The following is a 122355-nucleotide window of genomic DNA, read 5'->3' on the forward strand; positions in this document are numbered from 1 at the left end:
AATCTAACCTGATTACATTTACACCTGGTTCAAAGGGTCTCTGTCCTTATCCATTGATATCCCATCTCTCTGTCCCACAGAAAATAAAACAAACAAACAAAAAAATATGGTAGCCATCGATGAGGCTGTGCTATTATATGAACTTCTGCTTGCTTTTCAAAGCATGGAAAAAAAAGAAGTGGTGTTCACCAAGTGGAATACCGAAGAGGAAAGCAGGGAAGAATGCCATTTTATTATGCGGCTGCTTTTATTTTAAGGTGTGGTCACTGCCACAACGGTCTAGAGGATGATCTGCAGGAATGCTGTCAAGACTGGTGGGAGAGGATACTGATGGCGACCTTTACGAATGAAGTCTGGTGGGTGTCCAAACTATATATTTCTATAAGCTTTCTTACTAGTAGCTTAGTTTGCTAACTGGCTAATGGCTGCTACCTTGCTGGTTTGGTCACATGATAATGTGTTTCCCTCCACATCATTGTTGTGTGTGGATTGAAAATGCATCCACAACCACCTCAAAAGGTGGTTTGGATGATCAGATGATGATCCATCCTCAATGCGTTTTTGGTCAAGCACTATCAGACTGCAATCCAGTCACCCAAAATGGATTTTAATTCAAGGTGTTAATGGGGTCAATGACTTACCATTCTGGGATGGAACCATGTGGCAGTCATCTTACCTGGGTCCTGTTTTGAACTGCTGTAAATGGAAACTATGGTGAAAGAGGCTTATATTGTCTTTATAATGCTTGTATTCTTTTATCAATACACAAATAGTATTATTTTTATCTAAATAATGACCATAAGAACTGTGCCTGTCTAGGATCAACCAAAAAAAAAAGATTCTAGTAGAACTTTATTATACCTCCAAAAGAACAAATGCTTTTAATCATGAAGATAATTGTGCACTGATATTACAGACAATTTTATTTTTTCAATTGCTTGAATGTAATAGGTAAGAACTGTCAACTCACTGGCAAATACTCTTAAAAATTGCTAATATCCTAAGGTACATGGCAAAAATGCCTAAATGTTTCAAATTCATAGAAAATTTAGGAATAAAGACAAACACTTCTTATTCCTAATGTTTTGTATGTATAATGTATGTTTACACTTAATTAATGGAATCAGCTGCTGAGCGGTCAGATACGTTAACATTACCAACATTTACCTTTGAATTAAGTTAGCATAAAACATTAAAACACTGTTTTATCTCTTTAACTAACATATCAGTGCTGCTGACACTTAGCAGTGCTTCAATGCCAGTAGTTGGCAATAATAAATGATAACCAGGCAAGATGGTGGAAGGTTATCCATGAGTTATGACTTAATGTTGCATATAGTCCTGCCCTACTGTTCTGTGATTGGCTAGTACTAACCACGTTGCCAACTCTGGGGCTGAAAAATTAAGCCAAAGCAGTAGTGCCAAAAATTGCAGTTCCTGTAGTGTTCACTTGAGGCTGGCTCCTAGAGTGAGTCAATCCCCACAGACCCCCATGTTAAAATGCATGACGACTGTGCAGGGATGAACTTTTATGTAATGTCAACCAATTGTTGATGTAAACAAGGCTTTAAGTTATGCATAATTAAGGGTGTGGTCACTCTGAGTGTCAGATGGGTGCCGTCCATTGACAAGCTGCCACCACAGTGACCTTGTTGTTTAGGTAATGTAACACTGGCCTAACCCCAAATTGAAAGAGTATGGGCATAGCCATTGGTATTTCATTATGTTTTCAGTTCATGAAAGTTTTCCTTAACATTTTGGTCACCTAAAAATGTCTTGTTCAGATTTTGGTTGTACAAAAAGACACTAAAGGTCAGATGTGAAATTTTTCTGGTGAGCACATTTTTGTTTCAGTGGTTTAAAGCCAGATAGCTAGCTAAAATTAGCATTAGCATTAGTATTATCACAGTTACCTATAGCTGTAAATGCTAACAAAGCAAGCAGCTAGTCTTAGGGTTATCCCCACCCTTGCGTCCAAATATTATCACTTATGGCTCAAAAAAAAAAAAAAAAAGCAAGATGGCAACAGCCAAAATGCCAAACTTTTGAGGTATCAAAACCGAAGTCTGTCACGGTGGCTAAATCTTTATCTTATACAGTCTATGGTGTTAACCCTTACCATGACCTTGCAGCCTTAATCATATGTCCATCCTCAATGTGTAAACGTGATGAGTACTAGCCAATTGCAGCATTGTAAGGTGGGACTAAGCAAAACTCAGTACACTCAGTAAAGTGCAAATTGTGATTTTAAAAGTAGTGTGATTGCATTTAAATTCAAAAGAATGATGTGAGAAGATACAAGCATACTGTAGAAAAAAAGACACCAGCAATCACCAGCTATCATCTTTAATTATCTGCTGGGTTACAATCCTCCAAATGTACAACTCATGACATTTACAACAAACACTTAAGTTTATAGTATTTTACGTAGTTACTATGGATACATCTCCACAGGCATGTGTCTTTAGAAGATCACAAATCTGATAAATAACCATTCATACCTTTAAAAAAACATAAGCGTGGGCCCAGACCAGGAAACACACCGTGGCATGTTAACAGAGTGTCGGTACAGTGTCGGACATGCTGATGTGCATGTTAGCAGAAATCCCTTTGACTAGAGGAACCAGCTGTCATTCATAAACAGAGACCTGTTGTGTTGCTGCTGTGCCGCTGGTTGAGGGTTTAAACAGCACAAATACAGTGACATCTGTGTGTCTGCATTCAGTTACCTGTTCTCAGAACATCTCAAAACTTTGCTCCGCTACACACACATACAAACTGTACACATACGTAGGAATGGTGGCTGCTTATGTTATATTGAAGAACTACACTCCCTGGTTTTCTTACAGCGCACAACAGTGCCCTGATTTTGTCATTTTTTGGGGGGCACTAGTGTGTGTTTTGACAGTAGCATCAGAGTAAATATTGAAATTAAGCTGTAGTACTCAAGTCTACTTTCTCAGTTCTTAAGGCTCATTTATACTCCCTTTATGTACGAAAATGGATAGGTCCGTTTCAAACATTGTAAACTTCCCTGCCCTCATACTTTATGTTGGCATAGATACAGCCAATAGATGGCACTAGGGGCAGGTCCAAAAGTTTTACACAACAACAAACAAGGCAACAGAGGAGGAGGCTGTAATATTGTACCTTTAAACAGAGGCAGTGTTGTAGACGGCGGTGGTCTGTGCTGCTAGTGTATGTATATATATATATCCCGACACATGAACGTAGGATACTTTTAACTATATAACCGATTTGTTCCATTCCACCATTATTTTAATGTCTTTATTGGCTCCTACAGTCAGATCTTGCTTGAACTACGCTACAGTGCCCCCACGATCTTCAGTGGTACTGCTCCGTTTCATCTGTATCCGTAAGTTTCAGAAAACATGCACAAATATGGACGAAATCAACTTAGAGTACGGACATAAGGCTCCATCTGTCTCCGGATCTAACATTGAGCATAAATGAGCCCTAAGACTCACACCTACTTTGACTTTAACTTACCTTATTCTTGGCTGCTTTTCATATGATACTTTACCATACCAAAAATATTAAAAATGATCTCCTATTGATATTTTTTTGAGATTTTTTTTCTTCCACAGTGCTACAAACAATATTTGATCTGTAGAAATCTGGGTACGCAAAGTGTCAGTCTTACTAGGCCAACTACCATGCATTGATTGGGTTTATGTTAGATTGGAAATCTTCTTAGCAACCTCTAAGATGGGGGAAAAACTGGAAGGTGGATGCGAAGTAACACAATTTAGCCTGGCCTACAAAGGTCTTTGTAATTCAAGTCAATACCCACCATGTGAAACCAAAGATTCTGTGGAAAAGACATCCTGCACCATTTTTGATCTTTCATAGTTTGTACTGACTTTAATGGAAGAGATACTTGTTCAGAATAAATTAAAAAAAATTGTTACTCTGCACCTACTTGATGTTGTTTTTCTCACCTTATGGGTCACCAAAAAGATTTATGAGTTTACAACATTTTCTTGTAAATATTTTTAATGAGCTGCTCAGTGACTGAAATGTCCAGCTTTGGGTAGACGGCAATGTGAGACTGTGATACGTAGTATGACAGTGCTAGGACAGGACTAGGGATGTCAGTTTCCGTTCATTTTGCTTTTGATAGCCCGACACCTATTAACCAGTAACCAAATGGTTAACTTCTATGGAAAAAATAAAAGCTAAAGACGTAAAATACATGCGGCCTTTCCTTTTAGTCCAGCACTTCATTCACTCAGTGAGCTTCAGCACCACATTTCAGAGGGTGAAATTTGAATGTTTTGTGATGTTAATGTCTTTAATTTCATTTTCCATGTTAGCATTTTTTTTCTTCCATATTACCATGCTCCACTGGTTAGCTAACCTTAGGCCATGCTCACTCTACTGTAAACACCACCTGAGCACCCCCTGGTTACTTTAGCTCCCGCCAGACCCAGGTGGTGCGCACTGCAGTAAACTGAATAGCAGAGGCCTTATCCTATAGATCCACATGCATGACCAGCCAAAAATATTCTCGCCAGTTAACGATTAACCGTTGACATCCCTAGTCTGCACTGAGAGAGCTCCTTAAAAAAGTCGATGATTTAACTCTTTAAGCTTTGCATTATATTTCCATTTGGATAGATAAACCATCAATTCTTAATTCTGGTCGTGACTTCAACTTGGCTGTACTCTTGGAGTCTTGGAGCTGAAGTGGACTGGACTAACAAAGGTAGACTTGTCTCAGCCCTGTTCTCCACCATGTTTGCATCACCTGCTTCTGACATAATTCTTTCTCAGCAATGGGGCGGAGACTTGAGGAGCCTCTAACTTCACTGTACAGCTGTTGGAGTGGAGGGAATGTGTGTTGGACATCTGTGGAATTAAAAATCTGATAAAATCCTTGGATCCAACTCTCAAAGAACAAAAAAAAGAGTGTACAAGACTGGAGGTGTCAGTGGAGGAGGGCAGGTTGTACTTTGGACTATGCGAGTGGTAGAGAGGTAAAATGAACACTGTCACACCTTCAACAGGACTAAAACATGCACAGTTTCTAGTCAATTTATACTCGAGCTACATGGGACACGACTGGGCACATCATGGATGGCTGCTTTTCTTAAAAATGAAAGAAAAATCACGACAGGAAACAATTTTTTTTTGTTCTTTTGTGCACATTTTTCACTGGTGGGCTACCGGCGGATGGTATCACAGCTATGGTCATAAAAGAGTGTCGTCTCTTATCTATTGCGTTAGGCTGTTTATGGTGCCTCAGCTCCTGTCTGTGGAGCTACTTGTAGCAGAAGATGCATGCACAAGTAGAGGTGGGGACCAGGGTTAGACTGATGTATCAGTTTATATATGGTGTCCAGCTTGAGACAAATCACTCCACTGACCATTTAAGGGGTGTTGGTTTGTAAAGTCTGAAATGAAATGTGCCTCTTCCTGCCATCAGGACCTGACACCCACCTAAATAAATGTCATTATTATGGCTTTCAGAGGAGAGTTTTGGTGTCCCACAGAAGTCTAAAAACAGTTTCAGAGGCTTTTTTCATCCTAACAAGGATTCAATCCCAGTGATTGAAAATATAAATGATATTAGAAAATGCTCAGATTTTATGATTTTTATATAAGCACAGAGTATTGGCGCTCTAAAACGACATCAGTCTAACCCTAGCGGAGGTGGGCGGGGTGGGGCGGAGCGTTGGGGTAGAGACATGACTATGTCTGGCTGGCAGTTAACGCGACATGGTACCTTGGCACATGACGATGGGGCACAGGGGAGAGCAGTCATGAGGTGTCATTGGGTGATCACGTGGTCAGGCAGGCATTTTGGGTGGATGGGTGTGGGTGGGGTTGGACACAGTCATTTAGCTCTGGGCAGTTAATCGCTGCTCTGTGAGCGATGCCTGGTGTGATACCGTTTTGTTTTCGTGGGCCCTCAGCTTGGACACCACGTCAATGAATGCCAGGCTCTGGACCTCTTTGTGGAGAGGCTCTGGAAAGAGAGGAAAGGGGGAAAGAATCATGAATTCTCAAATTAAAGCTCAAGTAATGGTACAGTAGTTCCCTGAGGGTCAGATTTAAAAGACCATCCTATTCTAAGTTAGATACAGAATGCTCCAAACAGGTTAGTGTCATTTATCTATGATAAATTAATTCCCCCAAAACATATGCTTACAGCAGTAATGAAAGCATGGGATAGGGATATTGGTACAAGGGATGCAGTTTGGGACAATGTTGGTGGCACCTCAACCCAAATCCTAACCCTGGCGTTTTTATTATGGTCATCTTTAATTTATACTAATTTATTATCACTGTCAATAATAGTAATTATTTATGAATGTATTTATTTATCTGGGCAACTTGAATGAATAGTTTATTAAACCCCCCCTTTTAAAACAAACAAACAAAAAAAAAAACCTAACCAATTTTACTATGTTCAATTTTAATCAAGTTTATTTTGTGTGGACTGTGTGTGTGTGTTTTTTAAGCACTTTTTTGTATTTAAAATTTTATGATCTTCTATCCCTGGGGGTCTTCTTTACATGTTCTTTTTCTTAAACCTGCACTTATTGAGCTGCCGGAACCATTTTATCATTTTCTAATCTATTCCCTCTATTTATTATTTAATTAACTGACCATATCAACATCAGGAATTGCTCGACTGTGACCGGGAGGCAGACCCCAAGGAATGGGAGGTACTTATTTAAATCTTGACGCTCCCGTTGCCTGACTGTAGTTACGCCCAGTCTCTCTTCCTCTCTCCCCTTTTTTTAATCCTTTTCAATCCTGTCTCCACTCCCCTTTAATTTATTTTTATCCTCTGAATTTTTTTTCTTTAACTCATTCTAGCCAACCCTGGCTTTTTATGGAGCTTTTATAAGCATTGTATACTCCCTTCCCTTGAGCCTGTACGACAAGCTTTGCGTCCCCTGCAAACCTAACCCTCACCCTCAAGAAACCCAAGTCACCAGTTTATACGCTTGAACTTTTGTCATAGAGCATATCTAACACCGAGAATAAGACATCAAATGGGACTGATACCTGACCCTTATTGCTCACTTTGCCCCCATGAAACTGTTGGTTCTTTTATACATGCTGTATGGTAATGTTTAGGGGTTTTAGGGGAAGGTTATAAGTACCATTGCAGAACTAACGGGGATGCAATTACCAGTGGACCTAAATGATTATTCCCAACTTTCCCTTACGGGCAGAACTCACAAAATCTGGCTGGCAGGCCTGACTGCAGCTAAGAAGATTTTAGTCCAGCATTAGAAACCCCCTTGTGATATCTCAATTATTCATTGGTTTATCTGGAACTATAATCAGCAAGAGTCAGTGATGCATGTCCAAACACGATTTTAATGTGGACAAATTTGATATCTAATTTAAAGTATCGTCTGTATAAATAAGAATGCTCTGCCTATGGGGATATTACTCTCATGTTGGTTAGTGGAAGGGAAAGGGGTGTAAAGAGGGGATGGATGGGGAGTGGGAGGTGGAGGATAGCTGGGTTAAACAGTCCAATGTAATCACAAACCAGTTGCTTCTGTTTATCTGTATATGTTGCCATAAAAAATAAGTGATAAAAAAGTAACTGTACAGTACAACATCTGAGTGATGTCATACTCACCTTTAATATGTAAATATCCAATATCACAACTAAGTTGCATTAATATCAAATTTGGAAATCTACTTGTACTTGTGTATTTATGAGACAAGTCAAGACAAGTCTACTCTCAGTTACTGTAATTCAGAGTTCAACAATAAAATGGTTAAAGCCACTGTCTCACCTGAACCCATGACTGCACAGATGAGGATCATAGAGTTGTACTTGATCTCTGGTGCGCTCCTCTCGTCTGACAGCAGCTTGTGAAGCACTGACACTAGGTTGGCTCCAACAAAGTCCTTCTCAGCTGCAACTGAGATCCACAAATACAGTCTTAGTGTGTTACCATGATAAATATGAGCAAATGTTTTCTACAGTGAGTACAAAAGAATGCTTTTACTTAGGGAACATTATAAATAATGCCAGCAAAATTCTACTTATATTCTACAAATTTTGGGGCTGAATCAAACTGCTTTCAGTGGTTTTGCAGAATGCTTTGCTGGCTGTTTAAGCTCAGTCAAGTAAAGCAGAAACTTCTAGGGCTGAAAAATGAAGCCAGTGCTTTAGTGCCAGAAACTGCAGTTCTTCTAATGGCCTAATAGAGCAGTGCTGTTAAAAACTAGCAATAGCTTTGCTGCCAATAGATGGCCAATGTAAACGTGAGGTTACTACTGCTAGCTGTCATCTCAGCTAATCAGTGAACTTGAACTCTTGACCATGTTTATGGTGTTGGTGCTTTTTGGAAACTTTTTCATGCAAATATTGAATAAATGATATGACTTGCTGTGGAGTTCATTGCACTAATGGATCATATAAGATGCCCTCCATTTTTTTCCCAGCTAATTAGCTAGCTCATTAATTAGCCTTAGGTTAGCCTGGCTGCGCTGATGATGCTAATAGGAGTCAAGCTAGCCATAGTTTTTAAACTGGCATGCACTGAAGAACAGAAGATATCTCTGTGAAGTTTTTACATAAAGGTCCACAACAGTAGTTAGCTAACGTTATGCAATGTTAACATTAAACGTACACTATGCAGGATTGTTGGTTACTGATTTTTAAACAAGGTCACCAGTGAAAGTGAAAGCAAAACCAACCCCACCTCTTGTTTGGTGTTTTGCCTCGCTATATTTGTGTTTTTCTTGTGGTGCTGTGTCTCTGGGTTGCCTGCTGCTTACAGTGTGGCACCTGGTCACTATCTTTTTAAAAAGCCACAACGTAAACTGAGTGCTGTGGGGCTAAACACTCAATCAACACCCCAAACACAGAAAATAAGATGAAATAGAAAATCCAGGCAGAGGGCGGAGTCTCTGCAGAAAAATACACCATCACACACAGTGGGTCATGAGTGATGACCAAGAGACTTCTGTATGAGTCAATACAAAATCCTGCTTAGTATCTTAAAACTGGCCTATATCTTTCATGCTACACTTGACTAGGTATGAGGCACAGCAGAACACCGGTTCAGTGGTGTGACTGTCATTCTTCAGCCTTGTATGCAGGTTAATGTTAAGTTACCCACATGTCTGACCAAACTTTATTATATTAACGCCTGTATTTCAGGAGGAATTCTGTGAAGTAACATATACTAACACCAACTATATTGAAAGTACATGTTTTAATTGTTCATATTTTGTTATGTGCAACTTAACTGAAAACTAGGCTTGTTTTATACAGTCTATGAGAGAAGCATAGCCTTGGCTAGGTTGTTGGATGTGTTTCAGCGACCAGGCTTTATTCAGCCCACCTCAGCTCCACCCACGCTTCACCTCTTAACCAACTTTTGCATCAGCTGGGAGTTAGGTGGAGTCAAGTCTGCCAAGATGGCAACAAACGGGAGCTTCCTATGGAGCTTATAAAAGGCTCTTGAGAAACATATGGCTGACGTTCACAGACTACGTCCAATATTTATACTGTCTATGAGTCAAATATTTTCATCATTTTTGAAGAATTAAAAGAATCACATGTTTAGTCCATTACATTTAACCCTCAAAAGGCTCCAAAGAGATGAAGTGTGTATTGTCAGCTTTTCATTTTTGAACACAACAAAAATGAAAAGCTGAGGCGAGTGTTTGTGAAAGTATGCTTTGGATTCATCATTCTTCTGTATTGAATAAAAAGTACACAAAGAATTCAGTTTAAGTGAATCACAGCTACCAAAACAACAATAAAAAGTCTGACTGATTCACTCTAGGCCTGTTGCGATATGCGATAAGCCGGTTAATTGCACGGTAAATTTAAAGGGAGATGGTAACTTTTCCGGCCGCGATTAATTGCCATATTCATGTGTGTTTGTTTTCCTCGTCTCTCTCCAGTAAAGCCACGGGATTTATTTATTTATATTTATCATTTATATTTATTTATACATTGTTTTTAGTTGTTTTTTTTCTAGTGCAATTTTTGATAAGAGACTGAGAGTCTCTTATCAAAAATTGTTTTTGTTGTTTTTGGTTGTCTGATTATTTTTTTTTCTGTTACAGTGCACTTTTTGCTAACAGGGACTGAGAGTCTATTTTTTTTTATTTATAAGGTCTTTATTTATTTTGGTATTTTTATGTGTTATTTTGGATATATAATTTTTTTTTTTTGCATTCCTAAATATTCTTGTTAAATAAATGTTTATTTCTCTTTAAAAGAGTGTACTTGCATCATTATGCCTTTATTATCATTATGTAAGTTTAAAAAATGGTCTAAAAACAGCAAAATTACAACAATAATAAAAATGGTCTTAAAAGCACAATATTACGCAATATTATCGCTTATTGCAATAATTTCTGACGCAATTAATCGCCCAGCAAAATTTGTTATCGTGACGGGCCTAATTCACTCTTACTCTTACCTAAATCCAGCGCTGCTATGAGACCCAGAGCCACCAGTGCTTCATTCTGCATAATCATGTGCTCACTAGTTGCCATGGTAACTAAGTGCTTGACTCCTCCTCCCTGGATGACAGTTCTGACGACTTCCTGAAAATGATAAAGATAAGCAATAAATCAATCATGTTAATAAACCAATCCTGACACATACTTTTAAAATGTATAACTATTGAGCTTTCAGTACAAGGATCATAATCACACCACCATTTGTTTTTAATGTCAGACTGTGTACACTTTGAAAGAAAAAATAACACAGCCAAACTGCAAGAACTAACTTTCTATTGTCTTTTGAGCATCAGTATGTACCTTTCCCTTTCACCTCACAAAAGGCCTTTTAACACTGCATATCCTCAGCCCTGGGCTAAGAATAGCCCTGGGCTAACTTGCGTTTTGCAGATGGCAAAATCTTTTTTTAAAAAATAAAAGCTTGCTGCACCTTTTTATTGTTGCAAAGCAACCACGCCATCACCTCCTTACCCTAACCTTCCTGTGTAATAATTCTACTGTTTATTTTGGCTAGCTAAAACTATGTTCTTATTTTCACAGTAATTAGTATCTCATTCCTAAAATGGACAAGCAGTGGGTACTTGCTGTAGCTCCAGTTCAGGGTAAGAGGCTGTCAGCAAATGGTTTGTTGGACACAGGGAAATACCTGTTGTTTTCTATTGAAATGGTGCTAACTGTGGTTTGTAAAGTTGTATAGCTCTGGGTATTCACCAATCGCTACCACCAGTTTCTCCTCCATTGTTCACTAACTGCAAATGCAGTGTTAGCTGAGATGAATGACAACGGGAGGCTAGCGCTTTGCCTTTCTTCATTGAGATACATTTTCATTGAAAACATAAATCTGCTCCGTTTTTCTGATAATAGCCTTTTTCATTCAAACACATCCAGTCTTAATAGATTAAATATGTCTTTACTCTGACACACACACACCGACCCTCAAAGCGGGAGAGACCGGTGCCGGCCGGCCGTCTCTCTGGCATTGTGTAGAAGTATTTGCCCACCTTGAATAATGTTCCCCTCCGGCTAAAACTGTGTTGTTTCCCGCAGCATCACCTCCACGATTGGGGATATGTTTATGCGTAGCAAAGCTAACTGCTTGCGGTTGGGGTTAGGGGTGAGGAAGGGTGCACATTACGTCCCCTCCCCGCGAACCGGCACCGGGCCCGGAGGGCAAGCCCGGCCGCTCACAAGCCATCTCTTCCTGCAGCTCCACGAGCTGCAAAGGCTCGGATTGTCCGGGCTCTGGAGCTGGTCAACCTGATTCAAGTGCTGCTGGGAGCCCGTCGGAGGCAGAGCCTCCGCTGGGTCGCCGCCGAGTGGTTCAGCCAGTTTATGATCTGTATTTTCTAAACAGCAGACTAGAAAGCTGTTTGTTGGCTCAGACTCAAAGAGGCAGATTTAGCTGGAGCAGAAAGGTTTTGTTGCGCTGCCACTGGGGGGCGGGATGAGACAACTGACGGATGATTTACATTGGTTTGGAATTTATTGCGTAATAAATCTCAGAGATAACCACGGCCAAATCAAACCCAATTTCAAGAATGTACAAAAACTTAAAAGACAGATATTTCGAGTTTGGATGGAAACTGATTTCTAATTGTTTTTACATGTTTAATATTATGTACATAAGACCCTAAATTACATAGTTACAAGGCTATTGTGGATTTGGGTTTCCAGAGGCTTTAACTCCAGGAGTTCACAGCACTCTGGCAAAAACACCAGATGCCTGGAGCGCAGAAATGTAAGACATGTAGCAACACAAAAACAGCGCACAAAAAGATTCTTTCTCAAAAATTACAAAAAGCTGCCCCCAGCTGCTAAAACACTTTCTGTGTGATTGGGGCCTGAGCCCTTTTTTACACACACATTGTTAACCCAGGTGTACTGAACACCAGGAGGATATGATCCACACGAAGTTCTACTAGCTGTTTACATTTAAGCAATATCACACGAGAGGGAGTGATGTTGTACTGTATATTGTCACAGCTGTGATTCAGTCGCCGAAGACAATTACAGACGTGACGATATACAGTACAACATCACAACCTTGAGTGTGATATTGCTTTTATACAACAGTTCAACAACAGCTTAAACAGCAATGCTGAGTCAGGAAATGTTAACAAAAGGTGATGGAATAATTTATTTAAGTATGTTATGTAGCTCTGCGAAAAAAAAAAAAAAAAAAAACAGTTCCTCCGTTCTCTGTTGCCAGGCAACGTGGCACACATGCCAGGAACTCACAAGCTACTTTGTATTTACATTGATCTGCAACTGTGTAACTTCGGCCAGTTCAGCTGATGAAACGTTGCCAAACCTGGATGTTGGCACAGCCGGATTCAGCTTCCACTCTCCCTCATCCTCATCAGATGATCATTGATAATTCCTGACCGCGTTTGCCTCACTTTTGCTCCTCTCCAGTTTGTCGAGGTCGGCTGATGTTACACAAACACACCTGCCTGGAAGTGTCCTGGCTTTCCTTTTCCTTGTCCTCTCCTGACGACCACTCATAATTTAATTCAAATGTAATTTTGGGGAAAATATCCATCTTCTTGGTGTAACGCTATAGTGTCAGTTTGCGTCAATGTAGCGAGTGTGACAGTTGGTTAATTAACGGTTGTATTTCTATATTTGTAACACCTGTGAGCAGAGTGATTTTTCTGTTACAAGTCCCAGTGATGTTATACTCTGGGAATGCCTCTCATCCAATCAAATTACTCGGTCGGAACCAACTAGAATAACGCATAACTACTCTTTAAAAGCAAGCACTGAGCGGCAAAAAATACATCAACTCATTCATTAACTGCAGCACTACTCATGTGATTTACACTCTCAAATGTCCGTGCAGGTTGGTCTATGTGGGCATACCAAACACCCACTAAAGGCACGGATTGCAGAACATAAGGCTGCCATCCGCAACAAGAATATGGACTATGCAGTAGCGAGACATTATGTGCAGGCCAATCATGGTTCTTGCGCATCTCTGCGGTTCTGTGGCATTGACACCCCCCCCCCCCCAAATGAGGGAGGAGATATCGCTAACAAACTCCTTAAAAGGGAAGCCCACTGGATTTACACTCTGAACACAGTTCAACCACACGGACTTAATGATGAGCTGAGCCTGTCATGTTTTCTTTAAGTTTCTATAGCCTGTTTCTATTATGTGTCCAGATCTAACAGGTGGATTGTTTGTATGATTGTGTTTATTATCCATTCCCTGTTATTTCTCATGACTGCCATTTTGTCATAACCCTATTTTTTGTGAATGAGTGCCACTATGGTATTGGCAGATTCAAATTATCTCTCAACCAATGAGAGACAGCCCTCTTGAGTAGCAGGTTGTTTATTCTGCCTGAACTGTCTGTACCTGTTTGACTCTGATGAAGACGCTGTGCGTCGAAACGTTAGTCGTTTTGCACCCTCATTAAACTTTTAATTGCATCGAGTGCTCCAGTTTTCTTCCTTTGGGTTCAGTCTTTTTTGAAGTGACCCATCGGATATTGTTTAAAGAATGTTATTTCTTCATAATGGAGGATATAAAGGAATAAAATTTACAAATATTGGCGGGGCCTTTACAACTGCAGAGGGTACAAGCTTCATTTGAAACATACTACATTAGAAACAGGCCTTTATTTAAAGACACAGACCTTTAGTTCTATTCCCTCTGTATTTTAATGTTTTAATCTTAATCCGCTCCCATCGTTTCAAAACTTGACTCCTCCTGTTTCCGTTTGAATTTAAAAGCCCCTTATTGTTTCGGCAGAGAGAATCCCTTCATTTTCTAAAAAGGCTTTTATTGTGCAACATTTGCAGGAACTTGTTGTGAAGAATGACAGAGGGTGTGCAGTGACTTGCACGGTTTTAATGTGGTGCTTCAAATGTAGCTCCTGCTATGTGGTGGCAATTTTTATGTTACGACAATAACATTTTGGCTGGGACATAAAACAATACAGTGACTAAAATAAAAGTAATAGGACAGGAATAATCCAATGACATCACACACGTCATGAAAGAGGATCAGCAATGATTGGTCATGGACCAACATGTAGTCTATCATGTCTGTCGGCCAAGTCACGGCAAGATTTTATGACTCTACAATTGGATAATCTGACATAGTGACTGGAACAGACATACAAAAACTGTTGTGTAGTCTGAATCCAGCACAAGTCTTTTTTCAGACATGATACTGTCTTAAGTTAGCTAGCTTGCTAGGTACCTCTGGTTTCAGTTAGTAGTCGCATGCATGTATTGATGACGTGACAAAAGTTGTGTGATTTGACAACAAAACCGGGATGCAAATTAGATCTGTTTCACACTGGTAGCATTTTGCCCTGTGTTTAGTTGATTTTCAGACAACAAGCCCACAAATTCGAGGCTGACTCTGCTGTGAAGCAGTGCTGGAGTGCACTCTGGCACAACTCATAAAACTGGGACCGCTGTTGGAAAATACTGTTCAGTTATTTAGAATACTGCACTCTCAGAACAGCAGAGCGCCCTCTGGGCACTCTGGGGAGATGAAGCAGCAGAGAGCTGAGCAGAGTCAATGTGTGATTAACTTAACCGTTTCTTAATTTGTGTAGAAATACAACGCTCTGTTTCTTCAAACAACAGGGCTCTCATTTTAGTGTATAGCGTCAGATTGGATTAACGAATGCACCCAGGGTTAGTCCATTTAGACTGTGCCAGTGTGAAAGCTTTCTTAGCTCCAGGCTAAGGGAGCTGTTAGCCACAGTATCCTTACCTATCGTCTCTCTCCACCCTCTGCTCTATATCAATTACAGACTACAGGAATAATTATCACCTACTAAAGACCTAAGAGCACTGTGTGTCTGACCTTGGACTTGCTGTGTCGAATGAGGGCTGACAGGAGCCTGTTGGACTCGCCCATCACTCCCGCGTGATCTTTGGCTTCACACCACTCCACTAGCCTCTCCACCAGTTTCCCATTAGTTCCCAGCTGGTCTGCAGCTTCAGCTGAAAGAACACACACCACACAACATTATTGTCATTTATTCTGTTAACTCACACCAAAGGCCAGTCAAGATCTTAAGATTAAGATTTTTCTGATATTCTGTACACAAATATACCCAACTATATTTGAACTGGTTAAGTCTCATGTTTTAAAAAAGCTCAGATGGAGGGTAGGGTTTTGGATTTGAAGCAAACGCAGATTTTTTTTTCCTCCAGTTAGCTGAACCACATTTTTATTTCCCAGAGATGATGAATATTTTCTGTATATGAAACCATCTGCCCACTGTCAAGAGCAGCAGTTACTGAATTTGTGTCTTTATGACTCAGAATCAAGGCTGCAACAGTACGAATCTCTTGATTATCATACCACAGCTGAAATGGAGCTCTGGAGAAAAATTCTTTATATTCACTTGCAATATCTTTCACAGGGACTTCAGACTTTATCAACTGGTATGTGTAACCTGACGCCTTACCAAGATATTCCTTTGAATTAAGAACTGCTTCACAGTTTCCAGTCTGTTGATATATATTTGCTGTGCTGATTTTTTATGGAATTTGGCACTAAGATTAAAAGGACTGATCAGATCTCTACCCTGTGTGTCGATGAGCATACGTAACGTCCCCAGGAGTTTAAACTGGACTGGAGGCATCTCTGATTGCAGAAACTTCAACACCACGTCTGCTACTCCAGCGGACAGCATCTTGGATTTGTTTACCACTGCAGAGAGAAACAAGGCACATTTAAACACAGAAGCAAAGACTGCCAGTGATTATCATTCTTTGTTGTTTGTAGATGTATTTGACTAGGGATGCACAATATTGGCTTTTTGGCTGATACCCGATATGCCAATATGTAACAACTCATTTGACCCATAACTAATATTAATATTGATATACCCAATTTTTTCCCCAACTAACTCAAGCGGTCACCAAGTCTCTATAGTGGCATCAATATCATATATGCATGCATACTCTTACCATGATGGCCCACCAGCAGATGGAAACATGAAATACAATACTTTTCAATGTATGTAATATTCATTCATTGGGCAAAATAGGAAAAATTATGTTGGCTGATTCTGATAGTTCATTTTACAACCAATTTTGACCAACACCAATGACATGCTGTATAATTGTGCATGCATTCTTCCTTCACCGTGGAGGCATACAAGAAAAAAGTTTGCTTCAAAAATTCAAAGTAACATGTGTTGAGTATAGGGCTGCGCTAACCCATTCAATGAAACTTTAATAGAGCGTGTACCCAGTCAGACGTAGATCCTGGGTCAGGCATTAGTTACTAGGTAACCGAGCAGACCTTTAGTTGACACAGATTCTGGTGTGTGTGCTAGCTCATCCAAGCGTGTATGATGTGTCAGCTCACCAGGTATGGCCAGGTTCCGCAGGGCGCTCAGTGCTGCATGCTGGACAGTGACGTTGCCTTCCTCAACGTGCCGATCCAACAGCTCCAAAAGCTTTTGCACAATACCAGTGTCCACCATGTGGATGCAATTCCCATCTACACTCAAGTACAACAAGAAAAAATACACCTTGATGTTGTGTCAGATACTGACCAGTGCTGAGTTTTACAGTTTAATTACCATCAGGTGTAATTAACCCTATGGGCCTGAACGACGCAAAGTGCGTCCAAATTCACACCTGTTTTTCTCTATGGATTTTCTCCGCAACTGTGAAATCATATTCAAGCATTTCACGTGAAACAGCAGAGCTTTCTGACAAGACCAAGCACTTGTCGGTAGTCCAATGTTTTCACAATGAGAAAAAAAAAAAAAAAAAGAAGTTAAAAAAAAGCTACTAAGAAAGCTAAAATTAACCAAGATTTCATACAGCTTTGCGCGCACACATTACTTTTGGACGTATTACTAGCAAATGCAGGGTCGCACAGAAATGCCACGCATATCACATGAAAGTGTGCTCATTGTGCTGTCATCCCATCATGCTATAAATACAGATCAATTGTCTACAAAATAAAAACGAATTTCTTTACAATCCATTATACAGATCTTGTTATCAGTCAGTGAGAAATAATATTATTACTATTTTTCTGTTATCTCAGATGTAAATATTGCATGTTTTTTTTCAAATAAAACCAGTTCTTGACTTGTGAATGAGTCAATGGAATTTCTTGCAATAATGAAAAAATACTGGCAATCATGTCCACCTGGCACAAACCACATGTTTTGGACAGCTGTGAAGTGACAGAATGTCCCAGCATCATGGTTCTTATATTGCCAGATTCCAAAGAGTCTCCCCTCTTCATATATGGCAGAATATGTCTTTTTCCAACTTGCTATGGTGAGATACATGTAGAAATGTAAGAATTTAGTAACACAGATTTTTTTTTCCTCATTGATATTAAAATTAATATAAAATACAGGCACATGGAAGGACATGTAATGATGGCAAATCTGGATAGCCCAGTTTGTTCTGAAAAAACAAACAAACAAACAAACAAGATATAGCATGTGTATGTACCCTTTACCCTTTATGTGATATGAGCTTAAAAGTAAAGGCAGTAAAAATACCCCAAAAATGCTTGGGGCCCAAAGGGTTAATACTGTAACTTAATATATCAACAGTAGTAATGTTACCAGTAAATCGTCAATTTTATATTTTAAACATCTTGAATAAAGTTTAATCATCCAAAATCTTCTGTGCATCCAATCTCTATGACTCTCACGAAAAATATAAGTAACTTCAACTACATCAATATTTAAATGTATATCAACCGTTATTTTGCTGCTGCAACATCTACGTTCCTAAAAGGATGATAAATATTTTGGTTGGTAACTTTCCTTTGGAACCTCATCTTGCCTTAGAGTGAGGTAAAACTTACCATTGCGAGCAAAGTTAGCTATGGCCAGAGCCCCAGCAAGCTGCAGCTGATGGTTATGAGATGGTATCCAGGACAGGACCCTCTGGAAGACGCTGCCTTTTCCTCCCTCAAACAGCTTCTGCATGGACTCATCTACACAACACAAGGATGATACAGTGGGTTACTGTCCGAATGGGCATTTGCCCAGGGCCGCACTTTGTTACGATGTTACATGACAACGCCTGAACGCAACACAGGCTCCACTGTGTGTTCAGTGCTGTGCTGCGCTGCTGTTACACACTGTCCATAACAATAACTATGTCAGGTAACAAACTGCATCGGGTCGTTTTCAGTCAGGTAAATGCGGCCCGAACCGCACTCTAGTGTGTGTGTGTGTGTGTGTCTGTGCGTGCGTGCGTGCGTACGTGTGTGTGTGTGTGTGTGTGTGTGTGTGTGTGTGTGCACGCACTGGGGCAGAACTCTGCCGTGCGAGATACAGAGAGCAGAGGAGAATTGTAAATGTGACCATGAGACAGAAATGACATGCCTTCAAGATAAATAACATAAGAATATTTAGTTTGTTTAATAAAAGGACAAGGTATAGATCTGTTCTACAGGAAGGTAACCTTAAATGACTTCTGTTGTGATCTGGTGCTATATAGAAAATTCAATTAAATACAATTAACGTGACCTTCAAGGGGGGCTGGGGGGTACCGCTGGAGGGGGTTGGAAGAACACTGCTTGTGGTTCTCAGTTCGGAGGACAATTAATAAAACCTTGTAGTTGTTGCCTAATGCTGTGTGCAGCCAGTGGTGCAGCAGGTGCTCAGTGGACTCTTTCTGCCCTGTGTTTCATCTCTCAGGCTACGTTAAAGGGATAGTGCACCCAAAAATGAAAATTCAGCCATTATCTACTCACCCATATGCCGATGGAGGCTCAGGTGAAGTTCTCACAACGCTTGCGGAGATCCCAGGGGAGAGGGGGTAGCAACAAAACTCCACGCAAGACTCTTGCGCGAGACCGTGAGATGGGCACAGCGTTCATGTGTGTTCACGTGTTTTCGCTGGTCTCGCGCACACATGAACGCGGTGCACAGAGAGGCAGTTAGAGCTGCAGGCTACAATGAAGCCTCCATTAGGTGGAGTTTTGTTGCTACCCCCTCTCCCCTTGGATCTCCGCAAGTGTTGTGAAGACTCTAAAACTTCACCTAATCCATAGTTTCTGGCTGTGAAATGATTTAACTGAACACATCCCAGCCTCAACAAGACATAAGGTCGCTTCTTCCAAACACGGGTAGCACTGCTCTGCAGCCACCTCTGAAGGGCATATTGCAGTGATCCACAGCAGGAACAGCCAGCAGTTCACATTCTCACTGTCACACCAGTCCTTATTCACCATAAAGCACATGCCTCCTCTGCTTCTCTCCCAGGATCCTCTGCTCTATCAGATTGTCATACGGAAAGAGAGCCTCCTGGTTGAATGGTGCTATCCCTTTTTTGGTGAATCAAAGGGACATCACAGTTCCTGATATCCTGATGGAAAATGATCATCCATTTCATTTTCAAACACCTATAAAATGGCTAGTAGGATGTTAGCTCAGTTGGTGTCCGTTCTTCTCCATTTTTTCCTCAATGTTTACTAATGCTTACTTTTAAAAAAAACTCGACCTGGCTGGCGAGCAGCTAGCTAGCAGAAGTTGTATTGGCAGAAGAAGAGTTTATAGACTGGTTAGTTGATGTCCTCATCTCGATGAGAGACTCGCAGTTACACACCACAACCGCCCACAGCTAACCACATTAAGCACCATCAACACTTGCAAAATAAACAATAGAAGATAAATTTAGCACAAATTTAGCGAAACTGATAAAGAGGTGACTGGAAATGTCCACATCTATGGCATTTCCTATTGCATAAATTAGCCTAGTGGCTAGCTGACTTTTTTCTACTCTTAAGGCCAGGATAAATCACACATTAGACTTTAATGCTATTTTGTGGGGGCTTTATTGTCTTTATTATTTCTTGTTTCTTATCTTTGAAATGAAAAGTAAATAAAACCTTTGTTTCCACTGAGGGAAACTGTTGTTAGCCACTATTAGCCACTATAGCAGCATGCCATATATTAAGTCACAAACAGATTTTTCCCATCAGGACATAACAGAAAACTGTAACAGCAGTCAATTAACAGTATGGCTGTAAACGAAAGCCCTCCTGAGGATATAGGACTGTTGGCGGCCACAGCTTTGTCAGCGCCTACTGATTTCGAAAGAGCAGCGTCCAATGGGGAAACACCAGCACTTAGGTCATCACTCACTCTGACCAATGGTGTAACTTCATCGCTCACTTACAGACTTTAGCATTTACAGGACTGGCCTCATATTCTGCAGTCCAGACAGAAAAATATTACATAATCTGATCCTGGCATTGGATGATGGCCAAAACATTGTTACAAAGTGCACACTACATTCAGTGTCTACATACTAATAAAGACGATAGACAGAATGTAGCTGACCATCTTCCAGTCCATTAAGTGCTAGTGGAACATGTGAATGAATTATTGCTTAATGGCTCATTAGATGTGTGAACTGTGGCACAGTGCTGCTTAACATACAAGAATCAAAAGCATGACCACCATTAGGTGAACTGATGGGTCGAATCAGAGTAGGGGCAGAGTCCCCTATGTATATTTATAACACACATGTTCAGGTCTATTAATACTCGACAACAGCGCTGGACAGACGACTGCACATCTATATTTATGGTCACATATATATCCATCTATACATCCATTCTCTAACTGCTTGTCCTCTTGTGGGTTGCGGGGGGGGCTGGAGCCTATCCCAGCTGACATCGGACGAGAGGCAGGGTACACCCTGGACAGGTCGTCAGACTATCACAGGGCTGACACATAGAGACAGACAATCATTCACACCTACGGACAATTTAGAGTCACCAATTAACCTAGTCCCCAATCTGCATGTCTTTGGACTGTGGGAAGAAGCTGGAGTACCCGGAGAAATCCCACATTGACATGGGGAGAACATGCAAACTCCGCACAGAAGGCTCCCACACCCGGGATCGAACCAGGAACCCTCTTGCTGTGAGGTGACAGTGCTAGCCACCACACCACTGTGCCACCCACATATATATATTTGTATAGGTTATAATAAATGCAGGGATAATCTTTCCTCTGATGACCTTGCACATTTGGCTGCAGGGATGTGTGCTGCAACAGAAGTATGAATTTTTAATTACTGTTACACAAGCTTTTTTTTTAGTTCACATTCGGGGAGAATTTGAATATGCTGCTTGTGGACACAGTGTGCTCTGCAACTGGATTAATGTATATTTTGAATATTTTAAAATACATTTTGCTGTTAAATATTTTATGACAGAACACAATGTGATACTAAAACACCTTGTTAGTAGATAACCCTGGCCCCATGTGTTGGACTGGCCCCGAAGTGTTTACTGTTTACTAAAGCAAGCACACACACACGCGAACGCGGTGCCCATGTCTCACGGTCTCGCACAAGCGCGCACACATGAACGCGGTGCACAGAGAGGCAGTTAGAGCTACAGGCTACAATGAGGCTAAAAACAGAGCTCAAATGACGTTTTTCCAAACAACTTTTTATGTCGGGGCTTCAGGACACTTAGATCACTATAGACGAGCAGTATGGAGATATTTTGTGGTTTCAATTATGTGTTTTTGGACGTTTGAATCTGGAGTGCCATAAGCCCCCATTAGATGGAGTTTTGTTGCTACCTCCTCTCCCCTTGGATCTCCACAAGTGTTGTGAGGACTCTAAAACTTCACCTGAGCCTCCATCGGCATGAGGGTGAGTAGATAATGGGTGAATTTTCATGTTGGCTGCACTGTCCCTTGAACAGGTGTGTAAATCCAGGGTAACTAGCAGCTACCGCTCACTCATGACAGAGTCACAGGATGTGTGTGTGTGTGGGGGGGGGGGCTAGCTCTGTTGTGATTGATAACATTGTTGAACGTAAACAGAAGTGACGCCCAACGGTGCTTAGCATGCCTTTAAGTGGTGATACTCTATCAATACACAGAAGGTGAAATCAATCTTCTATCATATACATTATTAATTTTTGCAAATACACACACACACACACACAAAGGCTTTTGTTGTTGTTACATGCTAAAAAACACAGGAACCCAGGTATGTGACTCTGTCCTGATGTTTTTTTCAACGACACAGCCAAACCTAAGCTCTACAGAGAGGTGAAGCATAAACTTGACGAATCTATGAGTACAGCAGGAAGGGTGGCATTATCTTGTGACACCTGGACTTCAAGATCAGTGGATTCATATGTGATTATAATGGCATATTATCTCACAGAGGACTGGCGACTGCTGTCTCACATTTTCCAAGCTAGAGCAGTACATGAAAGTCACATCAGAGCAAACATTGCAGACCTCATGCAAAATGCAGCACAAGAATGGAGGACTGTGGTTGTAACAGACAACACTTCTAACATGGGTGTTGCCATTCAGTTAGTGGGATTTTGCATGTGAAGTGTTTTTCACTCATGCTCTTAATCTGGCCTCACAGAGGGCGTTAAATCCGCCAACAGTTCAGTTTGTCAGGTGTATGCAGCATTTCTGACAGGTTTTATGATGGTGCTGGTCAGTCTGTCTGCTTTGCATCACATTTTGCTGCAATAAAAATGATTTAAGTCAATGAACAGACTGAAAACTTTATCTTATGAGATAAAACTGATGTTGACAAAGTTTTCCTTTGGGAAAATAATTTGCAGTTGGAAAAAAAGGTAATAAATAGCAATATATTTTACTGCAATACTTAGTATATAGTAATAATATTGTATTGTGACCTAAGTATTGTGATAATATCGTATTGTAGGTCCACTGGTGATTCCCACCCCTAGTGTTTACCTCCCAGCAGGAGTAGAACCATGAGGTCTGAGGCAGTCTTGAGCTGGGCAATGTCCTCCTCCCTCTCTCCGTCCACAGTCTGAGCCACCACTTCCAGGAGACACTCCACCAAGCCCGCCTCCACCAGCTGGAGCTTTATCACATCTGGCAGAGGAAGGAGGATAAGACGCTGAGAGAGGACTGAAACACACACTGCTGCTGCAATGCAGTGGTGCATCATATGATATGCATCATATGACGCAGTTAACACACATATGGGAATCTTCACAGCCACACACACAGACCTGACTGCACAGCATGTGAAGCATAAAAATGAAATTTTGGTTAGTTAGTCAAGCTTTACTTAGTCAGGATGTCTCATTAGCCAAGTTTCCATCCAAATACAACACAAATTCTAACCAAGTTTACAGAAAATCAATTTCAGTCCACTACCTTAATGTGAATATTACATGAATATTACATGCATTGAGATAAAGAGCTGGTGGAGCTGATTTTCCAGTCACATGCCATTAAATTGCAGAAAAAGTGGGAACAACAAGATGACATCATTAAAAGAGCTTAGGTCAAACCTCAGATGATGGAAAACCATGTGGAAATATGACTTCTGTTTGTTTGGTTATTCATTTGAGGATTGTTTCAGTCTCCTCATCACTTCAACCATATCTAATGTTTTATTCTGATGCAAATTTAAGTCTCTTCAGTGAATTGGAAGCTGTACTTAGTTTTAGTCGCTTGCTTCATATATGTCAGATTTATTCAATAAGTCTGTGTCCATGCTGCATTTATTGTTGCAACAGACTTTTTCACCTCTGCCAAACATAAAAACTTTTTTTGCAATATTTGAGTTTTTTCCAGATTTTCAGCATTTCTATCCAACTGTCTTTGTGACCACACTGAATATGCAATCCAGCAGTGGTGAAATGTAACTGAGTGCTTGAGGTACTTACACTTTAAGTGTTGCTTAAATGTTACTGGATCCATAATAACGATCTCATATTAAGATATCAGACTGACAAGGGCAATTCTGCATAATGCATACTTTTACTGTTGATTCATTAAGTAAATTTTGTTGCAAATACTTCTGTCCTTTAACTTAAGTCAAATTTACCATACAGGACTATTACTGTTAACTCACCTAGCACAACTAAGCTAGCTAACATTGCAGCTCAACCGTGGAGGAGGCTATTCATGTTTACATATCACGCTGTCAGGAGCAGGAGCCTCTCATCTATGAGTACATGCACGCTTCCTTCTGTTTACATTTTTGCTGGTATCCCGTGTAGTTGTTCAGCAGATAAGAACATCAACAGCCAAAATGTGCAGTCTGAAAAATGCCAATTAAACATAGCCTAATATTATGTGATCTACAAGATATGTTGCCAAGACAACTTACATATAAATAAATACTATGCAGACCAGGGGTCGCGTTAACTGGATATTCTCGGATTTTTTTTTTACAACAATGACCAGAAAATCTGAAGGCCGTCGGTCATTTGACCGGTTGCAATTACCACCCCTGCCCACTTGGCGGCGGAGTGCACAGTCAGTGGTTTAAGTGGCTGTCGTTTTCACACTGCAGAGAAAAAGTCATTCATCTGCTACATGTAGCGTTGTTAATATAACGGGCTGGACACACCAGATGCGTTAGTGCCGCAGAAGTCCTGCGAGTATATTCGCAGGCGTTTGACTGTCCACACAGGCAGTGCATTTCTACTGCGCTCTCCGTGCCGGTTAAACATCGACTTCACTTGTCTGTTCCCGTCAGTACTCGTTTTTTCACTTCAACAGGTCATTTTAAACATGGGTAAGTCCATATTTTAATCGTTTTTTATAACGTAGTAAGATAATGACAATTTGTCATTGCATGTCCATGTATTGAGCGTGTTGGATTAACACTGAATGAATAGGGCATATTGTTCTGACCATTTTATTTATGTAGTCTGTAGGCTCGGTGACACAAAATTAAAACTGTAGTGAAGTGATTATGGTATTGAAAAATGTGTTCGGTTATGCACTGTTGTGTTATTTTAAATTATAAACATGGTATTCCCTCACGTTCCTCAGTGCATGCTGTTGTTTTTATTTTGAAAATTGGCCGGATTCTCTCATCTTTTCTGTGTCCGGCTTCCTGTTTGGTACGATCCGCTCTATCCAGCTTGACAGAAGCGCTCGCGGTTCGCGTGTAGACCAGACGCCGAACTGAAGCACTGCGGTGTGTGGATGTCTGTTCATCTTTTCGTTCATGTCCTTATTAATGTACACTTTATAACTTGCTTGTTGGATTTATTAAAAACGAACGAATAAAAACTAAATGTCTTTGAATATCTTTATTATAATTTAAAAACGAAAATTAAAATGACCGGTAAAAATAGATTATGACCAGATTTTTACAACCCTGTTGGTCAAAATGACGGGCGACGAAAAAGTCTAGCACAACCTCTGATGCAGACCAAATGTCATTGATCTATGTATCCACTCCCTTTAGTGTCCACACACCTTCTCATTCTACATATACAGAGAGGTATACCAGTGGCTTTACAGCCTACATTTTATTTAATTTAGAGTCTAACAGAGTCATATTATTGACTATCTCTGATCCCCACTGTCAATTTGGTCGTTGCGACAGTGCGACGCAACACCACTGACGCTAAAAAAAACCCCAAATCTATCTGTTGCCTCTTTAAAAGGTTATTTCATAAATGTGTATGATTAAATGTATGCTCATTCAAAGGCAGTGCAATGAAGGACTGAATGACTTTAAAACAGTCCAGTTATGTGTTTTATTGTGTAGATACCTTTATTTCCCTGGCACATAAGGGTGAATAAATAGGAATGTAAATCACTGGTTTCATCACGATACGATACAATATCGATACTTTGGACAACAATACAATATTTGCCGATATTACAAAGTCTGCCACTATACGATTTTGATTCGATGTGGTTCAGGGGCCTACAATCAAAATGAGGCAATATAATATTTCCATTTATCAGTATCGGTTACAAAACAATCTGCCACCCCTTTCTTCTAATTATGGCAATAATAGATTAAAACAATACATAAATAATAAGTGCAGTAAAGTTTACTTAAAATTGACTCCACCAAAACACATAAAATAGCACATGGAACAAGTTAACCTTCAGGGCTTTCTGCCAGAGAGCCCTTTCAAAAAGAAATGTTTTAATTTTAACCCACATCATGACCTGTTCCCTAAAACGTCAGGTCTATCTGGCTTAAAGCCCTGTAGGCAAACCTCACCCAACATGTGAATTTAATCACTTCATAGGATGGGATAGGATGCGCAAGGCCCTTCCGCCCGAAACGTCACCCATTCTATAAAGTGATTAAATTTTATTTGTATTGGAGCTTTTCTGGTGTGCGGACTTCTTTTCCTTTTTTGTCCAGCACCCAATCCTTATTTTTGGATGTGCGCGCTTCCTCATTTGTATTAAACTTCACCCAACAGCCATAAAACATGGATTAACAACAAGAAAATTTGCCAAAAGTATCAAATTCAGCTCAGTAATAACTGTTAGGGTTCAGAGTCATCCATTATTAGCTTACGCATGTTTACAATGCATAAATTAGCCCAGCAGCTAGCAGACTTTCTTCCTCTATTAATAGCCGAACATTGTTGAAACAATATAGCTAATGTTGCTATAGTGAGAAGTTAGCAGAGCGAGATGCGTGTACATCGTGTTTTATCTCATAATGGTATTGTTTACATATTGCATGTGCTTTGTCTGTTGACCCGTATTTTCTAGAAATCGATAATATTTCAACTCTACTCATTTATTTCAGAGTAAATATCTTTATCTTCATTGTATTTGTTTTGGCTTCTTGTCACCTGCCTGCCGCTGTTTGATTGTGACACAAATTTCAAAATAAGGGCGTAACCTAAAGATGACGCTATGGATAAATGTTTTCACTTCGCATCGATGATATTGGATTGTTGATCATTAAATCGATATATCAATACAGATCGATGGATTATTACACCCCTAGTAATAAATAACAAAAACAATATAAACAACAACAAAAACCATCAGTATCAGTTAGTAGCCAAATTGTTATTATAAATATTGGTATCGGCCCAGAATTTCACAATAAGTGCATCTCTATAATTTATCAACCAAATGATCAATCAAAAAAGTAATTGGCAGTATAACTGACAGAAAAGTTACAGTCCCCTTTATTTATGATTGTCTGCACTTTAAAAAATGACTTTGTAATTTCCCTTTGATGTAAGGACAATAGAGTGAATTACTAAAAAATTAAGCACTCAGGGCTCTAGTTTCCCGGCGTAGCGCAGGGTGGCGAACCCTGCGCAGAGCTAGTTTCGAGCAGCGCAACCCGAGGCGCACTCAGTTTGGTAGTTTGGCAGACCGAGGTGCGCTGAGATGGGTGTGGCGGTGCAGCAGGGGGAGGTGTCGACAGATCCAGCTTGGCGCAGTGACAGTTTCGTGCCAAAAGGCTTCGCCAAAGGTGTGCTAAAAGCTCGCCAGCTGAAACCAGGTCTACTGTCAGCGCAGGCATAGTACAGCTGATGTAAGCCGAAGTTTGGCTGACCAGCGGACAGTGCACACACGTCACCAAAACCTCACAGGCAGGTTTCCAGGATATCAGGCACAATAACGCTGCAATAAATAGCCACAAAACCACTATTCAATGCAACTATCTGCAATCAGCACATAAATGTATCTCTATATCGACTGTCCCGTCACATCTGATGTCAGATCAAAGGGGATTGGCACCGTTTGGCACGTTCGGCACGCGTAACGGAAACCCAACCTGATTTGATTAACACAGCAAACTATTGAGTTCACATCCCTCTCAGCCAACCACAAACAGCCACAGCATCAGATAGGGAGTATATATTCAGCATCTGTCATCTTAGAAAAGTCAAAAAAAAAAATAAACAGAGTGAGACTGAGTGAGAGAAAGAGAGAGGGCACGCGCACACGAGAGAAACGCAACATTGATTTACAATTGTGGTGACCTCCTCCCAGGCTACCTTTGCATCATCAGCCCGTGGAGGTCTGCTCGCAGTTCCGTATATTCGGACACTGCAAGCTTGGACCTCCTGGACCAAAACATCAGTTTCCTCCTGGAAGAAGTTTGGCTGTCTGACGCTGCTGCTCTCTTCTGCCATGGCGAATTGAGTAAACTCTCATTACACCTTTGCGTGGCGCATTTAAGGGCGAGGAGAGGGGCTCATTTGATTGGTGTGATGTGTGTAAAACCCACTCCACGCCTTCTCTCCTCCCTCTTTCTGACTTGCGCAGGTAGGAGGGACGGAAGTGGGAAAGAGGAGTAGCTGCGCCAGGCGCACAGTGTGCCAAACTTGCAAAATCCGCCCAGCCACTCCCTGTTGGTGAAGCGTAGGTGCGCTGCGCCTCCGCCTCACCCGGTCTGCCAAACTAGAGCCCTAATAGGTAAGGTTCTATGTTGTGCCTGTCTACCTATCATACCTCAGACTTTTTCACACAAGTATTCAATTGTTGTCTCTATAAATCTAATGAAGAAGATGCAGTGTGACAGATGAAAGAGATGGGGAGAGACAGAGAGGGAGCGATAGAGAGGTTTCTCTAAAGTAGGACGTTGTCCTGGAGACTGACAATGTAGGAGCACCCAATGTGCACAGAATGATGATAACAACAATAAGTAAGATGCTCTCCTTGCTGCTGACACACCCACGCACACACGCACGCACGCACACACGCACACACACACAGAAATGTTTAAAAAAAAGAGCAGCTGAGCAAATACAGGAGCTGTATGCCATGACTGTGCAGTTAGCAGCTAGCCTGGAAAGCATGACTCACACTGAGAGGATCATTTACATGACTTTCATCTGCAGGCATGAGAGAACACTGCAGTCTCTCACTGTTTTCTCCTTAAATCTTGACACTTCCCACACAGTGGATAATGGTCTTTTGTTAAACTTAATAATGATAAAAAAGATCAAAGAATAATCTCATTACCATTTTCTGCAAGGGGAGCCAGAACCTCAAAAATCATTTCCTTCTTCTCATGCTCTGTCTGCTTCTGGAACAGACGCACCAGCTCCTCAGCAATATTGGTGGAGGCAAACTGCTCTTTGCTGGACTCTGAAAATACCACACAGGCGTGTCATGAAAGAGAAGATATCCTCTCCCCTACATGGACATCTTCTGTGCATTCAATTGAGGTTAATAGTGATATCTTCCTCCAAGGAGTGAAGCCATTTCTAGGCCCTGCAGGAGGAACTCTTAGCCACAGCAGGTCCAACTCAAATCATAACAAGTCACGCCCTTTCAAAGGCAGTATAAACTCAGGTCACAGTGATTTTCAATTTTGGATGTGGATTTTTGGATGTCTGTGCCAAATTTGGGGGAATTTCCGTCAAGACCTTCTTAAGTTATCGTGTTTACAAGAATAAGACTAATGCATGGTCACAGTAATCTTTGACTGTCAAAACCTTTTCAGTTCATCCTGGAGCCCAAGTGGATGCTTGTGCTAAATTTGGGGGGAATTACCATTAAGGCCTTCTTAAGATACTGTGTTAAAAGAATGAGGCAAATGCATGGTCACAGTGACCTTTGACCACAAAACTCTAATCAGTTCATCCTTGAGTCCAAGTGGATTTTTGTGTCTAATTTGAAGAAATTCCCTAAAGGCGTTCTTAAGATATCGCCTTCAAGAGAAAGAGACAGATGAGGTCATAATGACCTTGATGTTTGACCACCTAAATATAATTAGTTCATTATTAATTTGTGGTGGATGTTTGTGCCAAATTTAAAGAAATTCCCCCAGGGCTATCTTGAAATATTGCATTCATGAGAGAGGGAAAGACAGACAAATGCATGGACAGACAACTTGAAAACATAATGCTCCCAGCCACGGCTATCGCTGGCACACACTCATAAAATTATATTTGGATATACACCAGAAATTTTCCCATTATCTCCAAGCCTCTGAGTGGGCTAGTTTTTGTGGGTTTGATTGATTAAAACCGCTTCCACTCGGACCATGGTGAGATGATGCCGGCAGACCAAAATGATATAAATTACAGTATTTAAAAGGTAAATAAAGTTTAAGAGATCTAGGTAAGATGTTAATGATACTGTTCACTATTTTGGAATGGATGATAGGTTTTAAGTATTCAGGTATACTCACCAAGCTCAGCCAAATTCCCAAAGGCAATTAGACACATTTCTGTCAGGGCTGTGTTGTGGGAATGGATGCCCAGAAGCTTTACCAGAGTAGGAATCACACCCATATTGATCAGCTGAGCTTGTAAGGAATCTGCAAGAAAAGATACAGAAAGTGACAGGCCGTCAACCTGTTGTTCTAAACATAACGTAGAGCTGAGACTGAGGAGCTCAACATAAAAACATGAGATTTATTGCTTGAAAGCTGACTGGTTATAATTTAAAAAAAAAAAAACAACTATTTGTATAAAACTGATTTTATAAAGATGATTTTTTAAAACATGTTACTTTACAACACTGTATCCCGTAAAGTAGAGGACACAATTGTGGGACCATAAAGCAAGACTACGTCACTTTGAAAGGAATAACGCATATTTCCCCTCAAAATTGAAAAGATTAATTAATGACCAACAAAATCTTTTACTGATGCAATACACCAAGTGATTCTGTTGCTCCAACCTCAAGGCCTGGTCACACCATGAAGTTGTACAGCAAAATTAATCTGGCAAACTATTGCAAGACCTGAAGGTCCTTGGAGGCTCACAACACTATCTGAATAAACCATTATATCATTTTTGTTTAACCAGAAAAGGCCAAGAAACTGCCATCTCATAACCACCTGACACCTAATTTAAGCGTGCATAAAGCCTGCATATCTTAACACGTAACTGGGTAAATTACAGGTTTATTTCAACTAAACTGGAATTGGTGATTGTCAGAGAAGTGGAAAGAGGAATCAAGACCGTTTCTGTGAGTTTTATTTTGTTTCTGTCGACTTTAAATGAAGTGTATTTTAAGATAATTTATTCAAATCGAGTTTTGTAGGTTTGACAATAGTTATCTTGAGGCTGTTCCTGGTTTAGGAGCTTGGCTGCAGTGCTCTCGCTTAATACTAGACCAATTTTAAAAAAAACAACAACATATTGTTCTCATTGGTCATTTGGACACAATAACATGGAAAAATGGATTCGGGTTGAAAATTACCCTTAACCTCTGGATTTTATTTTTTAGTTTTTCTGACGAGCAGAGAGCCACACAAAAACTCTTCAGTATGGTAGCAAATACTTTTGAGTTTCTCTTTAGCATAAAAGGATATTACAACTCCAACTGTATCTACTGAAGAGGGAAACTAAAGCTCTCTGAGTTAACAAGCTTACTAACGATCAGTTAGCAAACTTGTTAGCTTAGCTCAGTTGCTGGTGGAACAGTAAGTTCACACTCTTTATTTGAAAGAAGTAGTTGGACCATCGACTCCTGTCTCATAACTGTCTGCAAACCATTTTTCTTATGTGGAGCAGTTTACACTGCAACAAAAGAAGTCATAAAAGAGAATGGTGACGTGCAGCTAATAAGCTACTATAGCATCCTCCATTCTGGACTCTCCATCTCCTCAGCATGGTCACGGTGGCGTGCATGCGTGAATTTGCTGGTTAAGTCACCAAAGTTGAAACTGATGCTAAGAAATTGCCCAGATTTACTTTGCCATTACAAGGGAACCCACCAATCGTGGCAGTTTAATTGGAATGAACTGAAATCACTGAAAGATTTCACAGTGTTGAAAGCTTCGGTGTAAGCAGGCCTTTGCTTATGCTGGTATGACCAGTAGCTTATGGTGGCTACTGATAGTAAGCATTCAATTTGTTATGCATCTGACACACTGGGTCAGTTTGCTGATTTATGACACTCCTTGTGCTACTACATTTAGCATTCATCATCATGCATCATTGACATTTGTGCGTTACTTTTTAGAAGTTACGAGTTACATTGGCTGTGCATTCACACTGTAATTAAGTAACCAAAAATCCATTCCTCCATTCCAATTGGGGAAATCTCGGTCCATTTTTGACACAGAATTAAATTTACCAGAATCCATAGTAACAAATCCAACAAGGCTGGGGTCTGGTCAATTACGACTACAATTAAACTCTTGAAATTGTGAATTATTATATAATGCAGGTTTATACAAACCTGCATTAAATTGTAATTCACCTGGCATCTAGGCCCCCTAAACACATTTCAGGTTCCCAAAAGATTCAGTCAAAGCAGTGGAGATGCATTTGCCATTTGATGGGAAGAAGTGATAGAGCTTTTAGGCTTGCCTGTAGAACAAAAAAATAATTTAGATTCGTTTGAAAGCCAGAGTGAATGAATCAATGGTGGAGAAAGACAAGAGTGGATAGATGAGCAGAAGAGAAAGGAGAATGGAAAAGTCAAGTTAAAGTCTCAAGAACAATACTCCTGAAAAACTTTTCTGATTGTTATTGAAAGTCAGTTAGAACTGATAGTAGCTAAATCTATTAAGTCATGTAGAAGTACTGAGTATAAAAAGCCATCCAAACAGATGCTATATGTTTTAAAACAAGTTAATCAGGGCATTGATTCAGCCTCTGTGGAGGAATTCTGGAGAGGCAGGTGGCAAAGAGAAACTTTGCAATTGAAAAAAAGTGTCAAGATTTAAAAAAGCACAAAAACACGGGAATATGAGCATTCTGGGAAATGATACTTGTACAAAATAGCACTGGTGGCTGATATTTGCTTCTTGGAACATCATGTGCGGGCATACGTGCCTGCTGCTGAGTAACAAGGCATTGCAAGACAGAAGTGAAACCAAAACAGTGTAGTGCTAGTCCATCAGTATACACTGACAAGTGCGCCAGGGGAAGCTTACCCATTGAATAAACTGACAACCCCTAACAAAGTGACATATTTTAAAGTTATTTCATATAAGGTTCAATGCATAACAAAAACAGTGTAGAACAACCAATTACTTGTACATTTAACAAGACATGTATAGCTGCAGACACATTCAGTTTGTACACAATATGCCCCTACAAACCACGCCTACCACTAGTACAAGACAAGTGACATGCAGCAAAGGGCCACAGGCTGGAGTCAAACCCAGGCCGCTGCGGCAACAGCCTTGTACATGGGGCGCCTGCTCTACCACTAAGCCACCGACGCCCTACCCCTACTCTCTTTTCACCTAATACATAGCTGGCTAAACACTAATTTAGTATTTTCTTCAGAGCTTCCACTCTCAGGAAAAGAGGCGAGGGGGGCTGTTCGTAAACTGAGGTGTGTATGGTGGGCGAGTCATGTAGCTAGCGGGCGGGTCACGTAGCTGCTCTAGTGGCAGCTATACCTACTCGCAAGGAACCCAAATAGTAAACGCAATAACTGCAGGAAGTTTGTGTAAAATGAGGAATATGGTTGAATTTTTAGCAGATTATTTCCTGTTAATATTGCATTAGGGATGAGCTTTCCTAATATTTTTAGGAACTTTATATACAGTTTTCTCTGTGTTTTTTTTTTTAAACAATTATATGTACTTAATAAGCTTCTTTTTGACAAATCCAGGGTTTTCTTCTTGCTGGCACCTGGCCCTTGTTCATTTACATCTTTGGTTTTTAACTGCTTACTCTTCTCATGCTGTCTCGCAGAGCACAAAGGCTCTGTGAAATATAGCTTGTGTTCAGGCTTTCACTGTGCTCTTGACCTGTGAGATCGTTTTTAGGTTTATATTTTGAGTAATAATCTAAACTTTAAAAATACCAATTTAATTTTGTTTTCTTATGAGAAATGAATGAAATGCTGAGATGTTAGCTTACTGTATATTAAAAAAAGGTTTTCTTACACACCTGTAAATCAAAAAGGCTTCATGACCCCCTGCGAAGCTTTGACAACCCCAAGGGAGTCGGGACCCCCAGTTTGGGAACCAGTGGCCTAGGGCCCGAATGTGCTAGGTCTGACTGGTAATATGTGACATCGCCCTCATTGAGGATAAAGGTTGCTAAGGCTACACACAGAACCTGTACAATGGCTGTCATTGGCAAACCTTAAATATACTTATGTCTTTGAGATCCTTTGTAACTGATGTGGTGTTAGTAAGCAGGGAGTTGTCTCAACATTAGCTAAATATGAAGAGTCAGCGAGATGCTGAAAGCTGCAGAAAGCCATAAAAAGTCATCCATTTCATTAGCTTAACCCAAAAGCCCGCATCACCCAGCCAAACAGATCCAACCATCGATCGGTGCCAAAAGACACTTGGCAGAAGACCTGAGTCCATCAGACCACATACTTGCTGCTGTCAACAAGCTTTGCTGTCACAAAGACACAAACTGTAGCATAGTGAAGGAGAAAAAGATGCAGGGACACAGTGGAGGGGAAATTCATCTCTCTTACCTCTTTAAACTGGAAAAACAGTTGATCATAAAAATTTCATAGCAGATATTTCAGAATGTCCACAGATAGTAATGTAGATACATTAAGACAGACGTGCAAGAAGAAGCATATTGTTTGTACGCTGTGGGATAAACGGCAACTTTTTTCAGCATGGAAACAGAAGTCTGGGTAAAATTACTTCATTCTGTGCTCTCCTTTACAAATGATACTTAATTGTTTAAAATATGTACAGAGCTAAAAAAGAAAAAAAAAGGATCAGGCTTATTTTTACTTTCTATTTGTATAAATGTATTTCTAAAACATTTTACACCAGTTACTCCACAGGTTCATTATTATGGCCCTACAAACTAAAGAAGCAGTTCAACAATTTGGAAAACAAGCTTGTTTGATTTCTTTTAAAGAATAGAGCTGAGAAGATTGTAAATCTCATGCCTGTATTCAGTGCAAAACAGGAATGAGGACATGGTTAGCCTAGCTTAGCATAAAGACTAAAAGAAGGGGGAAAGAGCTAGCCTGGCTCTGTCTAAAGTTCAAAAATATATACCTTACAACAAAGTTAAAGCTCACTTACCAGCATGTTGTATCTTATTTGTTTCATCAGTGCACAAACAGAAATGCAACAAGACAAAGAGTCTACTGCCACGCAGCAGGTCTATGATGCTGTGCTTATGCACAGCGGTGCTTTGAGATAATTGCTAATGTCAGAATGCTAACATTTGAACAATGACCATGCTCACGTGCTTACATGTTGATGTATAGCAGATAACGTTTACTATGATTGCTACCTTAGTTTAGGATGTTAGCATGCTAACTATGGCTAATTAGCACATAACAAAGTAGGGCTGGGCAATATATTATTATATTATATTGATATCATGATATGAAACTTCATATTGTCTTAGATTTTTGATATCCCAGTATTGTAAGTGTTGTCTTCTGAATTTAGAGGCTGCATTACAGTAAAGTGATGTAATTGTCTGAACTTACCAGAATGTTCTGGCTGCTCTATAATTAGCCTTTACCCACTTAGTCATTATATCCACATTACTGATTATTATCAAAAAAACTCATTGTGTAAATACAACATTGTTGCAATATAGATATTGAGGTATTTGATTACAAATACCGTGATATTTGATGTTCTCCATATCCTCCAGCCCTAACACAAAGCACAGCTGCCATTGATGTCATTAGTTTTGCAGGTATTGCTCAAAAAACAAAGTCCTGGCACAAACTGAAGTTCCGACCTGATGATGGCGCTAGATAGAAAGCCCTAAATGTCAACCTCATGGTATGGCTATAGGGCAAAATACTAGGATCCATGATATGGGAACCATGCATATCTCTTAAAAAATGTTCCAATCATCTGGTAGATTTTGCAATATCTTACTGGATAAGTGACAACTTTGACCTGCCAGTGGAGCTAGAAGAAAAGTCAGGGTGCCTTGAGGGGGGATACCATGAATGTCTCTGTAACGTTTCAAGGCAACCCCTTGTATGGTTATTGAGATATTTCAGTCTGTACCACAACTATCAACTCCCTGGTGCTAGAAGAAAAGTCAGGGGATCACCAAAGTCCTTATAATTCATCCTCCTGGGCCAATGAATGACTTTACAACATTTCATGGCAATCCCCCCCTATGGTGTTTGAGATATTTCAGTCTGTACCATAAATGGAAAAGACAGGGGCTCACCAAATTAATTAAAATTCATCCTCTGGGGACCATGAATGTGTGTACAAAATTTGAAAGCAAGCCATCCAATAGTTGTAAAGATATTTTAGTCTGAACCAAGTGGTGGACCAACAGACCAAAGTTGCCGTCACTAGAGCCAAGCTGCTAGCCTGGTTAAAAAGCAGGGAGAGGACCAAAGAATATGTTCTACCACCTGAGTCTATAACAATAAAATCTTACAGGAGCAAGGGAAGGGGAAACAGGGTACTGCTGCTACGAAAGCTGACTCTTAGCAAACATTAATAACTGTAGATTACCTCAGAGGTGTCGTTGTGGTGGAAGTGTGAAAAGTGACAGAAAGCATGGTAGAAAGATCAGGAGAAAGGTCAGTCCAAAATAGAAAAGTATACAATGTTCTGGTTCAGTTCAACCCTACTGTCTTATGACCCACCCAAAAAAAAGATGTGACATCATCTGCGTATAAGAAAGAGAACATCCGCTGATTAGTTGAGATTAGTTAACAGTTGTTCTTGGGGAAAGATGGTCATTACCATTATCATTGCTATAGTTCATCAGCATGCCACAAAAGACAGTCAAGAGCTTCTCATTTTCCGGCTCAGTATTTTGGGAGAGGGATTTTATGTGTTCAGCTACTATCTGAGCCCCTCCTGCCAGGTCAACTGCACTCCTGCCCTCATCTGCAAAACAAAGAGGCCAGGACACAAATCAACCACAAAGCAAAGGGAAAAAAAAGTAAATAAAGAAAAAAGAAAAATAACCACAACCTGAAAAATACATATGAAAGCAGTGTCAGGTAAGCAGTACAAAACATACAAATCAATGCAAACTAAGGCTAGTAAACAGTCAAAATGCTGAATAAAACAATTGTAAAGGAAAGAATTAGGACCACAACTATGTGACATTGGGTAAATCCAAATCTGGGTTTCACATGAGGCTCATCTGATCAATTAAATTCCAAATAAGAACCTTGGGTTGAATTTGCAATTGAAATGAGTGACCATAGTTTCTCTCGTGTCTTATGTAATTTCTCAATGTGTGGCAACAGAATAAAATGTTCTCCCTTCACAGTTTACTAAATATTTTGTTATAGAAGAATTTGTAAAAGAACTGCAAACTAACACAATATAACAAATGCAAAATCGAAAAACTGCAATCTTAAAAGAAAAGACTATATTGACAGGAATACGTTTGGCATTATGAAGCTTTTGTGCGCTGTGTCCATTTCCAGGTTATACTCCTTTGAGGGTCAGTACACTTTCCCTCAGATATCCATTACGAATGACTTTAATGGTGGTGTTCTTTCATTTCTTTGTTTCTTCAGAGAACCAGAAAATACACATTAGTGATAATTATCTCTCTGGGAAGGCTTTGCCTGGTAGAATAGCTGCCAAAGGAAGCATAACACGAATCAGCCTTCTCAGTATCAGTGCAGCTTCTTTCATCAACCTGTGGCTGCATAAGCTCTAAGTACCACAGCAATATTGCATAGTGCATTGTATTTCCTGTTTCTGTTCTGTACACATGAAGCTGCTTTTGATGCTGACTCAGAAATGTATTTCATGTTAAGACAACGGTAGGACTTCATTGTGAAATATTAATATACAGATACTCATTCACTCAAAGGTCAAATGACTGCAGTGGTCACGAGTATTTACTGGCTCAGGCACAGATCTGCTTTGGTCAGCAGTGATGGAAATATGACACCCGGATGGACGCGCAAATTTTAGCCTCTTTGTCTTTCTAGCCCTATCACTAGTTTTAGTGGAAAAAGGGTATTTAAGAACCTGGTGCTAGGATGTGCTAGCTTTCAAGGGTCAGAATTTAGCTATGGCTATCACAAGGGCTTTAACCTAGGTGACAGCTGCCTAAAAGGATGTTAAGTTGTATTAAAGTGGTGGAAGGCAGAAATCTGGGAAAGGAAAAAAAAAAAAAAAAAAAAAAATTCCTAAGCTCCTTCTACCAGACGGCCATGAGCACATGCTTCATAAAGTAACCGAGTGTTTCACATACATTGATTTATTTCATCTTATTTCATTGTAGAGCTACGTGTCGCACATTCACTCTGCCTCTCCTCATCCCACTCTCTGTGTTTATCAGACCACAAATGACAAAGGAATAACTTGTTAGTATCCCATGGTCCCTCTGCCTCACTCCCCGCCACTGTGGACTGTTTTCCCCGGAGGAGAGCAGAAAGCAGCTCCGAAGAGGGCTGTAGCGGCTTGAATTCACCAGGTCTAACCTGTGACCCGGCTGCAACAGAAAGTTTGCTGATCTGTCGGGGAGTCAGGGTTTTCTGGGTGTCCCGTTTCCTGAGCTACTGCCTGCTCTACTCCTACAGAGGTGGTCTGTAGCGGCTGGGGGTAAGGCTGAGGACACACTGTGATTTGAGGCTTTAGCCAACATTAGCTTTATAAATTTAAACCTTTGGCTACCGCTAGCTGAAAACTAAACTATTAGCAACGTTTTCTCTCTTTCCAACGTATCGCCAATATTGACATGTTTTATTTTCAGTTATTGCCTTCCTTTATTGGGTTGCTTTGCTGTGTAGGCAGTTGTTGCCAATGCTGGAATAGCAACTTTCTCTGCAGGATTCTCCAACACTGAATCAGGCTTTCACCATCTGAAGGGACATGCAGACACATGCATTTGTAGCCCAGAAACTAACATTAGCCATCTTGCCATTCCAACTAACTGTCACAGTGGACATCTACAAATGCTTTGGTGGAAACACGGTCCACACACCAACGGTTGTCAGACCAGTGACAGTGTTTCCCCTACCATTATATCAGGGGGGGCGCCCCACCTCTCCAACAGCATCCCCCACCCCCCCTTGAAGGTCAAGTTAATTTTATTTAATTTCATTTTCTACACAGCACCAGATGACAACAGAAGTCCTTTAAGGTTACCTTTCCCATAGAACAGGTTTATAGCTTGTCCTTTTATTAAACAAACTAAATAGCCTTATATTACGTATTTATCCATTGTCATTTCTGTCTCTATAAGGTCGCACGTTTACAATTCTCCTCTGCTCTCTGTAAAGTGCATGGTGGAGTTCGGCCCTGATGCACGCACAAACACACAAAAACACGTGCGCGCACACACACGCACACACACACACACACACACACACACACACAAGTGAGACAATTATAACCGAGGCCGGCCCGAACCCGCAGCACGCCACTGTGCACACGGTCAGTGGAGCTGAGCCTGTATTGCATTCAGGAGTAAATAACATAAATAACAAATTCCAGCACTTGAATAGGCCATAGCACAATAGCACAGCACTGCTGCTGCTGCACGCCACCATTTTTTTGTTTGAACGACGTCGACATGTTGCCCCAGTCCTAGAGACAATTATAACTTAACCTGACCCAAGCCCGACGCAGTTTGTTATCTGACATAGTTATTGTTATGGACAGTGTGTAAATGACCATCAAAAGGCTGCTGTTACGCACAGTCAAACACGCCGCTACACACACTCAATGGAGCAGAGCCTGTGTTGCATTTTGGCCTGTCACGATAACAAATTTTATAAATAACAAATTCCAGCACTTGAATAGGTCATAGCACAACACAGCAGCATGTCAAGTGGGCTGAACCGGAACAAAATTACCTTTATTTTTTGTTTTGATATGTTTTCATGTTATTAGGGTTGCAACAGTATGAAATAACTATCAATAACCAGAAAATATTGCAGTTTCAAAGTATCACGTAATTACAGAAATCATATTATTATCAGTCAGAATGACCCTTAAAGGAATGAAAATGGAAGGGTTATTTTTGGTTGAACCAACATTTTATTACTATAATTGAAACCTGAAACCATTTTGTTAATAGATGTATGTGTAAAAAGTCTCCCCTTTGAAAATAACTAAAAAAGGGGACATTCAACATCCAGGTACATTTGTTTTGCCAATACCGTGGATAAGCAAATTTACACTTTATGATAACCATCAGCTTTTATATCACTGTATACCTTGAAACGGCAACCCTAAGTGTTATCAAACATAAAAAATGTTATTAGTATAAGGCAATATGAAAAAATAAAAATAATGTTCTGTAAGGCCTTAGTGAGTACACACAATGTTTAAAATATCACGTGTTACAACTCTGTCTACTTTGTAGTGATCGGGTGTCATGTCTTGTCTACTCACTAAAAGACAGCAGCAGTACAAAGGAATCCCATTTCATGCTGTGATTTCAGAAGATCCTGTTTAATCTATTTCACTGCGGCATCGTCTCCCGTATTATGTGTGTTTATTTAAGGTAGCAAGCAGCTGCTTCTCCACACTCTCCCAGTGAGTCTATCATAAAACCATGCCAGCTTACTGAGACCCCCCTTTACTCACACAAATGTCACATCCCACCAGATTCCACATAGCTTTTTAACAAGAGGAGAAACTATGCACCAGAACTGACAGCTGCGATTACAGCCTCTTAAGCTGCATGTAAGATCAGACTAAACTCTGCTGCTCTTCCCTTAGGTCAATACTCAATTACTCTACTGGTACATTTACTAATAGAGCAGACATCTCAAATGTGCCACATGTAGCAATTTCAAACACAATCATATAACTGTCAGATAAACTTTAATGCCTTTGTTTATTCTTTGCATATCACAAAAAAAATGGGGTAATGTTTCACAGTTTTTTCCCCATGTAGTTCTCAAAATCAAGACAACATTTTCCATAGACACTTCCTTTTTTACAACCTCAAACACAATAATTACCTCATTCATATATATTATTTGAAGCCTTTTAGTTGCAAATGAGCATGTACTTTAAAGTTTAGAATGTGAGAAATCATCATAAGAAATGATTGCTGTGCAATGCACCTGTCTATTAGTAGTAACCAGAAATTTAAGAAGTTTCAGTATAAGAGCAAAGTAAAGACACTGAAATGCTACAGTCTTGCTGCTGTGTGAAGTGCCTGGAACCTAAAGATGAGTCACATTTCAACTTTTGGTCAAGTAGAGATTACTCTGAGATCTTCTTTTGCAGAGGGAAGTTGTTCCGCATATGAAGTGAATCTGTTAAACCGAATCTTATCAAACTTTTTCTGTCAGGACTGTATAATAATGGTAAGAACTATGATTATCCATTAATCAGTTAGACGCTGAAAATATTTTTGATCGGTTACACATGTCCATCTATAGGATAATTTTGCTACTTTTCAGTTTACTGCACTGCACACCACCCTGGTTGCGAAATGCTCACTCCGTGTCCAGACAGTCTGGCAATGCCAGGCTACCACTGAACACCACTGTGAATGAAAGAGAAACCTTAGATAATGATCATCATCAGTATTATCATCATCTAAGGTTACTCTTTCATTCACAGTGGTGTTCAGTGGTTCAGTGTTTTTTTCTAAAAATGTATTAACTGAAAAAGTTGTTAATGATAAGTGTACTATACACATACAATGTAATGTATACAGTATAATGTCGACTTTTTGTTGCAATAAAAAAAAAATCGATTACACTGTTGGTGCTTCTTACATTACGGTGGGTGCTCCCAAAATTTTGTTGGTGCTCCTAACTTTTTGAAGTTAGGAGCACCAGTGCTACCATGTAAAAAAGTTAAATTCAAGCCGTGTATTGTGACCAAAATTATCACGGTTATCATTATTACTGCGGTATGTGCTCAAAATGTTCAAAAAGTACTTATACACACACTGAAATCATTTAACCAAGTTTTCTATTGGAAAAACAAATAAAATAAAGAGCACAATAGACTTTCTGTCTAATAGAAAGTCTATCATGTTTGATTTTCTTTTTGTCGTTCATGATTACTCCCATCACAGCCGTCACTTAGTTAGCTGCTGCCATAGACAACTGTATGACAACAACACCCCAGTCTTTTTAATATTTCCTCTAGGGACGTTACCACGCAGAGTAAAAGGGGAAAATGATGGTGTGAAACAGCAAAGGCACTTTGTCAACCTGGTGAGTACTGCCATTAGCATCAAGCTAGCAAACAATGTTATTTCTTCATAATGTAGACAGACATAAAGTAAGAAAATTAAAAAATAGTGGCGGGGCTTTTCCTCACCACAACTGCAGAGGCTACCAGCTTCATTTGAAACAGACTACATTATAAAAGGACTGTTATTTATTAATTCCTCTGTGTTTTTATACTTTTACTTTTTATCTGCTCCCGTTGCCTTGATAAAGTTAATGCATTATACCATAATTTCAAACTCAACACTTCCTGTATCTTTTTCAAATTAAAAGCCCCATATAACCTCAGCTGAGAGAATCCCTCCATTTTCTAAATAGGCCTTTATTGTGAAACATTTGCAGGAACTTGTTGTGGAGGATTCGGTGACTTGTATGTTTGCGTATGGTGCTTTAAATGTAGCTCCTGCTTTTTAGGTGACTACAAAAACATTTTGGCTGGCACGTTAACAGACACAGTCACTGAAATAATAGTAAAAGTAATAAAAATAGGACAAGAATAACCTGATGACATCACACAAGTAATGAAAGATGACCAGGGATAATTGGTGTGGACCATCTTGTAGTGTGTCATGTCTGTCATGGCACGATTTTATGACTCCACAATTATGTAATGTGACATAGTGACTTTCAGAACGGGCAGAAAAGTTGTGTAGTGTGTACCAGGCACAGGTACACTCGCTGTATAGTTGTGGGTGGTGGTCACGGAGAAGGCTCATCAAATGGTTGGTTACTGCTGATAACACCGTCCGAACCCACAGTGGTAGGAAGGCGTTGTTGCAGAACCCTACTGCCCACCCTCCGGTTCCCTCCCATGTTCGCGTTGGCTCTGTCAGTACTGTTCACACCGTTAGCTGTTATGTTGCGAGCCACGTGCAGACAATCCTGACTTAGATTCTAAATCGTAAGGGGTGTGAAAGTCTCTTCCATTTTACTGTCTTCTCTGGCAGATTTCACCGTGGGCAAAGGAGATATAGACAGTGGTCTTTCACACCCACCATGCCACTGCAAGTGCAACAAAATCCCTGCAAGCAAAAAACCAATAAGACTAATTTATCCATGTACACTGTACACCCCAATTCACTCACTCAATTTAAATTTTTTTGGAAACAGCTTGCACTCAAAATTTTTAGTACAATACAGTGACATAAAAGTTTTAAGAACATCAGACACAAAATAAATGTGTCACAACACCCTTGTCTGACAGGAATTTTATGTCAATTTATCTTGGCTTTTTTGTTGTTATTTGAGCATTTAAGTCTATGTCACATGAACATGAAAAAATCAAGTTTCTAAGTAAAAACGTATGATCATTTTGCTTATAAATCAGTACTCTTTGTTTGCAAGTTGAAAAGTTTTGCTTGCAGATCAGTCCTCTCTGCTTATGCACCTTTAAATTGTTTATAATTCGCCAATAAACCCAGAGAAGAAGAAAAAAAAATGCTTTGCAAGCTGTCATTTCGATCGAGACTGGCCAATAGAGACGTGTCTTACAGCTTTCAGTTTAGGCCCAACACACCAGGTTCAACTTTTTACTCACAAAACTTTTTGACTTGCAAATGAAAAGACTCGCAAAAAAAACTTTGCAAAGATTTGCAAAGAAAACTTCTGGATTTGCATTTTTTAATCAATCATTTTTTTACTTGCAATAAAACACATTGATACTTTTGCTCTCAAATCTTTTTTTTGATTGCAAAACCTACTCTGTTTGATTGAATAATAAAGAAACAAATGTAGCGCCATAGAAGTGCTCTTTATTTCACCTCAGCACAACATTCTGTTCGACATTCTAATATCCACACAGGCGGGTAGTCACTAACTTAACTCATGGTGCAAAATGTCAATGAGTTTTGTGTCAAGTAACATGAAGTTTTTATGTCATTGTGACAATCCAGGGCATTTGTGTAGACTTTGCATTAAAATTTTGTGTCGTGGATGGATTGGGGTTTACAGAGCAATCTGCATAAAAAATGTCTACAATGTAAACAATGTATAAAGTTATTCAAGTAAAATTTGCTGCACTGAAGCAACAAATGCTGGAGAGTAGGTCTACTCTCTTGAAGGGATAGAGAAATGCCGTCTAGACAGCAACAAGGCCAAAAATATTGAAGAGAGTCTTTTTTATTACACTTTGTTTTGTTTTTTTTATCAAAAAACAGCAATGGACAGCAGGATGCAGGATTTTTTCTTAAAGCATTGCAAAGGTATTCATTTGGCATGCATATACATTGGATTGACTTTAGTAACTTTAAAGTACTTGAAGTGTGCACTTTACGGCTGTATTATCGAGGAAAATAGAAATACTGTATCAGCAGATATTCAACATTAAATCGCTCAGATCAGGGGCAAAAAAAAAAAACTTGAAATGGACATCCCTATTATATTGTATGTATAGTATATGAATATCATGTCACTCTACTTTGCTGAGTCCATATATGTATGAGTGTATCTATTACTTGTTGTATTGTCACTGTAAATATATGTTATTGAGCTAATGGGGCTTTAAATAAAGGAATTGCCTGGATGTCAGAGTAAATTCAACTGAAGTGTTCACACCTAACATGGAGCCCTCTATCCCAATGCAGTAATTAAAGCTCAATGAAACTGCCCTGCATTCACCACTATAACCCAGTTAAAGGTTGGTGTAGCTGAAAAACATGGTTAAACAGCAAAGATTTCTACTGTCGCCCAAAAGCAGCATCATTCTTATGACTTCTTTTCTATTAGCTGTGTGATGGTGATGACGAGGCTCATGAGGGATTCAGTGTTCCCTAAGCAAAGCAGACTCCTACTTACGGCTGTCATAACAGATGTTGCCAAGAGCTCGGCCGGTCTGCAGTAAAACCTCCTGGTCGGTGGAGTTTAACAGCTGAATTAGAGGAGGAATGAGGCCGGCTTCGACACAGGGACTCCGCATGAACTCTGAAAGAGGGAGAGGTGTTGGATTACAGGTCAATATAAAACTGTCTGTGAAGTTAAACTTACTCAAGGAAGTTACGAGCATCAAACTGCTACATAAATTCACATTTCCTACAACTTTATAGATGGTATCTGTAGCACATGTACTAATCACATGATCAAGCTATGAAGTGCCTTTAACAAATAAAGAAGGGTCAAATGTCATGAAAATCTGACATTGACCCAAAACTAATATTATCTATTAGTACACTGTTCCTGATCATCCTTAGTCTAAGCTCTGCAGAAATATTTAGATACTGGTGTGTAAAATCTACTCTATGACCTCAAGTCCCAGTCAAAGCACAAATTCAAAGTAATTAACCATTTTGTTCATCCTTAAAGATGTGTGGTCACTTAACTTCACATCAGCTTATTCAAAATGGGAAATGCAAAACAATGAAAATTTATACAGAGATAATTTGACATTGCTGTGACCTGTTAAACCCATAACCCTCCATTTCATGTTAAAGCTGCACAAAGCAAATGCACACAATAAAGAGTCCTAAAGGCTACAATCTTTAGAATTTTCTAAAGTGAATGTTTTCCATGTCTTTTCATTGTTGTTGTTGTTGTTGTTTGTTGTTGAGTTTACATGCAATGTAATAATCTGAATTATCTTCTGTTGCCTATTCACTTTAGAGCGTAGATACTCGACCCGTGCTCGACGGGACACGACAGATCGTGCCTAGTTTCAGACAAATATTTACAAATAATGTTCTGGTTGGGGTTGGGTTTATTAGAGTGTAGAGTGCCAAGTGTGGATGTAGCTTGGTTCGGACAAATATTTGCAAATAATGTTCAGGTTTGGGCCAGGTTCAGGAGAGTGTAGATCAATCAGTCAATCAATCAATCAATCAATCAATTTTATTTATAAAGCCCAATATCACAAATCACAGTTTGCCTCACAGGGCTTTACAGCACACAACATCCCTCTGTCCTTGGGACCCTCACAGCGGATAATGAAAAACTCCCCCCAAAAAAACCCTTTAACAGGGGGAAAAAACAGTAAAAATCAAGAGTGTGGAGTACGGCCTGGTTCTAACAAATATTTACAAATAATTTTTGGGTTGGGGTCAGGTTAAGTAGTGTAGAGTGTGGAGTGTGACCTGATTCCGAAGAATATTTACAAGTAAGGTTTGGGTTCTGGTTGTGTTCATTAGTAGCTGCAGAGTGTAAACACCTGACGCAAGGTCGACAGGATCCAACGGGACCACACTGGTCAGACCAGGTTGAGACAAATATTTACAAATAAAGTTTGGGTTCGGATTCCACCTAAAAATCATGGACCTACTGTCTAAGTTGGGCTACTTCTTATTCAATACCGGGGTTTGCTATTTACATGACAATACCTCAAAACAACACATAGGCTTTTTCAGGAGGTAAATATTCATGTGATATAAAATTAACTAGCTCATGATAAAATGAGAGCAAAACAAAAACAGAATGTGTGTCAGGATCGGGTAGGTCTCAGTTACTACTTTTCCAGGCTCAAGTCAGGTTCGGACACGAAAAAAAATGCATGTCAGGTTCGGGTCAGGCTTGAGTAGTACTCTATCTGGCATGCGCGTTTTGGACACTAAAAAACAGTGCAAATTGGATGAATTTGGGTTTGGTTACTACTCTTTTGACCTCTGAATGGCTTTGGACATAAAAAAAGCAGAATGCATGTCAGGTTGGGGTCAGGCTCATTTACTTCTCTATCCAGCTACGGTGTTTCAGACATTAAAAATCGAATATACATTGGGTCGCTTTAGACTTTGTTACTACTCTCTCAGGCTCGGGTTGGGTTTGGTTATTTAAAAAAAAAATTTAAAAAAACTTAAAATTTAAAAAAAAAAAAACAGAATTCATGCCAAATTTGGGTCAGGCTCGGTTACTAATATAGCAAACAGTTTAATATTTGAGCTTTGAGATATGAAGTCATTTCATGTCAAAGCGAAGTTAGGAGTCATTGGTGAGGCAATTTTTTGTTGCTGTTTTTTTGGATTTCGTGAAAAATAAAGTTACTGGATTTTTAACTCAAGTCTGACCTGAGTTCAAGTCACATGGCTTGAGTCCACAGCTCTAATACTGGCTTTCTGTGCTAGACTGGCTACTAAGTCCGGTGGCCAAGCACTCAGTTTAAATCGCCAAAATAAGTACCTTTCTTGTTATTAAGTATCTTGATCAATACAATGCTAACAAAAAAACAACAACATGTGGGTTAAGTCTCAACTCACCCACATTCACATACCACTGGATAATGGGGTGAAAAGCCCCATTTCCACTGAGCAGTACAGTACGGTACAGTTCAGTTTGGTACACTCTTTTTCCGTTTCCACTGCGAAAAGTTGTGGATAGTACCGATGGAACCATTCCTAACCGTTACCATTTTTGGTATCCCTTCTGTTGGGGTACCTAGCACACAGATCTGGTACTAAAAGGTGGAGCTGTAAACAATGCAGTCCGTTGATTGGTCAGTAGCGGACAGTCACTCTGCTCAGGGCTGAGCTGTGGCTGGTTTTGAGGCAGAAGCCACTGTTCATACTGTGGAGAGTTTAATTAGTAAACTGTAAATATGTAATGAAAGGATGTTGTGCTGCCTCTTGCAGCAGCTGGAGTCGGAGAAAAAATAACTTCATTCACTGTGAGTGGAAAAGAAGCAGAAGATTCACTATGCTGACTTTGGCCGGGTTATGTGAACTGCATATATTCCAATCCTCACTCGGAGAAGGGTCAGGTAGCATCAGGCCAATGTGACACTAAACCCCCGAGCTTGCCTGAGAAGGACTAAATGCACAAAGCTGCCATTTTTAATTATCCCATTGAGAGAGACTCTCACTACAGCGCTAGGGTCTAGGTACCATGTCTGAAGGGTACTTTCAGTTCCAAAGGTATAGTACCAAAAATGTTTGGTGGAAACGGGGCTAAAGAGACCAACAGAATTGCTCTGCCTCATCACCTAGCCATCAATCTGGAAATCAATCAGTAAAAAAAAAAAAAAAAAAAAAAAATTCTTCCTTTACTCTACAATGTAGATTGCAGAATCTGTTTTGAGAGATTACCTAACCATAGAATCCTTATACTTCCCCACCCAGCTAATGTGTGATGCTTAAGAACAACAGTAATGAAAGAAATGAAAGAGACAAAGAATGAGGTGATAACTCACATGATTCACTGACAAAGAGACAGTTTACAATTCCCACATAAGCTCCGAGGACTTCTCACCAGTGACTAGGCTGTGATCACATTTTCATTTGGGAAACCATGTTGGATCCTCTGGGTATAGCATGGATGACTCACTCTTCTCTGTTGTGGTGGTGATCTGTGCTAATTAGTCAGATATGTTTTTACATTAAATCTTGCCTGGTGCAGCTTTAAACAATTGTGTCCGTTCAAACTGTCAGACATAGAGGAGTTGTCTGTAGCCCAGCAGTCACTTGGCTGCTTGCAGACATTTCCGGAAGCAGTGACAGATAAATGCCAGCAGGTTGTTGCCAAGCCTGGCAAACTGCTGGGGAGTGATCATTAACTGCCGTCTTGCAAGCTGCTAAAAACCCATTCATTATCCTAACCTTTTCTTGCCCTAAGCTCTATTCATGTCCACTTTTTTCTCCCTTAAAAGCTTCTCCTGTGCTCACACAGCGGCATTATGGGAAACTGAAGCTCTCTGACACTGCAGTTATGCAAGGTTTGAGTCCTTACACAATAACCTCACAGTCAGTGACAGCTTCACTCTGAAATGCCAAGAAAGGCTGCTAAAACTAGCCCCGTCTGAAACAACCTGTCAATCAAACATGCTACCGTTTGGTTCTTCAAGTATTTTAAACCATAGAGGAGCGCTAAAATATCCATGACTAATACTTTTGCTCCACTGTCTCAACACATTATGTATTCATGAAGAAAACACAGAGAATCAAAAAAAGATGAGAGCTAGAGAGAGTGTAAAAATTGAATACTGACAAATGGAGGAACAGAAAGTCAGGGTGTTCCTGGATGGATGGGCTTGGAAACCGAACCTCACCATTTTTGGCCACCTCAGCTATGATGTTGGCTACTTTAGGGGTGCAGGAGGACTGAGGGTTTAGCAGGGTGGGGAGCAGGGGAAGAATGCCCATCTCCTGGATCTTCACACTGGCCTCAGTGTCTATAGAAGGAAAAAAAGAAAATGAATGAATGAATGAATGAATGAAAGTTTTGCTGATACAAATGCATTCCTTTGTACACAGAGATGGTGCTATAGAGGCGCTGCAAAGTCCCTTCTTTGCACTGCCTTTGCATTTTTACATAGAACCAAACCATGGCGGCATCATGCTGCTTCAGTGTGCAATTTTAGACAGGATGTCGACATCGTGGAAGGAAGTGTCGGCCTCTAGTGTGACATTTAACATTCGCATTAGCAGGACTTAATAAATAATTACAATGGCATAACATGTCAATAACAATCATTTACCGTCTTTTATATGGCAGCTGATCTGGTCCTCTGATCTGGGTAAGGTGCTCCTGGACCTCATTTTTTCAAAATTTGTGGATATTTTCAGCCACTGTTCTTTTTCTTTGAGTTAGCTGCTAACTGCTAGCACCTGCTTTTGAAATCTCCCATCTGTGGGTCGCACACATAACACTGTGCAGGATGGATCTAATAGTGTTTTGGTCGCAATCCATTTAGATAAGTATACAGAAGCAGCTATGGATATCTGAAAGCTTTAGTGGTGGCTGACGATCACTGCTTTGAGCCTTAGCCTTAGCCCTAGCCCTAGGGCTGTCTGTCAGTCCACCACTGAGGTTCAGACTAGGGATGTCAGTTTCGGTTAGTTTTGCTTTTGAAAGACCTGCACCTATTAACCAAAGTCTAACTGCTTAATTTAAAAACATAAAAAAAAGGTATGAAATACAAGAGGCCTTTTCTTTTAGTCCATTGCTTCACTGACTCAGTGAGCTTCAGCACTGCAGTTCAAAGAGCTATCCATTTAGAGGTAGTAAACATATACTGTCTTGGCTTTTATTTAATTTTCTGCTGGCCCAGCTGACAGACGGCTGACCAGGTGCACTAACATGTAGAAACATACCCACTGCTCAGTCTCTGGTCTCCACAGGATCCTTGGCCACTCTTCACTTCGCACCACCCAGGTAGGGTGGAAGCTAACGTTAGCTAGCTAGAGGCTCTGCTCATTCTGCGATTACAGCCGGTATTGCCGTTCCAGTGGCAGAATGCGTTCCTGTGGAAACACTATACCCACCCTCCGGTGTCCCCCAGGTCACCCCGCTGAATCAGAGGCCTCATTTCGAGCTGCAAAACCCTTTTAGCTTTGTTAACCATGTTGGCACCACCAGCGGTGATGAAACTGCTAACGCTGGTAAGAAAGCTAAACAGTGATAACATAGCCCACAATGCTGAAGGAGTTTTATGGCTCTAAACTGAGCCAGTTACTCTTTATAGCCGTTCTCTTTATACATCCATGGACTCGGCCTGTGGACAGGCACACACACACAGTGGTCTGTAAAGCATCAATGCAAATTTAAGTGCAAAACCGAAAACCTGTGGTCCATAAGGGCGTATTGATCCGTGCAGGGCGGACCGAACAATTCATATTTTACCAAGGATTGTTGCATCCCTAACTAGGCCTGTCATGATAACAAATTTTGCTGGGCGATTAATTGCATCAGAAACTATTGCAATAAGCGATAATATTGCGTAATTTTGTACTTTTAAGACCATTTTTATTATTGTTGTAATTTTGCTGTTTTTAGACCATTTTTTAAACTTATATAATGATAATAAAGGCATATTGATGCAAGTACACTCTATTAAAGAGAAATAAACATTTATTTAACAAGAATATTTACGAATGCAAAAAAGACAATTTACATATCTGAAATAACACGTAAAAATATCGAAATAAATAAATAAATGCAAAAAAATAGACTCTCAGTCTCTCACTTTCAGGTGTGCAGTTACGTTGTTCATATTCGCTCTTTTTGTTGAGATGGTTTTAGAACAAACCCGGCATACCAGCTTGTCCAAATTACTGGGCTCCCCTCTGTAATTTGGTTTAAATCCAAAACACTCCCACACAGGGGCTGTGGCATTTGGTTTAGGAACAAGTTCCATGTCTTTCTCTTACGCTCTAACTCTCCATAGCCCCGCCTCCCCCACAGAGACAAAGACACTCAATGACAAGAACTTTCCCTCCGTTCATTACGCTAATGAACCAACTCACTTGGCTGCCAGATGATGCACGGCAGTGAACGCTCTTGTTGTCCAGTCTCTTTGGTGGATAGACTTGTACACAAGCAGAGCTGCTTTAAAGTCTATTCTCTGAGCCACACGAAGCCAGTGGAGAGACCTGAGCACAGGACTAATGTGCTCGTACTTCCTGGTTCTGGTCAGGACCCGAGCAGCAGCATTCTGGATGTACTGCAGCTGTCTTACGGCCCGTTTGGAGAGGCCAGTGAGCAGGCCGTTACAGTAGTCTAACCTACTAAAGACAAATGCATGGATAAGTCTCTCCAAGTCAGGCTTAGACACTATACCTTTAATTTTGGCAATGTTTTTTAGATGGTAAAAAGCCGCTGATGTTATTGATTTGACGTGGCTGTTAAAGTTCAAGTGTGAGTCCATTATTACCCCGAGATTTCTAACCTGATTTGTAGGTTTTAGAGAGAGAGACTGGAGGTGACTGCTGACACTTTCTCTTTGTTTCTGTGGACCAAATACGATGACTTCGGTCTTGTCTGAATTTAGCTAGAGAAAGTTGTTTTGCATCCACACACTGACCTGTTGGATGCAGTGACAGAGTGAATCCACTGGTCCATATTCACCTGCTGTCAGTGAGACATAGATCTGAGTGTCGTCTGCATAATTGTGGTAGGACACATTATTACTTTGTATTAACTGGCCTAAAGGCAGCATGTAGAGATTGAACAGAAGGGGTCCCAGGATTGACCCTTGGGGCACCCCACAGGTCAAGGCCATGTGGTCTGAGACACAGTTACCAATTTCAACAAAGTACTTCCTGTCTTCTAGATAGGACTTCAACCAATTTAGGGCAGTGCCAGAGATGCCCACCCAGTCCTCTAGTCCCTGTGAAAGGATCTCATGATCGACAGTGTCAAAAGCAGCACTCAGATCTAGCAGGACTAAAACTGAGACTTTGCCTGCGTCAGTGTTCAGGTGGATGTCATTTGTCACGTTAATAAGAGCGGTCTCAGTGCTGTGATGGGGTCTAAAACCTGACTGGAAAACATCAAAGGAGTTGTTCTTTAGGAGAAAGTCAGTAAGCTGTTGGTAAACAACTTTCTCAAGGACTTTGCCTAAAAACGGCAGGTTTGAAATGGGCCGGTAGTTGTTCAGTACTGTGGCATCAAGACTGCTCTTCTTTAGGAGGCTTTATGACCGCAGTTTTCAAGGCCTTTGGGAATGTTCCAGATTGTAGTGACATGTTAACTATGTGAGCGAGTGGTGGTAACAAACTGCTCAGCACAGACTTTAGAAATCTAGTGGGTAACACATCGAGGCAGCATGTAGACGAACTCAGACTGGTGATGATCTCTTGGACAGTTTTGTCAGTTACAGGTGCAAAATGAGTCAGGTATAAGTGTGTAGGTGGCTGCAGGGTTGTTATTGGTGTTGTGGAATTGATGGCATTTTTAATGGCCTGAACCTTGTCGCAAAAGAATACTGCAAACTCATTACACTTAGATGTGGAGATCAGTTCCAACGGCAGTTGAGCTGGAGGGTTTGTTAATCTGTTCACTGTTGCAAATAAGACACGCGAGTTGTTACTGCAGTTTCCAATAATTTCAGAAAAGTACCTCTCCCTTGTTCTACGTAAGATCCGGTTGAACACGTACAACTTTTCTTTATAGATTTCATAATAATAAACCTTGTGTCAATCCTATGCTCTAGTGTGTGCTGGAAGTTTTTTGAATTTTTGACTGTAATTTATCCTGCACCAGCTGGCACCTACAAGAAGCACTTAGTTGCTGTGCACGGGACTTACAAACTTTTTGACATATATGTATGTATTTGTATGTTTAGCATTAAAAACAAAAGTTAAACAAAAACAATACATATGCTATATGTCACACTAGAGACTGACACTGTTGTGTTACGTCACACCCGTCACACCTCTGTTGCTTCTCGGATGACAGCATGCTGTCTAAAATCACACACAATCACACACAAAGCGGCATGATGCTGCCGTTGCGGTCATATAGCACCATCTCTGTAAAAAATGGGGTAGAGTGTGCCACTAGTTTTTCCAAATTCGCAACAGCACTTTTACAGCACATGATTTACCTAAAAGGGCATTGGCGTGACACAAGCCTGCCCTCAAGAATACATTTCCCGGTTTTCCCACACATTCAATTATGTGTGGCAGCCTGCCATGATATCAGCATTTGCTGCCACATATTGATTTTCCAATCTTGAAGCTGAACCATTTATTAGGAGTGTTGCAAAAATGTACATAACACTCAGTTATTCAGAGCACCACACTCTGGGTACAGACAGAGCAGCAGAACGCCAGGCACAGTCAAAGTAAAACTTCATGAATTCATACAGCGCTCTGATTTTAATGTTGTCCATTGTTTTTCAAACCCACTTCAGATTAAACTGGCTGCATTCCCATGGAAACTGCTCACCCCACGGTCAGGCTCTGAGTCTAGAAGTTTGTATCAGTACTGATTTGCAACAATTTCACCAAGTTTCCTTTTAGATTGGTGCATACACAGCCTGTTTTTGAAATGCTTGCCTAAGTGTCTGTGTCATTGTAGATGAAGACAAGGGACCAGTAGCATCACTGCATTTGCCTGCTATACGCCCACTCTGTAAACAGTGAAGCTGAAAAATCTCCAGAGCGCTGTTACTTCCTTCTGCCAATTTTTCATTAATGCAAAAGAAATCCATGTTGAGGCAGTGCCTGCATCTGAGAGACTGTTGCTCACTCTAGTTGATGCTGGACAATATTTAGCATGAGTTTTTCAAAGCCCAATAATCAAACGTGGTTTTAATGCTAATTACAACTTGAATATGAATTTGAATGCAGTGAACAGGTGAAACAGGTAACAATTTCATCCCTGTTTGAATCAGATTTTATGTGCATTTTCATCTGAATCATACAGAAAATATTACAGAAATGTAACTAGGTCAAGACTGTCATAGATAATTTAATTGGAAACTTAGAAGAGGAGGTAACAGACAAAATATGGCTCTACTCACTGTTGTTGGCAAGTGCTTTCAGCAGGCAGTCCAGACAGCTCTCCACACTGTCAGTGGCGCTGTCTGTAGATGCTAGCTTCAGCTTCTCCAGGGCTTCACTTAGGTTGTCTGAAAAAAGAAACAGTACGTGAACAAAAGTTAAATTCATGTAGGCAGATGATAGCGACAAGCTGAAAATTAAACAGGAAGAGAAGATGTGATGAAAAATCTAGCGCATTTCAGTCATAGGCCAGGAAGGGTATTAAGGCTGCAAAACATCACGGTCCAAGGCTAAACATGTCATGTTACTCCTTGGATCCATGGTAGTTTCTTCAACGGTTTTGCAATTGCATGTTTGTTTTCACATGTGAGAATCCTTCTGAAATGTGGGGGCTTGCTGGAAAACAGAACGAATTACCCCAGACCACACTTGAGTGTGAAAGAGGTTTTCAAACTTCAGCTAACACACTATCTTGTAGGAGTGGCAGGAAAATTTGATACAGCATAGTATTGCAATATTCTCCATGGAAATGTTTTATCGATACACAGACGCCAAGTACTGATCGCTTTTTGCTGCAATAAAAATGATTAAAGTTAGATGAACAGACTAAAAACTTTATTTTATGAGGTAAAACTGATGTTAAAAAAGGAATTGGAAAAAAGGTAATAAAATGCAATATATTGTGATATATTTTATTGCAATACTCAGCATATCACAATATTGCAGTAATATCATATTGTGACCTAATTATCGTGGTAATATCGTATCATGGGTCCGCAATTCTAAACCCTACCAACTTGTGGGAAAAACTCCTTTGGATAAACCTCTCCAGGTTTGAAAAGAGTTATGTCATACTGTCAAAAAAAATAATATTCCAGGATCTTTAGTTGCCCTATGATACACTGATAAACCTGTACAATGTGTGTTGGGACAGGTTCCAACCCACTGTTATCTACAACAGAATAAAGTGGTTAAGTGATCAGATGGAAGGATGGAATATCCTTGGACATCTCCCAGAACACTGTTTCGGATGTTAGTCATTCAAGACTACGTGATATTGATAGTGATATGCTACCCGCTTCAAATAATAAACACTACTTTTTAATCTTCTGTATGTACATAGTGTGGTTTTATTCTCACTAGAAGAAGCTGCCTTCATTTTTAATGAATTATCAAAAAATAGCAACCATTTTTGCAATTTTCAGTTGTTCCTTCAATTTCATTATACAAAAACAATCTAACAACATTGCATTACAAAGTTTTTAGAAAAGCTGGCCTGTAATCAGGCATTTTAGGCTGCAACAATCCCTCCAAAAACGCCTGCAAAATCCTAGAGGGATTGACAAATGTCAGGTTCTACAGATGGCTGTTCAAATATTTGTGTTTAATAAAATGCGAAAAAACAGACAAAAAAACTCCTCCATCTTGAAATGAAAAGCCCACTGTTTGACGAAAGAGACGCAATGATGCCACACTGCACCAAGCATAAAAAAAGTTTTTTTAAAGAGAGGCATGGGCTGTACACAGTTACTTCTTCGGGAACACACTGACCACAGACGGTGCAGCCATACACTAAGTTTCCACTTCAGCTTGTTCTCTTTACTCCATTATGAGAACTACAAGTCATCAATCTGCTACACTGCCTGCCATATTAACCACAGAAACAGAATCAATAATTTATAACTGCTGCACATCCATCACATTCTATGAGAAACTACATCATCCTGTTAATCTATTAACCAGTAAAATAAACAAATTACAGATTGTCTTTTTCCTCCTAACATCATTTGGTAGTGACTGAGCTCTTTCTCAGAAATGTTCAACAGAGCTGCACCCTGAGATATTTGAGATCTTTGAGAGTGATATCACTTGACTTCATCTATATCTAGGGGTGGGGGGAATGGATGCAGCATATTATCGCAATATTTTGTATGGCGATATTGTATTGATACAGGGATGGAAAGTATCGACAACGTGTACTTTTGCAAATACACATTTTAATACAACTTTTGGTCCTACAGTAATAAAGTCGTTTTTTGGGCCCACTAGATGGTGCTGATGTCTTTCTCCCTGGTGAGGTCAACACAGGTCTCATGCTGCGTTCGTTTTGTACTCGGAGGTCGGAAATCGGAAGGGGGAATGGCGTCACCTCCAAGTTAACAACAGTTTTTGCATTCTAGTTGACGACTAGGGATGGGTCGGCATGAGAAAAAAAAACGGTCCGGTTTTTGTAAAAAACCGCATCAAGTCGGTAATACCGGATTTTCGCCACTTGGGGCGCAATTGACTCATTTAAAAAAAAAAAAAAAAAAAAAAAACGACCTCAGGACAACAGAGTGACAGTAACAAGTTGTTTCTTTTATTCCTTACAAATAAATTTTGCAGCTTACTCAATCAGTGCAAACAAGGGTTGCCTCCTTCTTCTGGCTCAAAGCCAAAGTGTTGCCATAGTGACGCATTCTTTCTTTCTTTGAGACTAAATTGTCTGCCATTATTGATTCCCTGTCACTATTAAACAAACTCCAGGCTATAGTAGAGGCCTCGGCACATGCGCACTCACACCCCCTAGCTCAGTCTCCGCCCCCCCCCCCCCCCCCTCTCTCCTGCTTGCTGTGCACTTAGAGAAGATGCAGTCACAGGTGCTCACAGACTCGGGCGTACTATAAGGGGAGCGGACTCCGTGTAAAAATGTCCGTGAAAAATCCCCGCGATGTGAAAAATACATGCCGAACAGTCTTTTGTGTGACACTGGTGCACGGAGCGGAGTCCGTGCGGTCGTGCTTTGCGCACACAGAGCTTGCGGACGTCCACTTTTACCAGGCGGACCTCCACGGTGTCCGCTCCGCGTACACTTCACCTGAATATGTGGTCCGGTCGGTCTTAAAAAAAAAAAAAAAAAGGTCCAAGACGGAGTACTGAACCGAATTGGCATTACTGAGAACCGACCAAGCCTATTGACGACGGTGGACAAGTTGGAAAAAAACATGGATGCCCACAAGAAAGTCTTTGTTGCCACTGCACTTTCGGAGTATAGACAGCTTCAAATCTATCATGCACTCCAACTGATGAAAGCCGCAGATGAGGTTGACCTAATGTAAAACAAATAAGATAAAATTGCTATAACAGTACTTTAGCAGAGTGTTTGCTCACTATGTGTGTGACCGGCAGCCATCTGCTCCGAGTTTCCGAGTTGGAAATCCGATCTCGGGGTGCGTTCGAGTTTAAACTTCCAACTGGGAACTGGGAATTTCCAACCTTCGAGTACAAACCAAACGCATCATCTGTCAGCAGCATTTGGCAGGAAGTTCATCAAAACAAGGATGGAGGCACCAGAGAAAGAAATCAGAAATGCGCCGTCTGTGTTTAAATCAAACGTTTGGACTCATTTTGGATTTTTTAACACAGAAGTAAAGGAGGATTTGGATATGACACATGCAATTTGCAAGCAGTGTCATACGAGAATAAAATACTCTGGGAATACTACAAACAAGAGGGCTCACCTCACACTCTACCATCCAGAGATAGCGTTAGCCGATGACAGCCAAGCTAACACTAAACCCGCTCTGCTGCAAAATCAACCAACACTGAACACACTTAGCTTGACCAAACTACCATCTATCTCTGAGAGAGCTAAGAAAATAACACAGTCCATCACCTACTTCATGTGCAAAGATCTGTGTCCATACAGCATTGTTGAAACTGAAGGCTTTTGTTAAAAACACGGCAACCCAGGTATGTGACTCTGTCCTGACATTTTTTCACTGTCACAGTCATACCAAAGCTCTACAGAGAAGTGAAGCATAAACTTGAGGAATCTATGAGTACAGCAGGAAGGGTGGCATTAACTTGACTTCAAGGTCAATAGATTCATATGTGAGTATAATGTAGTGGTGGGGGGAAAAATGATATAGCATAATATCACAATATTTTTGTGTGGCAACATCGTATCGTCATACAGTGCCAAGTATCAATTTTTTTTATCATATAAATTATTTATATTCACCAATACAAATTAAACTTTAGGTAGCCCACTAGAAAAATGATATCAGTTGCTTTTTCAGTCCCCTACATACTACAAAAAATGACTGAAGTGAGATGAACACACTGAAAACTGACAACAGTGTTTCCCCTAGGATGGAATTGTAGCAGCGGAGGTGAAGCACGCGCACGGAAAAAAATTTCACACGTGCAAAACTTTTTTGTATGCTTGCAAAGAGAATTGTTAACATGTAACAATGTAGAGACAGAAATGACACAATGACATATCATGATAACTGACTATTATATTATTTTGCGCGATGGACGCTTCATATTAAAACAATACTTTATGAAGAGATAAGACGGAGCCCTCTCCTCTTCTTATATGCTTTACTCACAAGTGTGTGAATTGACCTGGATATGAAGCATCTGTAGCGCAAAACAATATAATGGTAGTTTCTAAAGAGCTAAGACGAAAAAATCAACGGTCATATTTCAGCAGTGCTGGAGCCTATCCCAGCTGACATTGGGCAAGAGGCAGGGTACACCCTGGACAGGTCGCCAGACTATCGCAGGGCTAACGTATAGAGACAGACAACTGTTCACACTCACATTCACACCTACGGCCAATTTAGAGTCACCAATTAACCTTTCCCCAACCTGCATGTCTTTGGACTGTGAAAAGAAGCCAGAGTACCCGGAGAAAACCCACACTGAAATGGGGGGACATGCAAACACTACACAGAAGGGCTCCCTCCTGGGATTGAACCAGGAACCCTCGTACTGTGAGGCGACAGTTCTAACCACTACACTACCACTCCTAATATAATGGCATATTATCTCACAGAGGACTGGTGACTGCTGTCTCGTGTTCTCCAAACTAGTGCAGTACACAAATGTCACACCAGAGCAAACATTGCAGACTTCATGCAAAATGCAGCATGAGAATGGGGGACTGCCAACAAAAACCTTGTTGTGTAACAGACGATGCTTCTAATTGGGGTGTTGCCATTCAGTTAGTGGGATACCTGCATGTAAAGTGTTTTGCTCACACATCTAATGAGGCCTCGCAGAGGGCATTAAATCTCCCAACAGTTCAGTTTGTTAGATGTATACAGCATTTCTGACAGGTTTTATGACTATGTTGGTAAGTCTGTCTGCTTTGCATCACATTTTTCTGTAATGAAAATTATATAAGTCAGATGACTACAAACTTTCTCTTATGAGGTAAAACTGATGTTGACAGTTTTCCTTTGGGGAAATAATTTGCAGTTGGAAAAAAAAGGTAATAAATAGCAATATATTTTATCGCAATACTCAGCATATCACAATAATATCGTATTGTGACCTAAGTATTGTTATAATATCGTATCATGGGTCCTCTGGTGATTCCCACCCTTAACATATACACACCTATTTACAGTCTGATGCAATGAACTGACATCAGTCATGTACAACAACTAGGTTAAATAATGGGTGATGAATGCCTACAGAGCAAGTGCCTTAAATACAGTACATGTTCTGTATGAGCTAGAGGGCGGCTTACTCACTGGGTCTATACAGCTCTGTTTTTGGATGCATACACCCACAGCCTACAGTCTACACTCTCAGCAAAATCTGATTAGGACTGACGACCTGTCGCGTTTGGTCCAGAATGCTGTCTAATTACTCTACAGGCTGACACAGTACTTTCTCATCTATTCCACTGATCATCCATAGAGACTTAGATTTATTTACATTACCTGAAATGATTGAAATTGTTGCAAATAAGGGTGGGAATTTTCTCAACTGTTATTCCAGCATCGTGTCAACAAACCAGGTGATGGTAAATTGCATAAGGATTGCAGACACTGTTGCAGTGACCTGGTTGTTGCTGTCAGTTTGCTTGTGCACTGCACAACCCACACATCCATCCCCCATGATAGATGCCTTGTATCAAATGACAACATGAGTGATCTGCCTTGTGAAATACCTCATAAGCTATCAAACACATATGCTTTACATGGCATTCAAAGATGCTTCTGCCTCATATGGAAGCTGTTTTTTAAATGTAATGGATGAAAAGGCAATATTATGTCAATATACAGCATGTTTTTATTATCCATTTATCCATATTCCATTCTATAACCACTACAGTAGTCACAGGCCTGTACTTAAAAATGTCAGTATCCAGTGTGCGCCCACCATCAATAACCAATGTAAACAGTAAGATTATAAAGAGCAGTGCAGTATAAACCGTTACACAAAGTAGGCTGCTGGATCCTATTGCATAACAGCTGTGGAGATGGAGGAGTGCCATCTACACCATCAACAGCACTGCCATTTCAGGGGATGTACATTCATTTAGCAACTGGGACCTTCAAGCCGTTTCTAGTACCAGCTGAATTGCGTCGAGGGAGAACGAAGGCAGGACAGAATATACCCAGAGCTAGCGTTGCTAAAAGGGAAAAAACCCAAGCACTAAGAGCGGATAGTGGATGTAGAGAGTCAGGGAAGCTAAGTACCCCACCCGAGTACTGAGGCAGACATGCGCGCGCACGCGCACGTATACACGATTTTGCCACAGTCAGCTTTTCATATGACTAACTAGCGTTAACGTTACAGTAATAACACACAAAGCTACAGGGAATTAACGTGGTAACGTTATAGTGACATCATCGCATGATACATAACATCAAACATGCGTTGCTTCTCCTGCGTTTAAATAACCATTTTAAGGTTTAACCACTGTTTAGTGGTAAAAAACAGTTCTTGTTAGCTTACCCGGCTCAGTGTGAGCTGGTTGCTCGCCGTCTACTCACCCATTTCAGCAGGATGTTGCTCCGGAAAATAAACCGGGATGTTAAGCTCTCCGGGGCAGCTGGAAACCGAGTCGTAGTTGCCGGAGGCCCCGCTTTCTCCACGCTGTTCCTCCCTTAAACCGCCGTAAACTGGTGAAGTTAGCGGGTGGAGGTTAGCGAGCTAGCTAGCCAGTTAGGTAGCGACAGCAGCCACCGGGCCGGTCGGGCAGTCCCGCTCAGATGGATGCTGTTGTACAGTGGCCTGTACACCGGCTGACTACCACGTTAACACATCTGACTTCCTCTCATATCCACACCAACAGTCAGGACCTGCTGGCTGGCGCTCCCCTAGTCGACTGACTCAGTCTGACATGCTACAACCAAGTCCGCTGTAAGGCTTCCGGTTATAACCTTCAAAATAAAAGGCTTTTCGAGAACACCGTGTCATGGGACACATCGCTGGTGGTGGCAGCCAGAGCCTATCCGAAAGCCCTAGTAGATGCTAACCAGATCATATGCGTATTCTACACAAACAATAAATTACAACAAATAACTATAATTTAACTATGAAACTGCTTAGTTAAACTAATGATTTCCCATTTTCTTTTGTAGTTTTTATCATATACAGACATGATGTCTGTGTTTAATGATGTAACGAGACAATATGATTTATGGCAGCTAGTACAGTTGCCAAAGTTCTCCACACTGACAAGCTGGGCACATCTGCAAGCGGATATAACAAATGCGGCAGTAAGACACACTGTTGGTAAAATATTTATATGCCCAAAACTCTGTGTGTGTCAGCAGCAAAATGTATTTTATCCACCAAAATCTCCCACCTAAAAAAATAAATCACCTTAAGTGTATTTATTATTTACAAATTTACAAAATTTCCATTGGTTTACCTTAATGTCAGAAAGTGCTTTCCAACATGAAAACAAAGCCCTTATACTGTATCTCTCGCTTCATAGCCAGACGCCATTGAGAAAAATAGTGATTTAACATTGCTGAACACAGGAGCTGCTGGTGTGGCTACTGCTGCCTAGGCATCCCGTCCACAGATTAAAAAAAAATTCAAGCAATGTGCTTGTGAAAAAAATGTGATCATGCAAAGTACACCCTGCTGGAAAGTTTCTATCTGCCAACACCAGAGGATTTCTTAAGGCCTAGTACGGTACATTTGTGCACAGTAATGATCAGGGGAAAGCTGATATATGAGGTGTCTGAATATCTAGCCTATACCATATACACCTTACAGCTGCTACACATTCACTTTCTGTATTTATAATTTATTTTTAACAGGCAACAACAAAGAAAAAAATGCCCCACTGTGCACACTTAAGAGCTCTATAAAGTTAATAACCATCACAATCAACAAATCTTTACACAAAAACACAGTTTTCTGAAATAAAATATTAAAGAAATCTTTCGTCAAAACTACAAAGTAGGCCTGTGTTCAGCTGAAAACAATCAGACTAAATACATTCTCCTCTCCTCTCCTCTCCTCTCCTCAGTTTATGCTCCACTCTTTTCCTTTTCTCTCTTTTTCTCAAATTATTTTCCACCTCTCCTTATTCTCTTCTCTTTTTTTAAATGGTCATGCACCCCATGCTCCTCCTCTCCTCCTCTGCACTCTTTAATTAATTATCAATCATGGCTTTGACAAGAACATAGATGGGGAACTGAAGCCATTAAGGGAATCCTCATCAGAACGGTTCATCTGATGGAAAAGTAAAGCAGTGAAAATACTCTCCATATAGTGTGCACTTAGGTGGGACTTTATTTTTAGGTGGTTAAAATACATTTTGTTGCTGGCACCCTTTAACAGCAATACATTGCTTAGTGTCTGTGTCAGGCTCCTGCCTGCTTCTCCAAACTGGGGGTGTGCTAAATGACATCTACAGCAGGTAACACACTGACTATGGATAGGTACTCCATACAGCCCCACTTCAAAAAACTCCAACTATCCCTTTAACACCAGGCTGAAAAGCACTGTTTTGCTGTGATGTCCTCGTGTCCTGGAGTCCACCAGTACTTAACTGCAGCAAAATGAAAAATTAAACTGCTGGAGGTCAGCAAACACTACATTGCAGGTGGTGAAGAATATAACAACTGTGTGACTGAAGAATTGTTGTGTATTCCTCACCTTACATCCATATCTACATCATGGATGTATAAAGAGAATTGAATACAGGATTTGAGGCATGGCTTAGTCCATTCCCATGTAGGTTGCTCAGGGGCACATGAAGCCAAATTGGTTCAACCGTCGCATATAAAATTACCTTAATGATAGGCACTGCTTCTGCTACAAAGCAGGCACACTAGAGACTTCCGTCAGCCAAGCTGGCTACCTTCAATTTAGTACTCCAGTAACTTGAATGGGGATAAATTAATTGAATCATGTGGCTCTCCTAGACTTTCTAATTGTTTTTGGACCAAATGGATTAATTCCAGATAGTGAAACGAGTCATTTATGGGTATTAGTGATGGTCAAAAACATTTACAGACCCCAAGATGGCACCTATTCTTTCAGGTTGCTCACCTGGTGCATATACCCAAAGGGTTTTCTAGCCTCTGGGTTTACTTCTGTGGTACGCAGCCCACTGAATATATGCAGTAGTGTTTCTCCCACTGGTCCCGCCCATGAGTTCCCACTCAGCTCACAGGTCAGAAAAAAGGTCAGATTCAGGCCTAAAACTAGGCCCGAGGCCCTAGTAGGCCCGTGGTGTTAAGCCCTTGGCCCGCCCGGTCTGAGTAGAGGCAAAGAGACACAGGCCTGTGGCCCTAAAGTTAAAGTTAAAAGTCCCGCTGATTGTCACACACTTGAGTGTGTGAAATTTGTTCTCCCCATTTGACCCATCCCCTGAGGGAACGGTGAGCAGCAGCGGTGCCGCGCTCGGTAATCATTTGGAGCCCTAATTAATAATATTCAAAATCACTCAGATGTCTACACAAGGAGAAAAAGAAATTACAGAGAGGAGAATAATTTCTGAACAGCTCTGCGAAGGGGAAAAAAGCTGCTTACCTTAGTCTATTGGTTATATTCCAACAACACTGGAAAAACAATTATTCCAAGAATAAAGTGTCAACAATTTGTCCCACAAAATGAACTCGCCCAGAAAAAAAGACGTAATGCCACTGTCCTTCGGCACACTCTCGACGCAGATGAACTTGCTGATTCGGTCGCAGAAGTAAAGGAAACCCTTTACCCACCCTTGGTGGCCAAGGCTGTAGTGAAATATGTAAAGCAAGCATCCAACCCGGCGTGTCAGCTCCCCACCTCTCTCAAACCGATTGAAGAAACCCGATTCAGCACGGTCTTCCTCACGCTCCAGTCAGTCTACACGGAGCTGCAGGAGCTGCTTGATAGTCGAGGAGAGAGCCACATATCATGATCTCTCGTAGTCAAAAAAGATGTCATAGCCCCGGCCGTCCGGCCCGTACTCTGAGATGTTGGTAACTTTTGGCCTGCCCAAGGGCCAGGCCAGCCCGCAGGTTCTGGCTGACCTTTATTTGAAAGTGTCAGTGATGTGAAAAAGTTATGTGTTCAGTTTTAAACTGTGAATAAACTCACAGTACACTGTTTCATACCACAATTTAGAGTTACCAATTAACCTGCATGTCTTTTGACCATGTGAGAAGCCCCCTATTTTTGTAGGGGGAAAGTTTTTGCATTGTTTAGACACAGGGAGCCCACCACCATAACATAAAAATAGCTGTGAGTGTGAGCACCTCATGGACTGAGTGCGTGCCAAGTAAGCCCTTAAGGCCTTTAATGGACACAATGTCTCCTTCCCCTTAACTAGGGTCTGACTGCGGACAAAATGAGCTGATCTCAATCATTTGGTTCACTGTCCGGGAGTTTACTAACTTAGGCAGGAGCAAGGGATTCGGCCATAGTGAGACACCAATGTAATCAGCCTTCCTCCTCAAACAGACCGGAGAGGAATCTAAGACCTGCATGCTCATAAGGGGGTTGAGTCAATGATCTTAGAACTAAGGGGAGATCCCATGATGAAACCCTCAGTGCTCTGCCTGGCCTGAGTTGGTATGTGCCCTCAATGAACTGAGACACCAATGGATGTCTCCCAACAGATGCTCTTTCTACTGCCTCATGGAAAAATGAAATGGCAACCGTATACACCTTTACTGTGCTTGATGCTCTTCTGGAGTCCAGAATCAACTGAAGGAAGCGGAGAACCCTGTGAATAGGACATGTGGCTGGGTCTACCTGCTTACTGTGACACTTTCTAGAAAACACTCTCCATTTCTGGTTGTAGCTAGCCCATGTAGACAGAGCTCTAGTGTTACTAGAATTGAATCCTATCGGCTCCGCTGCTGTGCTGGAGCGCAGATGCAACCAACACGCATCTGGTGGAAATAGGCTGTTACGGTTTGCCTCACAGCCACATTTAACTCCTGAGGGAGCGGCTGAAAAGTGGTTGCTGGTTTGGGGTGCCAAATCTGACCACCTGCCTGGGAGAGGAGATCTGCTCTGACCTGCAGGGGCCATGTTTGGCCATGGATCAAGCGGTGGATTGCTGGAAACTACCATTTCCCTGGCCACTGGGGAGCTATTAATAGGACACTGTAATGACCTATGGCTATCCTGTGGAGTACATGGGGAATCAAAAGCAATGGTGGAAAAGTGTACAACAAGCCTTTTGGACACTCTTGAGACAGAGCATCAGTGGGGGCTCCCTGAATTGTCAGGCAAAACCAACTCTTGCAATGAGTCATCTCTTTTGACGCAAAGAGATTGATCTGGGCTCTGCCAAATTGGGACCATAGCAGAGCTACAACTTCTGGGTGTTGTCTCCATTTACATGAAAGGGGCACCATCCTGGACAGGAGATCTGCTGCCCTGTTCTCAACCCCCTGCACATATACTGCTCTGGGGGGTGCCAGATGAAGAAGGGCCCACATCAAAAGCTTCCTGGTCACCTAGAGACAACGAAGGGATTTGTGCCCCCTGATGGTTTATGTAGTACACAGTGGAGGAGTTGTCTGTTCTCACCAGGACATGTCTGCCCCGGATGAAGAGGAGAAGCACTATCAGGCTGAGGTGGACTGCTCTCAGCTCTAATTCACTGATGTGCTGGCCCTTCTGAGGAGGGTCCTACACACCCCTCACCATCCTTTCTTCCCAGACTGCTCCCCAACCTGTCAGGAAGGCATCTGTTGATACTACAGTTCTCCATGACGGAACGTTCCTTAGGGGGACCCCCTTCATCAGGAGAGGCCTGTTCTTCCAAGGACTCAGTGCTCAAATACATGACTGTGTCACCAGTAGCTTCACACGTCTGTCCCATTTTGGGTCGAGGCAAAAAGCATTCAGCCACCTCCGCAGTGGCCAAGCCCTGAGAAGACCCATAATGACCACTGCTACTGCCACTGAAATCATACCTTACAGTGTCTGAAACTGGACATACCCAGTCTCCTGCCAACAGGGCAAGCAACTTCTTAACGCTTTGAGGGGTTAGGGAAGCTGACATTGTGAGTGAATTTAGAGATAGACCCACAAACGTTGCGTCTTAAATCTAAGATGGGACACAGACCACCATCTTTTTTGTGAATAAGGAAATATGTGGAGTAGAACCCAGCAAGCTGTTCGCTGGAGTCTACTTTCATAATTGCCTCCTTTTATAGGAGGATTAAAATCTCCTTGGCTAAATTTATGCCTGGAAAATGGGGGAGGGTGCTGCCGAAACTGGACTCTGTAATCATCTGTCACAGTAACAAAAACCCAGGGGTCTAGCATGCACTTTACCCAGTTGTCCAAGCACAACTGGTAAGCTACTTTAGCAGCAGGATCCTGAGGTCCTGTGGCCTTGGGATGGACACTTCCTCTGAGACGCCTCCTTGGTATAAGAGCATGGCTGGTACACTTGCTGATGCTGTGATGAGTGTACCTTGCCTTTTGTCATAATCTCTAGACCATGATGCCTGATGTGGAGGCTGAGAGCCCCAGGGCCTATATCTGGCCCCACCTGCTCTGCTAAATGAGTGCTGAACACACTCCCTTGTGCAGCAGGACTTTTCTACCTCGTCCAATATCCCCTGCAAGTCTGGATGAAAGAACCTGCCAGCAACAACAGGCATGGTAGTAAGATCCTTCCTCATGTTTTCAGGTAGGGAGGTCTGTGCCAGCCAGATCTCCCTGCGAGCTAGCATGGCTGAAAACATGGATGCCTACATCTCCCTTGTAAACTGTCCATGAGCTATAAGGGCAGAGTCAGTGAGGCTCATTATGTCCTGGTCATCTGTATTAGTAGTCTTTCTTATATCCAACAAAATAGCCAGAGCATAGGGCTGGGCGATATGGAAAAAATTCATATCGCAATATTTTCAGGCTGAATGGCGATACACAATATACTGGTATATCTCCGTATTTTCTGCTAAGTGGGCTACATGTTTAGTTGCAAGCTGATCCACGGTTGAAGTCCCCTATTGTTTTTGCCGCATGTGTTTTTCCACAGCAGGGCAGGTAAAAGAAGTTTACCTCTTGGGGGTGAGGTGTTTGCAGAGGTGCAGTAAGGGCCTGTTGTCTGCAGCTCTTTATTTATTGACTCATTTATTTATTTATGTATTTATTTTTAATTTTGGCAGTTAGGTTTTCGCAGAAATCATTCTACTGAAACTGCTTTGATCAGAGTTACCAGTGACATTATGATGGCAGCTGACTGTGGTGAATACATGGTTCTGGTTTTATTGGACCTTTCTTCTGCTTTTGATAGTGTTGATCATAGTATTATGATTAACAGACTTAAAGAATAAAGGTGCTCACAGACTCGGGCGTACTATAAGTGGAGGGGACTCCACGAGGAATGTCCACAGTCATTCGGGCTTCCATAGTCAAGCACACTTCTGCATTGTAGTTTCCTGTAAAAAATGTCTGTGAAACACTACATTACCCACAATTCTTGCGCGTTGTTTACACTGTTTGATCTCTTTCCAAGAGTTGCTGCTCTGTTGAAAGTCCTTGTATCCTCTCTGTGATGTGTCGCACAGGTGTGGATACCAAGCCTTTCAGGCAATGGCCCCCAGACTTTGGAATGCTTTGCCACTGTCTCTTCGCACTTTAAATTCTATTGAGTCATTTAAAAAGCAGCCGAAGACCCTGTTGTTTAGACAGGCCTTTAGTTAGGTGTGGGTTTCATGACAATTTGTTTATTTGTTTGTGGTTGTGTCTCTTTTTTATACTAAGTATCCTACTGTTTTCTTGTTATATGTTTGTGGTTGTGTCTCTTAGTTTTATACTATGTGTCCTACTGTTTTCTAATTTTACTGTAAAGCAGTTTGTGAATTCTTACTTATTTTAAGGAGAAACAAAGTAGAGTTTGAGAGTTTTAGCCTTCTTTGAAAGGGTCGGCACACACCTTCCTTAGGTGCTGAAAATTCTTGCTGAAACCAGTTTATGATGGTCATGGGTTGTCTTTGATAGTTAACCAGGGTGCTAACCAGTGCCTATCAATGATATGGGAATCTGACTCCCCCCTCTCTACAGCTAAATGGTTTCCTGAAATGAACAGCAGAGTTGCACTTGAAAAGCTCATATTTAGTCTCAGACAGGGATAAAACAAAGATCGGCCATGAAAAGCAGGTAACTATTGGCTATCGAATTGGCTGAAAAAAAAAAAAATCCCTATTGTGCATCCCTAATGTAAAGTAGACTCTGACTTGTGATCATTTGTCACACATACTAGTCCTGAGGTGGTACAGTAGATGGCAGCATAGTCACATAACAAATTTGAAACCTTTGGGATTTTATTTCAGTGATGCAGTTGGTGAGGGTAGAGTGAGTGGCAGGAATGATGGCTTTGGTGGAAAAGGCAATGAAAAGGCATACTTCTGACAAAGTGGATGAGAATGCACCTTCACTCACCACTTGTCCCTTATATGCCCATTTTATACAGTATACCATGTTACTTTTACATATGTTTATTTTCTTATAATTTACCATTGCTTTTCCCGGGTTTGTTTGTGTTCATGTTATGTTACAGTTGACATCAATGCATATGAGTAAATTAAAGCAAATACACAGTCATACGATGGTTTCAGTTACCTTTATTGTGTTGCAGGTTTGAACTTAGTTGAATTGTTTGTTCCTTTGTCTGTACTTACCTTTTTTTGCTCCTTTGTTCAGACCCACCATGTGGGACTGTTTGGGAGGGGGCTGCTGAGCACTTCCTGTCTTTTATAGGATTGGTGATGTCATCATTACATCATTGGGCTGAACTAAGTGGAGGGGTTTTCTTTTTGTAGGAGTATTTCTTTTGTTTGTTTATTGCAATTTAAAGGAGCTATATGTAAGAAATCTAAAGCAAATAGTCATAAAAATCCTCCTAATATGTCACAGAGACTAAGGATTAATGTTAATATAACATACTGATCTCATTGACAACAATAGTACAGCCAGAATATTCGCATTTAAAAAAGTTTTTTACAGTCTGCAAATCATGTTTATGTTTTGCATTTGTGTTTTGGCCTGTTGCAACACCCACCGCCATCTACCAGTCACGCAGTTATTAGAGTCTCAGCATCAGTTACAGTTACGACTGAGCTACAATAGCTGACGATGCGACTAGATTCCCAAAAACGCCAAGACAAAACTCGAGGCAAAGCGAGGGTCTATATAGGAGATGCTTTTGAACGGTTGAAAGTGGAGAAGAATTTGAAATCGGATGTTGAAGTGGCTACTCTTCTCCTTGACAGGTAAGCTTTAGCCAAAGTTGGCTAACTAGCATAGCTAGACGGGGATGGACATTTCGAATACTTTCAACTGTTATTCATTTTTGATCATACATTGTAGCCCATGTGCAGGTGGGTCATCGACCCAACTGATTTTTTTGGGAAACAAACGTTAGCAGCACAGCAAGCAGCATTAGTAGTGTCCCGGTACATAGCATTAGCAGCCAGCTCCTCCTCCACTGAATCCCGGCAGCAGCATTAGCAGCAGAGAAGCCGGACTTGCTCGAACGGTCCGCTGGAAAACCAATGATCAAGGACGTGGCGACGCAGCCCTGCCACGGCAGCCGCCCATGGGCAAACAACTCACCCTCAATTTCCACCAGATGCGTGTTGGTTGCGTCTGCTCTCCAGCACGGCAGCGGAGCCGATAGGATTCAGTTCTCGTCAATGTGTTTGTTTCCACCGGCTGCGGCTGTGCTGCGTTCCGGCTTGATCTCAGCTGCGGCACTCCAGAGCCCTCCGCAACAGATACACAGGACTTCTATTTTTGCTGGATGCCGGAGCACAACGCAGCAATTCAGCACAGAGCAGCAACCTCGAATCTGTAGGGGAGGGGGGTGGACACGACTCGCGGCAGTATTTTGAATTTGAGTGCAGTAACTGTTTTCATTACACTTCATGTAAGTGTGCTTGTACATTAATCCTAGGTATTTATTTGATTTCCTTGTGTTAAGGTTATGGTGTATTGCAACCTCCTTTGTTTCGGTAGTGGCTGAGGCAGTCCAGTTGTCAGTCAGTCCGTCTATATAAAGACAGTTGAGGTTTGAGCTGGAGGCTTTCCATCATTAAATGAAGAGAAGAGCTCAAGGCTAAGAGGAGAGGGAGTGCTGCTGTTAATGAAATTACACTTTTGTTGGAGCCAAGAAGTCTGCTGAGTCTACCTACCTACCACCTTCCTTGACACCCGAGCTAAACTACCTTACAAATGGTGGCAGTGGTGGCTCCAGGCCAGTAAGAGGCAGCCCTGCAGAAATCAACCAAACCAAAGAAGCAGCAAGCCCAAATGGATTTTCCAAGGGAAGAAGCTCCTGATGATCTTAGCCAACAGGGGGCAGCGGGTGAACAATCTACCGATCCACACAACCTTGCTGACCTTTCCGACCTGTTACGGAGCCTGTTGCAGCAGCAAACCGACCGAGAAACAAAGTGGGAACAAGAATGGCAACGCCAGGAAGCCCGCTGGAAAAGAATCCAGGACCAATTCATACACCTCATACACCATACACAGCTGCAATCAGACCGCCAGGAGTGCCAGCAGCTGTTGGAAGGTGTAGCAGCTGCCCCTGGAGCAACCTTGAGACCTACTGTGGAGCAGTCTGGACCTCATCCTGTTCTGTCAAGAGCCCCCCCCGTCCAGTCCGGCGAGGTTCCTCGGGTGGAAGGGCCCAAAAATGCAGCCATATCATGAAGATGAAGATAGTGAACACTACCTGATGACTTTTGAGAGAATTGCTACCGCATGCCAGTGCCTACAAGAGGAGTGGGCACTACATCTGACTCCGCTTCCTAATGGTAAGGCTTGAGCTGCTTATGTAGCCATGGACATTGAGGAGACGATAATTGTCTACAAAATAAAAACCTGACGAATTTCTTTACAATCCATTATACAGATCTTGTTATCAGTCACTTAATATAGTGAGGAATATTGTATCTTACCACGTCTTAGGCTTGCGTGTGTTTCTCCCTGTCTATCCACATTTGTAGTCCGGCTTTCAAGATACAAATATCTCCATATTGTCCAGTTGACACTCCATCAAAATTTGTATGACAAGACCAGCCACTTCACCTTTGCGCACCCAGACAACTGTAGCCTAATTATGCATGCATGACAGGGCCGTAGTCACCATATACATTGAGGGGGACATGTGCCCCCCCCATGCTCAAAATGCCCCCCAGTATATAACTGAAACTGAAAAACAACAACAAACTTTGTTTACTGCAAACAAAGTGGCAAATATTATCTTGGAGGACATCATTGCACTTGGTTGACTATTTTTCTATGATCTTAGGTGTAAATATTGCATGTTTCTTTCAGATAAAACACATTTTTGACTTGTGAATGAGTCAATGGAATTTCTTGCAATAATGAAAAAATACTGGCAATTATATCAGCCTGGCACAAACCACATGGTTTGGACAGCTGTGAAGTGACAGAATGTCCCAGCATCATGGTTCTTATATTGCCAGATTCCAAAGAGTCTCCTCTCTTCATATATGGCAGAATATGTCTTCTTCCAACTTGCTATGGTGAGATACATGTAAAAATGTGAGAATTTAGTCACACAGATTTGTTTTTTTCATTGATATAAAAAATAATATAAAATACAAGCACATAGAAGGACATGTAATGATGGCAAATCTGGTTAGCCCAGATTGTCCTGAAAAAAAAACAAGATATAGCATGTGTATGTAGCCTTTAGAATGACTGTGATATGAGCTTAAAAGTAAAGGCAGTAAAAATACCCCCAAAACACCTAGGGCCCATAGGGTTAAATCACATGCAACAAGTTGAACAGTCTTGCTTAGCCTGTAAAGCTAACCATGGATGAACTAGTGGAGCACTATAATACATCCCTGAGCAATGTTCTTGAGCTTCATGCCCCTGTCAAGACGCATGAGGTCAGCTTTGAACGCTCTGCCCTCTGGTTCACACAGGAACTGCGGAAAATGAAACGGCTGGCTGCGCCCTGGCATGTCAACTCAGACACACTGGGCTCACTGTTCACAAACTGGCCCTCCGTGAACATCAAAGAGCCTACTCCATGACCCTCAAAGATGCTCGGTCACAATTCTACAATAACCTAATCAATAATAACACTGGCAACTCTCTTTTCTCTACAATAAACCATCTCCTGAAGCCACAATCATCTTCCCCTACTCAAGCTACAGATGAGCAATGATGAAACAGCTTCATTGACTTCTTCAGATCCAAAGTCAACAACATCTACTCTCTGATGCCCAGCTCCTCCTCTCTGTTTGCCCCTGCCTCCAACCCCTCGACGGGGAAGTTGCCATCCCTCCCATGCTTCTCTGAGGTTCAGCAGAGCCACATCAAGGAAACCCTGAAAGGAATGAAACTGTCCACCTGCATCTTAGATCCCATTCCAACCACTCTGCTCAAATCATACATCCCCATCCTCAGTCCAATCATCACCCACCAATGTAAACCTTTCCTTGCAAACTGGTTGCATCCCACCTGCTCTCAAAGTTGCAGTCATCCAACCTCCTTAAGAAACTACAGGCCTATTTCAAACCCCACCTTTCTGTCCAAGGTACTCGAGAAAGCAGTTGCCTCCCAGCTTCAGGACCACCTCAAACACAACAACCTGTTTGAAAAATTTCAGTCAGGCTTTCGCTCAGCCCACAGCACCGAAACAGCTTTGCTCTGGGTGACGAATGACCTATAGATGGCAGCTGATGCAGGATCTCCATCACTTCTTATTCTCTTGGACCTGACAGCAGCATTTGACACTGTGGACCATACCATTCTCCTGGAACGCCTTCAGAACACTGTTGGACTGTCTGACCATGCACTTCACTGAAGGAATATGTCTCGCTGGGAGGATGCAAGTCCAAACTGCTCCCTGTCATGTGTGGTGTTCCGCAAGGTTCAGTTCTTGGCCTCCTCCTTTTCATCACTTACATGCTCCCCTTCGGTTGTGTCATCAGCAGACATGGCATGTCCTTCCATTGTTATGCTGATAACACACAACTCTAGATCAAAACTGCCCCAAACTCCTCTGCAGCCCTGTCATCCCTCACCACCTGTCTCGAGGAGATAAAGGCATGGATGAACAATAACTTTCTCCAACTGAACAGTAATAAAACAGAGGCACTTCTCATTGGCAGCCCACACCAGGTTCAGTCTTCACCCATATCCCAACTTACCTTTGACGGCCAGCTCATCCCTCTCTCCTGCTCCTTACAAATCTGGGGGTTTGGTTTGACCCCCACTTGACCTTAAATGACCATATAAAACGCCTGTGCAAGACCTAATTCTACCATCTTCGCAACATCTCCAGACTCCACTCCACTTTAATCCTCCCAGATGCAGAGAAGCTAGTCCATGCCTTTATCCCCTCGAGACTGGACTACTGCAATGGACTCTTCATCGGGATTCCTGGCAAGAACATCCAGAAGCTGCAATACATCCAGAGCAGCGCTGCCAGGGTCCTGATGAAAGTCCGTAAACATGCACTGGCTCCCTACGGACCCCTACTGGACAGTCCTGGTAAGGGGATTTGACACCGCCGACCACCACACACTGCTTTCTATCACCAAGATAAGATCTAAACCAATTGAGGGCCTGTGCAGAAAAATTAAATTTTGATAGCTTAGCTAACAGTACTCGGTGGTCAACGGTGTCAAAGGCCCTTTTGAGATCCAAGAAAACAGCTTCCACACAGCTGTTCCTATCCAGGAGACACTTGGTTTTTTCAATAAACATACTTATGGCTGACTCTGTGGAATGGTGAGCCTGGAAGCCAAACTGCATCGGATGTAATGCTGTATAACCATTATTGAGATGTTCTACTAACTGTTTAGCCACCCATTTTTCTATTATTTTGGAGATGACAGGGAGAATACTGATTGGTCTATAGTTGCTGATTTCAGATTTGCTTCCAGATTTGAAGATTGGATTTACCATGCTCACCTTCCAGTTAATTGGGACTACAGAATGCCTGATAGACAGATTTACCAGCTGCATGATAGGGCAAACCAGAGACTCCATATGAAGTTTTAAGAAATTAGTTTCAAATCCATAGTCATCCTTGGCATTAGATTTGTTAAGAGAGCAAATAATTTTCATTACCTCTCTTTCAGAGATTTAGGTTATATCAAGAACAGGCTGCTCGCAAATGACAGGATTATAAACACAGGCTAACTAGGTGCAGTGAACAGACTTGATATTTCTTGAACAGAATTTATAAAAAAAAATGAATTGAATTCTGCAGCCAAGGTGACAGGATTTTTCACTAATTGATTCTTGATGTTTAGTTCCAGTCCTTTACTGCTCTGTTTGGTCTGTCGGCTGGTTAGCTTATTGATCTCTTTCCACACTTTTTTTGAATTTCCTTTTGCACTCTCAGTTATGTTTAGAAAGAAGTTTGCTTTAGCTTTTCGCAATGCTAATGTTACTTTATTGTGTGCTGATGTAAATTTTTGACGGTTAATGATTAGACCAGTTTTCAGTGAAGTTTTGAGCTGCTGATCTCTAACTTTTAACAATGAAAAAACAGTCATTATTAAACCAGGGAAGGGAGCTGGATTGTCTGGTCCTAGAGCTCCCTCTCCTGGAGAAAGACAACAAAACCTCCTTAAATTTTTGAGCGAAGGAGTCAGCACTCTGGTTTATGTCATTGCAGGAAATTAAATTATCCCATTCTAATTCCTTGAGAGCTTTGTCTCGACATTTTGCTGTTGGTTCTTAGGGATGAAGTTATGATTTGGTGATTTCTGAGGCAGACATATGTGTGTGAATTTAGGAGACAATTTTTATTGAGTTTCCGGGAAAAGAAAATCACATTATAGTCCTGTGAAAAGGTTGTGAATCTTAGTGATTCTTTTCGGCTTATTTGAAAACAACAGATCAATTCTAGTTTTAGAGCAGTTTGTTAACCTGGTTGGTTGTCAATTAATTGTGTCAGGTTAAAGGAATAAGTAATTATCTTAAAATTTTTCCTGTCTTGCGTATTGTCCCAATTAACATTGAAATCACCGAGATGATCTCCTTTTTGTGATTAATCGATTTAATAGGGTCTTGAGCTGATCATAAAAGCCTGCATTAGCTGAGGGTTTACGATACTTGCAAATGACAATAAAGGACATTTTGGCAGAAAGGGAGATGTTTACCACAACACATTCTAAATCGATTTCTTCGGGTAGTTCTATCTGGCTACAGTTAAGAGTGCTTTTGATGTACAGTAGTACAGTCAGGACCGATGGACTTCAGCCCAACAGGCTGGGTAGTCACATGCTAACGGCTAACATTCAGCACGGTATTCAATCTGCTCTTCATGACTGACTGTTTATATCACACGCCCCCTTCACGGAAACTCTACCTCTACCTGCGTCAGTAGTGGCACCTCAGAGTACTGTTCCCCCTGCCAGCTCCCCCTACAGGCCTCATTTGTCACTAACACTCTCACCAGAAACATTCCCAATAGAGACCAAGGTGCAGAGCATCCTGTCCACACTGCAAACCTCGAGATAACAATACGATCCTGCACCCTATTCACTGTGTGCCTGTTTCTCCTCCCTCTGCTCTGTCTCCTTACAAGTTTGGCCTCCTGAATGTGATATCTCTTTGCAACAAGTCTTTTATAACTAATGATTTTATTGTTTCAAATGACTTTCACTTTTTATGATTACTGAGACATGGCTGTCCCCTGGGGACATTGTCCCCCTGATTGACACCAATCCCCCTGACTTTGCTTATTTTCATATCTCCAGACCATCTAAAAGAGGGGGTGGCCTGGCTGGGCCGACTCTCACTTTAAGATTGGAGAAAAAAACCCCCCAGCTGCTTGTATTTCTTTCAACCAATCACAGTCGTCCTGGGCGGTGCCACAGCAATGGTGCGCTTCCAAAAATATTGCTGGGGGGAAACAGGTCTTGGTGTAACACGCCCACAAAAATATCGCCTACAGGACGTGAACCATGGCAGAAAAATGGCTACATCCCCGCAAGATCAAACACAGCAAAAGTTAGTAAAGGACGTGTTGAAGACGGTTGAAAACTGCTACACAACTGAAGGTGGTAGGGCAGGACTTCAGCGGGTGGCTCGTTCTGCCCAATGAGAGGCTGATCTATGCAGCGAACTTCCACCCACTCAGACTACCTTGACCCTAACCCACACATGACAGTGCCATGCTGCAAACATCTCTGAACGTTGCATAGCAGTGATCCACAGCAGGAACGGGATAGCACTTCACATTCCCACTGTCACACCAGTCATTATTCACCATAAAACACATGCCTCCTCTCCATCTCTCACTAGAGTCCTCTGCTCTGTCAGATCAGCATATAAAAGAAGCATTCTGGTTGAATGGCGCTGTTAGCCCATTTTCAGTGAATCAAAGGATATTACGGTGTCCGATATCTTGGTGGAAACAGACCAGTACAGAGGATGTCCAGTTTCATATCCAACACCTGTACAATGGCTAGCAGTTCAACTGGTGCTCATTCTTCTCCATCTTTTCCTCAATGTATACTGATGTTTACATTTGAAAACCTCGACCTGGCTAACTAGCAGCTAGCTAGAAGTTGGCAGGAGGAAAGTTTACAAACTGGTGAGTTGATGTCCTCATCCCGATGAGTGACTGACAGCTGCACATCACTACTGTCCAAAGCCAACCACAAAAATCACCACCAACACTTGCAAAACTGACAAAAGAGCCTAAATCTATCACAAATTTAGCAAGGCTGACAGAGAGGTGACTGAAAGCATCCGTGCCTCCGTCAAAGTCATGTCTAAGAATAGTTGATTGAGCCAGGCAACAATAAAACATCCGGTTGGAATTATAAGATAAAAATAAAACCAAAACCAGACTTTTAGTGATGCTAATTTTCAAACCGCAGCTGCACAAAGCTTCAGGATAAAGGCTTTAACTGATACCACACATTAGATGTTTATAATGGAAACCAACAGATATACCATTAGGCTAATAATACTTTTAGCTCGTGGAACTGCTCTAGGTTGAGGTCAGACAAGAGCATCAAAGATCTGGGAATCAGCCTTTAACATGAATTTGTTTCCAAATAATTGCTCAAATCACAATATAGACTTGTGTCATTCATTAAAAGAAGAAAATGTCAGACACCTTGTGTGGGGGAAGGGTTGCAGAGAGAGGAGACAGTCTCACTCCCCCCTCCCTCCCTCCCTCCCTCTCTCTCTCTTTCTCTCTCTCCTTACCTCCAGCACACACACATACTCCCTGCCTGCCTCACACCATCGCTGGCCATCAGCAACGTCTGACGGCTGTATCCTTTTGCTGTAGCAACGCGCCTTCACCATCCTCCTCTGCGTCGTCTGCATCTGACATTCTGACTGCAGGAGTCTTTTGTGTCTCCACGGGGGCCATTGTGATTTCTCCCCTTTCTGGAGAAAGAGCAGCACCATGGACATGATGGGTAACAAAGAGCGACGAGGCGTGAATTTCAAAGGCTTGTTGAAGAGGAACTGGCTTCTGATTGCCACGGTTTTATCAGTGCTGCTTGGTATGTGAAAGCTGCTAAATGTCTGCTCATGTAAAATGAGATGCTTTCATCTTCATCGCTGTTTATGTGTCCATCCATCCCGCTGTGTTTTAGCATTCAATCTTGCTTTCAGCTGCTGTCACTGTTGAAATAAATCTCTTTTTCACCAGCTGCTTGAACAGCAACAGTAAATGCTAAATGTGTGTTAAGGATAATCATTATGTTAATTCATAATTATCTTTCCTAAAAAAATGGAGGGTGGGTAGTCTACTGATGGAAGTGTTGCAGGAGACACAGCCTCTGTCCTCCAGAGGCAGAGAGCAGTGTCTGGATGTGTCTCAGTCAAACGTGACCAGACTGAAGTGACAACTGATGCTGGATCTGTGAGTCAAAGCCCTGAGGCAACACAGTGCATACAGTATATTCAGTACAAGGTAGCAGTATCAACTTGGAATACTGAAATCATTTTTAGATTGTTTGTCCATTAACGGATAGTTCAGTAATTCTGGCTTAAGTACAGAGCTGTAGGAGACAATTAGCCTAGCTTAGCATAAATACTGGAAGCAAGGGGAAACAGCTAGCCTGGCTCTGTCCAAAGGTCCAAAATACTAAAACCCTTAAAGTTCACTGATTAACAACATTTGGTAAGACTTTATAATAGGATATGAATCATATACTAAAGTAATGTTTAACTAATGCCTGACTCATAATGATTTAATGGATGAATTCATGCAGGAGGGATCATGAGTTCCTGTTTCTGACCTTTCTCAAGTCACTGTGACATTATGTGTTTAGTTTACAACAGATCAGGAATATGGGTGTGAAATTATGTATTTTTATGTTTCTGTTTGAGAATAATTTTTTAACCCTTTAATGTCCTCAAACAAAAAAACTACGATTTTTTCTTTGCACTGGGGCTATAATAAGAAGAATCAACATTTTGTTTTTTTTTTAACAGACCCATAGTTTTTAAGTATAAGCCTCTACTAAACCATTGAGAAAGCCCTTCATGATATAAAACAGAAAGAAAAAAAATCCAAATAACAAATCATGTAGTATTATAATGTTTGTAATTTCTTAGTATACCAACATATATCAATTTGTGACCATGGAATTAGTAGTATTGCCAGTACTAGTATTATTTCCACTTATGTATTCAAGATATTTACCAATGTTTTCAAAGCATCTCAGAAATGGTGAAAAAAAAGAATAAAATAGCATCACTTCTTTTATCATCGAAGGACGATTCAGCCATTTGGTTGAGCATGGCTTTTGACAATAAGAAAAAAAAATCATACATAAACTATTTAAGTATTTATAAATGTATAACATTAAATGTATCATTTAACAACAATGAATAACAAGAGGATTTTTAATTTCTTAGCAAACAGGCAATTTTAATTACATTAGCTTAGCTTCGCTACCATCAACAGCGTTACCTCACTCAGTGACAGCTTACCAGCTCCGAACCGTAGTTTGGAACATGCTGGCTTATTAGCATTAATTTAGCTTGGCTCTTTATTAGCTGGTAACTAGCTTCTAGTCAGTCCCTCCAGGAACTCGCCCCAATAAAAAACTTTAATTCGCGGCCTAAAACCCTTGAATTTGCAGCCAAATTTTTCACATTTTTCTGTGATTTTTTGTGGGAAATTGCAGCAAATAACAAAAATTGATGCTCATGACAAAAGGAGGAAAAAAAGTGATTTTGCAAAGAGCTGCAAATGTTGTTTTTTTTTTTATAATTCTCTTCTTTAGTTTTATTTCATTAGTTTCAAAACATGCACTCCAATAATGTTGCAAAAAATCCTGAGTGAATATTGTAGCTCTCAAACCAGACAATGTGACTGTAAAACAACATGTAAGCTATCTCAAAGCAATTGAATCAAACGCAACTAGACTTAATTTTGTCTTAGAAGACGTTTCACCTCTTATCCAAGAGGCTTCATCAGTTTATGCTTGTCTGGCTAGGCTGACAAACTGGTGTGGAAAACCCCAGGTATTTAACATCTGAGGAGGTCTTCACAAGGCCAATGATGTCATTGGTTCGTCTCCTTCACACACCATGGATGCTGAAGACTGTCACTGAAGGAGCTATTATTTATAGTGTTTACACTTTATTTATTCAGACTGTTTCTATCAGGTCATCTTCCCACAAACATTAATTTGAACTGTGTCATCACTACATGACATCTGTGATTGCTGATGGAGCATGTGACGTGGAATTTCATGTTCTCTGGCATATAATATTGATCTAATAGTTGCCAAACTTAGCTCAGCTAGTGTTAGCTCGTTAGCATCTCATTATCTAGCAGAGTTGCCAAGGAACACCATTCAGTTAGCCTAACATCAACAGGTGTTTGTTTAGCTTATTTACTGAACCAACTGACTCACATCTGTTTTCTTCCTTTTCATCCAGTTCATCAACGACTGTTGTTGGTGCTGGGCCTGCTGGCGTTTCATTTTTCAGCCATGAAATCTGCACGTGTTTGTAGAATGCGAATTTGAAATGTACGCTGTGGGTGCGACATATCAGGACCATAGACAGTCACAGATCACTGGCGCGCGTTCACACTCGGCGCTCCGGTTTGGAGCGCTAACGGTGATGCGCATGTATGTGTCGTTCCCTCACGAACTGCCGTGAACTGTACGGTGACGTGCACCCACAAAGTCAGTGGAGAGAGCAGCGCTGGGGAGGACCAATCACACGTTACCAAAATAACGCTAGAGCCAATCGATGAGCAATACAAGGTTAGAGGCGGGACGTCTGGTAGACACCAACGATTGTTAACCCTTTGTGTACCATATTGAGTGGATGCTGACAGCCAGTGTTTATATTGGTAGGGACAATACAGAGGGGGCTGAATATTGGTAGGGAAATGTCCCTACCATCCCTACCCAATCCTACGCCTGTGGCCAAACAGCGAACTATATGTTAATCAGTGAACTTTAAGGGTTTTAGTATCTTGGACCTTTGGACAGAGCCAGGCTAGCTGTTTCCCCTTGCTTCCAGTATTTATGCTAAGCTAGGCTAATTGTCTCCTACCGCTCTGTACTTAAGCCAAAATTATTGAACTATCCCTTAATTTACACACAATCTAAAAATGAGTTCAGTATTGCAAGCAGATACTGCTACCGGTGCCTTGATGGATGTAACAGAGGACATGAACCTTGTACTGAATATACTGCATGCACTGTGTTGCCTTGTGACTTTACTTGGACTTTTTTTTTTTACCTTTTGATTTGAAAATACTTGAAACCTTCCCCTTTTCCAAAAGATTAAAAAGTATTTAGAATGATGACGTAATTCAATTCAATTCAATTTTATATATAAAGCCCAATATCACAAATTGCAATTTGCCTCACAGGGCTTTACAGCATACGACTTCCCTCTCTCCTTTGGACCTTCACAGCGGATAAGGAAAAACTCCCAAAAAAATCCTTTTATGTGAAAAAGAAAAAGATCTAACATTAATGATATTCATTGCAAGCTGACACTTATCAAGCACTGGCAAGTCAAAATATTGAGTGCCCAGTTAAAATTTCAATTCTAACACCCCCTGAAGTCAGAGTTCCATCAAAAGGAACCCTACAATCCCCAACCTCCAAATCCAATATGGCAGCTCTGCACATTTATATTTACATCTGCGTTTGGCCCAACACAGAAGGGCTAACTCCTCAGGGCAAGACTCAGCTGTCTATTTACACCTCAAGGAGAAAGTACACTCCTTTGAAGACAGCAATGTGCACATTTTGGACAGGGAAGACAGATTGTTTGAAAGAGGTGTAAAAGAAGCCATCTATGTGAAATTAGAAAAAACATCTCTCAATAGAGGAGGAGGTCTACAACACCACCTATCCCCCACCTATAATGCTGTCCTTTCATCCTTGCCCAGGAGATAAAAACAAGTTGTAGTTGTAGTTCACAAATGGCCTCATATGACTTTAACGACTCCAACGACTACCGTTGCAGCAGGAATTTCAACGACTGTCGTTGACACACCTTTGGAGCACTAACGAACCAGTGACATCATTGGCCTTGTGAAGACCTCCTCAGAGGTTATATACCTGGGTTTTTCCACACCAGTTTGTCAGACTAGTTCCAGCTGAGTCAGACAAGCATGACCTGATGAAGCCTCTTGGGTAAGAGGTGAAACGTCTTCTAAGACAAAACTAAGTCCCATTGCGTTCAATTCAATTGCTTTGAGATAACTATGACCTGGATAAATGAGAATATCCACAGGCAACATGTAAGCTACATCTTCTGTAAACATAACATTTTAATAAATTCAGCACATATTGTATGCATTTAAACAGTGCAAATTCTTATGTCAATACAAAGCATTTCTCAATACTGCAATGCCATTAGCGTGATTTGATGACACGTCTGATGACGTTTCAAATTATGCCGCATGCGCGAGGATTTCCGGTCAGCCAGAAAATGCGGAGAAACACGGAAAAATGGCAGGACTTTTGAAAAATTGCAATAATAAGAGGGACTGTCTAGTGGTGCAGACCACTCCCCTGATGGAAGGATAGCGAGGCATTTGCCAGTAATAAGGGTGGGAATCACCAGAGGATCCAGGATATGATATCACAATACATAAATCACCATGCGATACAACTGGGATTTTAAATATGTTGCAATATGCTGAGTATTTCGACAAAATATACTGCAATATATCCAGATTTATTACCTTTTTTCAATTGTCCCCAATGGAAATCTTTGTCAACATCTGTTTTAACTAATAAGAATAAGTTTTAAGTCTGTTCATCTCATTTCAGTCACTTTTATTGCGGCAGCAAAATGTATCTAGTGGACTGAAATAGCAAATGATTATATTATTCTAGTAGGCGACCAAAAGTTTAATTTGTATTTGTAATATTAATAATTTATATAATAACAAAAAAATGATACATGGTACTGTGTGACAATACAATATTGCAACACAAAAATATTGCAATAATATGCTGTATTGTTTTTTTTCCTCCCACCCCTACCGTGCTTTTGAAGACACAGCGACAACTGGTGGCTCAGTCAGGTTAAGTTAAATTCAAAACATTTTTCATTAAAATATAGTGACTCAAAATGTAATCTAGCAAACAGCTGAGCAGGATGTCAAGATTCACCGTTTTAGTCAGTGAGCTTAAGAGGTGTTGGTAGGTGTTTGGGGTTTTTTTTGTTGTTGTTTTTTTAACTTTGGACAGAGCCAGGCTAGCTGTTTCCCACTGCTTCCAGTCTTTATGCTAAGCTAAGATAACCACATCCTGATTCAAGGCATGCAACTGATAAGGAACTTTTAAGCTCAATCTGAGAAAATTATATGAAGGTCTATTGCCTGGGTATTCAACAGGGGGTCCATGATCCCTAGCATTACTGCTTGATAATTCAATTAAAGTTTTAATTAAATGTATTTTCCAGAAATTAAAATGTGTCTAAAAATAGACATTAACATAAATCCAACATATTATTAGAAAAGATACACTGACCTATTCATGAATCAAATTAATAAAACTGAGGTGACCTAGTCAGCTACTGTAACAGTTGCCTACTATTGAAACATATTAGCCATTTAGCACAGCCCCTTTTCCACCGCAGGAACTTTTATCATTTACCCGGGACTTATAAAAACCTTGGCACGTTTCCACGTTTCAGATTCCCCAGAATTCTTGAGGGACGGGGCTGTGTGCTGAAGAACGCTGATTGGTGGAACACACACTTGCAGCGTTCTGAAATTCCGTGCTAGTGTGGCTGCAAACTTTATTTCATTTCTGCAAGCTTCACTTTGTTTGTGTTTTGATCAAGGATGGGTACCAAAACCTGGTACTAAATTGGACCGGAGACTGTAGTATTGATAAGTATCAATACGGTATCGGTTCTTTTATTGGTACTTTTATACATTTTGATTTAATTCATTATCATCCTGCAGTCTCTCCTCTGCACTCTGTGCCGGCGCTGATCTCCTCCACATACACACACATCCATACACACACAGACACACACACACACATACACACACTAAACAACACGGTAACCAGTGAACAACTGAGCAACAACAATGAATAACGTAGCCCTGGTGGAAACAAGTGAAGATAACTCAAAAATTACTCGAGTTGTCGGCAGCTACACTCGTTACTATAAGTGAAATTAAACCTTAGCGAGTAAGAAGCCAATACTTGATCAATACATGTGTTCTGCAAGCATAAACATGTTGACATGGAGACAGCAATATTCAATATGCTCCGTCCAGTCTCTCATCCACCGACACTAACGTTATGTCTTACACAAGGACAGCACACTGGTTCAGCTGATAGCGAATTGTTACTAATAAGATGAAATGACAGCTGTCTGTATGTAGACTAACTTAGTTTGACACTTATCTTAAAATACCTTTAAACGTAGCTGCTGGCGGAGACAAACAGCCCCTCCCCTCTCTACCAGCACTAATGTTACCATGTTACCAGCCAATAAGCTGACGGAGCTAAATATAAGGCACACGCAAATCATCTACGTCATCAGCCTGAATTAATAAATTCTCCAGAACTTTGAGGTGTGGTGGAAACGCAAACCACACAGATTACTAGGAATTCTTTTACCCAGGTAAATAAATTCCTGGAAATAAAAGTTCCTGGAAATATTGGTGGAAAAGGGTCTATTATTCCGCAACGTATCGTTTTGTAACTTTCTGAGCAAGACTCAAACAGGCCCAGAAAGGCAAGTATTAGGCAAATCGTGCTTATCAGGAATTGAGCAACCCTGATGATTTCACTTGGGGAGAGGTCTTGGAACAGGGTGACACCACCCAAGGTTGCTCAATTCAGCAACTTCCAGGCATTGTTTTCTAAGTGTGTATTCGGCCAAAAATATTGTCAAATTGACAAATGTAAAGCTCTGGCAGCCCTGCACTAAAATGATTAACCTCTCATTCATATTTACAACAGACAGATATTTAAGGAAGATGGGAAAGATATCTGTCAGCTGTGATTGGCTGGTCCTCATCACATGACATGTGGTGTGCACTGCTGCATTCCAAAAGTTGAACTCAGTTTATTTCACGGTGCAGCCATGGCGCCCTGAAAAACAGGTGCTGGGGAATGCATGCATGCTGCGACAGCACTGCTCCAGCATTTGAGCGCACCTGCCACACATCTACATTGAAAACAATGAATTTGAGGGCGCAAAAAATCAGGCATTTGTACAGCCCCTTATTTTATCCCCATTCAAGTTAACAGAGTGCTAAAACCGGTAATTTTATCCGTGACCGTTGAATCATTTTGGCTTAATGCTGCTGAGCAACTTTCATAGGAATGAATGGGGCAGTAATTTCCTGTTTTTGTCCGGAATTTCTAGGTTTGTCATTGTTAACAGTCCTAGATACGCTTCAAGGTAGCAGTAGCAATTGCAATTTTGTTTCCTTCAGCATATCCATCTTCTCTGTAACATCAGTCAGTTTTGATGCTAATGGTAATGCAGTCCTTATTCTTCGATTCCACAAGTGTGGCTTTTAAGCTACAATTAGCAGTACAAGTTAGTTGACATTGTGTTTCTGTGCCCTTTGCCGGCTCAGCTGTTGGCCGAACCACCAGCTCCACAGGTCCAAAGACTCAGAGGCTTCAATCAATCAATCTTTTACTTGTCACTTGGAATTATACAAAGTACACCTCCAGTGAAATGTGATCCCATCAGCTCCTTTCACTTGTGCACTGTAATTTAGCCTTTTTTGTGTGTCCTTTTACACGTTGGCTGCTGCTTTATAATTGTCCCTGTTTCCGGCTGGTTCTGATAATCCATGGTTTCAGATTGTGAACATGTCCGCACATCCCAACCCCAACAAGATGGCCGCATGGTCATTCTGCTGAACACGGGCAGCACCACACTGCAGCTGCTTCTGAACAACATGTAGCAGTGTTCCACAGTAGGACAGTATCAGTATCTCACATTCCCACTGTCACACCTGTCTTTATTCTTCATAAAGCTTGGAGGCTAGAGGATTAGACTTTTTTTCCATACTTTAAATAATTAGAAAATACTGTATTAGTACCTCAGATCACACAGACCAGATTTTTGATTGCAAAAAGAGATGATTAATTTCAGTTGGACTTCAAATTTGGTTTTCTGAAACCTGCTGGTACTCTGCTTTATGTGCCTTTCCCTCAGTTGGATTGTGGCACAAACATTAAATACATTGTGTTTCAATAGAAGCACAACTTGGTATGTTAATGACCTATGAACACACAGCAAATTAGCAATCACTCGAACATCCTGTCTTAGATGCACATATTCTGGATAGATATTTTCAGCCTATCTCTAATCATTGGTTAAGCTAAGTTAAGTTAAGGATGTGTTTTGTAGGTAAATGCTTTGTCCTGGTGATTGGTTAGTTGACGCTCTGGTAAATCAGGGGACATGAGAGTATTGCTGAGTCCAACAAGTACAGTGCTGTGGAAAAGAATTTCCCCTTGGGGATAATAAAACCTAACCTAACCATGACAGTAAAAGCATAGAATAAACAGCATTAGCATGCAATTGCAGCAATCAAGGCTGGATTACCAAACAGGCAAAGTGGGCAACAACCTCACATCCCAGGGGCCAGAGAGTGCCAGATTCAGTGCATGTCAATAGGTTTTGGTAAATTAGATCAATTGCAGTTTGCACATCTGAAGTGAAATATATAGTAGCAATGTGTTTTAGAGAGCCAAATATATTTATACAATGTTTATTATAAGAACAGCAGCAGTTAAATTACACAAAATGGTAGTGGGCCAGAGGATAAATAATGCCTACATTTTTAGATCCAACAGTATTACAATCCTTGGAGGCAGGAGGATTGGCATTTTAAATATACCCTATTGTATTTTTGTTTGTCTTAATTCTTTACAATACCAACTTTACAAGGCTTCATCTGGTAATGAGTGTCTGAGAACACTGTGATTTTTCCCATTGTTTGTGGAATTTTCAGAATGTTTTTTTGACAAATGAGATTTCAGCAAATCCTCATTGAAGTCCGCAAACTATCAGGTATTTTGTAATGGGTCATTGCTCTCTGTTAACAGTCAGTGATACTGTGTGTCTGTCTTTATAGACATTATGGTGGTGTTAAGGTGTAGGGCGGAGGTCATACACTGCGGCAATAAAGCCCGGTGTCCCTTGTTGTTCTTTTACCTTGATGACCTCATTTTCAAACAAGCCTCTGAGACTGCTACGTGGCACATAATCTGGGCACAAAAGGCACAAGGGGCAAAGGTGTTGTATTTAGTCCTTTAATTAATCATTGGTGTGTTTTGGGTGGAACATGAATTCAAACAATAATGTGTCATCTCCAATTTTCCTTTCCTTGCACAAAGCACCCTAAGGGAAGATTTTCCTTGCCTTGATGGGTTTCTTTGCCTGAGGCCCCTCACAGTCTTGGATGCTATTATCATGTTTTGATAGATCAGTGTGGTAACATACAGTTTGCTGTGTCATTGCAGTGTTTTACAAGCATCTATAATAGTGGTCTGTAATGTGTGATAACGCAGATGGAGATTTGGGGTGCATCACTAAAATCATTGAGTGGGGTACATATGAAATTTATAGCTGGAAAATCCAGACCAATGTGTATGTTGTGCCTCATGAATTCCATATGGATGAAAACTCACTGACCTGTCAAATAATGTGACTGTGAAATTTAAGCAATATCCGTAATACCAGTTCAAGTGTTCTTTATAATGAAGTTGCATTGATCTTGTCTGTCCTGCTTGAGCCATGTCCTGTAAGTATGCTGCCATCTTTGTTGTCTGTTCTTTGATCAAAGGACTGAAGTTGTTTCTTCAGCTCAAGAATTCTTCATGTGATTCTGTTTTTCTCCTGATAAGGGATAAGTCTGGGCGTGGTGGTCAGAGAGTATGCGTTCCTTTCCCATCTTGATAAGCAGTATTTCGGCTTCCCAGGAGAGATCCTCATGCGGATGCTGAAGCTTGTCATACTCCCACTCATCATTTCAAGCATGATAACAGGTAACCTGAACATGATTATTTCTGGTTGAGCCCTTTGTCATGGTGATGTTCTGCGATGACAAATACAGATATGCATCACAAGAAATGAGTGTCAGTAAGGGTTAGAAGTGTACACAGGTTCATACAGAAGGTAAAATTATCCCAGTCAACACAACACAGATCAACCATAGACTAAAAAAACATACAGCTACCGTGACATCACCCATTGGTTTGTGGACTCCAGTTTTGAAGCCTCAAGTTGTGCATTTCGTGACATGTATAGCTGCAGACATATTCCGTTTGTAGTGTACACGGCCTGCCCCTACAAACTGCTCCCAACATTAGCACAAGACAATCCCACCAATGTGATGGATATTTGAACTTATAATGCTCTTTCATGTAAAGCTTTATACCTTAGCTAATCCCTAACTCAGCATAAGCGTGAGTATGGAGCAGAGGTTGCGCTAGACTTTTTCGTCGCCGGCCATTTTGACCGACAGGGTCGTAAAAATCCGGTCATAATCTATTTTTACCGGTCATTTTAATTTTCGTTTTTAAATGATAATAAAGATATTCAAAGACATTTAGTTTTCATTCGTTCATTTTTAATACATCCAACAAGCAAGTTATAAAGTGTACATTAATAAGGACATGAACGAAAAGATGAACAGACATCCACACACCGCAGTGCTTCAGTTCGGCGTCTGGTCTACACGCGAACCGCGAGCGCTTCTGTCAAGCTGGATAGAGCGGATCGTACCAAACAGGAAGTTGGACACAGAAAAGACGAGAGAATCCGGCCAATTTTCAAAATAACAATAGCATGCACTGAGGAACGTGAGGGAATACCATGTTTATGATTTAAAATAACACAACAGTGCATAACCGAACACATTTTTCAATACCCTAATCACTTCATTACAATTTTAATTTTGTGTCACCGAGCCTACAGACTACATAAATAAAATGGTCAGAACAATATGCCCTATTCATTCAGTGTTAATCCAACACGCTCAATACATGGACATGCAATGACAAATTGTTATTAACTTATTATGTTATAAAAAACGATTAAAATATGGACTTACCCATGTTGAAAATGACCTGTTGAAGTGAAAAAACGAGTACTGACGGGAACAAACGAGTGGAGTCGATGTTTAACCAGCACGGAGAGCGCAGGAGAAATGCACTGCCTGTGTGGACAGTCAAGCGCCTGCGAATATACTCGCAGGACTTCCGCGGCACTAACGCATCTGGTGTGTCCAGGGCGTCATGTTAACAACGCTACATGAAGCAGATGAATGACTTTTTCCCTGCAGTGTGAAAACGGCAGCCACTTAAAAACTTGAAAAATTAAGCCAAGGTGAAAAGTGCCACAAACTGCAGTTCTTTAAATGTCCACTTGAGGCTGGCTCCAAGTGTGAGTCAATCCCCATAGACCCCAATGTTAAAATACCTAACTTTAGTGCAGAAATAAACATGTTACAGCCTGGTACAACAAAAAAAAAACTATAACTATAACTAATTTCCCCCTTCATGAGAACTGGACGGGAAGAATTTTCTCTTAACTTGCCCGTTAAGGCTTTAAGCCATGCAGGGGTGGGGGCCCCTGAGTTACAGGCTGTCTCCAAGGTGTCACTACAGTCTATGACTCAGATCCACCCCTTGCTCCTCCACAGCTACCCCCTCTCGTCCAAATATGGTCACTTCTGGCTCCAAAAAAACAAGGTGGCAATAGCTGAAATGTCGAACTTGAGGCTTCAGAATGGGAGTCCACAAACCAATGGGTGACATCACTGAAGCTACATTCATTATTTTGCACAGTCTATGGCAGGGGTAGGCAACCCGTTACCCTGGAAATCCAGAGTTCTCACGAGAGCACAATTCGAATTTGCTCAGTGAGTCACTCTGGCAATCAGTAATGATGCTCATTACCTATGCCCATGAAACCGAGCTGCACCAATCACATCGGTGTATCTGATATAGGCGGGCCAGAGGCGAAGAAGTCTGGAATCAGTCAGTAAACATTGCAAGATGGCTACGGATGAACACCAGTTGTTTGAAACGGCTTTGGCCGGTACAATGAACGAGTTAGACTTGGCTTTTTCTCTAAAAGAGGAACAGAAGACGGCGCTCGAGTCTTTCCTTTGCAAGAATGACGTTTTTGCTGTTGTGCCGACCGGATACGGCAAGAGTCTAACCTACCAGTTAGCTCCGCTGGTAGCTAAGCGTATACGTCATCTGGTGTTTTGTTCTGATTGGTTGTAGTGTTATCCAATTGCGTGCAGTGATATTTACAAATGCTTGCTTGGTGCCTCCCCTCGAGTTGGGCCATTTGCATTACTCATGGCCAGACCCTAAATCTTTCTAGATTTGGGTCTGGATTTCCAGGCTAGCAACCTGTGGCATTAACAAAAAAATAAAAATAAAAAATAAAAAAAGAATAAACGTCATATTTTTTTAACATTTTAATTTTTATTTATCATTGTTGTAGGACTAAAGAAATTCTTACCTTCTCCAGCTGCAAAAATGTGTGGCCTATACATCGAATAAAAAAATGTTTTAACACTTAAAATGGGTGTCATGCGTCTACAACCTGTCGTCATTTTCTCAAAATTTTGCTGAACCTCAATAGCACTGTCAAAAATGGCTCTTCTAATAGTAAAGATTGCCAACACCTGGTCTATGGTGTAGCTGCAGACTAATTTCTCTATATAATAGCTGATAGTAACCTATAGCAGGGTTTCTCAAATTAATGTATGGGAAGCCTACCCATTGTGATACTTTACTTCAGGGGTATATGACATTTTAAAAACAAAGTTAATTAAAAAATATATCAGTTAGGCATCATTGCTAAAATAATTCTGCTATAAGTTCAATAGCAAATGGGAATCTAAGTTCAATAAACCACATTTTATGATCAGTACTCCTCTTTTCAATGCAACTGTAGTTGTAGTTTAACAACACCATCAAACACAATCACCTTCACATTTCTGAGACAGGAGAAACAGAAATAACATTCAGAAATGACACAAGAGGACAGCAGAATGACTGATCCTGCAGGTGACTGTTGAAATATGTCGTTTAGGAGCTGCATTATATCTTCTCTGACTAATCCCCTCACCTCCTCCACAACAGCATATCAAGGCTCCCTGCTGAAATGAGTCAGGCCTACAGTAGAAGCAGTTCATAGTTGCAAATTGAAGCAGCTACATGGACTTTTTTCACAGAAGTTTCAGATCAGTCTTTTATGAAACATAACTGTGATATTTGTTGATTGTGTCGTGGATTTTCTTCCATTGTTTGTCCATGACAGCAGGTCCTGAGTTGGTTGTTGATGACATTGAGGATTTGTTTTTTTCCAACTACATTTCCCCAGAGTTTTCCCCATGTGCGCACCTCACTCACTGTTGGCCATAACTTACTCATAAATAAAGGGAGGGCTGTCGTGGTTCTAAGTATCAGGCTTGGAGACTTCCTTTTCCTGCTCAAACAGGCACGTAGAGGGGGAGGGAATGTATTGTTGCTCTCTCTCTCTGGTGCATTATGTCGGTCAAAGACAAGGTGGATAGTAAGCCCACCTACAAAGCAGTTTATTAAACTTTGACTTGAATTCAAGTTATTTTAATTATTGGGACTGTACATGTTATGGCTGTGAACACTACCAGTAGTTCTATATTTGATTGATAGTTGGTTCTATATTTTCTAAGTAGAAAATTCTTTTTAAAACAGCTTTGACAGAGACATCCTTATGGCTGAGGGGTTAAGGGAGCCTCTAGGCTTAAAGGAATACTTCATCCACAAAATGACCATTTGTGTATCAGTCACTCACTGCTTTTATCTGAAATTTGTGAAGAAGACATTGTTTGTCTTGCATGCCTCCATGGTGAACAAAGAATCCCAAAAGGTGAACATTCTTCATGAATTGAATTAAATGGGGACTATGTTTAACAGCAGCAAAATTATATCAAAATAACCATTTACAAACTCTCACACAACTCATGCAAACACATTCTCACTCCGACCTCATCACATATCAACGTTTGGTTATAGACTTCCCATGTCGAGATATGACGTGCAAGGTACCCTGAGTGCATTGGTTGTTGACGTCCTGGGATGCCGTGTCAACGTCAGCCTGTTAAATGCATTGTCTGTTTTCAAAATACACTTTTGTTTTCACAGGAAATTAACAGTTTGCATATAGTCTCTTTCAAAATAAGCTCACTATGTCGATACAACACCACAAATTGATATTTATTTCCTTCAATAACAAACATGTGGTTACATTTTGCCAACGCACATACGTGGTTGGGTTTAGTAAGAAAGGACAGGGTTTGGCTTTACATTAATAAGAGAAGCAAACACCGCCCTCCTGGGTGAAAGTCAGTGGTAGCTGGACCCATCCACCACTGCTCCTGCCCACCCCACTCTGACTTTTGCCACCTTAACTTACTTTGTTGTCTGGCTGCGTTTCCCCCTGATGCTGACGGGTGCCATTACAGAATAACGACGCATATTATGCCAACGTAACAGGACTGCTTTTTTCGTCTCTGTCTGATGGCAGAAGTCACTGACCAAGCGCTGGTATTCGACAACTTTGGAGTGAGACCAGGTTGCTCCTGCAGTATAATCCAAATCTTATTTATCCAGTCGTAAACACAGTACTTTACAAATACATCCAATTTCACAAAACGTTACAATATGACACGTTCGCATACGAGTAGCACGCCTTGAGTGTGTCTGAGCACATGTATGCATATAAGCTCTGCTTCAGCAGAATTCAGATGCATATGTGTGCCCAAGTACACTTGCATAATACTGTGTGTGAGAGTTTGTAAATGGATGTTGTGATATATTTTGCTGTTGTTAAACTTTAACTTCAATTCATGAAGAATGTTCACTTTTTTTGGATTCTCCATTTGACTTGAAGCCATGGGAAACACAAAGTTTTCTTCACGAATTCATGGTAACACGCAGTGAGTAACTGATATACAAATAGCCATTTTGAGGGTGAAGTATTCCCTTAAATGCTGTGTTGCTGGTGAGGTATAAAAGGTCCAGTCTGCAAAAGTTTTGCCCAAATTAATTGTTCATTTACATTCAAATATGATGACTTTGAATTAGAGCTCAATCAGATCAGACTTCAAAATCTATGGCCTTGTCTTTTCATACCAGGTAGGATGACCTTTTGGTTTAGGTTTCAGTCACACATTGTGCTTTTGTCCACAGGTGTTGCAGCCCTGGACTCTGAGGTATCAGGAAAGATAGGTCTGCGAGCTGTTATTTATTACTTCTCAACAACCATCATTGCAGTTATTCTTGGTGAGCTGATTACTTTCTTTGCCTCTAGTTGTCAGTAGCATTGTATTTATATTCTCTTGTTTATTTCAGGTGCTTTACAGTTAAGTATCTTAAATGGTGCAATGTAAAAGTGGTTTTTGACTGAGTAACCTATTAAGCTGTCGTCACAGCATACTGACTAGGATCATCCTTTGCAGGCATTATTTTGGTAATGACTATCAAACCAGGAGTGTCTCAGACAGCTGATCACATTGACAGAGCCGGGACCACGCCCAACGTCACAACAGTTGACACACTCTTGGACCTCCTCAGGTGACCTCCCAACCATGTGATACAAATTCCTTATAACCATGAGATATCCACTCATTCAGATGTTGACATGATAGCGATGGTAACCTTAGGTCTTTTACTCATAGTTTAAAATTGAAATACTTGAGTTGTGGGGATTAGTCAATTATTATTTGTCACCTCTATTTTGCCTTTATGTATCAAACAAACTAGTTTGTGCAATGTGTCACTTAACAAGAGAAAAGTGTTCACACTTGATTTGAATGTCTACAGTCAAAGCTGAGGTGAAAAGCCTTCCATCATAGCCTTCTGCTAGCTGAATCCCAAGGCCTCCCCATCTCTCTGTGTCTTTTGTATGTTCTTTTAGTCTCAATGTGATTAATAGTACAAATGGAGAAACACACACACACACACACACACACACACACACACACACACACACACACATTTAGACACACATTTCTCCCAGAAGTAGTCTTGGTGTTACATTAGGTTGCACAAATGAAAAGTGACAGAGGTAGTTGTCCTAAGAATAAAAGAGAGAGCCTGAGGGAGATATTTGAACTGTCCCTTACTCATACACCTCCACAAACCTGTCCAGAAAGTTACATCAACTCATAAAGTTATGTCAACTCAAAAAGTTACGTCGCCTCAGAAAGTTACATCCACTAAGAAAGGTGCATCAACTCAAAAAGTTACTTCCACTCAAAAAGTTACATCAACTCAGAAAGTTGCTTCAATGCAAAAAGTTATGTCAACTCAAAAGAATTTAGTAAACGCAGACAGTTATGTCAATTCAAAACATTACTTCACTTCGGAAAATGATACCTCAACATGGAAAGTTGATTTGGCTGTCAGAAAGTGGTTTTCAGTGGTTAGACAATTAATACTTCATTCTTAGAATACTGTGCTCTTAAAATTCCAGAACCTTTGGGTTCACATATCAGACCTTCAGTTTCTTGAATTACAGACAACTGGAAACAATGTACAGCGTGTACTGAAAATCCAATTTTCCCACACTTAAATTGACAGAAACCTTGCATCCCTGGGGAGGGCATCTGCAGATTTTAGTATTTTAGCTCCCTTGCCTCAAAAGAAATTAAGCACATTTACAGCCTCTTTGTGAATATGAAAATCACTATCTCCCAGATTTTCAATGTAAGTCCAATTTATCACGGAAGGATTGTGTACAAATCATTACGTATCTTTTATTTACCCCTAGTCTTTCCTTTTCCTATCAACAGAAACATGTTTCCAGAAAATTTGGTGCAGGCTTGTTTTCAGCAGGTAAGAGGCTTTCCATGCATATTTGATTTACATATTTAAACGTACATTAGGGTCTTGTGTATATACAGTACAGGCCAAAAGTTTGGACACACCTTCTCATTCAATGCGTTTTGTTTATTTTCATGACTATTTACATTGTAGATTCTCACTGAAGGCATCAAAACTATGAATGAACACATGTGGAGTTATGTACTTAACAAAAAAAGGTGAAATAACTGAAAACATGTTTTATATTCTAGTTTCTTCAAAATAGCCACCCTTTGCTCTGATTACTTCTTTGCACACTCTTGGCATTCTCTCCATGAGCTTCAAGAGGTAGTCACCTGAAATGGTTTCCACTTCACAGGTGTGCCTTATCAGGGTTAATTAGTGGAATTTCTTGCTTTATCAATGGGGTTGGGACCATCAGTTGTGTTGTGCAGAAGTCAGGTTAATACACAGCCGACAGCCCTATTGGACAACTGTTAAAATTCATATTATGGCAAGAACCAATCAGCTAACTAAAGAAAACGAGTGGCCATCATTACTTTAAGAAATGAAGGTCAGTCAGTCCGAAAATTGCAAAAACTTTAAATGTGTCCCCAAGTGAGTCGCAAAATCATCAAGCGCTACAACTAAACTGGCACACATGAGGACCGACTCCAGGAAAGGAAGACCAAGAGTCACCTCTGCTTCTGAGGATAAGTTCATCCGAGTCACCAGCCTCAGAAATCGCAAGTTAACAGCAGCTCAGATCAGAGACCAGATGAATGCCACACAGAGTTCTAGCAGCAGACCCATCTCTAGAACAACTGTTAAGAGGAGACTGCGCAACTCAGGCCTTCATGGTCAAATAGCTGCTAGGAAACCACTGCTAAGGAGAGGCAACAAGCAGAAGAGATTTGTTTGGGCCAAGAAACACAAGGAATGGACATTAGACCAGTGGAAATCTGTGCTTTGGTCTGATGAGTCCAAATTTGAGATCTTTGGTTCCAACCTCCGTGTCTTTGTGAGACGCAGAAAAGGTGAACGGATGGATTCCACATGCCTGGTTCCCACTGTGAAGCATGGAGGAGGAGGTGTGATGGTGTGGGGTGCTGGTGACACTGTTGGGGATTTATTCAAAATTGAAGGCACACTGAACCAGCATGGCTACCACAGCATCCTGCAGCGACATGCCATCCCATCCGGTTTGCGTTTAGTTGGACGATCATTTATTTTTCAACAGGACAATGACCCCAAACACACCTCCAGGCTGTGTAAGGGCTATTTGACCAAGAAGGAGAGTGATGGAGTGTTGCAGCAGATGACCTGGCCTCCACAGTCACCGGACCTGAACCCAATGGAGATGGTTTGGGGTGAGCTGGACCGCAGAGTGAAGGCAAAGGGGCCAACAAGTGCTAAACACCTCTGGGAACTCCTTCAAGACTGTTGGAAAACCATTTCAGGTGACTACCTCTTGAAGCTCATGGAGAGAATGCCAAGAGTGTGCAAAGCAGTAATCAGAGCAAAGGGTGGCTATTTTGAAGAAACTAGAATATAAAACATGTTTTCAGTTATTTCACCTTTTTTTGTTAAGTACATAACTCCACATGTGTTCATTCATAGTTTTGATGCCTTCAGTGAGAATCTACAATGTAAATAGTCATGAAAATAAAGGAAACGCATTGAATGAGAAGGTGTGTCCAAACGTTTGGCCTCTACTGTATAATATGTAGCCTTCTGAGTGTAGCTCTGATGTTGTGACATGTGACCAATTACATTCTAGTACAAGACCAAGCGCAAAGAGCTGGAGCCTCCAAAAGTGTTAACCAACACTACCACAATTCCACCTCTCACAACTACCATCATGTCAGTGGTAGAGGTAGGTGTGCACATTTTTATGTTTATTGTGAGTTGTCAGTACCTTAATGCTTTTGATACATTGCCAAAGCTACACTTGTACCAGAGTTCACCAGGGTCTTCTGATGGGAACATCCATTAACATGACTGTTGGGGTTTTGATGTTTACTTGATAACACTGTGTCCTTGTTGATCCATCTGTTGCACTTTACGTTTCATGTTTCTGCACCTGGCAACCAGAGTCTTATCTAAATGCATTAGAAGACCCAATAAAGAGTCATAAGTAGCCATGGGTCATTGGGCTGTGATCCTGTAGAAAACATTTGTCCGGCTTATCAATGGGTCTTTAGAGTAAGCTAATGTGGTTGTGAAAGCAGCTTCCTGGCCTGATCTTGGTAGGCTGAATGAATCACCTCCTTGTTTCCTCTCCTGGCAGAATATAACCAAGGAGTATAAAATCGTTGGGACGTATACGGATGGAATCAACGTATTGGGGCTTATTGTGTTCTGTGTTGCTTTTGGCCTTGTTATTGGGAAGATGGGCGAAAAAGGCCGTATCCTCCTGGAATTTTTTGATGCCCTGAATGAAGCAACCATGAAACTAGTCCAGATCATTATGTGGTATGTATGTAAGACCGATCTACAGGTATGGGTTTCCAAAGGGATAATGTTTAAAAGCTATATGGTGAACTGTTGAGTCAGTAAAATGTGAACAACCTTCCAAATGCACTGTCTTGAGTATGTTTGGAGAATAAATTCTTTAGTTCTGCATGAGGCAAAAAGTGAGACCTAATCCAGTCCCCTACCAATCTTTTAAGACGCAGCTTGGTTGAACCCGACTGATGCTGCCAAATTTGAGACCTAACATTTTTCCCAGCACAGTTGCCAGAAGAACATGTTGACATTGTACATTTCTGCAAATCACAAATACATTACACTTGCACGTTTTATACATATCATATCAACATTTCGTAAGTTACATGGTGTATGAGCTAACTTTGTGTCTGGAGGTGAAGGGGATGGTGGGTGGAGTGTAACTTGGGTGAGACACCTGCCATGCTGTAGACCACTATTATCACTTTTCCACCATGGGACCGGTTCCGTTCCGTTTCCCACACTTAATTTTGAAACGTTCAGAGCATTTTGATAAAAAAGAAATTGGTTGAAAACCCAAAAAGTTGAATCTCAGGTGGAACCAAAAGATAGTGAATTGTGAAGTCTGAATCGTGACAACATCTGTGGGTGTTTTATATTCTACAGGTTGGAAAGAGAGGATAGAGAGGGTAACAATGGAGAAGTCAAATAAGAAATCGTCAAAGAGCGTACAGGGGTCTCAATAATAGTTAGTCTACGTTTTTTTATATATATGTATATTTTTTTATTAATAATAATAAATAATAAAAAAAATAGTTAGTCTGTGTTTGTTAGGTGAAAACAAATATCTGTGATAACATGACCAAAGTTCAAAGATATTCAATGTTATCTGCAGTTTTGCTACTGTTTTCTGCACTGTGCAATGGTCTCCATTGATGACACATCCTTAATTACAGTGGTTCCACTAGAAACTTGTGGAAATGTGGGTCATTAAATAGCACCAAGGCTCCAGGAACCATGAACAGACCAAGTTCAAGAACCAGAGCTAATCTGGTGGACAAGGGATATGTTTGAAACCAACAAATGACAAAACCGGTTGTGATTTATTAAGTCCTTGTTGTATTTCCAATGGCTTTTTAGGCACTAAACATGGGCAGCATAGTGACCTATCACTGTTTTTTCAATAGGCATGGTGCCATTAAAAGCATTTGTTTTGTGCCAAGACATTGCAGCGGGGATTGTGTCCCCCAGACTGGATATTTAAAGCCAAAACATGATGTTTTCCTAAATATAACCAAGGTGTTTTTGTGTCAAAGCTAACCACACAAAGTTTACACACACATTCCTATGTTATACTGTACAACATTATGTATGTTATCCAATATCTTATTTGCAGCTACAAGCCGATGAGCATTTTAACAAAACCATTTTAACAAGTAGCAAAAATAATCATTGAACACAAACTCTATTAACACAGGACTAGTATTACCTGGGGACCCCTAGTGATTTGTAACAACTGCAGAGAATGTCTGTGATCTTAATTCCATGTGAATCTGCCATGTCCATAATTTGTCAAGTACAAATTGCCAGCCAGCTCAAATCAATCACAAGAGCAGAATCTTTGAACGTCTTGGTAGCTGGGTGGTTACAGTGCATGCTACATTACTGCAACCTCCCAGGTTCAGGTCCTTGGGACCTTTGTCGCATGTCATACCCCTCTCTTTTCTTCCATTTCTACTCTGTCTCTTCTCTATCAAATATTATTTCATAGAATATTAATGTGTCACAGTGAAGCTGACCTTTGATCTTTTCTTTATAAAATGTCATTTTATCCTATTAGACACTTGTGTGAAATTTTGTAATAATTCATATATGAGTTCTTGAGTTATGGCCAAAAACATGTTTTGTGAGGTCACAGTGACCTTGACCTTTAACCTCCAAATTCTAATCACTTCATCCTTGAGTCCAAGTGGACATTTATGCCAAATTTTAAGAAATTTCCTTAAAATGTTCTTGAGATATCGCATTCATGAGATTGCAAAGGAGTAGTTCACAGTGTCCTTGACCTTTCCCCACCAAATTCTAGTCAGTTCATCCTTGACTCAAAGTTGACGTTTGTGCCAAAATCTTCCCTCAAGGCGTTCTTGAGATATTATGTTCGCGAGAATGGGAAAGACAAGGTTGCGGAGACCTTCACCTTTGACTTCTGACCACCAAAATCTTATCAGCTCATCAGTGAGTCCGAGTGGATATTTGTGTCAAACTTGAAAAAATTCCCCGAAGACGTTCTTGAAATATTCTGTTTACAAGAATGGAATGGACAGAAAACCCGAAAAGACAATGCCTCCAGCTTCAGCCATCACCGGCACGGAGGCATAAAAAACAAAGGGAAAAAAAAGGGTTGACACCATACATCACTGCTACTTGTGTAGAGTATTTAATGACTGTGTGCATCCTAACTGAGGGATGACATCAGTAAATTCTAGTAAAACACAGACTTTGCTTATCCCGTGTGAATGGGCCACACAGACCACAGGGATGGGGGTGATTTCTGAATCACATGAGGTTCTCCTGTAATACTAGTCCCATACTAATAGGTCTTAACACAGTATATGACACAGAAACAAGTTATTTTATTGATTAAGTATAACTAACAAAGGTGTTGGCGACACTGCCTCTCTTTCCCTTTTCCCACTTGGATTTCTTTAGCTACTTACAACGGATTTGATTTCAAAAAGAGGAAGACAGACACTTCTGAACAACATTTCAAAATGCCAAGACCCAACCTGTGTTTGGAACTTGATAAAAAAGGCACAATAAAACAGCCTAAACCTTACCAGAAACTTAATACCAAGTTGGGTAGCATAACTCTTTGGATCTGATTTCTTTGTGTATCCTACTGGTTTAAATGAAATTATGATGGAACACTCAGTAATTGAGCAAATATTCATCTCCAAGATGCTAAAATCTGTGATTTTTTTTTTTGCTCAAAAAGATTCCTTAAGTAATGATTAATCAATTGTTCAAATTGTGAATAATTTTTTATGTTAACTAACTAGTCAATTATTCAACAAAGCATTTCAGTCGTATGAGTAGCTGTAGCTGAAATGCACAATATTTGCTCAAATCCTGGATTCTATCCCCTAAATGACTCCATCTTGATGTGTTTTTCAGTTACATGCCAGTGGGGATCTTGTTCCTAATTGCTGCTAAGATCATCGAGGTGGAAGACTGGGAGATCTTCAGGAAGATGGGTCTTTATATGGTGACGGTGCTGAGTGGGTAAGCTCTCCCATTACTCTGTATCCGCCTGTTCCAGACTCTGGGATTTATGGTTGACATTTGGGCCGATTCTCCCTCCAGTGATACAGTAAAAGCTGAGCTCTGTGTCGGCACTGATAAGGGCCAAGGACATTTAAAACTGCTCAACCTGCAGATACAATAATGAAAGCCTTGCCCAGGCCACTAAATCTAAGTGACACCATTAAAGACTGTACAGTAAATCCCCTTCAGTTAGGTCACAGGGGTTGGTCCAAGGCTTCAAGAGCTCCTGTGATGACATGTGCCCGCAATGTTCACACTTTTTCATGCGTTACTGTTTTACAACAATGAATAACAGCAAATATAATTAAAAGTTTTTGACACAATCAACAGAAGAAGTCTCTTCTTCTTAATGTCAAAGAAAAGTCAAATCTCTCCAGATGTGCCATTTTAAAAGCTCTTTAGCTGAAATCTATTCAAAAGTCAGTTCAGTCAACTGACATTTGAGCTTGTGCACCCTTAATTCAAGATCTGTTGATGTATGCCTTGGTCATTTGATCACAACCTTTATTCTGGAAGGGCACTATAGTCATTTCAAAACTGTAATCCCATTAAAACTAAAATGTCACTGTCAAAACACTATTTATGTTTATGTGATGCTGCAGTAACATTTTAGGGTGCAAAATAATTACACACACTGTAATGCAATGTAATGTGTCAAAATTTTACACCTCACTTAAATATATGTGTGTTTGTCATGTGGAAGTCATTATTATTAAAATAGAATATCTGTATTGTCATTGTACAATTACAATGAGATTCAGGTGGGAACCCTGTAATAAATACAAATGAGTTAAAGGGAAACTACTTGCCTAAGGTATTTTACATTGTATAAATTAGCCTTGCAACTAGTGATCTAGCTGCCGGTGATCTTTCCCTCTTCTCATATAAAACAGCAACATTTAACAAAGGTAACGGCACACAATTTGGCTCCATTACAACTCACAGGATTCACCAACCAAACAAATGTCTAGTACTAAACATGTTTTCCAAATGAATATAGCATGCTAACATTAATGGCATAAGCCTATGGCATTTTACATTGTATAAATTAGCCTAGCAACGAGCGGAGGTTTCTTCTGCTCATATGAAACCAGAATAAATCCCAAAGTATAAATCCCTGAAGGATAAATTACACACAAGACTTAAAATGCTATATGAGTGGAGACTTTACTGTCTTCACAATTTATTGTTTCTTATCTGTGAAATAAAAGTAAATAAAAGCTTTGTTTCCACTGAGAGAAATGGTGTCAGTATACAGAAACAGACAGGAGGTCTGCATCACGCGTAGTTACAATTCTAGGGAGGTGCACATCAGACTACGACATAGGTTACAGTGTTGATACAATGCAGAAGTTTAAATGATAGCCATGTTTAATGTGTGAAGAAAAGGATAACAGGAACGCTGCTGGTGTTCCTCAAACCACTGGTGCTCATGGAAGGGTTAATCCAGAAGGCATAAAAAATCAAAGTCCAGGCACTCAGGTCGGTTTGGAAAAATTAAAAAGCCTTTATTTAATGGGCAAGAGTCATTAAAAACACCACTGCGTGTCGGCTTGCGCCTTCCTCAGGGTGTATGAAGACAAGAGAGCAAACAAAGCAATTATAGTTGCAGTCACTTCAGCTGTGAATCATTCAGTCTGTGCAATTTTCTTTTAGGCCTCTAGGAGGCCTCAGTCATGAATTAGTACAAGAAGACTGTAAAATTGTAACTTCCTGGGGGGTCAAACAACAAACTTATTGAGCCCCTCTCACAGTCAAATCTTAACTAAATAAGAATAATGTAAACAGAATAGAATCCACAATAGAAACCATACGAGAAATAATACAAGTATATACATAAAGATCAAGAAATAAGCAAAACCTTCTATGCAGATGTGCAAATGATGACATCTGCATAGTATCTTAAATAAAGTAAAGCTGTCTTGTCAGGACCATTACACATTGTCAATTACAAAAAAACATTTACAAAAAGGATGAGAGGTCAAAATCCTCTTTGAGGCCAGGAAAACTGGTGGCCTTGAGGGCATGGATCCAATATGCCTCTCTTTGCTTGAGGCATTTGACGTTGTCCCCACCCCTGGCACCCAAGCTAATGACCTCAATACCTGGCACTCTTAGGGATGAGTCATTTGAATGTTGTGCTTCCATGTAATGTTTGGCCATAGGATAACTCAAATTGCCAGTCCGAATGGCATACCTGTGTTCAGCCACTCTGTCCCTCAGTCTTCTTTTAGTAAGGCCTATATAGAAACAGCCACAAATACACTCAAGTTGGTACACAACATGGGTAGTGTTACAATTAATAAAACTGGAAATAGAATAGATTTTATTACTAAACACATCCCCAATAGTGTCCATTTTCACCATGTTTTCACAGTATTTACAGTTCCCACAGTAAAAATTGCACTTGGGTCGACAAAGTCAGGTGTCTGGTTTGTTAGCAGGAAGATGACTCCTTACTAGTTTATCCTTGATTGCAGGGGCCCTGCTAAAACTGATACTTGGCAGTTCAGGGAATACCTCTTGTAAAAATGGGTCACTGTCAATGATATTCCAATTTTTCTTTATAATGTGCTTGATCTGGATAGCTTCTTTACTGTAGCGTGTGACAAAGTAGGGTTTCTGAACTTGCTTTTGTTTAGGTTTAGGGCGGAGCAATTCGCTCCTCTCCAGTGACGGAGCCCTATTGTGAGCCTGAGTAAGAAGCTGGGATTTATACCCTCTCTGTCTAAAATGCTGCTGCATGTCCATGGATTGATTTAGAAAATCCTGATCAGAATCACATATACATCTTAGTCTTTGGGTTTGTCCATAAAGGATATTCTTAATGAGCCATGGAGGGTGAAAGCTGTCCGCATGTAATACAGTATTTTGATCGGTTGTCTTTCTAAAAATGGAAGTGTGCAAGTATCCTTGGTCATCCTTTAAGATCTGCAGGTCCAAAAAGTTAATGACTTTTAGGTCATATAAAAGTCACATGTTTAATGTGTGTTTTGAATCAATTCAACTTTACAGCACTTAACAGAAACCCCACCACCAACTAGTGTTTTGTAGATGTAACTGCAGAGTGACTCAGACACACCACTGCACAAGAATAAATATTAACAACAGTGTAGGCTATAGTGTAGAGTCATACAGCTGACACACAAGTAAGCCACCAGTGTGTAAAGGCCGTTAGGGTTATGGCACAGAACACGCTTGGACCTAAAAGTTTCTATTTCTCTAGAGGTCTAATATTTGTGCTTGTAATATAAATAATAATAATGTGTGTTTTGTCCCTCAGTCTAGCCATCCATGCCACCATCTGTCTGCCACTGATCTTCTTTGTCATTGTGAGGAAGAACCCATACACATTTACATTGGGAATGGCGCAGGCCCTGGTGACAGCACTCATGATCTCCTCCAGGTCAGAATCCACTGAGTTCCTCACTCTGCTCGTAAAGCCAATTCCTAACACTAAAACTACTAATGCACCCAATGCCTTAAAAGCAACATATAATTACTCATAAACAGTATTTGCGAATCCAAACCATTGTGTGCCAGCCACTGTCTCGTCTCCCAGCTCTGCCACCCTGCCTGTCACCTTCCGATGTGCCGAGGAGAACAATCGCATCGACAAGCGGATCACTCGTTTCGTCCTCCCAGTGGGTGCCACCATTAACATGGATGGCACAGCACTCTACGAGGCAGTGGCCGCCATCTTCATCGCCCAGCTGAATGACTACACTCTGGATGTGGGCCAGATTGTGACTATCAGGTACATCATGTTACTAAGCAGCACTCAAAGCATCCAAATGATATAATACAACAATTGTTGATCAATGCAGTCATTTCTTGCAGACTCCAATCAAACCTGGTCCTTAAAACATAGTAACATAAAATACTGAAGACAACATGTAAAACAACCAACATGACATCATGTCATAAATAAAAAATAATATTAAAAAAAATCTTTAGTCACTACCAATTTTTGGAACTTTCAGGCCCATCCCATGGTCTTCATCAGTGACTGGAGTTTGCATAAATGTTGTCATGTTCAAGATTTTACTCAAGGTCCACTCACTAGTTTTTTGGACTCTTAAAACTACAGTTAGTAACTTTTATGAAAATTACCTTTTCCGGAAACTGTCACTGTATTATAAAAAAAGCACATGAGAGATAATCTGTGGGGGAAAAAATCATGTCCCTCTTCATCTTGCGACCAATTTTAAAGGCATTTGCTAGAATTTCAATTTCTGTTGCCTATTTCTGGCCTCAGATGTTTTCAAAACACAGTTTAGTGTACTGTGTAGCTGTAAAAGGAGAACATTTGTGACTTGGCTGCCATGTTGGGAACAATTGAAAAACCAAGCTACACTGACTGGCCAAAGTCGACTTTTTCATTTTACAGGAGAACTGTCACAACAATATGTTTCTGAAAACATTTGAGGTGAGAAATAGTAATGCAGTAACAGCATGTTGATTCATATTTGATCAGCGCTGACCAGTTTGACAGTTTGACTGCAGTTCAGTGATTGGCATGACTACAAGGAAAAAGAGCAGGCAAATGGGTACAATTTTTTCCACAGAATATCTGTCTCATTTAGTGCTGTGTGAATATAGTTACAGCTTCAGCAAGTATCCATAAGTTATTTTTAAAGAAAGTTACTAACTACAACTTTAACTGAATTGCATGGTCCTTATTAGGACATGAGATGATGATGTGTGCTCTGTTGCTGATAAAGATGGCGTCAGCTGTGGCTGAAGGGCATCTTGTTTTTGGGTTGTCTGTATGTATGTCCGTCCATTGCATTCTTGTGAATGTGATATCTTAAAAACATTTTTTGAGGAAATTCCAAAAATTTCGCAAAAACATTCACTTGAACTCAATGATAAAATGATTAGATTTTGGTGGTCAAATGAAAAAGGTCAAGGTCACTCTGATTTTGCCTGTCTCATTCTCACAAACGCAATATCTCAGGAACACCTTTAGGACATTTTTCTTCAATTTTGCACTAACATTTACTGGACTCTTGGGGCGTCGGTGGCTTAGTGGATAGAGCAGGCGCCCCATGTACAAGGCACACTCACCTGTCCTGTCAATTAAAGGCTAACATGCCCAGAAAAATATCTTTAAAAAAAAAAAAAATCATTTACTTGGACTCAACAATGAATTTATTACATTTTGGTTGTAAAAGGTCAAGGTTGCTGTGACCTTTCAAAACATGTTTTTGGCCATAACTAAAGAATTATGACAAAATGGCACAGAAATGTCTAACAGAATAAAATGATGAAGTTATGACAAAATTTATATCTAAAAGATCAAAGTTCAACATCACTGTGACACCATAATGTTTTATGGCTATCATTCTGATTAATCATCATTTTGATTAAATAAAATTTCCACGGTAAAGAATAAACTTTCAGGCTCTCCTTGGTTAAGGTTAGGAATCTTTGTGGTCATTAATAAAAAAGAAAGTACCATTTCGTTGGGGTTAAGGTAAGGGAACAATCGTAATCATGGTTTTAAGAAATCAAAGTTGACTGTTGTTGGGAAACCAAAGTAACACACTTTGCCAAGACAACCCCAGTTCTTTTGTTGCTACTGACAGACAATAGCAATCACTACACTAGAGCACAGAGGGCTCTAGGTTAATAAATGTAAACCTATGTCAGTTTTAGGTATTTGAACAAATGCTGTCATTTTTTGGGACAGTCTCCCAAATTCTGAGGAGCTCAATTACTAAGCCAAATCCGTATGCCTAGAGATGCTGTCTGTATATCTAAAATTGCAGCTTAATGTGATATACTGTGTTTACTATGCTGATATTGTGCTTTTTATATTATCATAATCTACTGTTTTGGTACATCTAAGTAGCAGCAGTTTGTTTTGCTCCTAGTTTATTGATGGTCTTTCCATAAGTTACCTCCTGTTGCCATTTAGAGCCACCAATGTGCAAATGTCACATTTCATTTCTGCATGATGTCACAAAGAACATTTACAACACTGTGTCTCTGTGTTTCAGTATAACAGCCACAGTTGCGAGTATTGGAGCAGCAGGAGTCCCTAATGCTGGGCTCGTTACCATGGTGATAGTCTTAACAGCTGTTGGATTACCTGCAAGTGATGTCACTCTGATAGTTGCTGTGGATTGGCTGCTGTAAGTTATTGACCCTCTATCTGGACTGTTTTTCCTGCTTAATTTCTAACGTAAGAAGATAGTTCCGATTTTTTGAAGTAGGGGTGTATAATGTACTTACCCATGGATTATACACACAGCATATATTACATACAGTAGATGTTAGTTGGCATGCCCTGAGTTTAGAGAAGCAGGCTGGAGTCCAACATGGAAGCTAAGCCATCTACTGCTATGAACAGTGATTTAACATTGCTGAACACAGGAGCTGCTGGTCTACCACTACCTCAAAGAGTTATTTTGCTTGTGTTATTGTGAGTTTAGCATCTAAAGAGGTTAGTTTGGATTCGCCAAAGTCACACAATAACACAAACTAAGTGATTAAAGCAGCAGTAGACCAGCAGCTCCTGTGTTCAGCAAGCTTAAATTACTATTTTTGTCAGTGGAGTCTGGTGGCTTTGACGAGAGCATAGATAGGGACATGAAGCCACTAATGACTTCCCCATCGAAACGGGCTATCTGATGGAAAGGTAAAGTGGTGAAAACACTGTTAATATGGTGTACACTTAAACTCATATTAATTTTTTTAGGTGGGACTTACTGGGTGGCTAAAAGATGTTTTTTTGCTGGCCCCCATCCACAGTATTACTTTGCTTAGTTTTCGTGTCTGGCTCCAGCCTGTTTCTCCCTAAACTGGGGGTCTGCCAATTGACATCTACTGTGTGTAACACAGTGACTACGGCTAAGTACCCCATACAGCTCCACTTCAAAAAATCCGACCTGTCTCCTTAATGCTGTTGCTTGACTTGAGTGGTGTGTTACAGAGACCGGTTCCGTACCATGATCAACGTTCTTGGTGATGCTTATGGAGCCGGTATTGTCCAGAAGTTATCCAGGAGGGAACTAGAGAGAATGGATCTGACATCAGATGTGGACGTCGCCAATCCCTTTGCTCTGGAGGCCACCTTGGATGACGACGAGTGTGAGAAGAAATCCTACGTCAACGGAGGCTTCACCGTCGACAAGACAGATGCAATCTCTTTTACTGAAACCTCTCAGTTTTAGCCTCTGGCTGGCTCAGAGGAGCAGAGAAAGTGCCACGCTGCTATGAATGTGAAACAGAAAACCTTCCATTAGTATCAGCACCATGACGAGAGAGGAAAACTATCCAACTAGACCCATCCAAGCTCAGACATCAGCAATAGCAGCCTCCATCAAGCTTATCCAAGATGATCACCCTTCATGTCGGACATTTACAACGACTAGATTAAAGTGCTTCCTTCTTACACTCAAATTGTGCCAAGATTTTAAAAAGTCAGTTTTCTTTTGAATGAGTGGATTCTTTCTTGCACAGATGCTGTCAAAAGAAGAGCAGTTGTGTGTGCGCACGAGGACATTATTTTTGGATGTATCAGAAGTGAGTGTATGTATTATGCAAAAAAGAAAAGATCAGTTTAACACAACTAAAAAAAATGATCTGAATTTGAAACGTCAATCCTACTTTATTTGCTCCTTGATTGGACAATAATTCTCAAAAATGTCTGAATGACCTTTTTTGTGTGGCTGTTTTTGAATGTCTATGTCCCATAATGCACTGCTTGTATATCTATCTGTATATTTAAACTGTGCCAAACATATAAGAAGGTTTTTCACTAAGGTGCATGAAGCAATATGTAAAAGAAATGCTAAACGCTGGCTGATTTTTTTATGGAGACTTTACAGAGTCTGGAGATGGTTAACGAAGGCTTATAAAGTCATTGAACACTGTGAAATTTGAGGACATTTTTTCAGAACCAAACTGCTAATATTGATTGATTTATTGCAAAGTATAATGGTCATTAAAGGTGTGTTTAGGCAGCATGGGGAAATATTACAGTACATGAGAAACCCCAAATCTTTCCTTCTCAAACAAGATTATTTTAAATGTCATCTCATGGATTTATGTGTCAATAATCAGATAATCAGCTAAAATATACACGTGGTAAGCTTTCATCTGGTTAACTATATTTTGCATATTACAGGTATTTAACATGAAACCCTTAATCTGAAAACCATCTTAAACAAGATGAAAACCTGTAGGCACTTTTGGTCAGTTAGGAATATCTTCACATTTTGGAGAACACACTTCTATGCTTTCTTACCGATTGAGAGCGATGACAAGATCAATACCAATCTCATGTCTGCAAACAATTTTTAAGGCCCTGTCTATGTGTATGCAGATGTTTTTGAAAACAGATATTTGAAAAAATCTGTCCTGACCTCCAGTTTTACTAAATATCTCCATGTTCACTTGATGGCAAAAACATCTCTAAATGGTGCCACTGTTAGCGTCTACTGCAGTCTCCCCTTATTGCAAAGGTAGTAACGCGTACTGGCTGACATTACCTTTTTCAAAACTTGAGCTCTCATCACGACAGATTCATCTCATAGACTGTTTTAAAATAATGGACGTAGCTACTGTGACATCACCCATTGGTTTGTGGACTACCATTTTGACGCCCCTAGTTCAACATTTTATTAGGATGAGAGGGTGGAGCTGTGGAGGAGCAAGGGGTGGCTATGACTCATTAGCCCCTTTTACACCTCCTGTTCAAGGCGGGAATATCGTGTCATTATGCTGCCTCGCAGTGCTGTATATGTCCCATGGGGGGAACAGAGTGGTCTCGCCTTTAAGCTGCAACAGGAGCTAGTAACACCGCCAAAATAGTGTCTGTATAAACAGAACAGCCAACAGGATGGGTGTGACGTTCTGATGTTGTGTTATGCATGTGACCCACCACGAGAGATTTAAAAAGTAGCTGTTAGCAGTTAGTAGCTGATGTAAAAAAGAACAACAGGGGCCTACAAATTAGGAAGACAATGAGGTCTGGGAGAGCATATGTTTTATGTCACACAAAAGGCAAAAGCTGTTGTGTTACATGTAAGGCCTCATTTGATTCTGCCATGTCTGCATGCTGTCTACAATCACACTTTTACATGTGATTAAAAAATGTACAGTTGTCATTAATGTTGAAACTGGCTTTAGAGACCAAAACACTTTTTTGTATTGGGCTGTAAACATGTTTAATTCTGTTGCAAATCTGGGCATTTTGACATGAGGGTGGATAGGAATTTACTCGCTTCTGAACCAGCCTCATGTGGCCATTAGAAGAACTACAGTTTTTGGCACTTTGGCATTGGCTTCATTTTTCAACCCCCAAGGGTGCTGCTTGATTCATCAATGACATGAGCATAAAGGAGCTAAATCAAAGACGCAATCGAAGCCCTGTTTTCCTTTCAGTTGTCTCATCATGTGCTGGTTCGACCAGACCTGATCCAAAACCTAAGTTTCTGGCAGACTTTATATCGCAGACACTGAGGTGGACTAAATAACACTGGGTGGGTGGTATAGCAGTGTTACGTTTAAGTGTAAAGTCATCATTAGACTAAGCAGTGCTAACAAAATGTTAGCAAACCAGTAGTCTGCCATTGTTGTTACTGCATGTGGCGCAAGCTACTTATGCAAAGCAATTATGGACATGCTTGAATTAAAGAGATGAAGTCATTGTTTACCAAATGCTTCCTTTTATGTCCAAACAGCTACACAGTAACCAGTGTTCTGAAAAAACTGTACCTTAGTAGGCATTTTAAAAAATCTCATTTTAGTGACCTAAAACTCCAGTGGTGTGCGTGGATGAGATACCAAAACTTGAAAAATATCTGTTTTCAAAAAATTCATATATGTGTAGACAGAGCCTATTTTTTTTTTATCTTGCTCTCAGCAAGAAAGCATATAGCCTCAGTTTATTTCCCTAAATGTTGAGCTGTTGATACTAGCTGCACAAAAGTAAGCTTGGATGAGTTAAGAAGTACAGCAACCTAACAGTTGGCTATGAGAGCTTCTTCTTCAGTAGTTTCATTTCATTTCCCATCTTGCAAATGTTGACCAGGACCACCAATTTCAGAGCAGCAGTGTCATTTATAACCAATAGGCCATTTGAGGGGGGACAATGGTGGATGCTATCCCCCTTGTTAGCAAAATGACCAAACTGTCTCCCCCTTTTTAACCTCCCATCCCTCTCCATCCCCCAAGTCTGGACACAGACGCCATCCTATCTGGCTCCAGACCTATTACCAACAAATTATTGAGGATTAGAAAATTTTGACCGGGAGCTGCTGTTTTATCCAGCTTAACATTTGTTCAAATCATCGTAAGTGATGCTACTCAGCCAGTCAAATGTGTGCATTCCAATAGGCACTGTGACTGGAGTAAGTGAGACACACATGGGACAGACAAGATGAGAGACAACAGTTGGAAATATAAGAGTCAGAGAAAAGTAAACTACATGTTGTTCACACATCCTACTGTCTCGGGTGTTAAAAAAAAAGATCCGCACAGGTCCTGAGGAGAGCATGAGTATAACCAATGAACTGTGAAGGTGAGCAAGAGCAGTATGTGGGATCTTTTTTTCAAGACTAAAAAGAGAAAAGTAGACAGCAAAAAAACAGAGCTTTCAATTAAGAGCTTTTAATGAACATGTTGATTCTTACCAAGGACAGTTTAAAACAAGTAGGCTATGTCTCATCCAATGGCCTGAGACTGTGGCCATTAGTGGCAGCAGAAATGCTACTATGAGATAACGCACAGAGCATCCTTCCCACTTGAATCTGAGAAAAGAGCACAGACAGTAAAATATTTTATATCAATCAATCTATTTGTCACTTGGAATCATACAAGGTACAGCGGCCTCCAGCTCAAGTGATGCCACTGAACTGAATTGTAACGCAAGTTAGACATTGCAGGGCCCACTGTTTTTAACACCTCAAAATGGCCGAGCCCTTGACTGCATCTTGGGATATTTGATACCAAGCTGTGGGGAAAGGATATGACACATCAAAGACACTGGATAATAATTTCATACCTTTATAGGCACATCCTGCAATAATTTACTTGACATGGTGTGTCCCATCATCTTAAAAACTTTGAGAGTTTGAACTTGAGATTTTTCACTGAGGAGGTAGTGATAAAAGATTGCATTGCTGTCAAAATAAAATTGGTCCTAGTGCAAAAAATGTTCGGAACCGCTGCCACAAGAAATAAATAACAGTGGGAGAAACTACTTTAATAGCTTACTACCAAAACTATAAAAATGTCAAAGTAATACACTTCTTTGTATCCTTTTTTATGCTACAGTAGGCTTTTGCTACTCCCAGCATCAACCTAATTGTCAGAATAAATGTTAGCATTGAATGTTTCTACAAACCAAAGATATGTAACATTTGTATGTTATTATGTAGCGGATATGGTGAAACTTTACATTTAAGTTTCAACAACTCTATGGTTAATGTGTGGTTATGTATGTATGGCTTAAAAATTACCCATTTTTGGTGGCACAATCATGGTTGAAAATGGTGAAAATGATGTTTTGCTAAAAAAACAACTGGTTTTGTTGTTAATTGGTCTCCAACAGTAATCTGCAGCTTGGCAGCTGTCACACCCAGGTGTCGTGCCAACTACCATCCCCTCCACCTCCAGTTGACAAAGTCAGCTCTTTAGACACATTGATATGCTATGTCTGAAACGTACAAATGGAATATATCTATGGTATGCAGAAATGTACAATGCCAAATTTTCTGCTGGTTACTGGGCTGCCACCCTTGATGCCTCATTAACTTCTGGGTATATATAGTTGTGGCTTAAAGGCAGACTGCAAGTCAACTGCAAGTGTCAATCATTCACATTTGTTGGAATTTCCAATTTGACTGTTATTGGCTAGCCACACCACTAGAAGACTTTGTGCTCTGGAAAATTGTGTGGGCATGTTTCATTATTTTCTTATATTATGTAAACTTGAAGATAAGTAAAAAAAAAAAAAAAAAAAAAAAACGGGAAAGAAAGATAATAAAAACTATTATTAGTTGCAGTAAAAATTTAATTATGACATAGGCCGAGATTGGAACAAGAGGAAAGGTAAAGCGTGTCTAAAATAGGCTTTAGGGAAGCAGCAATGTGCTTAGATAATTTGATGCAGATACAGTCATTATATTTTGACAGCTCTTGTGGAAATGTAGTCCTGATGATGGCATTATCTGGCAATTAAGTTTTTGAAATACTCTGGACAAATGTGTTGGATGGAGGGACTGACCAAAGGGCCTCACCCTTTTTAGAATATCAGTGACAGCTAATGCAAATGCCACAAAGGTACAAATCTCTGTACTGTTTTTTAATGCTCCCTGGCTGCACTTTTAGTTGTGATGCTGCTCACAGCGTGTGATGCTTGTGGTTTTAATGCTTATTTGAAAAATGTATGTCCATGTCTGTAACTGAGAGCTGTTTATTTGACTCCATGTGGCAGCTGCGTACTATAACTGCACATGCACATAGTATACAGTACTTAAGATTGGAACGAGTGGTGTGGAGCTGTTTGGTGGTGTTAACTTTAAAAAGACATGACATGGGACCAACAGTGGGATCACTCTGATCAAGGTTTTTTTATGTAATATGTTACGTTGGTCCCATAATCACATTGGGAGCATAAATGTCAATGTCACTGTTTCTAGACAGTCCTTTTCTGCTTGGTTTAGGGCCTGTGTTCACATAGGGTTTTTTTCTGAGCACCAGGGTCTTTTTTTTTCACAATAAGAAGAGAGCATATGTCTGATCGCAGTGGCCTAGAGATAAAGTGTCTTTCAGCGGGCTCTGGTTTCTTGTGTGGCCACTCCTAGCACTTCTAGTTTAACAGATAAAAAAGGTGCTGGTTTCCTCACTTAAGCTACTGTCTTTCTGAGCTCTATGATATGTCAGTCAGAAGATCATAACAAAGACAGAAAAGCCTATCATTAGCTACCTATGTTAGGTACGTAGCTTGCGTTAATGTTAACATATTGTTGATAAGATACCCATGCTTAGCACATCATTAAAAAAGTGCTAGATGTGCTGTTTTTTATTAAGCGCTGGGATGAAGCTTTCCTGCGGGCCCTAACACCGCTTTCCTGCCAAATACTGTCTCTCCTGAACTGTGCGATATATCAGAATATCAAAACAAATGCAGAAAAGCCCATCCTTAGCTACTGCCTTTCTGCCAAAGACAATCACTATGTGGACACAGGCCCTTACTTTCCATGATGCCTAGAGTCTGAGCCAAATATCTTTCCAATCTACTGGCAGGAAATACAATAATTCATTGCAACACATCTCAGTGACACTCGTGGTATACACCATTTGCTAATCAAGGTATTCTAGAAAAGCAGACTCGGTAGATCTATGTGATCTACAATGTATTCAGTACAACTCAGCTTTTACTTAGTAATTTGTTGCTCAGACTGTGGTCGTAATGAAACTTTCAGAGTAGTTTGCAGCACAACATCATACTATGAGATGTGTTCTATCCAAAGATGGAAGTCAGAAATTCCACGCCAGTTAGACATGCTAAATTTAGTGGTCCAAGTTCGATAAAGTAACTTATGAAACACCTGTTTAACTGTCTTTATCTTGTGTAAAGTATGCTGCTCCCAAATCTGCAGTCAATGTGTCAATACTTAACCAGTGGCTAGGTAAGCGTAGAAAGTTAGCAAATGCAAATGCTACTCTTAGAAATTCCTTGCTAGGTAGACATGCTGATTATCAGTGGTCAGGCTTGGAAAAATCACATGAGAAACACTTATGAAATTTTCTCTGCCTGGTGTTCAACACTGTTCGCAAAGCAACAGCTGAAAACTTTGCAAAAACAGCAACTGCAAATGCTACTCTATCTGTCAGCTTTATCCTTAACCAAGTATAATGCAGATGTTTTGTTAGAGGTTATGGAGTGTTGAAAAATCTAACTTTGTCTCTTTTCAGAATAATAAACTCATTTAATGCAGTAATGGTGTTTTCGAAGTGCTGTCAGGTTCGGTGTGATTTCACTTGACTACATCCTCGGGTTAATTGTATTTTGCCTTAGTTAAGGTTACTTGGGCTTTTATGCTGAAGGGTCTTTCCATGGCTTTTGCCCAAGAGGTCAGATTTTCCAAATCTGTTGTGTCAATGAATGCAGTCTAAAAGTTCATTCTCACTGCCGCAATGCAGAAATGCGGGATGTATTTGTGGAATATTCGCGCAGCGCTTTTCCATGTTTAAACCATATACAAAGGCCCAGGTGTGTAAATCCGCGGGGGTCAAAGTCTGGGCAGAAACTTTTTTCACTGCACAAAAGTTCCATCCTGGTGTGCAAACTTCCATAAGAACCCATGAAATCAGCTTTTATATTTTTCTGCGAGAATAATACGTGCAGATATTCACCCTCAATGAGAAAGGACTTTAAGTCAGACTTTCAGTAGTCCCTATACTGCCAAAAGGGCCACATTTGAAATAAACCATGGGTAAGTGGAGGTTCTTTTTTGTAACTGACCAGAGATGATATGCAGATAAGCCCTCACAAATCAGGTTGTATTCTACATTTCAAAAGCACACTGGCATCAACCAACCCCTTCTCTGTACAGACAACTACTTGAGTACCTACAGTATGTGAATCAACATGTACGTTATGTGTAACTGCAAGCAAATAAAAGAAAGTTGCTCATTTTTTTGTGCTTTTTTGTTCTTTTTATTTTTGGTCCTGACTAACTATATCCAGTTCAAAACACAGTTTTAGGGTAAACTGAGTTCAAGTGGTTGAAATTGGGAAAATTCTTCTACTATAGTGTAGGAACATAATTTATTGTATAGTTTATTCTGTTGCAGGAATTTTCCAGGAATAAAAGTCAGTGTCTTGTAAAACTCCAGATATAGCTGCACTAACACGGAGAATCTGACTTTTTATTCTTGGAGATGGATCTGTTGATTTTCATTCTCACATTTTTTCATGGACAAAATTTCAAAACCTTTTCATGACTTTTCATGGACCTGTAATAAAATTTCCATGACCATTCACAACACCAACAGAACTGTAAAGTATAGTTACCCCCAAATGTTAACGACTATGAAAATTAAACAGCAACCTTTTCTAATCTATAATAGTTATCATAAGTTGTAAAAAATAATTTTAAAACCACTTATATCAGTCTGTCTGACTCTGGCTTTTAAGGGAGGGAGATAGGAACCGAGTGTACTTTCAATGTATTCTTAATGCAATTAACTCATTTTTGGATGCAAGTCTGTAAAACAATGCAGCAACATAAGTATATAGGCCCACTGAGTGCTTTTTTGACACATTCTCAGTCCGACCTTGTCATATATTGATATTTGGTAATGGATTTTCCACATCGAGCAATGACGTGCAAGGGACTCTGGGTATGTTGGTTGTTGATGTTCTGGGACACCGTAGGTTTTTCTCAGTACTCAAGTTCAGCAGTTCGGACTTGTGGACTTGGCAAGTCCACGGAAGAGTCCAAACTTCCCAAAAACGGGAGGATGGGAGTACAGTCATTTCTGCTTTTGGAACAGCAGCCAACTTGATGACATTACCACCTCCGCTCGCCTTGGCTCTTGTACTGTGTTGTATACATGCATTTAGAATAAAACAATATAAACACAGCCCAGCCCTGCATCTTTTTATTATCACTGTAAGAAATTAATATATATATGTTTTTAACGTTTCAACATATATAACTGACACACAAAAACTTATAAATAGCCAAAATATTTTCATAAAATGTCTTTTAAAACCTTTTCCCACACCTGGCTTCTGATTATAAGCAAAAGTCAGGTGCGGGGGGGTGGGGGGGTTGTGGAGAGTTGGAGGTTATTGTGATTGTCAGCATTGGCGAGTTGGAAATCTAAAATCAATAACTGACATGGATTGGAGAAGGCGTCTTGGTGCAGTTTTTGCAGCAGGATTGCTGTGCCTGCAGGCTGAGGAGGAGGCTGCCCAGCTGAGGAGGCAGATCCGAGAAAGACAGCAGAGAATGAGGCGGGTGATGAGGATGAGATGTGCTATGCTTGCATGTCTCTATTGTTTGATATGTTTGTCCAGTTGTGGACAAAGTACCCAGAAAAAGTAGTAATATCACAACAAAGAACAAAAACTCAGTCACAAGTAAAAGTGCTGCATACCAAATCTGACTTGAGTAAAAGCATATGGGTATTGTCAGCAAAATGTAGGCCTACATTAAAAGTACTCATTATGCATAGTGACCCAATTTCAAGTGTTGTAATCATCATATACAGTACAGGCCAAAAGTTTGGACACACCTTCTCATTCAATGCGTTTTCTTTATTTTCATGACTATTTACATTGTAGATTCTCACTGAAGGCATCAAAACTATGAATGAACACGTGGAGTTATGTACTTAACAAAAAAGGTGAAATAACTGAAAACATGTTTTATATTCTAGTTTCTTCAAAATAGCCACCCTTTGCTCTGATTACTGCTTTGCACACTCTTGGCATTCTCTCCATGAGCTTCAAGAGGTAGTCACCTGAAATGGTTTTCCAACAGTCTTGAAGGAGTTCCCAGAGGTGTTTAGCACTTGTTGGCCCCTTTGCCTTCACTCTGCGGTTCAGCTCACCCCAAACCATCTGGATTGGGTTCAGGTCCGGTGACTGTGGAGGCCAGGTCATCTGCCGCAGCACTCCATCACTCTCCTTCTTGGTCAAATAGCCCTTACACAGCCTGGAGGTGTGTTTGGGGTCATTGTCCTGTTGAAAAATAAATGATCGTCCAACTAAACGCAAACCGGATGGGATGGCATGTCGCTGCAGGATGCTGTGGTAGCCATGCTGGTTCAGTGTGCCTTCAATTTTGAATAAATCCCCAACAGTGTCACCAGCAAAACACCCCCACACCATCACACCTCCTCCTCCATGCTTCACAATGGGAACCAGGCATGTGGAATCCATCCGTTCACCTTTTCTGCGTCTCACAAAGACACGGCGGTTGGAACCAAAGATCTCAAATTTGGACTCATCAGACCAAAGCACAGATTTCCACTGGTCTATTGTCCATTCCTTGTGTTTCTTGGCCCAAACAAATCTCTTCTGCTTGTTGCCTCTCCTTAGCAGTGGTTTCCTAGCAGCTATTTGATCATGAAGGCCTGATACACGCAGTCTCCTCTTAACAGTTGTTCTAGAGATGGGTCTGCTGCTAGAACTCTGTGTGGCATTCATCTGGTCTCTGATCTGAGCTGCTGTTAACTTGCGATTTCTGAGGCTGGTGACTCGGATGAACTTATCCTCAGAAGCAGAGGTGACTCTTGGTCTTCCTTTCCTGGGTCGGTCCTCATGTGTGCCAGTTTCGTTGTAGTGCTTGATGGTTTTTGCGACTCCACTTGGGGACACATTTAAAGTTTTTGCAATTTTCCGGACTGACTGACCTTCATTTCTTAAAGTAATGATGGCCACTTGTTTTTCTTTAGTTAGCTGATTGGTTCTTGCCATAATATGAATTTTAACAGTTGTCCAATAGGGCTGTTGGCTGTGTATTAACCTGACTTCTGCACAACACAACTGATGGTCCCAACCCCATTGATAAAGCAAGAAATTCCACTAATTAACCCTGATAAGGCACACCTGTGAAGTGGAAACCATTTCAGGTGACTGCCTCTTGAAGCTCATGGAGAGAATGCCAAGAGTGTGCAAAGCAGTAATCAGAGCAAAGGGTGGCTATTTTGAAGAAACTAGAATATAAAACATGTTTTCAGTTATTTCACCTTTTTTGTTAAGTACATAACTCCACATGTGTTCATTCATAGTTTTGATGCCTTCAGTGAGAATCTACAATGTAAATAGTCATGAAAATAAAGAAAACGCATTGAATGAGAAGGTGTGTCCAAACTTTTGGCCTGTACTGTACATGAATATGTATTGAGTATTAATTGATCAATTTACATGTAGGCTACATGTAAGCAGCATTTAAATGTTGTCTAATCATTCATCAACGGAGACCAGCTATGTATCATGCCAACATGAAAGGACAACTTTTTTGTCGGTGTATGACGCTAGAACTCACTGACCAAGCGCTACTTTTCAACAACTGTGGAGTGAGACCAGGTTGGCTTTTTAAGCATGTCAGCACAACCCATCAATTTACTTTTAATTAATAAAGCCGGTAAGCCTTTCATGACAATATATCAATAGCAAACTTTTATTGCATGCTTTTTGCTAAGACAATGCTTACTACAACTGAAATTGAGATTTTAACTAATACTTTTTAAAAATATTTATTATGAACTCTCTCCATACAAATAAACAAATAGGACTAACTTAAAATGTGGGCTACAAATAGAATAAAGGGGGTGTGTACATACATCACCACTCCAAGCACACTCTGGTTTTGTTGTTAATAGGTTGAGTCGAATACTTGGATTAAACGAATATACGGTACAGACTATGTACTTATACCAATACGAGTATTATACGAGTACAATGTGTCAATATCTGTACTTGTGATGAGGGAAAATCCTCATTTGGGTAACTGTTTATCTCTTACTCGATGTTAGTTTTCCAATAAAAATATAGCAACTTATGTTCAATTCATATCAAATTCACACTTAAAATTACAACTCTCTCTCTCTCTCAGCTCCTCATAGGCGCCCGTACTTTTGTTTGGCTTTTCTTTTCCTTTCCTTTTAGGTTTTCTCCACAACACCACACATCGCATGCTCCACACATCCACATGTACACTACTGATCACACTGACTAACACACCCCATACCTGTATTGTGTTTATTTATGTCACTTTATTTAAATAAATATACTTGTATTTGAGTTTGCGCTGTGTCTCTCCGTTTTTGTCATTTCCTTTGAGTCGGGTTATGACAAAATTTAAACCCAACCTACCCTGTCAAAACTCCACCCATTCTGAGTAAAGATACAGACAATTTAACTGGTTAAACACATACAGACACACATACAAATAATGATGTACTCACTCATCCCTAGTTATAACTGTTGGGTTACTCAGAGCATTCAGCGTGCACTCCGAATGCTGCCTGAGGCGGTTCATGGACACGGAGTAGAAGAGCTCCCAGAATGGTTAATTTGTTCAACAAAAGGAATGCTCCGTACCTTTGAACTGCCACACTCTAGTTTCAGAGCAAACCAGTTAAAACATTAACAGTTAAGACATTTGCTGTTAGCTAGCACTAGCTAGCAAGCTCTGTCGGCTTGTTTTCGGCAATGGAGGAAGATGAAACAAGAGGTGCGTTAAGAAATACTCATTCTGAGTGCCAGAGTGCACTCTGGCACAAACTGGACACAACTCGAAAATTTGGAGTGCTGTCGGAATGTACCTTTCTGTTATCCAGAGCACCACACTCTCTGAGTGGCAGAGCACACTCTTGGCACTGTCTGTGCAGACGGAGCAGCAGAGCACCAAGCAAGGTGAATGTGTGTTCATTAATTCATATAGAAATATAACGCTCCATTTGTTGTGGTCTGGGTTTTTGTATTGGACTTGTTTTGTTTTTCTATTTTTTCCCCTGGCTCTCTCCTTCCCTTCCCTGTTCTGTTTTTTGTTTCTCCCTGCTGTGTGTGTGTCTGTGTGTGTGTGTGTGTGTGTGTGGCAGGAGGCGTGGCTGGCTTTCCACTCATTTTCTTCCAGTGATTCGGCAGATGAGACACACCTGGCTGCAATCGCCACAATCAGCCCTCCACATAAGCCAGGTCATGACTCCACAATTCTGTCCTTTTTGGTAGATTATACGGCCTTTGTGAATTTTCCTCCAGTGTTAATGAAAGAGTTTCTTGTTGAGTATTTTTCGTAGCTACTACCAGTGTTTCTTTTTTCATGTTTTTTAGTGTGTGCTGTGTTGCCGGCGTCTGCCAGAGCCTCCGTGTTCCTACGTTCTTTCTCCCGCGTTCAGCTGGATACAGCTCCAAATCTGGACTGTCTCCACTTCCAAGCCAGCCTGCGTCCTGCCGCCTCCACCTGTGCCTTTTCACCTGTTTGACTCCAGATCACTATTCAGCCGTAACATAATTTCTTCAAGCAAAAGGGCTCTCACACGCTCTACATTTTAGTGTAGAGCGTCAGACTGAATATATGAATGCACCATGTCAGGTCACTCACTCTCCGGGATCACGAGTGTTACTTGAATAAGTAAACACTGACCAACAGGACCAGATTGTCCGACCTGTATGCTCTCACTCAGTGCATGGATGATTTGGCAGGAATGCTGAAGGTGGGATGTCCAGCTTTGTGGTTGATTACTATGTTAATCTTACAAAGGAGTACGACTACACTTGAACTATTACCTCTGTTTTGTTTAGCTATCGAAGCTAACATTAGCTGATGTGCCAGAAAGTTAGCGTTACAGAGAAACCAATATTCCTCTTCATACCTCCCCAATTTCTGATTAGATGGACATGATAACCCTTAATACACATATAATGTTACTCATCCCTACAACAGTTACTTTTTCCCTAGCCTGATATGAAGTATGCACTGCACATGCAAGCATTTTTGATGATAGCCTCTGTTCAGTCCTTTCATCTTACTGCATTTAACCATAGTTTTTGTTGACAGGTAGTGGCAGCTGATATGCAATGAAATTTAAATTTTGAGCCATGACTCCTTCTATTCTGGCTCCCAACAACACAACAAGATGACATTTTGAGACTGTGGTGGAGAGTCGTGTCTTGCCTCTAACTTATAAAATGATGTCATTTTGATGACTCTTACTAATTTCATGACTTTTCAGGCCCGGGAAATGAGATTGTTAAATTCCATGACTTTTCCAGGTTTTCCTTGATTATGGGAATCCTCCACTTTAAGGACTTCTCACCTGAGTTGGCTTATCTATTAAGCATAACAGTTTATTCTTGACTTTGGAGACATTGGTTTGATAAAACAACCCCAACTTGAGGTTCTTTGTGAAGATCTACCACACAACAGTGTTGATGTTTGATGTTTTTCTCAGGTCTTAAAATCTTGATTATCTCAGTGCACCTGATAAAGCTGGTTTGTTTACTTTTGCATTTCAGGTGATCTGCCACATGTGTACATTAAATAATGTATGTACTTTGTTGTGGGTCTGACCATTTCAAGCAAAATTTGCCAAAAGACACAGTCTGATAATTGAAAAAACCCAGAAATTTTTCGGGAGTGTGGAGATGTGGAAGTAAATTCGAAATATTAAACAGGTATAAACACTTTTGCCTTTGGATACTGGGGTAGAAATGACTTCATATGTATAGGTAGCTTGCTGAATAACTGCAAATCATCTGCTGAATAACTCAAAAGGGGCATTGCGAAGCATTGTTAAATGTGCACTGCCACTGAGGCCTACAGTTTGACTGCTTATCACACCAAAATACATTTCTGTTTAAACAGCCATTCCTGCACTAGATCTCAATGTTCCTGATTTAGCCGGTGTTTAATGCCTCAGTCATAGCAAGCAGCTATTTCTCTGATATATGGCAGTAGTTCACACAGAGCTACATAGACGCTGTTTTAATGGCCCCCTGGTGATATACCCGAGGACTCGACAATGTCAGCTTGATAGATTCACAGAATAAGGACTTGTGACGTTAGACTCATACCACCACCTCCTGGCTGTGTTCAAACTCAGACATAACAATGGTTTCAATTCTAAAAGGTTTATTTTAACATAAAACACATTACTGTATCATTTATTAATACAGGGGCATTTGTTGCCATTTATCAAACCACTGCAATG

General features: G+C 40.6%; 2 protein-coding genes across 3 annotated transcripts; one reads left to right on the forward strand and one right to left on the reverse strand.

Moving 5' to 3' along the window:
• Positions 1-2330: 2330 nt before the first annotated feature.
• On the reverse strand, positions 2331-61532 carry rap1gds1 (RAP1, GTP-GDP dissociation stimulator 1). Of its 2 annotated transcripts, XM_049568840.1 has the most exons (15): positions 61147-61532; positions 54388-54495; positions 49189-49311; positions 45024-45149; positions 36799-36945; positions 30358-30486; positions 29184-29309; positions 23199-23342; positions 18305-18436; positions 16832-16966; positions 16043-16168; positions 15314-15453; positions 10443-10569; positions 7791-7919; positions 2331-5992 (listed from the first exon to the last, which is right to left on the reverse strand). In XM_049568840.1, the coding sequence occupies exons 1-15, from the start codon at positions 61148-61150 to the stop codon at positions 5865-5867; spliced, it is 1824 nt and encodes a 607-aa protein (XP_049424797.1). In that variant the 5' UTR covers positions 61151-61532; the 3' UTR covers positions 2331-5864. The 2 variants fall into 2 exon arrangements, with proteins under 2 accessions (XP_049424797.1, XP_049424798.1); XM_049568841.1 differs by lacking the exon at positions 36799-36945.
• Positions 61533-77803: 16271 nt separating this feature from the next.
• On the forward strand, positions 77804-112642 carry slc1a1 (solute carrier family 1 member 1). Its single transcript, XM_049568852.1, has 12 exons — positions 77804-78096; positions 87928-88068; positions 93277-93369; positions 93546-93660; positions 94881-94923; positions 96671-96766; positions 97181-97365; positions 100513-100620; positions 103946-104068; positions 104225-104419; positions 106668-106802; positions 107603-112642. Exons 1-12 carry the CDS (start codon positions 77997-77999, stop codon positions 107841-107843), a joined length of 1575 nt encoding a protein of 524 aa, XP_049424809.1. The 5' UTR covers positions 77804-77996; the 3' UTR covers positions 107844-112642.
• The last annotated feature ends 9713 nt before the right edge of the window (positions 112643-122355 follow it).

This window comes from Epinephelus fuscoguttatus, linkage group LG23 (assembly GCF_011397635.1).
Source record: "Epinephelus fuscoguttatus linkage group LG23, E.fuscoguttatus.final_Chr_v1".
NCBI classification, from domain to species: Eukaryota; Metazoa; Chordata; class Actinopteri; order Perciformes; family Serranidae; genus Epinephelus; species Epinephelus fuscoguttatus.

Excerpts from the sequence above, each read along its gene's own strand:
- rap1gds1 (XM_049568840.1), bottom strand. Across the intron at positions 15,454-16,042 it reads TATGCTCATCGACACACAGG|CTGAAGCTGCAGACCAGCTG; the intron begins GTAGAGATCTGA and ends GTGTTCTTTCAG. Across the intron at positions 7,920-10,442 it reads CATAGCAGCGCTGGATTTAG|TTGCAGCTGAGAAGGACTTT; the intron begins GTAAGAGTAAGA and ends TGTGGATCTCAG.
- slc1a1 (XM_049568852.1), top strand. The coding sequence starts at position 77,997 with ATGGACATGATGGGTAACAAAGAGCGACGAGGCGTGAATTTCAAAGGC. Across the intron at positions 93,661-94,880 it reads ACACTCTTGGACCTCCTCAG|AAACATGTTTCCAGAAAATT; the intron begins GTGACCTCCCAA and ends TCCTATCAACAG. Across the intron at positions 106,803-107,602 it reads GTTGCTGTGGATTGGCTGCT|AGACCGGTTCCGTACCATGA; the intron begins GTAAGTTATTGA and ends GGTGTGTTACAG.